Source organism: Pangasianodon hypophthalmus, chromosome 13, assembly GCF_027358585.1.
Source record: "Pangasianodon hypophthalmus isolate fPanHyp1 chromosome 13, fPanHyp1.pri, whole genome shotgun sequence".
In the NCBI taxonomy this organism is placed as follows: Eukaryota; Metazoa; Chordata; class Actinopteri; order Siluriformes; family Pangasiidae; genus Pangasianodon; species Pangasianodon hypophthalmus.
In genome coordinates, this window is record NC_069722.1 from 15,538,352 (window position 1) to 15,681,527 (window position 143,176).

The 143,176-nt window shown below is 38.3% G+C and overlaps 7 protein-coding genes across 16 annotated transcripts in view; 4 read left to right on the forward strand and 3 right to left on the reverse strand.

The window, feature by feature from the left end:
• Positions 1-732: 732 nt before the first annotated feature.
• LOC113528085 (sterile alpha motif domain-containing protein 9-like) lies at positions 733-11,389 on the forward strand. The gene is made up of 5 exons (XM_026916402.3): positions 733-1,088; positions 2,549-2,949; positions 4,485-4,550; positions 5,784-5,834; positions 5,923-11,389. Exons 4-5 carry the CDS (start codon positions 5,831-5,833, stop codon positions 10,548-10,550), a joined length of 4,632 nt encoding a protein of 1,543 aa, XP_026772203.3. The 5' UTR covers positions 733-1,088; positions 2,549-2,949; positions 4,485-4,550; positions 5,784-5,830; the 3' UTR covers positions 10,551-11,389.
• A 2,508-nt stretch (positions 11,390-13,897) lies between these two features.
• mafga (v-maf avian musculoaponeurotic fibrosarcoma oncogene homolog Ga) lies at positions 13,898-30,966 on the forward strand. 3 transcript variants are annotated; one of them, XM_053239428.1, is made up of 4 exons: positions 13,898-14,667; positions 18,153-18,203; positions 24,258-24,330; positions 24,454-30,966. In XM_053239428.1, the coding sequence occupies exons 2-4, from the start codon at positions 18,163-18,165 to the stop codon at positions 24,895-24,897; spliced, it is 558 nt and encodes a 185-aa protein (XP_053095403.1). In that variant the 5' UTR covers positions 13,898-14,667; positions 18,153-18,162; the 3' UTR covers positions 24,898-30,966. The 3 variants fall into 3 exon arrangements, with proteins under 3 accessions (XP_053095403.1, XP_026773105.1, XP_026773106.1); XM_026917304.3 differs by lacking the exon at positions 18,153-18,203; XM_026917305.3 differs by lacking the exon at positions 18,153-18,203 and having other exon boundaries at positions 13,898-14,200.
• An 8,340-nt stretch (positions 30,967-39,306) lies between these two features.
• LOC113527870 (ethanolamine-phosphate cytidylyltransferase) lies at positions 39,307-57,568 on the forward strand. Its single transcript, XM_053239416.1, has 13 exons — positions 39,307-39,627; positions 45,460-45,548; positions 46,040-46,201; positions 48,468-48,538; positions 48,858-48,938; positions 49,030-49,071; positions 51,176-51,314; positions 51,419-51,501; positions 52,279-52,356; positions 52,440-52,505; positions 52,623-52,688; positions 53,195-53,283; positions 55,877-57,568. Exons 1-13 carry the CDS (start codon positions 39,500-39,502, stop codon positions 55,989-55,991), a joined length of 1,209 nt encoding a protein of 402 aa, XP_053095391.1. The 5' UTR covers positions 39,307-39,499; the 3' UTR covers positions 55,992-57,568.
• An 11,814-nt stretch (positions 57,569-69,382) lies between these two features.
• On the reverse strand, positions 69,383-71,998 carry LOC113528505 (neuropeptide B). The gene is made up of 2 exons (XM_026917092.3): positions 71,515-71,998; positions 69,383-69,751 (listed from the first exon to the last, which is right to left on the reverse strand). Exons 1-2 carry the CDS (start codon positions 71,767-71,769, stop codon positions 69,629-69,631), a joined length of 378 nt encoding a protein of 125 aa, XP_026772893.1. The 5' UTR covers positions 71,770-71,998; the 3' UTR covers positions 69,383-69,628.
• Positions 71,999-72,653: 655 nt separating this feature from the next.
• On the reverse strand, positions 72,654-89,423 carry stk31 (serine/threonine kinase 31). Of its 3 annotated transcripts, none has more exons than XM_034309802.2 (25): positions 89,255-89,422; positions 88,960-89,063; positions 88,817-88,869; positions 88,500-88,598; positions 87,058-87,129; positions 86,748-86,906; positions 85,917-86,227; positions 85,026-85,209; positions 84,659-84,784; positions 84,327-84,442; positions 83,566-83,722; positions 82,066-82,191; positions 81,594-81,773; positions 81,286-81,402; positions 80,976-81,095; positions 80,721-80,852; positions 80,422-80,523; positions 80,224-80,304; positions 79,812-79,937; positions 78,353-78,472; positions 77,858-77,944; positions 76,898-77,047; positions 74,227-74,352; positions 74,022-74,090; positions 72,654-73,942 (listed from the first exon to the last, which is right to left on the reverse strand). In XM_034309802.2, the coding sequence occupies exons 2-25, from the start codon at positions 88,991-88,993 to the stop codon at positions 73,838-73,840; spliced, it is 2,952 nt and encodes a 983-aa protein (XP_034165693.2). In that variant the 5' UTR covers positions 88,994-89,063; positions 89,255-89,422; the 3' UTR covers positions 72,654-73,837. The 3 variants fall into 3 exon arrangements, with proteins under 3 accessions (XP_034165693.2, XP_053095031.1, XP_034165694.2); XM_053239056.1 differs by having other exon boundaries at positions 88,960-89,005; positions 89,100-89,422; XM_034309803.2 differs by lacking the exon at positions 77,858-77,944 and having other exon boundaries at positions 88,960-89,005; positions 89,100-89,423.
• An 8,909-nt stretch (positions 89,424-98,332) lies between these two features.
• On the reverse strand, positions 98,333-107,419 carry LOC113528053 (E3 ubiquitin/ISG15 ligase TRIM25). 2 transcript variants are annotated; one of them, XM_026916317.3, is made up of 7 exons: positions 107,176-107,419; positions 103,808-104,400; positions 102,849-102,944; positions 100,925-101,158; positions 100,656-100,815; positions 99,868-99,933; positions 98,338-99,749 (listed from the first exon to the last, which is right to left on the reverse strand). In XM_026916317.3, exons 1-7 carry the CDS (start codon positions 107,417-107,419, stop codon positions 98,878-98,880), a joined length of 2,265 nt encoding a protein of 754 aa, XP_026772118.3. In that variant the 3' UTR covers positions 98,338-98,877. The 2 variants fall into 2 exon arrangements, with proteins under 2 accessions (XP_053095107.1, XP_026772118.3); XM_053239132.1 differs by lacking the exon at positions 102,849-102,944 and having other exon boundaries at positions 98,333-99,749.
• Positions 107,328-143,176, forward strand: part of rnf213a (ring finger protein 213a) — a 48,595-nt gene continuing 12,746 nt past the window's right edge. Inside the window, exons 1-47 of one of the 5 annotated variants that reach the window (XM_053239128.1) lie at positions 107,328-107,465; positions 110,814-110,916; positions 111,074-111,246; positions 111,399-112,445; positions 112,554-112,720; positions 112,831-113,001; positions 113,091-113,293; positions 113,748-114,043; positions 114,142-114,404; positions 115,116-115,331; positions 116,774-116,972; positions 117,185-117,240; positions 117,452-117,647; positions 118,326-118,490; positions 118,597-118,695; positions 118,775-118,897; positions 119,718-119,901; positions 119,992-120,165; positions 120,469-120,621; positions 120,716-121,329; positions 121,452-121,611; positions 123,631-123,848; positions 123,967-124,104; positions 124,869-125,033; positions 125,644-126,916; positions 127,023-127,201; positions 127,278-127,433; positions 127,528-131,136; positions 137,280-137,404; positions 137,495-137,590; positions 137,677-137,798; positions 138,560-138,682; positions 138,781-138,845; positions 138,964-139,117; positions 139,206-139,341; positions 139,631-139,822; positions 139,954-140,084; positions 140,578-140,735; positions 140,835-141,044; positions 141,184-141,371; positions 141,475-141,595; positions 141,692-141,792; positions 141,902-142,084; positions 142,223-142,389; positions 142,510-142,615; positions 142,719-142,833; positions 142,951-143,158. In XM_053239128.1, the coding sequence (XP_053095103.1) occupies positions 110,814-110,916; positions 111,074-111,246; positions 111,399-112,445; positions 112,554-112,720; positions 112,831-113,001; positions 113,091-113,293; positions 113,748-114,043; positions 114,142-114,404; positions 115,116-115,331; positions 116,774-116,972; positions 117,185-117,240; positions 117,452-117,647; positions 118,326-118,490; positions 118,597-118,695; positions 118,775-118,897; positions 119,718-119,901; positions 119,992-120,165; positions 120,469-120,621; positions 120,716-121,329; positions 121,452-121,611; positions 123,631-123,848; positions 123,967-124,104; positions 124,869-125,033; positions 125,644-126,916; positions 127,023-127,201; positions 127,278-127,433; positions 127,528-131,136; positions 137,280-137,404; positions 137,495-137,590; positions 137,677-137,798; positions 138,560-138,682; positions 138,781-138,845; positions 138,964-139,117; positions 139,206-139,341; positions 139,631-139,822; positions 139,954-140,084; positions 140,578-140,735; positions 140,835-141,044; positions 141,184-141,371; positions 141,475-141,595; positions 141,692-141,792; positions 141,902-142,084; positions 142,223-142,389; positions 142,510-142,615; positions 142,719-142,833; positions 142,951-143,158 (13,201 nt within the window). In that variant the 5' untranslated portion in view covers positions 107,328-107,465. Of the gene's footprint in view, positions 107,466-110,795; positions 110,917-111,073; positions 111,247-111,398; positions 112,446-112,553; positions 112,721-112,830; positions 113,002-113,090; positions 113,294-113,747; positions 114,044-114,141; positions 114,405-115,115; positions 115,332-116,773; positions 116,973-117,184; positions 117,241-117,451; positions 117,648-118,325; positions 118,491-118,596; positions 118,696-118,774; positions 118,898-119,717; positions 119,902-119,991; positions 120,166-120,468; positions 120,622-120,715; positions 121,330-121,451; positions 121,612-123,630; positions 123,849-123,966; positions 124,105-124,868; positions 125,034-125,643; positions 126,917-127,022; positions 127,202-127,277; positions 127,434-127,527; positions 131,137-137,279; positions 137,405-137,494; positions 137,591-137,676; positions 137,799-138,559; positions 138,683-138,780; positions 138,846-138,963; positions 139,118-139,205; positions 139,342-139,630; positions 139,823-139,953; positions 140,085-140,577; positions 140,736-140,834; positions 141,045-141,183; positions 141,372-141,474; positions 141,596-141,691; positions 141,793-141,901; positions 142,085-142,222; positions 142,390-142,509; positions 142,616-142,718; positions 142,834-142,950; positions 143,159-143,176 lie in introns of all 5 variants that reach the window. The other 4 variants (XM_053239131.1, XM_053239130.1, XM_034310047.2 and 1 more) reach the window with 4 other exon arrangements.

The window sequence follows — 143,176 nt, forward strand, 5'->3', positions numbered from 1 at the left end:
GAAAACTTGAGAATGAAAACTTTGCAAGAAAAATTTGTGTCTGCAAGAAAACTTCAGGTTGTGTGACAAAAATGACATACACACACGATAAAATAAGTCTACACAAGATCAAATAAAGATAAAATAAAAACAAAAATACAAACTACTGTCCAAACAAGAGGAACTAGGCGTTTATGCCTGCATATAAGGACAGCTCTGAATCTGGTATCTTTTAAATCTGAATTAAAAACTAATCTTTTCACCAAGGCTTTTGATTAACCATGTTTGTTTTCATTGTTGTAGTTTATTTGGTTTGGTCTGTTTTGTTCTTTTTTTTTTTTTTTTTGTGTGTGTACAGCACACTGGTTGACAGTTTACTGTTTTTAATTGTGCTTTATAAATAAACTGTGATTATCATTAATAGTTCTAAGTGGGAAATATTATTAAATTAAATATTGATGAATTAAAGTTGACGTGTTAATTCTAGCTGTTACACAGAGACTGAAAACAGGGCGAAAGCTGGAGTTTGCAAGTATCTGACTAACAACTGAGCAATAAAACCTGACAGCATTAAATTCTATACTTTAAAGTATTTATTTAACTGTAAACTATCTAACAAGCAACGTGAAATTTGCTTTATGCTGCTGAAAAGACAATAAACTCTATAAACGAATCACACATGCGATGGGAAAGCATGCACTAGCCGCTCACCGCAGCAACAGGAGAGAGCGTCATGATTTCGCACATGCGCACTGAAGGGGAAACAGGGGAACTGAATTCTGTGGGATGTGGAAAATGATTTCGATGGCGTCTTTTATGATTGACGTTTTTTTCTTTAGGGATTAAAGTTATAAACAGGACATATACCTTGATCTGCACGGAGGGATTGTGTTCTTGAATATGAGCGAACATGTTGGATGTGTTTTCTCCTCTGCATCCAGATTTTTTGCACACTCGACATCCATCCTCGAGGATAACCCCATTTTGTTTTTGGGATATCCTGAGTAATCCCACACTGCTTATTTTCATTTCTCTTTCGGAGAAATGGAGATGGGTGAGATTGGTGATTGCTTCTGCAGTCGAGGAGTGAAGGAGATGCGCATGCGCAGGTGAGATTCTCCGTCTGGTTTGCATTTTTTTTTTCAACACCATAGATAAGCAAATGTACATAGTATTGTTCAATTTTTATATCACGGTATACCGTGAAACCGGTATATCGCAGCAACCCTATGTGTGCAAAGTGCTTTGTGACAATGTCCACTGTCAAAAGCGCTATACAAATAAAATTGAATTGTGCTCAGACATGTCCACTGCATCACACCACTGGGAGGGACGGTGTTCATTTATTCATCTTCAGTAACTGCATCCTCTTGGTCAAGAACATGCAAAAGTCCACACAGCTGGTAACCCAAACTCAGGATTGAACCTGGGAACCTACAGCAATAAGACTTCCTGCTAACCACCTTTCTGCCCAGGGCTGGTATTAGCCTTGAGAAGGTGCATGGTGATGCCCATTAGCAGCAGCACACACTTACTGTAGTGGTACACTTCTAAATAACACCCATGAGGTGCTCTTTTTAGAGTGGCTTGTCACATTAGGTGTGAGATCCAGCCGTAGTCTATAGACATCCAACACCCAGTGGGCTTAGACAAGCACCCTGTGTCTTACCCCATAGGAAATAAACAGCTTATCCCAGCATCAAATGCCTGCCATCCGCTCCAAATAAAATAGGACAAGACACGCACCAGGGCCAGCAAGCAATGTTTTGCAGGCTCACTGTCACTGAAGGCTACAAGGTCGACAGACTAATTCAAAAATTTCTGTGGTATAATCTGGATGGAAATCCTGGATTCTACATCAAACTCCAGAGATACTAGGCTACCAATTCATATAAAGCAAGCTTATTGCCAGTGCATGTATGCCCAAACTTCCTTATCTAATGTGACTGCTAGCAGGAAGGCAGTTTCCAAAGACAATACAAGGGAGGTGTTCATTGCAGGGCACCTGGGGCCCAGTGGCAGAAGGTGGTGCCTCGCACCCTGTCGAATACGTCTATGGGACCCCAGAGAGAAGACATCTGTGCTGCTGTGGTGTGTTGTCATATCTTCCACATGCATCTTCCACATGTCATATCTTCCTCAGGGTGTGTCCTGAGTGGAGAGTGTGTATATAATGTAATATACTTACTGTAACGGGTGCATTGGGGAGGGGAAGTGGTAGCTCAGTGGCTAAGCCGTTGGCCTCATATGTCGAAGGTCCCAAGTTCAAACCTCAGTGCTACTACTGAGCAAGGCCCTTAACTCTCAGCTATACAAGTGCTATCATTTTAAGTCTCTCTGGTTAAGGGCTTTTCCCAAATGCCATAAATATAAGTGTATTAACAGTAAAAGTATAATATATAAAAGTCTACATCCCCCTGTTGTTTCCTGAATACCTGAAGCCCCAGACCCTATTCAAGTGGCCACAGCAACTAATCAGCTAATAAATAAGCAAGATACAGTATTTCCTACTTAAACAATGTTTCCCAGTTAAAATAATCAGCTTTTGCTTGTGTATTTCCACCTGTAGCTGTAGGATTGGACTGCACTGCTGGTAGCAGGTGAGCTCACGGCTTGTTGGACCTCACCAGGAACTTTCACTTTCACATAAACGAAAGTTTGCTTCTTGAGCAGCGAGTGCGCTGTGTGCCGCGGGCGGGACTGGAAACTCGATGCCGCGTCCTCCCTTCAGCTTCGCCATTACTAGATTACATCCGTTAATCAAGCTGCAGAAAACGCAGAAAGCTGTTTATGAAGAGGGGATTATCTATTGACATGTAGTTCCTAACGTCCCAGATGTGACACAGAGTTACACCCAGTGTTCTCCTGTCGGACAGGACCGGAGGAAGTAAGCAAGCCGGAGTCTGTGAAAAAACAAAAACAACATAGTCTGCGCCGCCATTAAACAACTGCTGAAGCTTATAACATGCAGTAAGTCTGTGGTTTTTTTTGTCCTTCTGTTGTCTGTAAAACAACTGCAAAGCTATTGGGGAGAAGGTTAACTTAGCAGAACTTAGCCAAGTTAGCCTTTTATCTTAAAAAAAAAAAAAAAAAAGCTACTTCCGTACGGAAAAACAATTCTTCACACATGTTTATGTAATTTCGTGAAAATATGCAGAAAAAGGCTTTGAAAAACAACATTAGAAATATATGTAAAATAATTTGACATGCTAGGCTATGGGCTAAAATTAATTGAAAAAATCCAGTGCAGGGAAGCAGAGTGATTAGCCTGTAGGATGGAATGTGCACTGTAGCCCATGCTTTTGTAGAGACTTAGCGATGTTTGTTGTCTAGTTTCTAACCGCTAATGAATAGAAAAGACCCTTTCAGGATTTGTGTTGTTTTTCAATAGGCTACAGTTAATGCTGTATTATCAGATAAGTGTCCATTTTCTACTTTATTGACTCATTGTCTACTGGTCTAAGTATAAAATACTAAATAAGATATAAAATACTAAATAATATTTAGAGACACTAAAGGGGAAAGAGTCCTATTTGCAAGCTATTTAAATTATTAGTTATACAAGTATTACTGTGCTTTTTTGGGGGGGTGTTTCTTTGTCTATAGAGGTCGCTGTTGCTAATGATCGACGATTCTACACACGCACACACACACACACACACACACACACACACACACACACGCACACACACACAACAAAACAAAAATGTTTTCCACGTAGTTTTATGTGTGGTTTAGGCTTATAGCTGAACATTTTCTTAATTTATTTTTTCTTTCATTATCACCTTTTGACAAACATTTCTTCACTAATGCACCTATGTTCCCTACCCTGCGTAAAAACCTGAATGTGAAGGTCTAGCAATCAAACTGTGAAAATGATTATTTTCCTCCAATACTGATTTATGATCAAGTGGAACTCCATGTCCTATCAACTCATCCTGTTACTCTGTGGAAAAGTTTGTTGTTTTTTTTTGTTGTTGTTTCACACCGTTATCTATGTTTCAAACTGTGATGAATTTACTGGTTGCACATTTGCACTATTTGTCCATATAGTACACAATAATAGAAGGGATATTTATAATTGCACTATCCGTTGCACCCAGATGAGGATGGGTTCCCTTTTGAGCCTGGTTCCTCTCAAGGTTTCTTCCTCATATTGTCTCAGGGAGTTTTTCCTTGCCACCGTCACCTCTGGCTTGCTCATTAGGGATAAATTCACATATTTACAATATATTTTTTGAATCCATTTATTTCTATAAAGCTGCTTTGTGACAATGTCCACTGTTAAAAGCGCTATACAAATAAAATTGAATTGAATTATCTATTCTATGAACTGGAAAGCTAGAAAATTGCATTAATGAATCTGATAGTGTGGAAGGCAGTGATGACAAATATAACATGCCCAGTGATGCAAGACTGATGTTTTATGAAGTTATGCAAAATTTGGTTTATTTAGTGCTGCATTATTGTGAGCTGAAACACCCTACCATCCATTTTCTTTTTAGGTCCTAGTGTGTCATGTTTGCAGATGAGTCAACATGAGTGAACTGGGGGTATTTTGTTCTACTTAAGTAAGTAATTCATTCGTACAAAGGTTTATCTTTGTTTTCTGTTTATTTTCTCTGTATCTGAGAGCATCTATTAGGTTAAATGTGAATATAATTGTTTTTATATTTCTACACTTCTGCACTTGTGTTCAGATATATACAACATAAACATACATACCGAGATAAACATAAACTGAGATATGTCTGGCAAACAATGGGCCTCATTTATCAATCCTTTAGTAAAGTGGTGTTTAAATGTTTTGTAAGTGAAACCGAGCTAAAATTTTCCAACACATTTACAAATGTTTCGGTAACACTGATTTTCTTCATACTCATGTGTGGCGATGAGTGCCAATTGTCTCTAAAATACAAATCATATTCCTGACTCAGCTTATTTGCATTGAGTGATGGCCACAAAACTCTCAGAGGAAGAAATGGAAGTTACTTTGATTCACGTCTTTGACAATAAAAATTTTTTTTAGCTGTGTGACAGCACCTGAAAAGGCAAATTACAGAAAAGGTGAATTAGATGTGAATTAGAGGTGAAAGGAAAATGGAGGGTAAAAAAGATATCTACACTGTACCCAGGTGATCATGGGCACGAAGCACCTCACACAGGGAAACTGCTATTTTAAAATTGTCATAAGCACGGCATGCTCTAAAACTTCCATCAGCCAAGCTATTTACAATAAACAAATATACTGTATATAAAAATCCATATATAAACATGCAATAATCTGTGCAAATTATTTGATTTGAAGAAGATCAGTTGTGGCTTACATTAGTTACACACCTAGGAGCACAAGTAGGATACAAAAGTTTTCCTGAAATTACAAGATTTTCATGAATTTCTTTGTAATTTTCTTGTGTAAATGCTCCTATGAATGATTTATATCCAGCTTGATAAACGAGGCTCATTGTTCTACAAGTAAGAGCAACAAGAAAAAATTATAAAAAAGTATAAATGAAAGAATCAATCAATAACAACTATCATTTCACTCACCTATTTGCTGAAATGTCCATAAATAACAACCCAATAACAACCCAGAACTCAGAAAGTTCATTCACACTACTGAACAATAGGACAAAGTGTATGAATTGTGGACTGATCATTAATCAGGTATGATTAAACATGGATATAATTCACTATGTGCCACCTCAAAGTTGTAAAAGATACATATTTTATATAACCAATTTGATATTTTATGTATATTACATTGTATGTAATGGTATATTATCTGTATATTATATTTTTAGGTGCTTTGAGGTGAATCCTGGAGCATAGTGACTGTGCAGAAGACATAATGGGCAAGTATTAAGATAAGAGAATAAGCATTTCTTGCCAAGATTTTTTTGTTCAGACATTGTTGTGATTTGATTTATTATTTCCCTACAGAAGACCTTTATAGCACTCCAGTTGAAAAATGGACAGAGTCCATGGTAAGCAACTGGTTAACCTCGATAGGAGTGAAAGAAACTTACATTAAAAAACTTAATGAAGAGGAAGTAGATGGCAGAATACTCCTTGAACTCACAGAGGAATTTCTGAAAAAAGAGACTGGAATGAAATCTGGCCCAGCACTTTTGATAATTAAGAAAAGAAATGAGTTAGTTAATATTTTACAAAAGGCTCAGAAGCAGAAGGATAATGCACCTGAAAGGACTGCTGAAAGTGATGATCAAGGAGCAACTTCCATCAAGACCACGATCTACAAGGAACAACATCCATCAAGACCCAGGTCAATAACCAGCAGTCCACAGAAAGGAGAGGAGAAAGAGGATTCTTTGATTGTTCCAACAATAAAAAGAGATTCCAAGCCACGACCTTTTGGTAAAACGGGCATTGACTATACATATGTGAAGCACAATGTTCTTCATCCTGAAACAGGTGTCATTGATCTTATAACACCATGTCATGAGTACAAGGCATTTACTACTGCTGCTACTTTAGACCGCCAAAGACTTCAAGCAAAGCTGGCAAGGGAAGTTTTAAAATTTGCCATGGGATGCATAAACATTAGATCAAATGGCACAATACACCTCGGCATAATGGACAGCCGGGAAAATTCTGGCTATGTGCATGGTGAAATCATTGGCATTCCCATTAAGGAAAAGGACATGTACGTTGATGCGCTGGATCACATTGAAAGGAGTTTCTCCACCTCTGACAGTGAGCTTGTAAGGCAGTGTATTCGACCACCTGAGTTCATTCTAGTAGTTGACCCAAATAGCAAAGATGAATGCTATGTAGTTGAATTTGACATTGTACCTTCCTTAAGCATTGTGAAGAATAGGGTTTTTTCTGTCCGCTTGCCCAACTTCAAAGAGAAGTCCAATAAAGTTGAATATGAAAAAGGAACAATTTATCGCAGGGTTGGCTCCAAAACAGAACCAGTTGTTGAAACAAATGAATTTTACCAAGTAGTCCATATCAGAGATGCTCAAAGAGAAGAGGCTGAGCAAGCACATTGTTTCACAATCCCAGAACTTTGTCAAGATCTTGGAAGAAAACTCATCATGCTTGTAACAAGTGGGAAGAAACTAATGGAAAAGGAGAAATGGTACATACTTGTCACAAACAAGTTTCCAAAGGAAGATCTAAATCACATTAGTTTCTTACTTAACATGAAGATATTCTGTGTGTTCGACTTTGACCCAGATTCCATGGTGTCTGGGTTATGTCATGAATTTGATAAGCACCATGCTGTGAACCTTCATTTCATGCATAACTATAAAATTCCAAGTGGCATGAGCATCAGAGAATTTGAGAGCCACCTCCATTTGTTTGAACAAATAAGCTGGATATTTTGTAATGGACGAAGTGATTTCAAAGGTAATGAGATGCCTTGTGATGAAAATACTTGGTCTAAAACAAGGAGAACATTCCTCAAGGAATGCGTTTCATTGATCTGCAAGGATATCCTGCCCAAAGGAACCTTTCTTGTGATCTTCCTTCTTACCTCTCCTGTTGAGACACCTCTTCTGAACACATTCTATGAGTTTTTCACTGACATGGAAGGTCATGAAGACATCATATGCATCTCAGAATCAGTGGAGAACTTTCAAAAATGGCAAGCATTTGCACTTGGATCCTGTGACAATGAAACTGTGAACCATTCAAGTGTCGTAGGGATGAAAATGAGCCACATCAATGCAACTCTCCAAAGAGTCCAGACCAACACCACTCGTACAACCAAGAACTTAGCTGTTTATGCCAAAGGGGAATGCTGTCTTGAGACATGTGAGGAGGAAAGGATGTGTTCCTTGGAGATTTTAGGTGTCAACCAATGTGATGACACCAGCCCCGAGTTCATTGAATCAGAGAAAGAAGAAATAGAGAGACAGTTTTACCTTGGAGGAAAAGTGACATGGATGAACTTTTGGCTGGCAGAGAAAAAGTTTGTTGGGGAGATGATTCAAAGAGATGCGTACCATGAAGTGACCAGACTTCTGGGGGACATTCTTAAATGGAGTTTAGATCAGATGCCCATTGATAACATCAACATATTCCATCATCCGGGCAGTGGTGGAAGTACAGTAGCAAGGCAGGTTCTTTGGAACCAAAGAAAGGTGCTAAGGTGTGCAGTGGTGAAACCATCTTACTCTGCTGGCATAGTTGCAGAACATGCTGTTAAACTTCGAGAGTATGATGAAAAGGATCCACAAAAATGCCTACCTGTACTCTTACTTATTGAGGATTGTGACAAAGAGTATTTGGAAGACTTGAAGAATGAATTAGAAGTAGCTGTCTACACCAAAAAAATTGCACAGGGAATACCATGCTTCATTCTCCTCAGCTGTAGACGATCCTACACTCCAGAGAAACTGTGTAAGGGGTCACCCTTACTGAATGTCTCTGTGACTCACAAACTTTCAGTAGAAGAAAAAAGAAAGTTTGCATGTAAACGGCAAAAACTTGAGCAACAGTTCCAGCCAGAGTTCATCCTGACATTCATCTTGATGAGCGAGGAATTTGAACATGAAATCATTGCCGAATATGTAAAGCAGTTTGTAAGGCATTTACTACAAGACATTGATCATGCATCTGTAGTTACCCAACTCACACACTATGTAGCTCTGCTCAACACCTATGTTCAGAACTCTTTCATTTCTCAGTCACATTGTGAAGCCCTTCTTGCTTTATCTATCCGCATGGACAGATTTCGACAACATGCATTTGAGGGTTCTCTGAGCGAGCAGGCTAAACTGGTCTTTATACATTTGAGAGATGAAAGGACCCACATTAAATCTGTCAGAATCATTCATCCTCTGGTTGCAAAGGAAATTCTCCATCAGCTTTTGGGTGACAGACAACAAAGTGATCTTGCACTTGATCTTCTCAAAAATGATGTACTCTTTGAACACAGATTTGGGAGAGAAGATTACATGAAGTTCCTTCGTGCATTGTTCATGAGACGCTACAGGATTAGCAAAGGTGATGAATCGGACAGCTTTTTCTCTCCCCTCATTGAACATGTAAGAGACAATGAAAAGCCAGAAAAAGCAATTGAGCTTCTCAATGAAGCATACAAAAGATTCAACAAAGATGCATTATTTGCTCAGCAACTAGCTCGTCTTACCTACAGACATGAAAGATTTGAAGAGGCAGAACGTTGGGCAGATATTGCAGCAAATAAAATGCCTAACAACTCCTACATTCTTGACACCAAAGGCCAGGTGTACAGAAGATGGTTCACAACGAAATGCAAAGCCATGGAAAAGACTCGCAAAACAGCAGAGAACACAGCAGATGCCATTGAAACAGCACTTAAAGCCATTGAATGCTTCCAAGAATGTGAGAAGGCAGCAGTTGCAGACACTGAATCAATGAACAATTCAGGATTCTTTGCAGTTGTAGAGGTGGGATGCAGCTTGTTAAAGCTAATTTCTTCACTTCATGTGTTTTCAAACAAGAATGATGGTTGTTCTGAATGCCTGAAATACCTTCTCACAGACTACATTCCCAAAGAGGTTGAAAAACCATGGGAAAACTTGCACTGCAAACTCAAAAAACTTCAGACTACAATGCGGGAAGCATTGGAGTGGATATCAGAAGACTTGAGTTATTTCCAGACAGATCTAAATACAGATGAGGAAGAAACCTCTATAAGTTGTGAGATGACAGTAACTCACCCGAAGCATTGGTTGGTAACCAGGTCTTCTGTTTATGGCAAGTTTTTCAGTGAGGCTTCACTCAGCACAGTGCCTAGTTGGCAATCTAATCCAGCTAATATGACTCCCTTCATTAAACGTATGATTATTTACCAACTTGGTGGGGGAAACCTCACAACAATCTTTTCCATCCTCGACCAGAAAGACAAGGACAAGGTCAAAATTTTGGAGGACATAATTTCACTGTATCCAAAGAATCCAATGCGTGCCAAATTGCATCAAGTAGATCTTGTTAACTACATAGCATCACATTTTGCTTTAAGTGCAGTCTCAGCCAGGTCACCTAGACTGGCTGCCCTAAGTGATCTGCAAAAACTCAGCAACCTTTTCCCTCATGACAAGTCAAGATGCCTGTCAAGTGCTCTGTTTTTATGCATTTTGTTGTTTTGGCCAGAGGAGCATGACACTGATCGTGACAAGGAAGACAAATACGAAATCGTTTTGTCTGCTCTCAAATTCCTCCAGCAAACATACTGGAGCAAAATGAAGGATATCCCTCATAGAAGGAGGAGGATTTACACCCACTACTTCCTGGGAAATGGAGTTGGATATGATAAATTTGTCCACAAGAGTAAGATTGAAAGTATCACAAAACTTCCCACAATTTCAGAAAAGCGTATGAAATGGTTCAGAGGGGAATTGTGGAAAACGCCAGAAATTGCTGCAGTGCTCAAACGTGTGACTGGCTGGACCGAAGACGGAACTGTGTACCTTGAGGGCCCTAAGATGAAAAAGTTTCCAGTTCATGCTCTTTATGTACACTCAGTACCCTATGGCAATGAGAATGTCACCTTCTATCTAGGCTTCACGTTCAGAGGTCCTGTAGCATACAATGTCACAGTAAGAAAGTAGAGAAATTCTAACCCAACAGGAGGCCACAGTTAGCCGAAAAACAAGGATATGAACAAACCCATTAGAATTCACTGAATATAAGGATATTTCCATAACGTTTTAGCAAAATAATGACATCCAAGCAAACTGAACTCTTAATAATGGCCATGGAATTTTGGTAATATTTTATTGTCAGTATCAAGTCAAGAATGTTTTACTTCAATTCCATGATGCATGGAACACAAGGAACCAAATGAGATGCGGAAATGAGTCTTAAGCGTTTAGGAAGATTCTGCATTCTAAGCACTGTGAGAGAGCCGTGATTGGGCCCTTGAACAAAGCACTTAACCATCAACTGTTCAGAAACAGATTTGAAAAGGTCGCTTGGGATTAAAGGGTCTGTCAGATGAAGCAATGTACATGTATCATAATGTGTGCTTATTCTGTTGATACAGTGGTGGTGTTATGTTTACTTGTAGTCATGCTGATATTGTTGATGTCATTAATGTTACAACTATATTAAGATATATGCTTATTGCGAATGCAAAACTTTTACTTTTTAAAAAGTTTACTTTTTATGAGCCTTTTGTAGAATGGATCTTTTGCTGATGGTGACCATATCTATCAATAATGTTCAGCACATATTTTTTGAGGACTTTTCTTGGATTTGTGTCTAGAAACATGATAGCTAAATCTCAAAAAACATAGAGTTATCTTATGTATAGCCTAATTAAAATATAGATTTTTTTATTACTCATTGGAATTGCTATTGTGATGTACTAAGGAGCAAATAATATGTAGTTTTATTGCAGATTAGTTATGTATTTGTTGCATTGTAATAAAGTACCATTTATCCTTTGTTTGCATTGTTTTAGTTTGTATTTAGTGTTGCATGTCCTTTCCAAACAGGGTGTAGTCACTCAAACATTAAGTTTAAGCAAAAGATTATAAAGGAAATTGGACTCTTGTTATCTTTGATTAATAGTCTAATGATTAATAGTCATTGTTATATTAATCCTTGCAAGCACACAAGATATCCAAAACTAAATTTATGTAAGTATGTGAAAACTCAACCCCACTAAACAGACTTTTGTGTGAATGTAGACTTTTCACAAGTGAATGTAGTCAAACTTTTGTTCAAAGAGGACCATATCAGACTTACACAGTGAATAGGACAATTCAAGCTTGCAGTTCAAGCTTGCAAGCTTGCAATGTAAAAGGAAAAAGTTCATCTTCTGAAGGAGTATGACTTACACTTTTGTCAAGAGTAACTGAAAAACATTTTAATAACATGTTTGGTAATTTGGGATGCATGTTTTCTTTGGTTTAGGCCTGTATTTTCAAAATTCAATAACAGGACTTGAAAAAACCTTATCCAAACTCATCAACATATTCTAATATTGCATTAACACAGCAGACTAAGAAAATTTACTAGATATTAATATGTTGGCCTAAGTAACATCGGCAATAACAATAACAGGGTTTAGAAAATCTTTAATATATGTACACCGATCAGCCATAACATTAAAACTACCTGCCTAATATTATGTAAGTTTCCCTTGTGCCACCAAATCAGCTCTGACCCATCGAGGCACGGACTCCACAAGAGCTCTGAAGGTGTGCTGTGTGGTAACTGGCACCAAGACGTTAGCAGCAGATCCTTTAAGTACTGTAAGTTGCGAGGTGCGGCTTCTATGGGTCGGACTTGTTTGTCCAGCACATCCCACAGATGCTGGTCCAGTTCTGATGCTCATGTGTCCATTGTAGGTGCTTTCGGCTGTGGACAGGGGTCAGCATTGGCACTCTGACTTGTCTGCAGCTATGCAGCCCCATACACAGTAAGAAAAGATGCACTGTGTTTTCTGATACCTTTCTATCATAGCCAGCATTAACTTTTCAGCAATTTGTGCTACAGTAGCTCTTCTGTGGGATCAGACCAGACAGGTATATATATATATATATATATATATATATATATATATATATATATATATATATATATATATATATATATATACACACACACACCCTGTGTGTGCGGATTTTGCATGTTCTCCCCGTGCCTCGGGGGTTTCCTCCCCCAGTCCAAAGACATGTGTTGTAGGCTGATTGGCATTTCCAAATTGTCTGTAGTGCATGAATGTGTGTGCGATTGTGCCCTGCAATGGGTTGGCACCCCGTCTAGGGTGTCCCCTGCCTTGGGGGACATATATATATATATATATATATATATATATATATATATATATATATATATATATATATATATCTATCCATCCATCTATTTTCCATACCGCTTATAACTACAGGGTTGTGGGGGAGCCTTGAGCCTATGCCAGGGGCACAAGGCAGGGGTCACCCTAGACGGGGTGCCAACCCATTGCAGGGCACAATCGCACACACATTCATGCACTACAGACAATTTGGAAATGCCAATCAGCCTACAACACATGTGTTCGGACTGGGGGAGGAAACCCCCGAAGCACGGGGAGAACATGCAAAATCCGCGCACACAGGGTGTGTATATATATATATGTATGTGCATTATAAATATGTGAAATATATTAGTCATGACAATTTTATAACATTATGAAAAAACTGAAAAAACTAGCCAGTGCACATCATTTTTCCTAACCCAGGTTTCTTAGGTCAACTTCCTGTTTAATGATGACCACACCCCCTTATATATGAATTAATTCATATTATTTCTATCAAGCAATTCATCTGCAAGGGCATAGTAACACAAGTTTTAACTTTCACTTACCAGGCCAGAAAACAAATGCTGTTAATTTAAACTGTCTCAATTTAGGCTACTTGATGTCCCAGTATACCCCTGAATTCACCCTATTAATGTAGATTAATTCAAGACAAATAAATACAGCTGTGTGGGAGTGTTATACACTCAGCAGGAACACCTGTACCTATCACGTGGCAGCAGCGCGTGAACTTCAGGATTTTATGCGCTGAGCTGCTGCCACCTGATTGGCTGATTGGACAATTGGATGAATAAACAGGTGTTACAGGTGTACGGGTGTTCCCGTTGAGTGTGTAACACTCCCATACATCTGTATTTATTTGTTTTGAATTAATCTACATGAATAGGGTGACAACTGGATGAATAAACAGGTGTACAGGTGTACAGGTGTTCCTATTAAAGTGGCCGGTGAGTGTATTTCGATGCTGTGAATACCACGATTTTTCACATTCAAGTCACAAGTCTGAAAGCAACACCAAAGCAGCTATGGCTTCCCATCTACAATCCTTTCCATTCACTTAAGACAAATTCGCTTCGCCTAACAGAAATTCGTCTCTCAGGAATGAACACAACTCTGTACGGCTTCCGTATTTGCTGACAGAATGAACTTAGCGATGTGAACGCTCTGTCTCCGTTAGCTGTGCGAGTCACTCCTTTAAATTAGCCGGGTGCGTATAGTCTTTCATGAATGAACCCACGTGACCAAACATATGACGTCTGGCGTCGGAACAAGAGAAAGGGAAATCAGCAAAGAGGGACAACAACCGCGCTCCCGCAGGAAAATAAATAAATAAATAAATAAAATAAAGACAACAAGACATCATATGCACGCGCTTGGCATCCCGAGCGGACCCGGTGTCTCTCTTTTCTCCCTACAGCCGAGAGTCGGAATACTGGAGCATCTTTTCTGACGCGGGTGAGTCAAATCAAGCCGCACACTGAAGAAGAAGAAGAAGAAGAAGAAGAAGACGCGCATTGTTAAATGCTGAGTGTGCACGCGCGCTGGCGTCTGTTCCCAGCTGCCGCGCGCGCTTTCCACCTGCTTCGCTAAATGTAGCTGATTCATCCCGAAACGAAGCGCTTCCGTTTAACGGAGCGACGGGATTTACGGAGCGGCTAGCAGTTGCGGGAGGTTGTGGGGGATTCCCTTTATCCATTCGTTCAGCACGAGCGAGCGAGCGAGCGGGCGGGAGGCGGCGAAGTGCATCTGGTCTGGAAGTGAAATCACGAGCGTGTGTAGTGACAGCTAGGGGGCTCGTGGTCGAGAAAAATGTGTAACCGGATCGGCGCGTTAGTTTGCTAGCTCATGCACACGCGCAGCACACGAGCGCTGCTGTTTCATCAAATCCAATCGACGCTCCTGTTTTGAAAGAGCGCCATCAGGTAGGCTGCCTCTCGCTTTATTCGGGCTAAAATACAGCAACCTGACATTGACCGCTAGCTTTAATCAGGTGTTTGTCACATTATGCAGGGGATAAAAAGGGACGCGGGTAGTTGTAGCACATATTGCCATGGCGTTTTCCCTTCTTCTCGTTGTGATCAGCTGAAGGTTAATCAGCGATTTACACTCCGATCGGATTCCATTGTTTGAGAGACTGCGAGCTTTTTTTTTTGTTCCGTCTGCTGATTCATCATAACGATCAGGAATTAACGAGAGGGATCGATGTCTATCAGCTGTCTCCAAGCCTAACATTCGACCATTATCCCTCAGCTTAGCCTGTATGCTGAATATCTGCTGCGACCTGGTGCTTTATTTTGCCTCGATCTTACAAACTGATGGTGTGTTGTCATGCGCTACTGGCATCATTTTCTAAACAAATGGAGAAGACCTGTTAGAATGCATTTCGATTTCTAGTTACTATGCGTCCTTCCTTTTCCTAAATTATTGCGTTCATGCCACATTCACATGCTTCCTGTTGTACATCCAAAGTGACAGGCTTCTGCTTACTATAATGAGGTGCATCAGTTCCCTTTTTGTCCCCTGTGTCTGTGTTTACTCTTAAGCATATGATAATCATAAAACATTCAAGAGCAACAGCCTCTCTCTCTCTTTCTCTCTCTCTCTCTCTCTCTCTCTCTCTGGTGACCACAGACTCTCAGTAGCTGCATTAACTCCCATCACTTTGCATCCCTCTCAATTAAGATGAATATAATCTATTTTGAGCTTGTGGTCACACTTAAAAGCTCAGGACCGGACGCATTAAGCTTTACTCTGCACATTTTGACCCTGACAGGAATAAGGGAATTGTAACCCATGCTTCTGTCTTAGCATTGTGATCTATATAATGGTGCCTTTCACAGCCCAGTGATGAATAACAAGATCGTTCAAACTGAGCGTCAAAATCAAGATGCACAGAAGTCATAAAATGGCCCTTTCATCTCAGATCAGCTGCATACTTGTATTACGCTTGAATTCCTAAGGACACCCTTTTGTGTCAGGAGGCCTGGGCCACGTTCCGTAATTTCTCTTTCTCCTGCCACAGAAGGTAACAAGAACAGATGAGGGCCTTCTACGTGCAGCAGGGGGTGGTGTGGCTAGAAAATGAAGTGTGTGTGTGTGTGTGTGTGTGTGTGGGTGGGTGTGGGTGGGTGTGTGTGTGTGTGGACTTGGATTTGAGGGAGATGGGGGGTAGGGGAGTTGAATAGATGTTAGGCATTGGCTGGGAGATTCATGGTCCATCAGATCCAAGTGGCTACCATTTGACCAATCCCAGTGCATCATGTGTGTATAGGCCTATATGTTGTTCCTGCTTCCTGATGCTCATTGGATAAGGTGTGTTCAGGCAGATAGATAGAAGGGGGGTGGGTGCGGGGGGAGTTGATGAAACCAGGAGAAAGAGTTGAGCGTACAGAGAAAACGTCTTGGACGGCTGTTGCCGCATGTTTATAAGTTACTAGACCACGGAGAGTCCTTGAGAAATTGTGTTTGTTTAGAGGGGGCGGGGCATGTCCTCAAAAGCAATCTGCATAGAGAATTGGGAGAGCCTAGAGCTAAAGCCATGAAGAGGGAAAAAAAAGTGAACGAAAAAGAATTTTAAGGGGGTGTTGGGAGGGAGATGCTGATGATGAAACTCGCTGCAAGTGTGGACTTTCAGTGCTTCGCCCTGTGGAGTCGTATGTGCTTTAGCTGCAGATGCTGGATTTGCAAGGATGCTTCATTTACCTTCTGTTTTCTTTAACAATTTTGCAGCATTTTTGGAGTGATTTGCTTACAGTTTATATAATTATAATGTTATAGGTTCAGTTAAAAAACATAAAACAATTTCATAACATTTTGAAACCCTGCAAATCCCTAGTTGTTAGCATCATTAATTATTAATAAATGACTTACTAGTGAAGGAAGTGCGTAATGGCTTTTAGAACAATTTTAAGAAACATTTTCTTACCACACATGTACGAGATTAATAGATTAGTCCTGTGTTTTGTCGTTATTTGCCTAAGACTATTTATAATTAGGCTATAGTTATTAGTGGCATATTATGCTTATATTATTTTCCCATTTTCCCATTCTTCATAAGTAAGTAACTTATACACTGATAAGCCAACATTCATCCTAAATCTAGCTGTTTGCAAAACAGTTTTTCTAAGCTGTCATACTCTTAAACAGATGAAATGCTATTAAATTGTAGCTTAAAGACATAAAGAGACAGTTTGTGATTGTAAAAAACAGCTATGCCTGTGACTGTTGTTATACTAATGGCAGAAGGTTTGGTATTTTCTGCCCATAAAATATAGTGCTGCAGCCGATCATGAATAAAATACTGGAGTAGCTGAGCTTCCCAAAGTAATATGTGATCGCAGTTTATTGTGGCTAACCAAATGTACTTTTCTTCTCAAAGTAGAGCTGTGGTACATGTAGACCATTTTGCCAGCGTGTGGGTTGAAAGCATAGATTTCTTTGCCAGGTCTGTTTGCTCTCGATCCGGTGCTTGAGGCAGAATATTAAAAAAAAATGTTGTGAAAGCCTCATATCTCAGTGCACTTGAAAATCTGGAGGTTATCACAATGCACTGGGTTACATTGGCTAGTTCAGCGTTTTATTACCAACAAACCTCTTGCACCTTTACTATAAAACAGCAGCTAGATTATAAAGGAGCTATTCCCACTAATTTCAGGCATATATGCAGAAGGTTCAAGTCTTCATTTGCTCTCCAAAAGGAAAGGGTCTCTTTCTCATGTGGAGGGCAGCAGCTACTACGAAATAAAAAAAAATCTGATCTTTTATAACTATATCAAATGTTTCATGTAAGACTCAAAGATCATTATTGAATATAGCATGTGTGCCAATTTTCACAGGAAGAGCAAATGTCTTCTCAAACAAAGGTCTTCCTTGCAAGTCCGTGCCTCAAACAACTGATCCCTTTCACCCACACAGCTCACGTGTGAGTACCTGTGGAATCTGCAATGCCTAAAAACTCTCATTTGCAAAAAAAAACCAATAGTGATGGTACCCTGACATCTACACCGTCAGCTCCACCTGTAATGAATGAGGGAGATACAATTTTTGTTTTATTCCCTGATAACGGCCCATCATTGCTCCCTTTTTCTGCCATGCGAAACGATTGTATAATTTCCTCCCTCTCTTTCGATCACTCTTATTTCACGCTCCGAATACCTGCTACTTGATGGCTTCCCTGCATTTCTAGCACTTAGTGTTTACTTCGATACATAAATTGATGCCAGCCTCCCTCCCTTACCCCGGCAGGCATCAGCGGAGCCTGATTTTTAATTCGCAGTTAAATGGCGCTCGACACACGCAGCTTGTTTGATAATTGACTTCAGTCTACTGAAGGGAGGGATGATTAGATTCGAATGTCATTGCTGGTGTGTGTATGTGAGTTTTGTTTCTTTTTTTTTTGTTCCTTCAGCATCTGATGGATGTACGGAAAGGGGAGCGCTGGGCTGCACATTAATATCAGGTGCGGATCATGCATGAAATTAAATACAGAAAGTTGCCTAAGCGCTTGCTGATGGTCTGTCTTAATTAGCAAGCTGAGTTTTCTTGGAGTTCTGAAATTATTCGTGTAGAACTAGTTTCTGAAGCTTAGCAGCTGACAAGGTTGCAACAGAGGGAAAAAAAAGTTAGGCTGTGTTGATTTCAGGATGATTGCTGCTGATTGGTCTTATATTTTTACTGCCTCTAAATGTGGCTCTCTCATCATCTCACATCTCACATCATTTTACTTGTTTTAGCACCAAAAGATCAGCATGATAATTTAGCATGGCCTTTATTGCTACTTAGAAAGCTTTATTAAACCACTATTAAAAATGTTTCTGAAGGAAAACACTGGGGTTATACATGCAAGAGTCCCCCAAAGTTCATTCAAGGTGTACGTAGCAATATTTTCTGATATCAATATTTATTTAGTTTACATATTTGGACATAAGGACAACAAGAGAATATGAGGATTTTCATAGAGGTGTCTATGAAGATTTTCAGTCATCCAGGTGATTTTGAAATGTCAGGTAGTATCTCTAATTTGATCTATAAGATAGTACAGGTCCAGGGACAGTCTCAGTTTGCCATTTGGTTTCTTGGTGTTTAGTAACTGATGCGTAGTGATGCTGTGTTTGGGATCCTACATGCTGATGGACAGCTTTTGTTTGCCATTATGGCTTGGACAGTCTTCTTGCTGCTTTGTTTGGCATACACCTGATGGAACGTCCCCATCCTGAAACATGAATGTTCACTATATTTGACATTTGAACCCCATATTTGTGTAGTACTCTTTTTTTCTTGTCAAAGTAGAAGATTACGGAATATGTATTAGGTGGGTGAAATTTGTCAAATAGTCTTGTATTTACCATTTGCCATGATACTACTTTAGTTGCCTTAAAGCATAAGGACCCCCTCACCCCAATCTTGAACATTTTATTTTTTTCTCTGCGTTAACAAACCCGCTTCATCTCAGGAAGAGATGTTAAATAGCTGATTAGTTCAGCTGTGTTGGGAGCAAGCAGAGAAAACCTTTAATTGTGCTTTAACGGACCCTTGGACGCACAATCATTAACTCCTGAAAGAAGGTCCATGGCTATATACGAACTAGTATTGATGATCTACATTTACAGTTTCGTGATCATCTTTCGTGATGTATCTTTAGACCTCAACAGTCCTAAACAGTCACCGAGATTTACAAGACAGTGAAGGAGCCTGAAAGTAGGAAATGATGGCTCTGGTCATGTTAGTTGAACTTCACAGCTCTTTAATTGGTTGTGGTCCTTGCTGAGATCAGGGTTTTTCCTTCCCCTCCTCTTTCTGAGCACCTCCGAATGTGTCGAGGGTGCATTTTTCACAAGGCTGCCTCTCTCCCTCTCTCTCTCTCTCTCTCTCTCTCTCTCACTCTACTCAACAACCTCACTCAGCGCTTTGTATTTTCCTGTGGGTGTGATGTCTCTCCTGTGCAAGTAATCAGCCCTGATTTGTCAGCGTTCTTCCTGGTGATTCATAAAAATTCAGCTTGCGCCTGCAAAAGACAGTGGCTTCACCTCTGCAAACCCCTCAGCACTGGTCCCCTGAGCCCCTGCACCCTTAACTGAGCAGCCATAAATGAGAGAAAAACATTTAGGAGAGGCATTAGTTCTTCTCTGGGGTAGCAGAAAGCAGTTCACCCCATCAGCTTCGACTGGATGGTTAAAAGCTCTTTTCTTGGGCTTTGCATTGAAATAAAAGACCATTTAAGGGTCTGATTTTAGGGATGTACCAGTCCATCGCTGAGTATGGGTATTGGATTTGACAAACTTTGATGTTGACCATCTCGGCACTGATCCTGCATTGAGCGCAGGGCAGAAATTCTGATACCACTGTGCTTTGCATAACATGATTACAGAAACTTTTAGGAAATATTTCAGTACCTGAACAAGATCAGGTATCTTCAGATAGTCAAATCTTTAATTTTGATATTGAAAACAGAAAAAAAAAATAGAATTGGTCCATTTGTAGTTGTCTTTATTTGTACTAAAACTTGACCAAAATACACTCACCAGCCAGTACAGGAAAACCTGTACAACAGCTCATTCATGCAATTATCAAATCAGCCAATCATGTGGCAGCAGCACAATCTTTAAAATTATACAGATGCAGGTCAAGAGCTTCATGTTCACATCAAACATGAGAAACATGGGAAAAATGTGACAGTAGTGTAACCTGACCACATCAGAATCTGGAATTTGAGGCTACAGTGGATACAGGTTCACCAAAACGTAACAGGCGAAAATTGAAAAAAAAAACCCAAAAAACAAACAAAAAACATTGCCTGGTCTTTTTCCAATCTTTTTTGACTGTCCAGTTTCAGTGAGCAGGTGCACGAATGATCGGGTGTACCTATATACCTAAGTGGCCAGCAAGTGTAAGTGGTTACACACTCAATGACTCTCATGATGTAGGCCAATTCAAAAAAAGGAATTTTCAAATAAAATGAGAGTAACAATGCTAATAATGTTTGTTGTCTGTTGGTTAAAAACTGCAGCAATAAATTCGCTTTCAGAGTAAGAATCTGTCCAGAAAAAAAAACCCTGCCCTTTTTTGCATCGAATGAATCAATTTACTATTGGAGACCTCGTATCAAGGTCGGTATTTGGCAGGTCTAATAGCAGAGGAGCAAGCTAAACACAGAACACTTTGAACTGTAAATATGAAGATTAATTTCTCACAGTTATTTCAAATGAGGAGAAATTACCTGCTGGAATTGAGATAGACGTGACGCTGCAACGTTGTCTTACTAACCAGACTCTCTGCCAGGTCTTGTTGCCAAATTCTGCAAAACATCAGAAGTGTGATGGTGGCACACTTTAACATGAGCGGTGTCCAGTGTTCAGTGCAAGATCTGTGCTGAGTCAGGCAAATATGGGCCCTGAAACAGATACTCAATATTTGATCAGTACATCCCTTAAAAAGAACCTTAAAGTGGTGTATATCCTCACTTCAATCCTGATTTACTTCCTAATTTTTCTGGAATACTACAGTGTGATGATATGTTGTCCAGTGGAGGCATAATGTAGATGGGGAAAATAAGAAGGAATTAGCTGTTTGCAGCAGGCCGCGTGGTTAGGTGTGTATCATTCCATGCATTGGATTTGTACCTGAATGCACCACAATTTCTACAATCCAGTCTAAAGATACATGAACTGTATGAGCTGTTCCTTTGAATAATAAGTGGTAATGTACAGGTAATATAGAGGTAATAGCAATGGGCAATAAAATGCATTTTATTCCAGGCTAGGTTAAGTACATCAGATTTAGATGTGTCCCATCTTACTGTTGTTGCAAATGACTCAGACATCTGTGCCTCCTTATTGTTTATGTAACTGACTGTGTCCACTCTCACTTACTCACTCACTCACTCACTTTTAATAACCGCTTTATTCTGGTCAGGATCTTGGTGGGTCCAGAGTCTATACCAGGAACATTGGCCATGAGGCAGGAATACACCTTGGATGGAATGCCAGTCCATTGCAGGGCACCATTCGCACACACCCACATTCCCACACGCATTTATTCGCACATTCATTCACACCTAAGGGTAATTGGGAGGAAACCAGAGGAAACCCACTCTGACATGGGCAGAACATGCGAAACTCTGCACAGACAGTAACCAGAGCTCAGTATCGACCCCGGTAGTGGGCAGTGAGGCAGTACTTGTCCCACTGTGCCGCCCTGACTGCGTCCAGTTTTGTTTAATCCTAGACTGTAAGACAAATGTTTTTATGTCCTACTGGCTTAGTAGTCTACAGACGAGTTAAGGCTGCTTTACATTGTATGATTTTCCTAATGATAATGCTGTCGCAGACAAAAATCAGCATTAGTGGCTAAATGTAACTTTCTCACCACAGGCTGATTTAGCACCCAAAGTTCTGGCAGTGTTAAATATTTGGACCGAAATGTTGGAATGTGATCACTGCTACATCAGTAGTAAAATGTCATCACTTTAACGCACCATAGGACTGTCATAAGAAAATCTTAAATTATAATTAATTATAATCTGACTTGCGGCACCCATGAACATGACTGATTTTGCATAGTCTACCACAGAAACCGACCAAGATTTTATGGCATCATCATGTAAATGTGGCACACAAGAACTTTTCCTCATCCTGAGGGTACCACTATGCTTCTTTCTCTATATACAGTATCTCTATATTCTTTCTCTGTGCTATATTTAGGTTAACTAGTTGCTGTATCCTCCTGTTTGGCTGTGGTGAATGCCACACCTATGCTTCTTTGCTGACAGCAACAGGGTCCAGGTCATCTCTGGGGCAGCCTTTTATTGGATTACACTGGGGAATTACTGTGTAGCGTGACCTAGACTCCTCTCCTCTTTTTTGTACTTCTAGTACTAAAAGGAAGATCAGCTTGCTTAGCCAGTTTTACAACTGTCCTCTCTATGTATTGTATGTCCACAGTTGCACATGCAGGGTGTGTGAAAAAGGCACAGTCAGATACACACAGGTGCAGTGGGATGGACGGAGTCCAGCAGTGAACTGCTGGTGACCGTGCGGTTGGCAGCTAGTGCAGTGGCATGAGTATGCTGAGCCAGCATGCCCGTGTTTTGTGTGTGTGTGTGTGTGCGTGTGTTTATATCTTGGTGGGGACCAAATGTCCTCATAATGTCCCCACAAGGATAGGAATATCTGAATATAGTTTCGACCTTGTAGGGCTATTTAGCTGGTCTCCTTGAGGAAAACTGCTTTTTTATTAATAAAAAAAATGCAGCTTTTTAAAAAAATTTTATTTATTTATTTTTTTAAATAAAGATCCAAAGGGTTCATTTTGGATCCTGAGGTTAAAGTTAGGGTTAAGTTCAGGTGTAGCATAGCAATAATTAGCTGCATTAATAATCATGTCAATGGGAGGTCCTCACAAGGGTAAAAAGACAAACGTGTGTGTGTGTGTGTGCGCACAAAACCATGGTGCCACAACTGCCGGTTTGGCCTGTGTGGCCACTCCTGCTGTGACCCAGCTGTATCAGCTCTATCCAATACAGTTTGCGCGTATACACACACACACACGCACACACACACACGCACAGCTCACCACAGCCCATTAGGTAAGCTTTCTCAAACACACATACACACAAAATACTCAGCTAGCACTAATACCAGGTTAAGATAAACACACACAGAGTGCTCAGACAGTTGTGAGACCATCACAATGATGCATTACCATAATATTGTAATATCAATGATTAATAAATGCCCTCTCTGTTTCGGATGATCACAAATAAAATGGTTTTTCTTAATGCCTGAAGCTGTCTCACGCTGGCCTCACTAGCCCCAGTGAAAGACATCCTCTATTTTCAGCTTTATTTTGATGCCGATGCCACATTGAATTTGACTGCACCAGACTTCAGAAGCATCACTGATTCCGCTGTGTGTGGCTCTGTGTGTGTGTGTGTGTGTGTGTGTGGCACCACATTTTAAAGAGCCTCTGGTGCAGCGAGATTCTGTGTAACATGGCTTTGCACTTATCTACCAGAGATGCTTTGCCAAATGTCAGTGAGTTTACTTTGGAAAAATTGTGGGTTTTTTTTTAACATGGCTCTTTCAATGCAGCACTGTTCCCAGAGTCGATGGAAAGCTGAATTTGCTATTTATTACATCTGTTTGTCAGGAGCAAACACACCATCAGAGGTCCTGCATGCTTGGTGTTTTGCTTTTTTTCAAATATCAGCATAATTTGTGTAATTAAATCACTGTAAAAGTCATGTCTACAGCAACCGATGTGTGACGGAATTGAGGCATCCCAAATGGCCTGACACTTCATGCATTAATATTTGTTTAAAAATCGTACCCTGCTACTAGTATGCATGTTATTCTGCATGCATATTTGGTGGAATGAGAATGGCAACCAGGATTTTACAACACTGCTGAGTGATATTCTAGTGTCTTTCATTACATTTGAATAAATCTGGATGTGCAAAGACCATAAATAAATCACATTTCATTTAATGTTTGCGTTCTCCTCTTTGTCCCAGCAGACAGTCTTCCAGGATAGTCAAGCGTGGCTCTCGTGGCATGACTACTACAAGTAAGGGAAACAAAGCCCTGAAGGCAAGTGTCAATAGCTTATTTATGTTTTATGGTTTTCTGTTATATTCGATTTGTCAGCTTTTTGGTTTTCCATCTCTCCTACCTTATTTATTTGGACTTCTCTTTCTCCTCACCTTCGTTAAGGTGAAGCGGGAGCCAGGTGAGAATGGCACGAGCCTTACGGACGATGAGCTAGTGTCGATGTCAGTGCGAGAGCTGAACCAACACCTGCGCGGCCTATCCAAGGAGGAGATTGCACAACTAAAGCAGCGGCGGCGCACGCTAAAGAACCGTGGCTATGCCGCCAGCTGTCGCGTCAAGCGCGTCACGCAGAAGGAAGAACTGGAGAAGCAGAAAGCTGAGCTGCAGCAAGAGGTGGAGAAACTCGCTTCCGAGAACGCCAGCATGAAGGTAGAGCTAGACGTGCTGCGTTCCAAGTATGAGGCGCTGCAAAGCTTCGCCAGGACTGTGGCACGCAGCCCTGTACCAGCTGCCAGGGGCGCAATCACGCCAATCATCGTACCAGGCAAGGTGGCCGCCACGAGTGTCATCACCATCGTCAAGTCCAAAACGGAGGCACGCTCGTAATGCACAATGCCTTTGGTCAGTGAATCATTATCAAGCACAGATCTGCAACATCTGCTTTAAACAATACAGCAGTTAAATATGCTCTGCCTAGCAGTGTGCTTATTAAGATGGCATGTATGGTGAGTTTTGGTTGTTAACCTCCATTAAGGCCTTTCTGGTTTTGCATAACTGTGTTTTTTTTTTTTTTTTTTTTTTTTTTTTTACATTAACCTCAAGTGTTATACATTCCCAGATTTAGCACAACCTTCTATGCACCATAGTAGGGATTATTAGCCCATAATATAAAAATAACACAAAAGGCAGAGCTAACATTTCTACATATTTCATTAAAACTATGTACACTGTCATTGCTTTCACAACTTAAAAGCAAGACATGTCTTACTAGATGCAGATTTTTATATTTTAGTGAAGATTTTTTTCACTGAATATCCCAGTATATTACCCCTGACAAACCTGATTCTGTCCTAGCAACTTCTCAGTTAGCTTGGCACAGGTTAAACACATGTGCAGGAGAACAATGCAGTCCAACACAGTTACTACTGAATTTGGTTTGCACCATATTTGCAACATTGCACTGAGAGTTTTGTTTACTGATATTTAGCAACCTGGTATTTCCTTGGTATAACAGGGAAAATATTAGATTAACATTGCTTTCATATTTCAGATTCCTGTGCTTGATATTATCCACTGACCAACTCTCAGAAAGGCCATCATGGTCTTGCAAGTGATGATGAAATCTATTAATGACAGAAAGTGTCAGCATTAAAAAAAAAAACAACAACTTATGCTTACCTTAAAAATGAGCCAACTGTGGGGGTTAATATTTTTCAGATATTGCAGTTGCTGAGTCAAACCTTGATTTGATTGTGGGTGAAATTCGAGTACTAAACTGAAATTAGAAATGACTTTTTTTTTGGTGCCAAAATATTTTCAATTCGATCATAATACAAATTGAATTTCTGTTTACATTAAACAGCTCTGCTAAAATTGATGTCATTTTGAAAACCAAATAATGGAATTCTATATTAAATCTGGAAATGTACTATTCCAATTATAGGATGGCTGGGAAATTGGGAAGAAAAGGGTAGGTTAATTTGCATATATTCTCTGTAATGATGTTACACTCAGTCAGTGCAATAGGATGAAAACCATGAACTCTCATTTTTGGCTTTAAAACAGTGTTGGGGGAAATATCCAATTTATACAAATTTTCCACCTATTTTAAACATAGCTGATCAGCTAAGGCATGTTTGGTATCCAAATTTTGCTTCTTTATTTTTGTTCTGGTGCTACATTGCTAACACAATAATAACTAATGGTAGTCTATGACCACCCATTTGCATCATGCAAACTCCATGCTGGAATTATTACACCCTTGTCTGAAACAGTCAGATAAAATAATACCATCTGTAACTATATAAATGGTTAAAGAATGGATACAGTATGTATGAGTCACTTCAAGATTTTATAGATATAAATAAAATCAATGGGTTTAAAATGGCTGCTAGTACAGTGTTCAACTACACAATGTATGTTCCTTTTGAGAGAATTTCTATATTTTATAAAAACACTGTTAGACAAAAGTAATCTCAAAAAGCCTTAAACTACAGATTGACATGGTTTAAGGCCAGATTTTGCTGTGCAGTTTGTATGATGCCTAGATTACAAATCAGATTAGAGATCAGAAGCTTCTATTACTTGAGATGGCCTCATGTTGGCCTCATGTTGGCTCTAGTGCAAAACCAGAAAAGTAAAAAAAAAAAAAAAATGTGGACAACAGGCATGTTCTGGCTGATAAGCAATGTTTTACAGGGAGAGCATTTGTGTCAATTTGAATTTCTCCCCAAAACTATTCCTTTATAGACGAAAGTTTGGTGTTCCATGCCATGCCAACACGTCAAAAAAAAAAAAAAAAAAAAAAAAAAATACAACTGTTAGTTTTTTGTGCCCTGTTTTGTTTAATTCCATTTGTGGAATGATGTTTACAAGTTATATTCTGATGAATATGACAAGGAGAGGCAATAAACTACCGTATTTATGCATGGAAAAGGAGAAATCCGGTAACTGTCTCCAAGGGTGATGTTCACCTTTCATAGACACAAGTTATATCACGTTTGTTATGAGGGAGCCTGTCCATAGAACATAGCAAACTCCTTCCTTGTTTGATTGAATTATGTTTTATGTGTTTTTAAAAATCGTTTGATGTAGAAGTTCATTGGCCAACGTGAAGTATCGAGTGGTTTAGTTTTGTTCGACATTCTAGAGCTTAATGCTGTGGATGGACTGGTCATAGTTGCCTAAACACAAATCCACACAAGCTTTATCGTTTACTTATTATTAGCAAGTGTTCTTTGATGTCTTTGTCCAGCTAAAGGTTTAGCTATATCTTTGTTATTTTCTGGTAAGAAAATGTTTTGTTATTTATAACAGAGGTGTCCAACTGTCCTGGAAGGCTAAAGTTCAGCACAGTTTGGTCATTTTCCTGCACTAACACACCTATTAGTCATGGTAAAAGGTGTCTTTGAGCAGGTATATAACAACTAAACTGTATGCTGGCCTTTTGACCAGTTGAGTTGGGCACCCCTAATTTATAGGGAAAAAATGTCTGGGAAAAATACAAACCTTGAACTTGTTTGATATTGACTTTGCAATTGTACCAAAAGTGGCTTATTATTGAAGTCTGATAGCTTTTCTAGTGACTAGGCGCGTGGCGTGCTGTGAAAGTGATCAGGTGGCAGTGTCGTCCACTCTATTGGTGTCATTCTGTACTATTTACATGAATATATTTAGAAGAATTTGTAGAAGAAAGGCAATGTATAGAAGACAGTTAACCATTCATTTCGGTCCCTTCCATATAACTGATGCAGGTTTTTTTTTTTTTTAACACCATCTCAAGCAGTGAAAAACCGAATTCTTCCGCCTCTGTGGTCTCTCCCAAATAACGGACTTCCATAACGCAAGATGTTGCTGAAGGTGCTATCCAGGACAAATGTTAAGCAAGATATTTTATAACTTTGGCAAGGCATTTTTCCAAAAACATATTTGGATTTATTTAAGGAGAACTTCTTTATAATCTTTGGATTCTGCTTTGTTTTGCTTAGTAGGTGTCCATCATAAACTATAGCCTGGTTATGTTAAAGTATTCGGCAGCAAAGTTCAATTAAATCTATTGTGCCATCCTTTTGCCTGATTGGCTACTGACTGTGGTGCCCACATCCACCTTTTTCATACAGTGACATACTGTATGATGATCTTTGGTTGAAACAAATAAATCTGTGTGTCATATTGTATTTGCACTGTCCACTAACTGCATATTGCAAATATTAACAAATTCATTAATGAATATTGCAAAGACAGTGTAACTCCAAAACTGAAGTTGAACCATAGCTACTACAAAAGTATGGTTGTGTTTCGCGATATAATATAAATCTCAACCAAGCATTTACTTTGCGTACTTCCATTATATTGCACATGAGCTATGTCAGATTGAACATGGCAGTAGATGACGTGTTACACTACGGATGCAGCACAGTACTTTCATAAGCATCTAGAATGATCATGTTAGATTAAATTGAATCTTTTCATCATTGAGTTAAATGAAATGCACTGTTGAGACAGGTATATTTGCTCAGGAGAAAAAAAATTCATCTTCCAACGTGGGGTGAAAGGGCAGCAAGGTGGTGAGGAGGGTAGCGCTGCTGATTCACAGCTCTAGGGTCCTTGGTTCAGTCCTGAGATTGGGTTACTGTGTAGAGGTTCTGTCCGTGCCCACACATGTTTCCTCCAGGTTCTCCCAGGGGTGGAGAAATCATAAACTCAAATCATAAAGCTAGCCCACCAGGCAAGTGAACACTCCAATGTGCAACCAAGTCAGCAAGTTGTTGGCCAACATTTCAACTAGAAGATCTGGGGTTCTGTCCTTGCTTTGCATGGAATGTCTATTTTCTCTCGATATGTTTCCCTGCAAGGTGACTCTTACTTATAGACTAAGTACGCCTTATATAACAGCTTTGCGCTGGAGTTTTTTTGGCTCAGTTTTGGTAGTGGTTCCACATATCTGCGTGTTCCTGATTCTGATATTTCACCTGTGCGTGCTAATTAATCCACCTAGCAAAAATTGTTCCACCATCAACCACATTCTGCCTTGGCTGAGCATCAAGGTGTGTTGGACCACAATGAAGAGCATTAGGTGTAAACAGACACATCAAACAACAACTTTTGTTTTGCAAGTCAATAAGGAGTAGGTTTTTTCCCTCCATTTTTTGTGGTTGTTGATCCAACTTGTCCACTGGGCAACTATGAATAAAAACAAAAAGCGTCGACACGAAATCTGCTTGTCTGGGCTGCCCGGGCTATTGATTTCTCCACCCCGTTTCCAGTTTCCTGTGACCTCCCAAAAACATTCTGCTAGGTGGATTGTCCACACAAAATTGCCCGTAGGTGTGAATGAGTCTGTGACCGTGTGTGGGAATCCATGGTGTATTCCCGCCTCATGCCCATTGTTCCCAGGATAGGCTCTGGATCCACTGTGACCCTGACCGGGAAAAAGTTGAAGCTGAATGAACTGGCGCTAAAGGATAATGTATCTGTCTAAGGTACGGTTTAGTGGGCAAGATCATTGTTTAGGTGCTGGTGCAAAGTCTGAGAGTCCTAACTCCTGTTTTTTTTTCTTTTAATGGTCTATTATAGAATGCAGTAGTTGGCCGAGAAGTTAAAATGTCTTGCACTGTATGGTTCCTGGTAGGTAGGCTTTAAGGCTAACTTGTGGAACTGAGAACACCCTTGTAATATCACAGTTATTGCATTAAATAGTAGGGGTGTGATCAGTACCGTGGTTTAAAATGAAGAAATTAAATAGATGGCAGATATAAAACAGCCTACTTTTTAAACAACAAACATGCCAGTGGAAAATCTAAGAAAAACACATTTCTTCTTTCTTTTCATTAACCTGCAAAGGCAAAAGCATAGTAAGTACTCTTAACAAGATAAAAAAAAAAATTGTAGCAATTATGCAAACAAAATACTGTGGATATATGGTACTGTCTATGTCGTCTTTGAAAATACCATTTTACACCAAAACACTTGGCTGCCGGGTTATCATACAGTGAATTTCTCATACCATCCCAATCTAAGCCTATAGTAGTCTGAATTTTCCATTTAGATTCCTGTTTTTGAAAAAAACATTTCAGGCTCTCAGGGGTTTCTTGTGTATTTACTGCGCATAGGCCCCCTCTGTGGTGTTAAATGGAGTTCTTGGACAAATGCCCCACTTTATCCTTTTGTGAACATAAATTATTGATTGGCGCTATTTCACATAGTCCGATGTCTGTGATAGTTATCATAATAGAGCAATTGGAAGATTGACAGGAGGAGGGAGCGATATCACACTGAGCTGAGTATTGAATGATAAAGAACTGTCAATTTTTGTGCTTTGAGTAACAGCATCAGTTAATATAGTTTTTGTCACCAAGTCAGTCCAGAAATTGGCATGTCTAACAGCGCTGCGGGAGGCCTTGTCATTTTATACATAGATCACACTATGCATCCAGGAGAGCCTTTAATCCCTGCCATTGTCTTACCAGAGATTCAGAGGTCCACTCACTTTATCAGCACTTATGTGACAAAATCTATTAGCTTTAGGCTAACTGGGCTTTGTTTATCATGTTCTTTGTTTGTTGAGCAGGTTCAAACACCAGGTTCATATATGGCTCTGAATAGTTTGTTGTCTCAAAATTGTTAAATCAGAAAAAAAAAGCTATGAAATGTGAGGTGGTAATCGGTGAATAGAATGTGCTGTTTTGGATATATATGAGTACTTTGTACGAAATACAGTAACAAAATGGGTGAACTGTAACTTTATTAATTAAATTATTGTACTTTTTTGCAATCTGTACATACAAAAGTGACGATGTATTAATATATATTCATATATAAGAACTGTGGATTTTAACCATGCAGATAGTCTTTCTTGGGTTTGACTAAGTTATTGATGTACTGTTGTATATATTGTATGTTTGGTGATATACAGCTTCCTTTATTTTATATATGATCAATAAAAAGGTTTTGAGAGATGTCCATAATGTCTTGACTTTGGTGAGCATGACTTTTTTGTATTTGGCTATATTCCGTGGCATAGTCATTGACCCAGTTTGATGGGAGTAAAAATAAAACTGGTGAAGGCTTTTTGCCATCGGAGTAGGTTTTAGGAGAGTGTGATCATTTAGCTGGCACGCTTTTCTCCCTCTGTGATCCAAAAAAAGGCACCCATCGACCTAGTTCGAGCAACCTCCGTGCATGCGTTTTTTGGCCTGACGTGAGTGGGGGACGTTGTGGTGTGCCTGCCCTAAATTTGGCCAGACAAGGCACCCATACATATACCTTTCAGATTCATTCTCTCTTGGCTATACATCCTCATTCTATTGTAGACAACACCATAGTGTGGTGTTGATAGGGTACATGCAGGTGTTTACAAAGCACAGAATGCATGCGTAAAATAAGCCTCTTCCCTGTATAAGCCATTATTAGTGATAAATGTGTCCAAAACTTAAATGAGCCTTGATTATCCACTTATTCTGATTATCCCATGTTCTGATTTTTTTTTATAAAGCTATAAGCTACACCTCTCTGGACACTGCATCAGGGATGTATTGTGTACATAACGCTCACTCCTTTAGAGAGACACATGACGCACACTGGCTGCTGTACCTGACCTGTCTGCACAACATGAAGAGAGAGCCCATGGCCTCCAGGTTTGATTAATTTGCTACGCAGAGGCGAGAGGTGAGCTGATGGCCAATATAGGACGGCATTTGTCATTCGTACCCACTTCTGCAGCAGGTGCCTGGCCCAATTCTCTCAGCCTGGCAGAATTAATGTGGCCTTTTCTGCCATTAACCAGGCTTTCACTCTGCCCCCAAATGTGCTGCCTGTGGCTCTAAGCTAATATCAAATTAGCGTGCCCTCAAAGGGGATGGTTCTTTGAGACTGGAGAATTAAATGACTGCTGCCAATTTTCTCAGCACTGTTCACTTGTTGCTAACATTTGTGCTAAAATAAAATGGCTTCTTGTAAAGAATCCAACCATTCTAAAAAAAATATTGTTCATTGAAAATTATTATTTTAATCTATTCAGTGTGTACTGCGGATTAAAAATATATAAACAATGCTCAGAGTGACCAGTTTTCTAAATTAATTCCTCTTAGAAACCCAAACCACCTTGACTTCCTTTGTTCTTGCATTTTACATTTAAAGGTGCATGAGGTAAGATTAGTCATTTTTTTTTTCAAGAGTAGGTCTCTAAAGGCAAAGTAGGAGGGTTCGACATTTGAATTTTTTTTTTAAACTCCTTGAACCCACCTATTCCCACCCATGTTCACAAAACTCCGCCCCCAGGAACTACAGTGGCCTGTAGAGAAGATCATTAGAGAAGATGAACATTATCATCAGTAAGTAATGAGTAAGAAATGAGGTAGGCTGTTTATTCCTTAAGGGCATTGCCTTACTTCATTATTTAGATATAGGTGATAAAAGTACCTAACTACAGAATAATGATGATAGAATAACAGAATAGTGGGGAAATGTATATTAATGAACAGTAGCATAGTAAGAATAATAATACACAGCAAAATTGTAAGGCACTGCAGAATTATAAAGAACTGATATAATGAGCTCTCTATACAACACGCAAATTGATTAATTATGCTTTACATTTTTCCCAGCACACAGTTCTAGAGAAGTAGTTGATAAAGTCAAACACATCCTCCATCTAACAAGCTCCTTTTGGATTTAGCTGTCTATTCCACTCTCTATTGCTGGACAACGGCGGAGCACACCTATGGTCCTCTTTCATAGATAAAACTACAATTTCAATAGCTGTTGATTTATTGGTGTTGATTTATTGCACATGGTGATGAATAACCATTACATTTTATTTATCCTGCTTGACTTATTGCTTAATCATGATAAACAAGTACTCTTGCCTGCTGAGTGGAGCAAAGGGGTGTTGGGAAGTGTCTACAAAATGATTGACAGGAGGCCCATCCAAACACTTCCAGTCCAGAAGGCAGTTTTCCCAACAGGTTTTCTCAGCCACATAATAGACATGTGCTGAAGCCATGGCTTAACCCTTTTTTAATTATCATTTTCTGCATATTTTCCATGTGCATGCTCTGTCGCTGGGCTACTCGGGTGTTCCTCCCTTTCTGTCTATGTTTATATAAATTCACTGCCGATAAACTGCTGGTAAGGTTACATGACAGTATTACATATTTACTAATGTTAACTAGCTAGCCTATTAGTCAGCCAATTCATTTGTAACTAGCATTATCTAGCTAGCTAGTAGGTACAGTCCCCTCCAAAAGTATTGGTATAGTATGGCAAAGGCCAATTCCTTTGTTTTTGCTATATACTGTAGACATTTGGGTCTAAAATCAAAAGATGAATATAAGAATGTAGATCAGAATTTCAGCTTTCATTTCCTGATATTTACATCTAGATGTGTTAAACAACTTACAACATGGTACCTTTTGTTTGAACCCACCCATTTTTCAAGCGATCAAAAATATTGGAACATATGATTGACAGGTGTTTCTTGTTGCCCAGGTGTGCCCTGTTAGATTGATTGTTTAAACAATTAATAGCTCTGAATGTCTACTCTTGATTTTAGCAGGTCGGCCAAGGAAAACAACAGCAGTTGATGTCAGAAATATTGTGAGAGCTGTGAAGAAAAATGCAAAAACAACAGTCAGTGACATCACCAACAAACTCCACAGGGCAGGGGTGAAGGTACCACAATCCACCGTTTGACGAAGACTTTGAGAGCGGAAATATAGAGGCCATACCACAAGATGCAAACCACTCATCAGTAGTAAGAATCAGAAGGCCAGATTGGAATTTGCAAAGAAATGCAGAGATGAGACACAAAAGTTCTGGAACCAAGATTAACCTCTACCAGCATGATGGAAAGGACAAAGTGTGGAGAAAGAAAGGATCTGCTCACGAACCAAAACATAAAAGCTCATTGGTCAAGCCCGGTGGAGGTAGTGTCATGGCTTGGGCTTGCATGGCTGCTTCTGGAAAAGGCTCACTAATCTTTACTGATGATGTAACTCATGATGCTAGCAGCAGAATGAATTCAGAAGTCCACAGAAACATTCTGTCTGCTAATTTACAGAGAAATGCATTCAATCTAACTGGGAGGAACTTCATCATGCAGCAAGACAATGACCCAAAACACACTGCCAACACAACAAAGGACTTCATCAAGGCAAAAAAGTTGGTAGTGAGCACTCTAGCTTCAGTTACAGTTGTAACTGGCACAGAGTTTATAGGTCTACAACCATTTAGAAATTTGTGGGTAGGAAGAATATTTGAAAATCTCATTGGATTCACAAACTGTATGATCTATAGTTCAGATTGGTAATGCATATTCAATTATAAAATTATAATAATTTTAAGGTCCATACAGGTATTTCCATTTTATATTCAGTAAACCAGTGAATGAAATGAATGCTCCAACTGACAAAATGCATCACAGAGCAAGACATGCCGCATGTGCAGTATCATTTCTGACATAAATCCAGCTTGGCCTGACCAGTTACCAGCTGCCAAAACACAGGCCAAGCTGATCAAGCTGCTAGACCATCTTTACCAGCTGGTAAGTTATTCTCCAGCTTCCTTATTACTTGACTAAATCAATCGATAAATGTTTCCCATTTTCCATTTATTTTCTTAAAAAAGACTTGCCTACAATTTAGCATCAGTGGTGATATTTTGAAAACTACCTGCACTGATATGCTGGCAAAGAGGACCTAGCAGGGTTAAAAAGGGCTTAATCTGCAAACCACAGGTACCTGGTTTGTGTTGATTGACATTTTAAGACTTTTAATGTAGCTGTACTCGACATTATTGGAAATTTACTCTTTTGTCCAGCAAGGTCCATATCTGACTGCCTGCTTCTGCCCAGATAAGAGTGAAAACCTCCTGCTTCACAAGGAAGTCCTTGTGAGTTTTTGAGTCCTGATGTACACCATGACAGTACTGCCCTCTGCATTAAAATAGTGTCTGAGATGGCTCTTTTTTCAGATTTTTTCACTGACCTCATGTGGCCATAGGACATAAAAAATACCAGAATAGCCAAATACCAGAATTTCAGTATTCAAAGACCTGTGCCTCAAACAGTTAACCAAGTATTAGATTACTTGGGCACATCCCTAGTCTATAGACCCCTTTGGTGTTTGTAAACAAAAAGAAATGAGCATGCAACCTGGGTGTAAAATGACCCGAGCAGCCTAGTAACCTGATGCTACTTATAATCTGACAGAAGAATCTATCAAGAATTTTATTTATTAATTGCATTGACATAATATAAAATGTTATCCACTTATTGTTATGGTTTCGCACTAAATGACAAGGAGTGCTTCTTGGCTAAATCACCTCGTTCAAATGGTGTAACTCTAGAAGATCCTTATAGCTTGGCATCCTGTCAGTGGCTAAATGATCCTAAGCATTGGCCTAGCCTGCAATAGCCAGAGATACACTATATGGCCAAAGGTATGTGGACACCTGAACTTTGGGAGGAACTGGAATGCTGACTGCAACCCAGGCCTTCTCATCTATCATCAGTGCCTGACCTCACTAAGGTGCTTGTGGCTCAAAGGCCAAATCCCCACAGCCACGCTCCAAAAATCTAATGGAAAGCTTTTCCACAAGAATGGGGGTTACTATAACAGCAAAGAGGATCTAAATCTGGGATGTTTAGTAAGCACATCTAAACATATATGTAGTGTACATGTATATCTCATAGAAATTCTGAGCATTTATACTATAAAGAAATTAAAGGCATACTTTGAAAGTCTTGAAGTCTCTTGATGCCTACTTTGTTATTTGTGGGCATGTTCAAGATGCAATGTTTTCCAATTACAACTTCGAGGACGTCGTGGCGCTGAAAGTTGAGGTGCTGCCCAGCCAGATGCCATAAACAAAGTTAGCTAGATAAATGTGTCCATCATAGACAACTCTTCAGTAACAACGTGACCTATGTATCTAGCATTAGCTAGTTACTTGATGTAGATTTTATGCAAGATACGTAGGTTTGTTAAAGAAGTATAAATTAGACGTTAGCTAGCTAGCAAGCTAAGCTGTTAAAACCAGCTTCACTGAAATGATAGTTAGCTACTTAGATGAAAAGACATGGGCACTGCAAAGACAGACCAATTGTTCCTCCTAATTGCCTGTAACCATAACCGTTTTCTGCTGGCTTAGAAAGCTGCCGGTTCCAATAGTATGCAGTGAAAACGAATTACATTTCTATAGACTCCCACTTAAAAATTCTATAGACTCCCACTTAAAAATTTCTATAGACTCCCACTTAAAAATTTCTATAGACTCCCACTTAAACATTCTGTGGACTCCCACTATGTTTTTGCAAATTTCGGTTTGCTCTTAAAAATTTCTGTAGACTCCCACTATGTTTTTGCAACCAGCTGGGATTTATACTAATACTCTTTCACTGGAAAACATAGCTAACCAAATGCTTAGTTACAAAATGCTTAGGTCTATTTATTCAAAAAAGGCCCTAAGCATGCTGCTGTAAAAGTTGAAATCATTTCGGTAATGAAGATACTTAGCTTAGCCCTATCTCACTGTCTAATAGCTCCATATGCAATTTAGCTAACTGCCCATGTCTGCTAATGTTTAGCAAAAAAATATAAAATTTTTCATAGTGTGCTCTTATGACCATTTCACCATAGAAACTATGACACTTAGCTTGGCTTTATGTGTGATATTTTCAGTGATACTCATCTGATTTGGCAGCGAGATCACCTTGCGTTATCCAGCCTGTTTTCTCATCTTTCCTGATATGTCTTTTTAGTGAGTGGAGATTCTTTTAATTTCCTCTTCCAAAAGAGTTTGAGATTGTGCAGCTGTTTGCAATGATAGTTTATCACATAAAATATTTTTAGGCATGATTCAGTACTCCTTTGAGAAAAATAGGAACATATCTACTCACCTGATCACACAAAAATTGGTTAAAAGACAGTTTTTTTTTAGTTTTTAAATAATCTGCTTATTGTACAAAAAAAGAGAACAGAAAAAAGCACAGGTGCACCTATAAATTCAGATTATATTAATATACAAATTAGAAAACACTTAACTCTACACATCCTTAACACTTTCTCCTGGTAAACTGGATTTGCAGGGCCAGTATCTGAATATTGGAGTGATGTCAGGGTATTAGCCTATGTTGTGATGCTGATATGATGCTGGGTCCTCTGAGAAATATTTTAAAATATCAAGGGCCTTGTATTTTTAGGTAAGGGTTCAATAAAATTAAATATTACATATCATGTGTTTGTTGGCGCTAGATACTACTACTACTACTACTACTACTAATAATAATAGTATAGTCACATTAATTGGTTTGATGCAACTCTGTCTTGAAAAAAATGACCTGTGGCATATTTTGTGAATATTATATTAATATTCTGAGATTCTGAGATCAGGAATATTAATTCCTGAGATTTATGAGAATGAATATCATCGCTGTGTTAGGAAATTGTGCCGTTTGGGTAGCTTCATCATCTGCACATGACACACTCTTACAACACTCTTCCCTAAGGGTTCCCAGTAGAACCTTTTTAGAGAGGTTAGAATTTGTCTCCTGAACCCTTAAAGAACCCTCACAGAACCTTGTTTTTTTTTTTTACTATTTATATGGGAGTGTATGCCTATAAAACCACTATGATTTTCATACTATGAGTTGGACTCCATCTGCTGGTGCACTGGAAGAAGGAGCACCAGTCTATGGAAAGCAGCTCTGTTCAATTCAACATTATTAAGTTCCTATTATATTCAATATGGATTTAAATATTCTGTTTCGTTCGATGCATATTTTGAATGTCTTGCAGGCATAGCACACCATTTGACAACCAAATTTTGCAGATCAAAATGTTAAGTATTATTACAAGTTTATAAGTACAAGTATAATAGTAGGTATTACAGCATAGAGAGACCTTAGACAGTATATTAAAACTGTTGAACTCCTAATAACCGAGACTGGCTAGAACAGCAAAACCTCATTACACACTACCAGTATCCTTTAATTTTATGCCATATTATCATGTGTGTTATTCGGGCGAAGCTTATAATACTATACAGAGCTCTTTAAACTTATATTATGTAAAATAATTTCTGAACCATTAATTAACATATTACCTGTTATCTGATATTCTTAGACTATAAAGTGACCAGATATCAAAATGGATTTTAGACAATAATATACACTGAAAATGTATTATCATAAGTAGGTCTAAGAAAGGATATTACTATAGCACGTTCAAGTTCAAGTTCAAGTTCAAGTTCAAGTGGAGTTTATTGTCATTTCAGCCATATACAAGCACATAGTGAAACGAAACAACTTTTCTCCAGGACCAAGGTGCTACATAAGATGACACAGAACAACACAGAACTACAAGCAACTACATAAATTATACAGTAAAGTGCACAAGTGCAAACATGTGCAGACAGCACAAGACAGTACAATGACTACAGCGCCGACCAGTACACAGTTCTGTTTAAAAGTGAACCTAGTGACAAATAGTGCAAAGAGTACAAGAGTACAATATAAGTAGTTGAAATAGTGTAAACATAAGTGTAGACATAAGAGTAGCAGCCTATGAACAGTATAATATAATGAGTATTTATAGCAGCATAAACATGTGCAAAAAAAGTCCATCCATCCTCTGTACTGCTTATCCTACACAGGGTCAAGGGGAGCCTGGAGCCTGTCCCTGGGGGACACCCTGGACAGGGTGCCAGTCCATCGAAGGGCACAATCGCACACACACTCCGGACAATCTGAAAATGTAGTTTGGACTGGGGGCCTCAGGGGACCATGCAGGCACCAGGCGGGATTCGAACCCTGAACCTTAACGATACGAGGCAAAGGCACTATCCACTATACTACCGTCCCGCCGCCCCATTTCCCCGTTTATGTTAACTAAATTGCTTTACAAATTCAATACGTAGAAAACTGTTATTGCTTTCTAATTACCTTTTTTTTTCTTATTTTCTTTCTTTTTTTTTGGGAAACACGGTGCTTGAATAGACTACTCTAAGCATTTCTCTTTCGAAATATATTTCGAAAAGTGAGCAAGACAAGATCAGGTGCTCATTAACAATTATTATTATTTTAATCCTGAACAATTCACTTACACGGTTCTAGACCTGCGCATTAAACGGTGACTGTAGTCACGTGACGCTGGAGCCATCAATAAAGAAGTGGCCTCGTCTACAGCCGCGTACTATCTAGTGTAAACACTAGCCAATAGCGGCGGATTATTTAGGCATACTACGTAGTACGGTAGTATGTATGCGTAGCTATTGGCTCTGTGTTGACTGGAGGCGCTCATCGTACGACTCCGTGTCCTCGTGACGTCATTTCCCCGGCAAGAAGAGGAGGCGTTGCCCCTGTAAATGCCGAAAACCCGGCTATCCTGCCAAGAGGACGTACGAGCTGTTCACCTTGACACGGTAAATACTTGAATTTCGTCGTCAGTACCAGTAGGTTCGGAATAGAGCGCAGAGAAATTTCTAGACGGTGATGATGATGATGAAGAACGGCCAGCATCAGGCGGGCAGAGCGGGCGAGGAGGCGGAGGGGAAGCCGGTGGCGCTCGCCTGCAGTCCTGAGAAGAGGAGACGGATCGTGCGAGTGTGGTGTGACGGATGGTGAGTTCATCTGCACGGATCATTTCTCTACACTTCCTCAGCACGTGTCTCGCATTTCCCTACAGCACCGGGTTGCAGTGAGCGGCTGGTTAAAGCTTTGCCTAGGATGCGTTCGTGTAGAGGTCAAATGCGATAGTTCAGTGCGCCTCGTGATGCGCCTGACTGCGGAATTTCCTTCAGGAGCTCACGCGCCGTCTGCATGAGCTCTCTGAACACCTTGCAGACGTAAAACTGTCCACACGTCCTCCTAGCACACATCATCAGATGCACCTAGTTCATGATATGGCAGGGAAGATACACACCACTGCTGCATTCATTGCCATTACTCATCATTCCTTTTTCTCTGCACAAATTCCAGGTTATCAAAGCAATAACTGCATTAGTCCACCATAAGCCTTCACTTTTCCATGTCGATGGGGTGGAACTCTGAAAAGTACATCTTTTGTTCCTTTAGTATGCATCTTTTACATGATAATGCATTACATGGTAATGTAGTGTAAGGTTAAAATAATAAAAAAAAAACATAACTGCACCTTAAGGACCACTGTTGTACCTTCATTAGCTTGTAGAGTAATACTGTAAAGGTACACACCTTTCACACACCTTCCCAGGGAAAAGATACACACCAAACTTACCAAAGATGTACCCTTGAGGTTACCACTCCAGTAGCAAGTCAATGTCCAGTTTATTACCTTTTTATCTGATGGTATAGGCTACTACACTGCATAGACTAACACTGACCCAATGTGGAACAAATCTTATAAAAATTTAAACAAACACGATCAATTTAGCTGGATTTCATCCAAATGAAGTCATCAGGGAACTGATGAGACAACCAGCTTTGCCTTTCCCCCCTTTCCCCCCCTTTCTTTGAGTCAACTCTTGAATTTTTTTACGAATTTACAATCTGTAGATGTATAATATATATGTACGATATTATATATAGAGAGTAACAGCATTATAGTCCAGTAATAAAGGTTAAGGTTATAAAGTTTAGGGAATATTACCTAAAGAAATAGTGAAACATTTTACCTGCACAGATGAGGAAACACCCTGCTCCTCAAGAAATGTTGTAAACTATTCTATAATTGTCCAACCCACTATATACCCTGATTGATTTTATATACTGTGTGTATAGATATGTAACTGTATATCTGTATACTGTGTTGAATGAGAGTGCAATCACACCACAAATTGCCTACAGTCTTTTAGTGTTTTTTCATGCCACAGAGAAGAATTGTGTCGTATTTGCATGTGCATTGCATTGTCATATGCTTATAGAATTAAATGTACATTCTAATATTAGAAATCAGTCTATAAACACAAGTTTTCATGAATGCACAACTGCATGGCAGACAAAATACTGTCAAAGTGCTTATTATCAAATTATTACATAACCTGATGTACACAATAGTAAATAAAATGTTGGAATGCTTATTAAACAGTCATCCAGACATATGCATATAAGCTCCATTATTGTTATTCATTTTACTCTTGTAATGGACTCTCACACACAACTATGTCCACACAGCAGAAATATCACGTTGGGTGTTCATTCAACACCAGGGTATTTGCTGTGTTTGTGAATCTGCGAAGGGAGAGATTTCCAGGAGAGTTACTAGAATTTCAGGCAAGTCACACTGTCTCAAGTCACTAGATCAAGTCCAGTTCACCACAGAGCAAGTGCAAGTCATCACACAGGCCCTCGTGTGTAACGTATACTACAGCACATAGAAAACACATAGGAAATGTGTCATGGGTGCGAGTTGCTACATATTTTACAGGGTGGGACTAGGTTGAAACTTCCTTTTTGAATGTTTGATATTAATCATCATTTTAAAAGTGTGGCTTTTTGCCGTCTTGGCCCACCGTGAAAACACAAACACGTGAGCCATTGTTTGCAGAATGTGTTTGTGTTAGAATGGCCCGCGTGGAAATGAATGTCACAGTGTTCGGAGGGCAGGCTGCTTCACCCTCACCTGGACCTGGTGCATCTGGCTCCTATATGAAAACCAAAAAAGTCGGGGAAATGCTTTGAATTCATGGACATGCACACCAGGATTATGGTGGCTTTCTCTTGGAGAATTCCAGCCATTTCTCTCCGGCTCCCTATTGTACTTCAGTGGAATGTTGTGGAATTTTTCACATGCCGAAATATTAATCTGTGGAATCAGCAGAGTAAACACGGTGCATCAGTATAACTTCAAGGCCTGTTGATCACATTTGGCTCTCGTCCTCTTCGTTTTTTTTTTTTGTTTGTTTTTTTCCACGTTCAAGGTTTGCAATTAAAAAAAAAAAAAATGCCGCTCTTCCTGTGTGCCATGCCAAATGCAGACGTAGAGTTCATCTCAGTTTATGATTTTGTAGGGCAAAAGTTATTATAGGCAGGTTTCTGGACTTAAGCTGAGATTTGATCTCATTGACTATTTGTTGACAGAGTCCACAACACAGTTAGTCAGACTGACCTGAAATTTAACAGCTTCCTAAAAGTTTAGGCTTAATTTCAATAAACCCATTAATGGTATAATATATTTTCTACAGACTTTTTCTACTGTGCTGCTACTTGTAATCTGTATTATTCAGTTCAAATGTATTATACAACATAGCCTCTATAACTGGACACTATTAGCCATTAACAACAACAACAACAACGACAGCAGCAGCAACAGCAACAACAAGAAGTATTGTTATAATAATAATTTAGATTCCTTTCTCACAGTCATGGTCATTTTAAAATGTATAGTAAAGAAAACCAAAAAGAAGAGGATGACAGGCTAAGAGGAAAAGTGATAGTGACTGGGAACAAATTTAATTTTTTTTAGCTGAAATTTGAAAAAGGGTTAAAGGGATAGTTATGGAAATACAGTGTGGTGAAATTTCCAGATCAGGGGAAATTCATATTATCTATAGCTTATCAAGATGTTATACAAAACTATAGAAGGAAATCACTGAATTCTCTTGGATTATCAGCCAACCTTGGGGTAAATACCTTAAATTTTTCAAATAAACTGTTCCTTTTATGGCAGCAATTAAAAAAAATTGAACACAATTCTTTTAGGGAGAAACTTTTTAACACAGTTGTCTTTACACAGCCTGAACAGTACAAGATGTTGTGATACACAGAGCTTTCAGCACCTGATTACCTAAAATCCAGGGCACAGGTCATCCACACACTGCATGAAAACCAGACTACAGAGCTCTATCAAAATATTTATTATTTTAGACTTGCATAGTGAAAAAAGTGCAAAGATCAGTGAAAAAACAGACCAGTGAGCTGACGTATCAGCCCATAGCTTTCTTCAGTGCACCTGATTACTTCACATAGCGTGTGTATTACATATTCATTTGGGTATTCTACGCAATCAGGGACAAAGTCTCATCTCATCGCCACAGAAACATCCAGAAGACCAAAGTCTGCTCATCCTAAGAATGCCTTTTCCCTTGTTGACATAATCAGGTCTGGGCAAAGTGCAGGATCAGCTGACATTGACAAGTTAGTAAGTAAGTTAGTAAGTAAGTAAGTAAGTAAGATTATCTCTCCTTGCTCAGTTCTGGCTCAACACCAACTGCATGAATGGAAATTTTGAACTGGACTGTTATGAGTCCCGTTGACCCTTGACCAGAAAAATTGCCATGAATCAATTCTATCATATATGGCACATGTAAAAGTGCCTGAGGCCCCTGGGTCAAGTATTAAAATTTTAACAGCTGATTTTCACCTGCTTTTTCTGTCCTTATTTCAAAACCTTTGAAGCCATAAGCTAATTCAGTATCAGTTACCTGATTATTGTGCAAAGCTCTAATTGGTCTTTCTGGAGGTGATCTTTTCCCTGATTAGTGGAGCAAGGAGCTCAGGTGCTGTTTGGGTGTCTGTTAACCAGTTCCATTACTTAATATTTCATGGTCCTTTGATGATGCTGTTGTTGTGATCATGAGCCTTCTTAAAGAAACAGTGGAGCCTGACTGGCAAGGTCTTACTCTCCATGATACACACACACACACACACACACACACACACACAAATACCAACCGTAACCAAGCACCGGTTACATCCACCCCTCCCATTCAGTTCCCAGCCTCTAAACAACTCTTCATATAGGGCTGGATGTGCAGCTTCCTTCAGCTTCATTTGCAGCTTAATCTTGGTTCCCAACTCAGTTTTTTTTAAATGTTGATTCACTATCACATGAGCAGAATGACTCCTGCACTGCAGATGGCCTGATTTGTCTTCCTGATTCAATGCGTTGTAAGTTTAAAGGGATGCTTAACCAGAAAATGCTAATGTTGTTGCAAAGTGATGAAACCATATGGGAAACAACATCATATGCTATTGTGCGAAGTGACTTGTAGTGGTTGTGGTAGTGTAGTGGATTTGTCTTGATTTATCTTGATAACATAAAACATAAAAAACCCTGGTTGGTCAGGTGTTGTTTCTTGTGTTTATAAGACTAAACCTTGCTTCAAAAGCACTTCATACATGTAAAGTGATATTAGGACTCACAGTTGTTGCTTTATTTTAATGCCATGTGATTGATGTTTTGACACAATTGCATAATTTTATTGTAATAGCAAAACAGGCCAAGACCATTTGCACAGTGATTCTACTTCACCTCCCCTAACCTCCAAGTGCAGTATAAATACCACTGTCATACAACCGTATTACCGCAAGTAGACCATAAGGAGCTATACACTCAGCAGTTTGCTACTTATCTCTACAAATTTGCTCTGTGTTGTTGCCCAGTACACTCATCTCTCATTTTCCCTACACTGGAATTCAACGACAGACACCAGCTACGCCTACGTGCTCACTACCTCTGCACTGATCGGCTTTTGTGGAGAGCAAGTGGGATGCTTTACTGAAAATAAATAATGATATTAATGTTGCAGGAATGCAAACTCCAGTTTCACCACTGACCCCCAATATTCTCAGGGCTTAGGACTTTATCATCAGGTCTTTCTGACCCGAGAAGTTTGTTCTTTCTTGGACAAAGGCATGATCATAAAGGTAGACCCTAGAGCTCAGAAGAAGAGCAGTGGTTTTCATCCAGTATTGTATTTAAGGTGCCTGAACTAGTTCCCAAAGACTTCTTTTCCATATGCTAAGGACATTTTCTCTGTTGTTCGCTTCATGAGTTTGTCTGGGTTTTTTCCGGGTTGTCCGCTTTTCTCCCAACTCCCAAAACCATGCCAGTAGGTGGACTGGCTACTCTAAATTGCCTCTAGTTGTGGACAAGTGTGTGTGTGTGTGCACATGGTGCTCTTTGATGGACTGGTGTCCCATTGAGGATCTATTCCAGCCTCCCACCTAGTGTTCTTGGGAAAGACTCCGGATACACAGCAGCCCTGACCAGAATAAAATGAATGAACAGACTCCATTACTAGCTGTTGCTCTGTATGACAGTTTGTAGATGACATTTGCCATAATATCTAGAATCCAGTCTAGCTAATCTGATTAGGCCATCTGGCTAATCTGGATGGAAGGAATCCATAGTCTACTTCAGTAACTATTTGTATTTAGATTTCACAGAATGCCCCATCTTCCATATGTGGTTTGTTACAAAACAACTGCATATTGCTATCAGACATTAACATTTTTACTTTAGGATCAATCATGCTAAGTAACAAAATATAACTAATAACATTTAGGCTTTGAAGGATTTTAATTTGTACAGACCGTATATATATATATTGTACAGACCATATATTTTAATTTATACAGACCATATATAGTAAAAATGTTTATAGAAGAGCTTTGTGTTGGATGGTTTTTGGACCACCTGTCATGTGTGTGTGTTAAGATTTAGTAACTGTCCTTGTTTGACTTCCTCTTAGCTACGACATGGTCCATTATGGACACTCAAACCAGCTACGACAAGCCAAGGCTATGGGGGATTATCTCATTGTGGGAGTGCATACTGATGGTAAGAGTTGTCAGTCACACCACACATACATTATGGAACCTTCACCTAGCTGAAGATGAGAATAAACAAACAAGCACAAGCAAAGGCTAAGGCTTTAGGCAATTAGAGTAGGCGTGCATGTAGACATTGCCCAGGTATGACAAATATGACTTCTAGAACAGGTTTTGGCCTGCATTATGTTTGGTTTTCAGGAGAGACCATTAATTATAATTAGTATTTTAATAACATTGTTTATCCATCCATAAATATCCATAAATACCTTACTAAAATTCAGTAAAAGTGTCAGAAGGTTGTCTTACCATCTTTACCATCTTTGTAGCTAGCAGTAGCCTATTGGCCTTTAAAGCTAAGACTTAAAACTCCTTCTCATCAAGCAAAAATTGTTAAACATGAATTAGATCTTTTTGTCGCAGATTATTTTTCCTTTAATGGCATTATGTCACATGTCTGTGCCACAATGATTTTTTTATTCTGTCCTCCCTTATCTACAGAAGAGATCTCAAAGCACAAGGGCCCACCCGTCTTTACACAAGCCGAGAGGTACAAGATGGTGCGTGCCATCAAATGGGTGGATGACATAGTGGAGGGTGCCCCCTATGTTACCACTCTGGAGACTCTGGACAAGTACAACTGTGACTTCTGTGTACATGGAGGTACAGATTATCTATATTCATGTTTGCAGCAGGCATTATAACCTGCAATGATTAACAACTGCACTGATGAATAAGTTTGTGCTTTCAAGTTGTGGACCAATATTTTTTCACAAGTTTAAAACACATCACTGACAGCAAGCATATTTGGCCAAATGACTATGGGATTCATGAAATTGTTCAAAATGAAAATGAAAGTTCAGGCCAAGCTGCTGTTAATAGCACTGAAATCTCTCTCTGTCAGCACTGGCTCAGAATGCCTACATCTCTAAAACAACACACCAAATTGCATTATACATTCAGGTCTGGAAGTATTTGGACAATGACAGAGTTTTTGTGATTTTGCCTTTATACACCACCACAATGGATTTGAAATAAAACAATCAAGATGTGATTAGACTTTCAGCTTTATTTTAAGAGGTTCCACAAAAATATGGCATTTACCATTTAGGAATTACAGCCATTTTAAGCAAAGTACCTCCATTTTCAGAGGTATTTGGACAATTGACTGACAAGAAGTTAATTGACCAGGTGTGATCCATTCCCTCATTACTTCAAGACAAATGAAGCAGATAAAAGTTCTGGAGTTGATATCAGGCATTGAGTTGGCATTTGGCAGCTGTTCGACTGGAGCTACCAATATGAAGTCCAAGGAGATCTCAGTGCAAGTGAAGGAGGCCATCATTAGGCTGAAAAAACAACGGAAGTCTATAAGAGAGATAGCAAAAACCTTAGGTGTGGCCAAATCAACAGTTGGGTACATTCTTAAAAAGAAAGAAACACTGGTGAGCTCAACAACATCGAAAGACCTGGAAGACCATGGAAGACAACTAAAGTGGTGGATCGCAGAATCCTTTCTTTGGTGAAGAAAAACCCCTTCACAACATCAACAGAAGTCAAGAATACTCTGGAGAAGGTAGGCATATCATTGTCAAAATCTACAATCAAGAGACGCCTTCATGAATGTAAATACAGAGGGTTTACAACAAGGTGCAAACCACTGGTAACATTCAAGAACAGGAAAGCCAGATTAGACTTTGCCAGAAAACATCTAAAAAAGCCTCCCATGTTCTGGAATAAGATTCTTTGGACTAATCAAACCAAGATTAACTTGTACCAGAATGATGGGAAGAGAAAAGTATGGCGAAAGAAAGGAACAGCTCATGATCCAAAGTATACCACATCAAGTGTCAAACATGGTGGAGGCAGTGTTATGGCATGGGCATGTATGGCTGCCAATGGAACGGGCTCACTGGTGTTTATTGATGATGTGACTGCTGACAGAGGTGGCAAGAATTCTGAGGTGTATAGGGCTATACTCTCTGCTCACATTCTGCCAAATGCTACAAAACTGATAGGACGCCACTTCACAGTGCAGGTGGATAATGACCCTAAACATACTGCGAAAGCAACTCAAGACTTTTTGAAGGCAAAGAAATGGAATATTCTTCAATGGCCAAGTCAGTTGCCTGATCTCAACCCAATAGAGCATGCTTTTCACTTACTGAAGACAAGACTGAAGGCAGAAAGACCCACAAACAAGCAGCAACTGAATATGGCTGCAGTGAAGGCCTGGCAAAGCATCTCTACGGAGGAAACTCAGAATTTGAGTTTTGAGAACATGGGCTCCAGACTACAGACAGTCATTGACTGCAAAGGATTTTCATCCAAGTATTAAAATTATGGTTATATTTACAATTATGTCACTTTGTCCAAATACCTTTGAGCCCCTGAAAATGGAGGTACTTTGCTGAAAATGGCTGTAATTCCTAAATGGTAAATGCCATAGTTTTGTGGAACCTCTTAAAACAAAGCTGAAAGTCTACACTTCAATCACATCTTGATTGTTTTATTTCAAATCCATTGTGGTGGTGTATAAAGGCAAAAATTAGGTATAATTTTGTTCTGCTATAGACCTGTAAAACAGATCCTTTCCAGTACTGAGACATGGTGCAATACGGTTTCATAGTGGATGCAGTGCTATGTTTGGCTCTAATTTACTGTAGTGTATATTTGTCATCTAGAATGCCAGACTATGAAGGTGATTGATATTGAAAATATCAATCATCTTCATACTCTGGCATTCCAGATGACAAATGTACCCTACATTAAATTTGAGCCAAACATAGGCTCTGTTTCTCAGGATTTTGTTGGCTATGGAATATTTCATTTTGTGGGCTATGTTTAGGTTTATAATTTGTTTTGGGAGAAATCTCTTCCAGATATTTGCTCTTGCTGTTAAAATGTTAACATTTCTCCGTCCTTTCAGATGACATCACTCTGACAGTGGACGGAAAGGACACATATGAAGAGGTGAAAAAGTCGGGCAGATACAGGCAAGTGTCAAACTGGTCAATGGTATAAAATATTCATGCTGTGATAACCATGCAATCCAATATCACGATAGTTATTCAGGATGCATGATCCATAGTCATTCATTCAGTCATTCATCTTCAGTAACTGCTTTATCCTGGCCGTGGTTGCGGTGGATCCAGAGCCTGTCCTGGGAACACTGGGAATGAGGCGGGAATACACCTTCGAATTCACTTTCGTACACCCATTCACTCCTAAGCATCTCACAGTAGGAATTCTGACCTTATTATCTCATTTAATCGTGAACCATCTTCCAAGTGCTGAATTAAATGTCTTTTGCAGAGAGTGCAATAGGACTCAGGGTGTGTCCACTACAGACCTGGTTGGCCGCATGCTCCTGATGACTAAAGCTCACCACAGCAACATGGTGAGTCTCCTTTTCTTCTTCTTTATACCACTCCAGCCTGCTTTCTCTAAAGAAATGATTGATCTGTTCCTGTTTTTTGCCATCCTTTCAGGGAAGTTCAGATTATCAGCAACACACGGACAACTTTGGAAGGGTGAGTGTATGGCAGGATTAGAAGGATGGGGACTCATTCATGGATTTTGCCATTTAATTCTGCCTAATTCTATGTGTCCACCTTTAATTCTGCCTAATTCTATGTGTCCACCTTAAAACTGTAGTATGTACGTTTTTATGTAAAAAAAGAAATAAGTATCACCTGTGAGACAGTGGGGAAGAAAATACTCTATGACTGGTCTTACATGGTTTTGCACTGGGTGTTTCGCTGTTAGGTGGATTGGCTACCCTAAATTGCATCTAGGTATGAATAAAGGTGTGAATGTGTATGCATGGTGTCCTGCAGTGGACTGTCCTATCCATAGTGTATCCAAGGTGGAGGTAGGGGTTGGTGGGGTTTGACTAAATCTGGAATAGAATGTTCAAAAAGCACATATGGGTGTGATGGTCAGGTGTCCACAAACCTTTGGCCATATAGTGTATTTCTATAAGTGAGACCTTTAAATCCCCCAAATTTGCATGCTCTCACCCTGATATTATCAGTTTTAGTTTTTGTAGAAGCTTATATTTGTATATTTGCATATGACTGGGCCATAACCATTATACATATGGGTTTAGCAAATATTTCACATCCCATTTGTGTTACTTTGTGTTGTAAATATGCTTAATCAACAAAGGCCTTCTTTTCCTCTGTTGTACATTTTGTTTTTCTACCCACGTATTCTCTCCTACCCCCCTTATCCATCCATCTTTGCATTGTGCTTTCACACAAGAGTGCCAACTTGGCGTAAACACTGGACTTTATTGTGGCATGGGTCGCAGCTAGAAAGACGCGAAGCCACAGCTGTGAATCAGATCGAACAATGTTCCCAAACAGGACACTACTGAATTGCTTTAGTTGCATAAAACTGGCAATTCATTAATAACTCTGTAAAGGGAGAGAACAAAGTGACAGCAGTGCTGGGATATTTTCCTAGAGGATTTAGTCTTTATTAAAACTATCCTCTACTGATGAGCTTCAGAGTCTTTGACAGCATTTTTTCAGTTCTTGGAAATTCTAGAGAATTAGCCTTCCAACAAGGGAGCAAGTGATAAAAACATGGAGTAATCCTTGGTTGCATTCACATTAGCAGTTAAAAGTGACACAAATCTGATTTTCTGGCTTAATGTGACTCGACTTCACGACTGTGTGGACACAAAAATCCCTTCTTTTCAAATCAGGCCTGAGCCACTTTTGTATGTGTTTCTAAATTGCATACATATTCAATAAGTGTCCATGCAACATGAATGAGAACAGTCAGATCGGAATTTTTGTCAGTTTTTCCCAGTACACTTAAATGTGTGTGTGAATATCACTGTCGTTATCATCATGCAGTGTCGTCAGCACAGCAAAACAGCAGTGGAGAACAGCAACAGCAGTCACCATATTCAGTGGCAGGATGGAGAAATTAATTTACATGATTTGGGGAATTGAGCAAACCAAGCAAACCAGCAAAGGAACCTAGAGAAAGTGAGGAGTGGTTTATCAATGTGTGCATTTGGGTCATAGTAGGAGTCAGGTGCATTCACATTAAAGACAGATATAGGCAGCCATTTGTGATCATTTATCCAGGTCCCACTGTGATAGACTTAATCTCCTTTACAAGAGGGCCTCAATGAAGCCAACAATGCATAGTTTAAAAATAAAAAGTAAAATGAAAAACGCAAAGGCTCTACAGATTTTCTTCTTCTTTTGGCTGCTCTTGTGAGGGGTCGCCACAGCAGATCCTTGGGGCACGTATTTGATTTGGCGCAGTTTTTATGCCAGATGCAACCCTCCCCAGTTTTATCCAGGCTTGGGACTGGCACCGGGAGTGTCTTGTGCAAACCCAGTGGCTGGGGTCGGTTCCCTGGCCAGGAATCGAACCCAGGCTGTGGCGGTGAGAGCGCCAAGGCCAAACCACTAGTCCTCCAGGGACCCGAAGACTCTACAGTTTGCAATCAACTTTAATCAACATTAAGCTTCCATGCTATGCAGTACATAGCATATGAAGACAGTAAACTGAGTCAAAATAAGATCCTGAGTCAGTGTAAAAAAAAAACATCCAATCTCTACAAAAAATATTAAAGTTCTTTACTGTGTTTGCTACATTTTGATCCCGCAGGGTCCAAAGGGTCACAGCCCCTGGACAGGGGTGTCTCAGTTTCTGCAGACGTCCCAAAAAATCATCCAGTTTGCCTCAGGGAAGGAGCCGCAGCTGGGGGACACCATTATATATGTGGCTGGAGCCTTTGACCTTTTCCGTATCCTCACAGACTCGCAACAGATCCATGCACAGTTGAGATGATATTACTTTTATTATCTTTTCATTTTAAAATGTGATTTAATTTGACTTGACTTTCTTCAGATATTGGCCATGTGGATTTTTTGGAGGCAGTGTACAAGCTTTCAGACAAGCCATATGTTATTGTGGGGTTACATTTTGATCAGGTAAGAGAGATTTCATAGCATTTTAATGCTTTCTTGGAGTAAAGTATTATTAAATATTATACCACAGCGCTGTAGAATTCTCAAATCTGGTTAGTCAGTAGGTTTTTGATTAATTTTCTATATTTTATATTTCTGTCTATTGCTTTGGCAGTAGTGGCTATAATTCATAAATAAAATAACATGTTTATTTTAATGTGCTTGATCTAATACGTTATCATTTCTATAGGAGCAGATAATTCACAGAATGACAGGCACTGCACATTATCTAAGACTAATAAACAGATTAAAAAAATGTCTTGTTTCAAAGAAAAATGTCTTACTGATGATATGATTACGCTTTCTATAAGTTTATTTAACATTTATGGAAGGCATCTTTTCCAACATGGGAGAGTCTTTAGGACAGAGGACTTTTTGCAGTAACATGACAAGCAGAGAAAAAAGAGAGACTAGTTCATAGCTGCTATAATATAATAAAAGGAACTATTATATTGTGGAAGTTTCCAGCATTAAATATAACTATAAATGGTTAAAAATTATGATGTCATTCATTAATAAATTATAAATTGTAGGAAATCAGCATCACTGATTATTTTCCTATAACATTATACTCTCACATGTTTTTATTCCTTAGTTCTAAGATAATGTATATATAATACAGTCTAGTATATAGACATTATTGATTAGTTGTAATATTGTTTTTCATGCAGTAACATTCCCTTTTACAAAACACTGAATATGTATATAAGGAATGGTATACACTATTTTTTTCTTTTTTAGGAGGTGAACCGCTACAAAGGAAAGAATTATCCCATCATGAACATCCATGAGAGAACTCTGAGCGTTCTGGCCTGTCGGGTGAGTCGGCTCTCTTCTCACATTTCACACTAGTTTTGTCGAAAAACCACATTTTTAATTTGTGATTGTTTGCCTTTTTGAAGTACGTCTCAGAGGTGGTAATTGGAGCTCCATACACAGTTTCAAAGGATTTGCTGGACCATTTTAAGGTATGAGTCAACTATTTTTTGGGGAAAAAAAGAAAAAAGATATATGCTTTGCAGTCATTGTGTGCAGAGTTATATCAGTTTGGGTTTGAGGACATGCCTAATCCTTCCATTGTGCAGGTGGATCTGGTTTGTCATGGAAAGACTGTAGTGTTTCCAGACAGAGATGGCTCAGACCCCTATGCTGTGAGTACTCAATGTCTGACCAACAGTTTCTTTTACATTTTTCACCACATTTAATCACTGCCAGTTCCCAGCCCATTATATCTCCTCAGAAGGACGAGGTATGTGAAGCCAGCTACCAGGTGCTTCCGTTTTACCAACTGCTCATGCAGTCAATGAACACGCTTGAACGAAGAACTGTTTAGGGAAGGTGCTATATGCAGTAAAGAAAACTGATTATTACATTTTTACTACAAGTTTTCTGACATCTCATTCAAAATACATACCAACACTTACTGAAATCTTAATAAACCCAGTGTAATGCAGTAAGCTGATTATAAATACATTTACTGTACCGTTTATGCATTTCTAGCATGAGGTCTAACTAATATTTTCATTAGAGCAGAGAGTTACAGTATAATAATGAATTTTAATGTTCAGTGTGTAACTTTAACTCTGTAACTTTTTAACTATGTAACTTTAACTGTGTAACTCTTGGATGTGGATGTGTGCACTGGCTTGTTGCACAGGTACCTAGGAGAAAAGGTATACTACGGATTGTGGATAGTGGAAACACCCTCACTACTGATGACATTGTTCAGAGGATAATAAAAAACAGGTGAGTTTTTCTTTCTTTCTATTTTTTTTTTGTTTACTGACATGCTGTATGCTGATGTGAACAAGGCTGTGTGCCAAAACTAGCAGTGTGCACTGATTAGTCCCAGCACACACTCATCGGAGAAACACTGTGATGGAGAAATATTGTGATGAAGTATTTCTCCATAATAAGAAAACGAACATGCTTTATGTGAATGTGAGTGCATGGTGCTCCCGTCACATCCAGTGTTCCCGATATGGGCTCCAGATCCAACACAACTCTGCCCAGGATAAAATGATTACTGAAGATGAATGAATCAATACTTAATACTGTTACTAGAATTGCCAAAGGTGTTTAACAGGGACTAGTTCTCTAACAATATGTCAGTAATGATGCGTGTCCTCAAATGCGTTGATGTCATAAGATTTCCCATCGGTATGAGTTTTGCAGAGTGAGGCAGTAAACGTGCACTATTACTGCCATATGCATCCCATCCAATGTGTATTCCTTCCTCACTCTGGGAGACCCTTTTTATAAATGGCAAAAATTGTACACTCTTAAACTTCACATTTACTGGTGATCCTACTTATATACATATATATATATATATATATATATATATATATATATATATATATATATATATATATATATATATGTGTGTGTGTGTGTGTGTGTGTGTGTATATATATATATATATATATATATATATATATATATATATATACATATATATATATATACACACACACATACTCACCATCCACTTTAATAGGAACACCTGTACCCCTGCACACCTGCACAGCATTATGTGGCAGTAGCCTTATGCATAAAATCATAACAGGTTAAAAGCTTCAGTTAATGTTCACATCAAACATCAGAATGAAGAAAAAGTATGATCACTGTGACTTTGATCATGGCATGCATGTTGGTACCAGAAGGGCTGGTTTGAGTATTTCAAAAACTGCTGACCTCCTGGGATTTTCACACACAACCTTCTCTAGAGTTTACACTGAATGGTGCAAAAAACTAAAACCATTGAGTTAGTGACAGTTCTGTGGGTGGAAATGCCTTGTTGATAAGAGAGGTCAGAGCTCTTTACAACTATGGTGAGCAGAAAAGCACCTCAGCATGCACAAAACATCGAACCATGAAATGGATGGGCTACAACAGCAGAAGACCGCATTGGGTTTCACTCCTGTCAGCCAAGAAAAGAAATCTGAGGCTGTCATGGGCACAAATTCACCCAAACTGCACAGTTGAAGATTAGAAAAAAAATCATCTGCTCTTTTTCCAGTCTTCAACTGTCCAGCTTCCATGAGTCTGGTTTTTGTTTGACGTGTCTTTTGCAGTCGAGGTTTGATGTGTCTTTTGTGATGAGAGGATTTCCTTCTCACCATGGTTGTAAAGAGTGCTTAGTAAACAATTCTTTAATGGTTGTATTCAGGTCTAGATATCTCACTGTCACTACCTTCTTCAGTGAAATTGAGCTAGGTAGCTAGCAGCTTAGCCGGCAGACACTAATAATTTTTTACACTACAGGAAAGACTGAGAATTAAACAGACCAACAGGCCAGAGCAAAAGATGAAACAAATAAAGCAGAACATGTACACAGATATATACACTATGTGGCCAAAAGTTTGTGGACACCTGCCCATCAAACCCATATGTGGGCCTTCCTGAAACACAGTTGTTTAGGATTTATTTGTATGCTGTACAGTTTCCCGTCAGTAGAACTAAGGGGTACAAACTTGTTCCAGCATGACAATGCCCCTGTGCACAAAGCAAAGTCCATGAAGACATGATTTGCCAAGGTTGGAGTGAAGAACTCGAATGGCCTGCACAGAACCCTGACCTCAACCCCACTGAACACCTTTGGGATGAACCGGAATGCCGGCTGTGCCCCAAACCTCCTCACCCAACATCAGTGGCTAAATGGGCAAATCCCCACAGCCATGCTCCAAACTCAAGAGGAAAGCACTCCCAGAAGAGTGGAGGTTATTATAACACAAAGGGGGGTGTTCAGAAAGCACATATAGGTGTGATGGTCAGGTGTCCACAAACCTTTGGCCATATATTGTACTTTAATAATAGACACATGTGCGTCCTCTATTTTACAAACCACTAGCTGACCCTATTTATAGTTTAATTCAAATGTCCAAGTTTTGCCCTATCTTGTACATGTGTATACTTCCTCTTCACTGGATTAGCATTTTAGACCCCTTTTTTTTAAAGAGCATTACATAAGAAATAATTATCTTTTAATGTGTTATGTATTTTGTGTGCATTCTTTTGTCTTATTTGTTGACTTTTTTTTAAAAGTCATTTTTAGGATTTAGCATTTTTTTAAAATTTGATTTTCAAAAGTTGTAATTTTGTTCCTTTTTTCCATTTCATATGAAACAAAAAATGACACTGTTCATTACAAAGTTTATCTTTAAATATCCAGTAATTCTTCAATATTTAATATTAATATCAAACCATGCCTAATAGACATCAGTTCACAGTGTACCATGAAGTGGACAAGGCTTTGATAGTCTCCACTTGTTTTGGAAAGTCATTTTATAAAGGCTTCTTTAAAAACATTGACAAAACAGAATTTTTCGTCTGCCAGGCTGCTGTTTGAGGCCAGGAACCAGAAGAAGGAGGCGAAGGAGATGGCAGTGATCCAGGCCATGAAGCAGCGGGAGGAGGACAAGGCTAAAGAGAGATCTCAGGCTGTGCTGTAGAAAAGCTCAGTTTCAAGTGAAAACACTGACTCAAACCCCCCCCCCCCCAGCCCTCTTCGCAGTTCCACCTCCGACGTGTCCTTATCCACTCTCCATTACACTGGAGTAGTTCCTCTACTGTGTGTGTGTGTGTGTGTGTGTGTGCGAACCACCAGCAGCTGTGACAAAACTAAGTGTTAGCAAAACCTTTGTAAACTGCTTGTTTTGTTAGGAGTGTGTCAGGAAATGTGTGTGGCTGAAAACCCTCCTCCGTAACAAGTGTGTGTAAAGAGAATACTTACATGCCGCTCTTAGCGCCACTCATAACCCCCTGCTAGTTAACAGGACAGATCAACACACTCAGCTATGCCACAGTGACACACAACTAAACAAATATGATTTTTATATAAATGTCACAGAAAATCCGTCTAACTTCCCTGACTTTAATTTACGAGTATTTCGATAACATTTAGCCAGACACTCATATTCAGAGAAACTGAAAGAGGACTGCTTTGTAGTCCTGAAAACATCTTCACACTAGTACAGATGCCATTAAGATAAAACCCTGTGAGAGAGGAGTTTGTACAGGTATAAAAACAGAGTACAAGATGAACTTATTGTATTTTTTATTTTTTTTCATTACACAATCATCTGAATGTTCCCATTGTAAATCTCCTTGCTGCTTGTAGCCATTCGTTAGTGTTAAAACTGTACAGATGATCTGAAAATACATTGTATGAACACTATATGAAGCCCTGTTAGAAGGGATTCTTACTGTTTTAAGGGTTTTTTTTAAAATGATGGCAGTCCTGCGTGAACAATACATGAGTTCTAGCATTTGGGACAATATGGGTCAAGCTTGATTCATGGTAATGAGACCATCTCTTTAATTGTATGTATATCTGTTCAGGTCTAGGAGAGAGAAGGTGTGAGTGTGTGTGTGTGTGTGTGTGTGTGTGTGTGTGTGTGTGTGGGAAGACATCAGGACTTTTGTGACCCTCACCGGCACTCCGGATTTAGTGTTACCTCTTACGAGCTGGATCTGTTGTCACACCACTTGCAGCATATCTGTCATCATATTGTAAATATGTATTTTATATAACATGTACCTAATATAATAGAGCTCTTTATTTGTCTCAGATTTAAATAAGCTAAGCTGGCAGAAGTTTTTTTTTTTCTGCATGAATCACTGTAACAAATTTAAGATTATTCGAATACAGAATTAATGATTGTTTAATTCTGTCTCTTTTAATGGCACTGACATAAACCAGAAGATAGAAGATCATGTCTCAGGATGGCTTTGTTGTCCATTTTTACCCTGTTATTCTTATTTAAATACTTTAATTTTTCTTTCCCACACATTGCCTATATAGATCTAATCTAAGACACAAGAATGCATAAAGAAAAAGTGTCTCAGGGTCTTCTTTTTGAAGACATTTATAATTAATAAATTATATAGAAGTGTGTCCCTGCTGTGGATGATGTAGCCTATAATATTCTGCTAACTTGGGGCATTTCCGAAACTAATTTCAGGTGTATTTATGGATTTTTTTCCCAAATAAATGATTAATGTATGTGTTTCTGTTTCTCGATCCTAAAACATGAGCTAGTCATTATGTAGTGCACCCTTTTTTGTGTAGCTATGACTGAAAGTATAATGCACAGTGCAGTTTGAAGACTACATGTCTTATAAGGAATAGGGCGTAGTCCATGAATTGTCTAGTACTCTTTTAAATATGCAACTTATTGCAGCTTTTCAGACTATTTAAAATAACAGTAGTTGGTATAACACTAAATGACACATTCACATTTATTTTTGCCCCTCTTAAAGATTTGGGAACTGAATTTAGTCCACATGTTGATACTAGGCTGGGTAAAGGCTGCTGTGTTCAGTCACTAGAGGCCGCTGTGCATCTTAAAATCAATTACAAAGCTGCAAAAAATGATTTTTAGAAGAAAATCTTGTAACTGCTAGAAATTATTTCACTGTACTAATCTGGCAGTTTCAGTACAATCATTTGCCTTTGTACTGAATATAAGTCCTATTGTCATGTGTACATTATTAGGTCAAATAAATATCATATTACGTAAATATCAAAATTATAATTAGACTAATTATCATTAGTCTAGTTCCATGTATGTTGTCAGGAATATCAAGTATGTCCTCTATATATGCTACCTCTGGGTACAGTTATTTAAAAACTGTAAGATGACACAGCTACAGTGGGGTCCAAAAGTCTAAGACCACACTGAAATTTAATATTTAATATTCAAGATTCTGCACTATTTCTAGGTCCCTATTTACATGTAATCACATTTGTGATACTGACCATGTTAATTGCTTTGTATAAAAAGTCAGATTTTCCTCTTTATTGAAGCAGATTAATCAGATTAATCTCTTCTATTCAAGCAAGTGTTCACACGACACTCTGATGGATTTGATCTAAAATGGATCATAAGGTTTTTCACAAACTCGTGGAGTCCGTGCCAGCTCGAGTACACACTGTCATTAAAGCAAAAAAGGGGAGTAAATATTAAGAAACTCTGAAATTCATGTAAATATTTCAAAGATTCTACGCTTCACTCAGGTTGTTGTCAAAAAATATAATTTGTATTTGAAAATATGAAAATTGTTGTATTAAATTAGAAAAGAATGCAAAATAGAAGCATTTTCACTAGTGGAAGTTTGACTTTTGGACCCCACTGCACATGTTTCAGCAAAAGCAGACGGCAGACACCAGCTTAATAAAGTTGAAGAATGTGTAAAGAAAATTAGACCCTGGATTTTGAGTAACTTTCTCCTACTTAATTCTGACAAGACAAAAGTACTTCTACTAGGATCACAGACAGCTCAAAGTAATCAGGTCATAATGTCATAACTCTGGATGGCTTTTCACATATCATGTGCAGCAGTAAAAGACCTTGGTGTGAATATTCACTCCAGTCTCTCATTTGAGGATAATAGCAATAATACTAGGATAGCATTTTGTTTAAAAATAATACTAGGATAGCATTTAAGGAAATGTCAGTACATGAGGCAGGTAAACAAGTTCATGATTTTATTACTTCTAGGTTGGACTGTTGTAACCTCTTGCTGTCTGGATGTACCAGTAGGCACATAAACAAGCTCCAGTTAGACCAGAATGTATCTTATCCACACTGCATTGACTCCCAGTAAAGTTGTAAGTTACAGCAATAAGATACACATAAGGAATATAGTTATCAGTATATTTCCTCTGAAGGAGATTGTAGCTAGGGCTGAGATTAATTAACTGTATACCATGATATGAAACTCTGAAATCATTATATCATTAATGTTATGCCAGTACAGAAAACCTCACAGAAATATTTAAAGTCTTGATCTTTCCTTGCTACAAGGCTTTTAAAACAAGGTAACATACCTTATAAATATGGAAGTAAAAATCACAGAAACTGTATTTTCTGCATTATTTTGATCCTGAAATCTAAGGGTGGTTTTTAAAAACTTTTAATGATTATAATATTTATAATAATTGAATACTTACACATCCACTACAGTGTTATGCTTTTTTAATTTAATCGTCTAAGCGTGAAGCTGTAAACAGACCCTCTGACTGGATTCACACCACTCTACCCTGAGTTGTAGCAGTACGTCTACAGAACATCTTTGGACATCGTTGCACTTCTGTTCCATAACAATTCATTTAGTTTAGCTGAAGAGAACTGAACAGAAATGGAAAAGACTAAAGCCCTAGGTACTATGCATTACGTTCAATGTTATATCCTGTGTGTGTAGGAGTAGAGGAGTGTAAAAGGTCTTTTAATGAGCTGTGGGCATTTCAGCAATGGTTGGTCTGATCATCGGGTCGAGCTGCTGCGTAGGCTACGATGAGCACTCTTGAAACTGCTGACATTATGCAGAGGCCCCTCATGTCAAACCACACAGGGTTTGTTACCCATTGTGATCTTCTGATGCTAATGTTGTCCCTTTCATGCCTGTTTTCAGGGTTATGCTTTTAGTACTGAACTTCCCACCATGCAGTGGCTCACTGTTTATTGTGCGGCAAATGAAGATCTCTTTGAATGTTGGTCAAGAGACATCATCTAGGTCACAAATGAGCAGCACTCAATTAAGGTTCTAGCATTGATTAATTGTTTGTCCTTTCCCCTTTTTGCGTTTCTGTCTTTTGAAATTACATCTGATGTGCTCCAACTTAATACAGCCTCAAAAGCTGTTCTGATCCAAGGAGTCACGGTAATCAAACTGGCATTCAGAAATGCCTAGTGCTGTCTCACTAAGATAAAGTGATTACATAGCAAAGCTGTTTGATGGACAGATGGATAATCCATGCACTAAGACCTGTGGCCTTGTCAGATTATCAGAACTCGATAAATGTCATTGCTTAGGATTAACATTTTATCACAGCCTTGAATGCCCACAAACTCCACATCACTTAATCCATACTTATATGGGAAGTTGAATCATTGTGAGCACTGATTTAAAATGATTAAAAATCTCTCCGTTCTCTTCTTCCTATCTTCTTATCTTAACTTGACTGCAAAGCAAATTGCAGCTGTATATTAATGTGCTTAAATTTAAGATGCTATCATTTCTACAGTAATAACTAATTCACAAGGACTTGTATACATACACAAACAGATCTAAAAATTGTATATAATCAGTGATATGGTGATGTTTCCTATGAGGAGACATTTATATTGCATTTTATTTTTGAAGGAGTCTCCAGTGCCAGCACTTTTTAACAGCTAAATGTAAAGCTGTTCTTTTGCCTTCTCATTACGGGGGAGTTGTTAACTAGTTTCACAGAGGTAACCAATAAGCTATAAACAGATGAAATGCATGTGTTGTGCTTTTATAAAAAAGATTTCTGTGGTATAAGAGAAAGAGAAACAATCAAGTCAAGTGAGTTTTTATTGTGATTCCTCTAGATAGCTTGTATACATTGGAATGAAATGTCGTTTCTTCAGGACCATAGAACAGTACAGAACACAGAACAGTACGCAAGACTACATAAAGTGCAAATACACAGCAGTGTCAGACGAGTGCAAGTCAATAAATACACAGAACATGGGCTGTAAACTGTAAGCTATTGTGAGATGTAGCACAAGTGTAGCAGTAATATTAAAAGTGTCTGACGCAGCTTTGTAAAGTGCGGTGTGCAGTGGTACTGAGTCATACTGGGTTAGGTGTTAGCCCAGGTGAGCGCTGGGAGGCAGCAGGGTGTTGAGTAATCCGACTGCCTCAGGGAAGAAACTGCTGCGGACTCTGCAGGTGGTGGGAGGCATGCTCCTGTACCTTCTGCCAGATGGCTGGTGGGTGAAGAGTCCATGAGAGGGGTGAGAGGGGCCCTCTGCAATACTGGTGGCTTTGCGGATGCAGCAGTTGTTGAATGAAGTGTCGATGGTGTGTAGAGAGACTCCGATGATCTTTGCAGCTGTCCTCACAATACGCTGAAGGATCTTACAGTCAGAGACTGCGCAGTTCCCGTACCACACTGTGAGACAGCTGGTCAGGACACTCTCTACCGTCCCTCTGTAGAAACGTGCCATTATTGAAAAATAATCAACTTTGGGCTTATTGTCAGGGCATCACAGCACCACACTGCTGATTATTTTCCTATAACAGGATGTTCTGTTGTGTGTTAATTACATAAGCTACTCTTTCCCACTTCACTCTTTACCTTTTATTGACATACATGGGAATGAGTAGTGGTGGTTGTTAATGTTTCAACTGTTGCCTTTTAGTTTCTCATATCTTCTAAAAAGTATTTATATTTTATTAACAGTCTTAATACTAATTCTGTAAAAAAAAACACAACTTTTGTGAATTTGTACTAATCAGTGTAAACCTACTATGCTAGGTCTAAATAGTCTGTGATCTCCTGTGATCTTTGGCTTATAAACACAGATAGAAAGTAGTGCAGTGAGGACTGAGGTTTTGAAAATGGAAAGTGTGTGAGATTGTTAAAATGGCAAGAATCATGCAATTTGTTGCCACTCAGGCAAAGTGTTTCAAGCTTTTTTTTTCTCACTCTCTAATGTGCTAATTGTCTTCAGCTGCATGCAGTTAGCATTAAAATGATGCAGCACTTTCACGGTGGTTAAAATATTATACCTTGTAGTTACATTTAAAGTCTCTAAACTGATTAATTTTGTGATGAGACAAAAAGGGATAATGTGACTATAATTCTACAGTTATACGTATGTCACATAGGGGTTCAACGATTCAGCAATCGGGATCAATGTATTACTTTAAAAGGCAATGATTAAAATGAACAGAGACAATAATCATAAACTGATTATTGTCCATTATAATTGTTTATAAATAATTTATTATTAATTATAATTGATTATTAATCAGTATGAAAAAATGACAGACAGCTGGTGTGTAAAAAATAATTTGTATGTTTAAACTGATGTATAAATAGGTTAACAAGGCGATTTTCTGTAACTCTGATACTTTTAAAATTAGTCATTGTTGAATTAACAGTAGTCTTACACCAGATTCTGAAGTTCAAAGGTCACATGTTAATTGAAGGCTACTAAATCAAATATTGAATCATTGCCTTAAAAATAAAAATCATATTGTATAGTGTAGACTGAGGCACATGAGGTTTATATCCCTAGTGTTACATATTGTAAGGCATGGTGAAATTTTATTAATTGATGCCTACATTTTATTAAATCATTTACTGTAGCAGTAAAGAAGAAATCATACAGGCTTATCTTAGCTACTCAGTCTCACGCCTCTCTTTTCTTTTCTCTTCATTAGCTTCTACAGTGGATGATGCATTTTGGCATTTGGAGTCAATTACACCATGTAACAATTTTTTTTTCCATTCTTGGGTAGTAAGTGTTATTTCCTAATTGCTTATCCTGCAAAAGTATAGAAAATGACTATTACTCCCCTCAAACGTTGCTTTTGTGACCAGGAAAATTTCAATTCATTTCAATTCAATTTTATTTGTATAGTGCTTTTAACAATCGACATTGTCACAAAGCAGCTTTACAGAAATATATAAATTCCAGATATAAATTTTCCATTTATAAATTTATCCTTTATAAGCAAACCAGAGGCGATGATAGCAAGGAAGAACTCCCTGAAACAGCATGAGGAAGAAACCTTGAGAGGAATCATACTGACACTGCATAGTGAGAATATAAATCATTGCTGTGTTGGAAAGATCTTCAGTCTTATTGTTGATTTCAGTAGAGTTTTAGCTTTAAGTCTATAATATCCAGGTGAAGTTATCCACTGTGTAATGAATGAGACTTGAGCATAGTGTCATGCCATATATGCTCCAGTATGTGTTGAATGGCTGTTTAATTAACTGAATGCCATAATTTTATATTGGAGTGGTTTGTATATATGAAAGGTTGGAGTCATGGCTTTGCTGATGATCCTTCTGGGGTCATAGCTGGTCAAATTGTGATGGCTAAACACAGCTGGGGGAGGCCTCATGCTGTGCTGTGATTCAGACCCATGAAATATTGATTGGTTTACTTTCTTTGATCCTCCACACACTCAAACTTTCTCGCTTTATGCGTGGCACTTAAAAACTAGAAGTGTACACTACCAAATCTGTCTTAGTCAGAAAACTCATTCATTCATTCATCTTCAATAACTGCTTTATTGTGGTCAGGGTCTGGGCTTATCAGGAAATATACAGCAAAAAGTACATGCAGGGATGTCATTCCGGTGTTCAGAATGTGAAAGCGAGGATAACATTCGTCACTACACTTACAAAAGTGGCAAGGTTATCTGGAAATTACTGCGAAATCTCTTTTGAGTGCCTGGTTTCATTTGCTTTCTGATGGGACCTTCACTTCTGTTTACTGGGTTGAGTTGCCAGGTAGCCTTTTTCCTGCAATTATGGACATGTCACAAAGTCCTAGGCCAGAAGCGTTGCCAAATCTGTTTGAAGATGGCACTGCATGCTGTGAGTGAATTGATGTGTTTGTACTCTCTGATTCAGAATTATTGTCACACTTGGTAAAGATAAAAAATGTCACACTTGGTAAAGATTAAAAATGTTTTTGTAGTTAATTAGCTTAATTTCACACTGGAACTATGAGAGAGATATAACATTTAATAGAAGTAAATTTATTCAAAGAAATAATAATAATAAAAACACTCCTGAAATATATATCATTCACAACAATCCTGAGACGGTATCCCTTTTTAATGAGCCTCTAGTCATCTCCTACAGACAGGACAAAAATATTAAAGACCTGCTTGTCAGGAGTGTATTTAATAGATCTGTGTAATAGAATCTGTGACACTCATTGTAACTGTTCTGACCTGCTCTGAGTTCTTCACTCTTATCTGCAAAACACTGGTGTGGCTCCAGGCTTTCATTCCAGCCAAAAAGAAGTCACACTTAATAGTTAATTGGAGGCAAAGATGTGTTGATTAAACAAGCTGAATCAGGTGTGGCTCCTGCTTGGCTGGAACGAAAACCTGCAGCCATACCAGCCCTTTGTAGAAAAGATTGAAGAAGGATCAGTCTTTATCAATTATCACTCTCCATGCACCACCACAGGAGTTTACTGTCTCTCTTGCAGGATGCAGGAGATGCAATCAGTTGTACATTGGAGAACCCAATGAAGAGAGACAGGCTGATCATTTTTCAAGCAGCTTCATACCATGAGAATGAAGGATTTCTCTTTCTAGTGTAAAGATACTTCAGTAGTGATGGACACAACATAAATGACATCTCTGTTTGCTTCAATAGTTGTTGTTATGGAAGCAATGAAGTAAGGAAAGAACTCATCTAGACTGAAGGAGAAAGAACTCATCTAGACTCTTTGCACTTTGGAACCCCTTGGAATGAATGATATGTTTTGACAACATCTTATCAACCATTTCAATTGGTTTCACCTCCTGAAGAAGGACTTTTGTATATTCTATATACACTCACTGACCATTATAGGAATAAAACAAAACAAAACAAAAGTGGAACCTGATATGGTTTTCTGCTGAATATTTTCACATCAAAAGCTCTGTATCTGCATGATTTTATACATTGTGCTCCTGGCACATGATTGTCTGATTGGATAATTGCATAAATGAGCAGGTGTACAGGTGTTCCTAATAATGTAAGTGAGATTAAACTAATCATACCCTTTTTATCTTTATAAAGGGTGCCAATAATTCAGCATCTCACACATATACACATATGTTTCTGGCTGCAGATTTATGAACGTGTTGCAGTAAACTGGTACACACCAGGACATGAGGAATAGGATGTGTATTTTTAGAAAGTACTTATCTGTGTCATTGGTAACTTGTACTATTATTTCATTTGGATTATGTAAAGGGCCATATTGGCGTATTTGCTAGCCTGTATGCTAATTACTTATAGATTAATGAAGCTATATCAGATAAACTAGCCGGTAACACAGAACCCCGTATTTTATTTCTGCAGTGTATTGCCGCAGGGCACTGACCACTATGAAATGAATAAAACATAAGGGCAAAATAACTTAAATTAGTTCTTATACTTTGTGCAGTTTTTTTAAAAATGATTAATGGTGACAAACTTTGAGGACTGAAGCACTAATGAGCTGATGTTATTTTAAGTCATGACTCGTGATGTAGGAGAAGGGTGGACATTTCCACAGTGAATTGTTGGCTTGATGTTGATCATGATCTTCCATTTCCTTTTTCTTTAACACCTTTGTGTGTATTGTTGAACAAATCTACAAGCATGGTCAGAACCATTGGAAGCACCTTGAAATTGGACACTGCTCTCTTGTGCATGCGACTGACAGAGCATTACTCCGTTCATGTGCTGGGAAACGCAGACTAGCGTAACAATACCTGTAAGTTAGGACAAAAGTGGAAAGGGAAAATACAATTGGCTTTACAATGGATATAGGAAACTCAAGTAGTCTGACAAAAAGACTCTTTATATGAAAGGTAGTCAGTCTGTCATAGCAAAATAAGTGAGCATACTATTACACTTATGATTAATGTTTTCATTGACTGTACCGTGATTTATTTTACACTAAATTTACTCTTGTCCAATTCCTCCATAGCCATAACATATACAAATACAACTAACGTTATATTTGTGCCATTATAGAAGACAATAAAACACGTATATTTATATACATATACTGTATGTATATGTTAAATAAAGCACATTACTTATTACTAGATAAATGTGTTACTGCTAGTAGTTCTTCTATGATTTGATGTGTATTGCTGCTCACAGAATGTACAACATGAGCAAGAGGTGATTCAACTCTTTCAGATGTCCGGCTGTGCTATTTGTAGTGGCTCTCAGTGGGTATGATTTCACAGTTCCTGAACACCTTTATGTGTTGAGTAACATACTTGATGAAGCATGAAAGCATAATCAACAATACAGTACTAATTCATTCTATTACTGGCAATAAAATTCAGCTGAAGTTTATTAGAATTTGTTTCTCTTTACGGCACTTAAGGTTTGTCTGTTTGTTTCTCTGAGGCAACCCTTGAAAGTTCTGTCTAAAACACTACAACAGAAATTTTCTCCATCAGAAAGCTAGGAAACTGTAATTATCAAAACAACCCTTAAGGAGCACATACAGAACTTTTTTCTTCTTAGTGCATTAAGGATTCAGTAGCATTCCCAGTTCATATACTGAATATAGCCATTTCTTTAAACAGAATTCATATACACTATATTCACACAGCTGGACACACACATTTGTCTAGGATGTCTTTGTATGCTGTAGCATTATAATTTCCCTTCACTGGAACTAAAGGGGCCAAACCTGTTCCAGCATGACAATGCCCCTGTGCACAAAGTGAAATCCATGAAGATATGGGGGGATAAATTCACATATTTACAATATATTTTTTGTGAATCCATTTATTTCTGTAAAGCTGCTTTGTGACAATGTCCACTGTTAAAAGCACTATACAAATAAAATAGAATAGAATTGAATTGAATATGGTTTGCCAATGTTAGAGACCTCAACTCCACTGATCACCTTCTGGATGAACTGGAACGCCGACTGCACCCCAGGTCATCTCACTCTACGTCAGTGACTGACCTCACTAATACTCTTAGGATTTTGTGGTGTGGTATTTTTCCTTTCCTCCCTTAAGAACGAAGCTTCACAAATGAACCAATATTTTGAGTAAACAAAAACACTTTCCATGAAGTGGCACCTAGGTCACTATAAATCATTGGCCTTACAAGATAATGAGCTGTTTTATTTTTACTGTGCTGAGATATTAAAGGTACTTAATACATGATTATACACTGTGAACTCTAACATTAGGTGTCATTAAAGACATCAAAGACTTTAGACGCCGTTCAGCCAACCAAGCTTTAATTGCTACTGAAGTCTATAAAAAAACATGAACAACCACGGGGCGTCGTTTCAGGAGTGTTCAAAGGCATCCGTCACCATTATACAGTACCACAGTTAAACATCTGATTGAACTGATCCGGTAATTAGTATGAAAGTGCTATGTGAGGAAAATGTAAAAAACAGGGGAATTACAGAATTACAGTTGTGAGTTTTTCTCACATGGCGTTTTATTTTTATATAAAGACAGCTGACAGATTAAAGAAAAAACCATACAGTGTGTTAGTAATGTGCTGGGACATGCAGATCCACAGAAACAGCACTTTTCTACAATATATCTCCTCTGCTGGTGTTTTGATGATGGAGGCAGAGAGCTCTGTTTGACGTTAATCCAAAATAGGTGAATAGCATTCAATTGCATTTCAATCTGGTGACTATGAAGGCCATAACATATGATTTATATCATTTTCATACTCATCAGATCGTTCAGTGAGCCTTCATGTCATTTTCATTGGGGCTGTGGGGTCATCCTGGAAGAGATCAATCCATTCAGGATAGAAATGTTTCATCATAGGATAAAGGTGATCAATCAGAAGAGGTTTGTATAGATTTGCAGTAAATACAGTACTGTGCAAAAGTCTTAGGCACCCTATTTTTTTTTTTTAATACAAACTTAGTTATAGATTTTTATTTTATGACTTCTACATTATTGATTCAGTACAAAAACATTTTAGAATTCCAAACATTAGTTTTCCAGCACAAAATTAAATGTTACAGAAAAATGTTTGTATGTCAGTAAAGAAAGCAGCATATTACATAAGATACACTTTTCAGACAAAAAACTTAATGAAGGCTGCTGGGTTTTGATGATGAAATAAGAAATAAGAAGCAAGTGTGACAGTCAAAGTCTCCAGAAGAACTGTGGCTGCTTCTGCAAGATGCTCAGTAACACTTACAGCTCATTTCACATTGTACCTGAGACTACTAATTTTTTTTAAAGCGAAGGATCGTCACATCAAATATCGACTTTGTTTCATTTATTACTGTTTACTGCTCTTTATAGTATTTTTTAAATGTAGAAACATTTAATTTCATTATTTTTGAAGGCATCTTTGCTCTACAGCTTTTCTTTTCATGTGCATAAGACTTTTGCACAGTTCCGTACTTTGTTTTAAAATATGATTTTAGGAGATGATGGTTCTAGTCATACACTGAATACAATCTCTTCATATTTTTTTGTACTTAACTCATATTAATGAACAAATCTGCTATGGTTTGCCAAAAGATAATGCAATTAGAAAGACATCTAAAGCTCTACCAGTCTGACTTTAGAGATAAAGCCTGCATGTATTGGTCTGGAAACAGTGGAGCTTAGGATTTGGGTCTATACCTCATAGTACTGGAGGTGTGTCATTTCATATCAAAGTAGGTGGTGATACACATGATGATGATGTATGGTGATATTGAAGTACTATATATTATGCTCTGGTATACAGGTTAATAACATCACAAAAACAACATGTACCTAGAACATGTCATAGAAACAACACATAGAAAGAACAAACCTGCCAGGTGAATTTGGAGAAAACAGTATTTCTTACATTTTGTTTGATAAATTAATGAAGGGTATGAGCAATCCTCTTAGCAAGACTTTTAATAATAATTTGCACCGTCTCAAAGAGGCAGTGTGTGTAATCTTGTTCTCTTACAGTAAACACATACCTGCTAGTTCAAGGACGTGTGAAAGGTTTGAAGTTTTGAGGAGTTTGTGCATTACTTTCCTTTTTGTGGCACATTGCACCAGGATGGACAGACTGGTGTACTTTCACCACACTTATTCACTGTGTACAACAGTTTTTGTGCTGCCATGCACACAGTAACAAAACAGAACCATTAAGCTAAGAGAATCTTAGTAAAAACTATGCTATACTGTGAGAATCTTAGTAAAACCAAACATTAAGTTATGTTTGAGGTGTGCTGTCTACTTCTGTGTCAACCATGAATACAATAAATGTCAGCAAAACTCAGTATGTTTGCAATGTGCTTTTTATTTCATACATAATTGACATAGTCCTGAATTAATAGCTGTACACACACACACACACACACACACACACACACACAATAAATGACTGCCACAATGGGGGAAAGTGCTGTTCTTAGATATGCTCTATAGGCTTCATATTGTTTCATATGGTTTTCCTGTTTTCCTGTGTGATCTCCCAGACTAATACAGTAAGGCACCCGGTCTCATACTGCACTCACAAACTGTATAGCCTACTGACTGGACACACACTTAAAGTATTTTGTTTGTGCTTATATTTTGTTCAGTCCGGAAACAGAGGTGATCCTCATGCGTTCACGCAGTTACTGGAGTCCAGGGTGATAATGACTGCCGCCTCGCACCGGAACATGGAGTCCTGCATCAGCTCACAACTTTGCAGCTCCGGCAAAACGTCCTTCACACAAATAGGCTGCATGGAAATTAAAAAACATCACTGCAACATGGCATTACGTTTGCACGTAAATAAACAAGCCAGTTCTACAGTTCATAGACACTGTTCTCTGTGTATGTGCATGTGGTTTCCAGTGTGGTGCTGAAAGAAGAGCTCTGAACTTTGTAAAGAGACGCACAGAGACAATGCTTTATTTTTTGCTTTTCCAGGGATTGCTGGTAATGGGGAGATAAGACAATAAAAATGAGATGAACTGGTTCAGGATATTTGCACCTTTTAAGCATAAACTTGCAAAACAATGAGAAGTGGCACTTTTTCAGCATCGTGCTGTTTACATTTTGTGATGACGTGTTTCTCATTTATATGATACATGCAATAAATAGTTTATTGACTTCTGGTTATGTTTTGTATGAAACTTATTCCTGATACAAACCACATCCTTCACAAAGAGTATTTTGGGCAGAAAGTACAGGTTACCAAACTGTAAGCTGAATAGGTACACATTTTCCTTATTTCCATTAAATTACTGAAAGAGATGAAGAGTGTGTGTGTGTGTGTGTGTGTGTGTGTAGTTATTGTATGGTGTGTATGGATATTGTATGGCGTGTATGTCTGGTTATTGTATGCCGTGTATGTCTGGTTATTGTATGGCGTGTATATTTGGTTATTGTATGTCTGGTTATTGTATGGTGCGTATGTCTGGTTATTGTATGGCGTGTATATTTGGTTATTGTATGCTGTGTATATTTGGTTATTGTATGTGTGGTTATTGTATGGTGTGTATGTCTGGTTGTTGTATGGTGTGTATGGATATTGTATGCCGTGTATGTCTGGTTATTGTATGGCGTGTATGTTTGTTTATTGTTTTGTTCGTATGTCTGGTTATTGTATGGCGTGTATGTCTGGTTATTGTATGGCGTGTATGTTTGTTTATTGTTTTGTTCGTATGTCTGGTTATTGTATGGCGTGTCTGTCTGGTTATTGTATGGCGTGTATGTCTGGTTATTGTATGGTGAGTATGTCTGGTTATTGTATGGTTATTGTATGGTTATTTTATGGTACGTATGTTTGGTTATTGTATGCCGTGTATGTTTGGTTATTGTATTCTGTGTCTGTCTGGTTATTGTATGGTGTGTATGTCTGGTTATTGTATGGTGTGTATGTCTGGTTATTGTATGGTTATTTTATGGTTATTTTATGGTACGTATGTTTGGTTATTGTATGCCGTGTATGTTTGGTTATTGTATTCTGTGTCTGTCTGGTTATTGTATGGTGTGTATGTCTGGTTATTGTATGGTGTGTATGTCTGGTTATTGTATGGTTATTTTATGGTTATTTTATGGTACGTATGTTTGGTTATTGTATGGTGTGTATGTTTGGTTATTGTATTCTGTGTCTGTCTGGTTATTGTATGGTTATTTTATGGTACTTATGGCATGTATGTTTGGTTATTGTATGGTGCGTATGTCTGGTTATTGTATGGTTATTGTATGCCGTGCATGTTTGGTTATTGTTTGGTTATTGTATGGTGTGTATGTTTTGCTGTTTATACAGATCTGGGTGCAATTGCATGTCAGTATAGTTTGATTGTAGTAAATGGGTATATATGTGTATTGTGACGTCAGCTGTGTTCTCTCAATTGCCCAAGACAAATTTCTCCTAAGGGAGACAATAAAGTATAATCTAATCTAATCTCATTTACTTGTGTCTGTTTCTGCTCTTTCTACAGCTGTAGTGGAATGAATGAATATAAGTGTGTAGCAGGATCACACAGGGCTTACCATGTTCTTCAGAGCGAAGTTGCGGGAGTTGGTGTGTAAGACTGCGTGATTTCCGGTGGCTTCTCCGCTGTCCCGTGTGTCTGCTTCGTCTCTCCTGATGGCTGATCTCCGGATTCCTGCCAGCAGCCCCGAGGCTCTACCGACGGAGTAGTAAGTGGGTCCGGCTGCTTGTTTGTACCAGGCTTCTGCTGGAGTGTGAACAGCGAGCACGCAAACGGCAAGCAGGAGCAAAGCACGCTCATCAAACTTCCCCATGTCTACAGAGGAGCAACGACTCCTAACCACGTTTCAGTAAGCTCTAAAGTGCTCCTGTGCGCCGTCATTCAGCCTTTATATAGACCAGCAGCCCCCGTGCTCGTGTTCACATGGCACTTCATTTCTGTGATGATTCATTTCCGTGCAGATCAACAGAGCCAAGTCCTGTGCCTCCTCAACACTCTCACTAATAAACAGGGCTGGACTGTCAGCATCCCTGCAGCTGGCCCACATGTTTACCAGACATCTGGAAAATTACTGTCAAAAAAGCAAAAAAAAAAAAAAAAAAAAAATGCTTTGAACACTAAATACTTTTCCACAAAGTTGAGAAAACAAAAAATGTTACAGGTAGTGCCCCTATGTCCTCTGCCTTTAAACAATCAAACAAACAAACAAACAAATAATTAATTATTATTAAATGAGTTCTAGTATAGTCTTATCTTATTTATCCTTTACCTAAGTTTACCTAGTTTACTTGTAAAGCCTTAATTATCTTTGAACACGAGGTACTTTTCCGCAAAGTTGAGAAAACAAAATGTGTTAAAGGTTGTGCCCCTGTCCTCTGCCTTTAAATAAATAAATAATAAAAAAATTATTATTATTATTATTAAATGAGTTCTAGTATAGTCATATCATGCTTATACCTTACCTATGTGCATAAAGTTTAACTGTAAAGCTTTACTCTAAAACGCAATTACAGTCCAATCATATTTAAATCATTTAATAATAATAATACTAATTATCTATCTATCTATCTATCTATCTATTGATAGAAGAGAGGGGGGCACAACCTATAACACTTTTTGTTTTCTCAACTTTGTGGAAAGATACTTAGTGCTCAAAGCATTTTTTTTTCACATTAATTTTACAAATGTCTGGTACAAATTTGTGGTCTTTGTTTTATGAATAAAACATATACTTTTTTCAGTATTTAACCAGAAAAAAGAGAAGTGAAATGTTAGAAGTTAATATGCCCCATAGTCATTCATTCACCCTCGAATCAAGCTTGTGTAATCAAGTGTCCTTTTATTCAAGAGCATCCATGTATACGTTATATTATAGTATAACAAATGGTAATGTCAACCATGCTTTATGCACATAAGCCAGTAGGACTGAAAAATGTTTTAAAAGGCTCTTGCTCTTGCTGAAGGCATCTTTGAGACATTACTTCTTTACCTCTGGATAATGAAACGACGTCCAGTAACTGCATTTTAATAAAGCGGTTATTGTTTATGTACTCAGTCATGCGTCTGAAATACGAGACACCGTCAACGATTTGGGGAGACCCACAAAAATAAATAAATTTACTACTCATTTACTCATCTTACTGCTGATGAGTGGTTTGCATCTTGTGGTATGGTTTCTATATTTCTGCTCTTGAGGTCTCCTTCAAACGGTGGATTGTGATACCTTCACCCCTGCCCTGTGGAGGTTGTTGGTGATGTCACTGACTGCTGTTTTTGGGTTTTTCTTCACAGCTCTTACAGTCTGTCATCAAACTGCTGTTGTTTTCCTTGGCTGACCTGTTCAGTGTCTGATTGTTAGCACACCAGTGGTTTCTTTCTTATTCAGTACATTCCAAATTGTTGTATTGGCTATGCCCAGTTCTTATGCAATGGCTCTGATTTTCCCTCTTTTCTCAGCTTCAGAATGGCTTGCTTTTCTCCCATAGACAGCTCTCTGGTCTTCATGTTGGTTTATCTTTTTTAACAAATTGAGTCTTCACAGGTGAAACCCAGAGCTCAAACCAAGAGTAGACATTCAGAGCTATTAATTGTTTAAACAATCAGTGTAACAGGGCACACCTGGGTGGCAACAAGAAACACATGTCAGTTACATATTTCTGATCACTTGAAAAAAAGGGTGGGTTCAAACAAAAGGTGCCATGTTGTAAGTTGTTCAGCACATCATCAACATTATTAGGTATATTTTATTTGTTTAAACAAAACTTCAAAAGTATCCTTCTTGATTATTTCTCTTTTTTAACAAAAAACAAATAATTAAAACTATAACAATCAGTGCAACAAAAATGAACACAATTTTATATTCTTCTTCTTCTTCTTTTTTTTCAGTTTTCAAGTGAGAGGAAGTAATCATCACACAGTGCTTCAGCAGCTGACAGTCTTCCAGAACAGACCAGCAGCTTTGAGAGGAGAGTTTGGACTTTGACACCCTGTCAGGGGCACAATTAAGAATTATATAAGCAGATAAAAGCTCACTATGAAAGTACTTTCCAGGAAATATTCACCTACCAGCTGTAATCCAGACAACCCTGGGCCATGCTCATTGTCCACATCTCCAGTGCAGTCAGGAGCATGAAGCTGAAAACAGAAAACATGTTTGTTTAACCTCGGAAAACCTTTTTTTTATTTTTATTTATTTTTTTAAATTAAAACCAAGTATTTCCCTATGAAAAACGAGAATTATTATATGCAGTTTATCACTCAAGCATCCTACCCAGAGCATGAGGCCTCCGAAAGCGTACATGTCCGTGGCTGGAGAGGGTGGCTCACTCTGTCTTAGCTCTGGAGCCACCAGACTGATAGAGCCAGCCACCATGCCACAGTCCACAGCCCTCTGCTCCTGAAAATCACAAAACAAATATACATATAGGATTCCACATTTCTTCAAAAAGACAAGTACCGAACAAGAGTCTGATTTCTCTTCACAGGTTACAAACTCATACTGATATACAGGGAAAAAATGATACTGCAGTTGAATTATGATCAGCATTAGTTTTGATGAAAAATTATATATGGTGCATTTGGTAATTTCCCCTCCAAACATTTAATCATACTTCTTTATGAAGATCCTACAAGTTAGCTCCATTTTTCACTTTATCACTGTCAAAAATACATTTACATATGTTAAAGAATCTGTCTGAAATTTTTACCTTAATGTGTGATTTTAATAAAAAATCAAGTAAAATTTACCAATAGGGTATAACAAATTAGAACCTCAGTTCATTATTCGAATTACACCAGAGTTTATAGGAGGAAGCAAGGTAAGTGTGGAGTTTTGCAAGGTCACACTGGTTTATGAGAACGTATAACCATGTAAGATATGTGTCTGTGACTTCTGAAATGCACTGTGAGGGGAAAAAACATTAGGCTTGGGGCACAACACACTGCAGCTTTCTGCCATACTGCTGGATTATGGACAGCTACGAGGCATTAAATTAAGATAACTTGCCAACCTTAGCTAGTGAGTTATTTGCTACCAACAATCTAGCTTCAACTTGCTTTTAAGTGTCTTGCCATCTTAGTAAACAGAGTCTAAATAGTGCAATAGTGAAATATCATTTCACTATTACAGTATAGTTTTCCTGGATGGGGGAAAAAGAGGGGAGCAAAAAACAGAAACATTCTTTCTGCACATACTGAAAAGCACCCAGAAACTTTGTGACCTCTTTTCTGTGGGTTTTATCAAGGGTTTCAGAACCAATATAATTCTTAATTCTAAATATAATGAGCACGGAGCATCCCATAAGCACTAATGTGCAGCGAGATAAGGGAATGAGAGAAGTGTCAAGCTGCAGTGCTCTGGTAAGTTGTAAGTGTCATATAGCTAGCAAGTCCTTTATCACAACTGATTCTTTTGCTGTTCAGTAGCCATAATTATCCAGCAAGCATAGCTAACCAACCGCTTACAGTAACATGGCAATGGAACTATTGATAAGTAGCTTCAAGATGTTTACATCAAGATGTCCAGCATGATCACATTTTAACTGCAACTGGTTACAGTAGAGTTATATAGCAGCTAGTTATACTGAGACCATTGCATGGCAGAAGTTACTGGCAAACAGCAATGGAAGTACCTATGAGACAAATACAAAAAAAGAAAAAACAAAAAAGGAGAAGGGAAAGAAAGCTGAAGCAGACATGAAAATACAGTTAAGATATACAGCAATCCTTGCAACCCAAGACAGAACTACAGTACCCAGGTTTATCAATCAAAGCTGGTCAGAAACTGTGCTGCTGCTTCCGGGCTCAGTGACGTAACTGACAGAGAATAAGGTAATGATATGATAAAAATTATAATTATGTAAAACATATCAGAAATACTGTCATCCAATGTATAGATTTATAGCAGAGGTTCAAAGTTTAACAACTAATTAATTCGCATTTAAGTCACGAATTTTGAAACAGACTTCTAATATTATTATTAGATTTTTTTTATTATTATTTAACTATTATTATTATTTTTTTTAACCTCTGAAGAGGATTAGTTAGTACTCTATGAGCCTTTTCTTGCACAACATGGAAAACAAGCTTTGTTTCAAGCAAAGTTTGGTAATCGTGGTAGTAAGTTAAGGAGGACAGACTTGTGTTAGTATCTGAAACACACACTCTCCCAGCTACTGTATACAGTACTGTGCTAAAGTCAGAGACCACTCTTGTTTTCAATCAAATGGCCATTCTTATTGTTAATTAAAGTGGTGGCAAATTAAGTGGGAACATGCAGAGTACATTAAATCTATTTTCAGTCAAACAGCCATGCAGTACTTGTTTACACAGATCTATTAAAGTTCAATATATCAAATAAAATAATATTTAATAGAGGAAATATTTAAATATTTTATACTGTTTTTACTGTTGAAAAGAGTACTTTACACAATGTAGGTCACTTTACTAAAATTGTTCATATTTGTGCTTACCTGTTTTGAAATCTAGCTCAAAGCATTAAAAGTGCTTGTTTTGGACAATTTTCTAATATTAGTTAATAATTCTTGTGAATAATGCTAATAAACCATTAAACCACAATGGGCTATAAACAGCAGTTACTGCAATTATATTGTAAAAGCAGTTTGACCATTCATGCCCACTGGCTTTATGGGATGAACACCTATAGCTGGCTAAACAGGCTGCTTAGTTTCAGAAGTCTGGTATTTAGAACCAACACTCACTCAAAATATGGTCAGTCAAAATATAAGCTTGTAAAAATGTCATTGTCCTGTGTACAAAAGACCTCAGGATAGTTTCCAAATGCTGATAATATATTGATCAGTGATAATACTGATTACTGACCCAATGCTAGTCAGCGTGACAGTTCACCACATAGTTGTTAAACCCATTCAAATACTTACTCTGCATGTTTATAGTTAATTTTGAATGATAGAGATACTCACTGGTGTCTTTGTGAAATCAAAATCCCCTACGATGCCTTGCTCTCGGTTGAGAACAAACACGTTGCTGGCATTCAGAGAGGCATGTGTAATGCAGGATTCATGCAGACTCCGTAGCCCAAGAAGTACTCCTCTCATCCCCCTCCTAATCTCCTACAAGCCAAATCAGAGTGAACCACACTGCAATGAGCAAACAGTATATTACGATAGAGTATATCACTATAGAGTACATCATATAGTGCATAGTGCTACAAGTTACAATTTAGCCATAATCCAAGCACTTTGCAATCTTTCTTCTGAAAGAAAAATCATTTTCATTCACATCCATATTACTATTGTGGCTTTACATTTTTGAACTTCATGAGCTTTAAGTTGATTGAAAAAAGGCTTCCAAACCACAGTTATCTTTCATTATTTGCTGCTGTGAGAATAGACACAACATGGCCAAAAGTTCGTGTACACCAGATCATCACACCCATATGTGAGCCTTCCTCAAACTGCTGTCACAGAGTTGGAAGCATACAATTGTCTAGGATGTGTTTGTAATCTGTAGCTTTAAGATTTTCCTTCACTGAAACTAAAAGGCCCAAACCTGTTTCAACATGACAATGCCCCTGTGCACAAAGCGAGATCCATGAAGACAGGGTTTGCCAAAGTTGGAGCCCCGAGCCCCGAGCCCCGAATTCAACCCCACTGAACACCTTTGGGATGAACTGGAACCCTGAGTACGTGCCAGGCCTCCTAGTCCAACATCACCGCCTGACCTCACTAATGCTCTTGTGGCTGAATGGGCAAATCCCCACAGCTTCAAAATCTAGTGGAAAGCTTTCCACAGGAGTAGAGGTTATTATAACAGCAAAGTGGGAACTAAATCTGGAATGGGATGTTCAACAAACACTCTAGGTGTGTTTTGTCAGGTGTCCACATACTTTTTGCCATATAGTGGATAAACAGAGCACTCACAGAAGGTGTCAGTGGGCTGAGTTTCTGCAAAGCTTTCAGACTCCCATTCGAGTAGTAAGGCACCATGATGTAGGCCAGAGGATCCGACTGAAACACACATTCTACACAATTAGATTTTAAAAAAAATCTACCTAAAAACATTATGGTTTCTTCCTTTATCTGTGGATATACACAGTCTTCTAGGCAGTACAATTAAATTTACTCATTTCCCAGTGACTTTTAATTCAAGGTTAAGGGACCTTGATTAACAACAGCAGCTTGACAGAGGCAGTACCAACCTTCTGATCATTAGTCCAGAGCCTTAACTGCAGAGTCACTACCACAGACTGACACTTTACATTTGCTACCACAGGCTGTCTGTCACAAAGCCTGCATCATGTTCAGATCTGACAGTAAAACCTCTGGTTCTTAAGATGCCTATTTTTCACCTGGCAAAAGCAGGGAGTTAAAGCAAGGAACACAAACAAAAACAACTGAGCTGTATTAAGAGAGCACCTTGCCGAAGAACAGGCCCAGCAGAGGCATGGCAGTGGAGGGATGCTGATTCTGAGCTTTGTGATATTGCGCGGCCTGCTTAATCATCCTCACTTCTGACTCTTCATCCACAGAGTAGCCCTGGCACCAAAAAAGAGAAAATACTCAGCTGAGATTCTCAACTCCGATCCTTAATAGCCACTGCCCTGCACAGTCTTATGTTTTTATGCTCCCACCATAACAAATATAACTACTGAAAGGTTTGGTAATTAAGCCACTGATAAGCCATGGATCTGGTGAGAGACTAAGAGTTGAGAACCTATATATATTTCAACCAAGTTATGTTCAAAATTGGGCTAGCAACAGCCAATAAGAAGGCGTGAAAATATTACCAGAAGTGCAAAACACAACAGAAATGCAAAAATATCGGCTCCTCTGTAATTAGTGACACCTCCCCTGGACAGAAGAACAGCACAGAGCTTCATACTGTAAAGTCTAACTAAAACATTGATCCATCCTACATGGAGAGCATTTAAAGACTTTTTTTGGTTTGTTTCTTCTTCTTCTTCTTCTTCTTCTTTTTCTTATCATCATCATCAGGTTTGCGCAGGTAGACTGGCCTCTTCAATTCAGACCACAAATTTCCAATAGAGTTCCAATAGAGTTCACTCTGGAGAGTGAGCAAGCCATTACAAACTAACAGTTTAGTGCTCTGTTATGTGTTGATTTATATTTGTATTTAGAGTCATTAATTTTTTGAAGGAGCTGTCTACAACCAAGTCTTAAGCCCCTGGCAGGTTTTGAGCTAAAATATCCCAGTACTTAGCAGAATTCATGATGCCATCAATCTCCAGCCTTAAAGCAGTAATGATCCATCACCATATATTACAGTGAAGTAAAACCTGAAAGATTTTCATAATCAGTTTACACTGACTAAGTTTTAATATTTTTATACTGATATTAGCATTATTTTGATCAATGTAGTATGTTTATATATACTTTACTGTATTTTAGACTGGGATAGAGTGTTCTGTATTTTGGTATGGGTGCTGTTTTTCCTCACTCCCTCAGAACAGATGTCTGACTGGAAGGCTTAGGTGCTTATCACATTGAGCTTACCCAACAATCCACTGTGGAAGGAAGAAAGAGGGAGCATTGTGTTATTTTGAAAAAACAGCTATAATGGGATGATATAAAATGCAGAAATAAATCACCGGAGTAAACGATGTTTACTCAGAGCCATCCAATGAAAACAGCTGTATGCAAATATGTAAATAATATATGCTTTGTATTTTCCTGTTGTAAGTTTGCCGTGCTCTTAGGTAAGCGAGGTGTAGGTATGTTGTAAGAGTGGCTTCCAGGGCTTGTGATTAATTAAGCTTAATAAAAGCAAACCGATTTTCTGAAGAGGGTCCCCAGTTTTCTTCAGCTTCTAGTGACTAAGAAGGCTGTCCCAAAACAGCATCCATGACTCAGTTACCTTGAGCACCACCTTCTGGCACTGGAACTCGGTACACACTAGTGGTCTGCGCCCACTCAGCTCTCTCATTGGCTCAGCATCAAATATGTCTCGATCCAAACTCTTCATTAACAGCCCCTCAGAGAGCTGGCAATATGCACACACAGATCTTAATTAACCAGCAATCAAAAACTTCAAAAACAAACACAAATAAAAGTGTCAAAAATAATAATAAGTAAATAAAATGGTTTCAGTGATCACAGCAAAATTGTTTCAAGCTGCAAATTTGGAACCTGAAGTGTGAAGGCAAAGTTAAAATACTCACATTCAGTGTAGGTCTTTAAACAAGGAACACACAGTGCTCTATTGTCTAATTTTAGTTGAACTGATCAGTAAGATTTTGCTATAATTCAGTTATGTTTTGATGACTCACCAGGTAACTGCTGATGTCTGCCTCAGGATACAGCAGCAGAAGCTCAGGAAAGTTTCCTTTAACCAGCTCACAGAGTTTTACCTACATAATGATAGAGAAAATTCCTGTATCATTATCCAGTTATCCAGTAAGCAGATTATCCAGTTATGTAATTAATAAATAAATAAATAAATAAATAAAATTCAAGCTGAAGCTTACATATTGCTCTTTCTCTTGCCTAATTTGCTGAAAGAGAGCATTCCTTGTTTCAGCAATCTCTTCCTTTTTCCTAAGAATCTCAGGCAGATCCAGGTCATCAGCCTGTCAAATACAAAGTCCAATTAATATTATTGATATATTCCTATTTTTCACTTGAGTCAATACTGCTGCAATAAAGTGCCACACTTTCTGTACTGTCAAATGAGCTAAACTGAAAAACATTTACGCGACAACAAAAAAAAAATATATTTAAGAAACACTGACGGAATGCAATATCGAATATATGTGGATATCGTTACCTCTTCCAGGCAGCCCACCTCTACCAGTTTCCAACGCAACTGTGAACGCAGGCTCTTGATGCGTTTCTTTATGTGTAAGAGCTCATCTGCTTTAGGTGAGCTGTTCTGCCATTGCACCATGTCCTCCTTAAACTGGCACACACGTTGAAAAAAGTGTAAGCTACACAGCTTCTCATAACTATTAACAGGAAGCTGCTCTTTAAGTAACAATAAATTAACAGCCATCCAGTATTACAATTTGGGTTCTCTTCTTACCTTTTTGTTATCTTCATACATCTCTCTGAGGCCACGAAGTAGATGCTCCTCTTTTTGGATACGCTGCATCACTATACGGCATGCAGTAGACATTATTTTCATGTCCTCGGGATTTTGATCCTAAGAAACACAATGAACAATTCATGTCCAGCAGACTCAAGGAAGATTACTAAAAGCTTAAAGAATAAACACTGATAGCAGCACTGAACATCCAAATGCTTACATACAATCAGACAGAATTTCTGGTTTATCATTCAACAAAATAAAAATTTCTGAGTATGTGAGGAAATTAAGAGCCTTTCACGCTCACAAAGAATTTACTGTTCAGCTCCTCACACACATCAGACTCCGCCTGCTTCAGAAGCTCATCCACTCCTGCACCAACAGCTTCCAGGGTCACAGCAGTCTTCTCTGTCAAGCAGAAAAACTAAAGACAAATTATTAGAGTGATCTCTTGCAAGATACAGATAAGAAAAACAATGCCTTTATACTGTGTTATTTTTTTTTTATCCATTTTCACTATCAGGTACACACTTAATTATTAAATTTCTTAATATTACTTAATAACTAACACATTAGTTCAGCGTAACAGAGTTTTAATTCGGTTTTGCGCTGTACCTTGCTGGTGTTGGCTGCCCAGTCACTGAGAGCACAGAGGGCCTTATCTGTCGCCTGACGCACATTTCTGAAGTTATGATGCTTTTGAGTTCTCCACTCACAGAATTGTTCTAAAAACTGATCCTGAACATCATCTGTTGAGACTGAACCAAACACAGCCATCAGTGATGAGCTGACATCCTGGTAAACAGTTGGGAGACAAGAGACACACACATTATTACACTGTTGACTGAAGATATCTACTGAACCACAGTCATTTAAATTAGATAAAAAAAAAAGATTTGGCCTACTTATTAACTAGAGCTATATCAACCTATTTCCACACACACACACACACACACACACACACATTATTACACTGTTGACTGAAGACATCTATTTAAACGCAGTCATTTAAATTAGATTTAAAAAAAGGTTTGGCCTACTTATTAACTAGAACTATATCAACCTATTTCCACACACACACACACACCTTTAGGGTGTTCAAGCGATCAGTAATTGGCAGATTGCCCACCACCAGAAGGAAGTCATCTATGGCAGTTAGGAGAACACTGCGAGCCCGATTCCTGCTGTTCACCAGGTCCTCCAACTCCCCCTTCTGACAGAACATGCAACATACATGTTGTACAAAAATGTACAGTGTCCTTCAAAATTATTAGCACACTTCATGAAAATGAAGTTTGCCCCCCAAACACTGATTTTTTTCTTCAGGTCTTCTACAAAAACCCATTAGATTATTGGCTCTTAAAATATCAGCCCTCAATTAATATTTTGTGCCACCTGCCATGGAGAGAATAACAGAAGTGAGACTTTATGTAATAAGGTCCACATCTCCATGCAGAACACTTTGTGCTCTTTTATATTATTAGGTTTGTACATGTGGACTTCCCTCTTTAATTCCATGCACAGGTTTTCAGTAGGATTCAAATCCTGAGACTGAGATGGTCATTGCAAAACAGGGATTTTGTGTCTTGAACCTTTTCATTGTTGAGCATGTTTGGCTCATCATCGTGTTGTAAGCATGATCTATGGCCCAGTCTGGTCCTATAAGTAAGTAAGTAAGTAAGTAAGTAAGTAAGTAAACTCTCCAGCCATGAAACAGCCCAAAAGCATCAATGATCCACCATGGTTTACAGGTATCAAGTGCTTTTCCTTGTATGTAGTCCCCTTTTGTTGCCAAATCCTGACAGTCTGTCTCAGCTGACCACAACACATGACAACAGTACTCATAATGATGCTTGGTGTAGTTGAGATGTAATGAACTTCTTTTCTGAAACACTTCCAAACAGCTTGCTGTTATGAAAGTGGTGTTTAACAGCTGATTTTGAATCAATTAAAATATGTAATTATAAAACTGTCATCTTTGGGCTCATTTTTCCATCATTTACATTAATATTAATATTTCAAAATGTTTTTACAGTAGCTAGTAAGAATTTTTGTTAGAACAAAGATAAACAGTTCCTACTGTTTGAGAGGAATTTTGAATTATCCTGTGCAATGTTTATTTTCTAGAATCATTTGTATGATAGTATACAATATACCAACCATAACACTGTTCCTGTTTTTCAGTAAAGAACATAAAAGACCAGAAAAAACATACAAAATTAAAGGTCGTTATACAAAAATATTACATAATCTCTGCAACAAAAGCCTACTGACCCTTTTCACAGTGTTTGCAAGCGTTGGTTCATTTATTGGTTGGTTCATTAATTCAAAGAGAACTGAAGTATCTTTTACAGTGAGCTCAGTTGGATGAGTGTTGGTATTTGTATAAAATCCAATCCAGGCTGATTTCTTATGTGACACAATTTAAATCATTAAATAAATATTTTTTAGATGAAAATGAGATGTGATCACAGTCCCTGTAAATTCCGGCCAGTGTACATTCAGGAAGTGCAAATAAAGAATAAATGAAATAAAGAGCGCCAGTATGCAATCTAATTGGAATATATGAAATGATGAAAATACTCACACTTTGACACTCTTTAAGCTGCTTTAAGGCCTGTCTGTAGTCGTCCCATGCCATCTCGAGTGTTTCTGATGTAAGAGGCATGACAATTCTGTTGTTGACCACCACTGGTATGGATTCAGACAGACATTCCTCTGCAGTAGTGCACTTATTACTTTCCCTGAAAGCGACAAAGGGGGTTTGAACACATAACTGAAGGCAACTAGTAAGGGTTGATGTATACTTCAGTGAGCGTGTATCTGCGAGCATGTCAGGGCAACACGGTGATGGTGATGTGTTCATACACTTAAGGTGAGTGAGTCCACTAGGGGGCAGTCTCACTTGAACCACACAAATGTACAGCAAGAGACAAAGTCTCAGAAGCCACCTCATTTTTAAATTCTGTATTGTTTACACTTGAGTTCTATTAACAATATTCCTCTGAAACCCTTGATAAAACCCTCCTCGCTAACCAATCAGTATTCACCTGAATGAATATCATAGATCCACACGACACACAGTCAGCTCATGGAGAACCACGCGTAAGAGCATAAAAAGCATCTGTGTGCAACTCTTACCCATAAACCCCCTCCCTGTATAGCATTGCAAACACGTGTTAATGCAGAAGTATAAACCAGGCCTAAAGAGCTCCAACTTTAGTGCCTTGAAAGTGAACCAGGTATGTTAAAGCAAACGCTCAATTATGCACTTTAAAAGTCACATTTTTAGATAAATGTTCTTCCAAAATTGTGCTAACAAACTGCAGTAAACATGGAAACGTTTACCTGTTTCTTCTCACCGCTTCCACTTTCTCAGCCAGTTGAGAGAACCTCTCACATACTCTTGATTCCATGTTGACTTCCACGCACTCGTCTTTTCCTGGACACACCTCACTCGCTTTCTGTCAAACAAACAAAAAAGTTAGTAAGAAAAGAAAACATAAGTCAAAGCATTTTATAAACAATATAAGTGCAAATTCAAGTACTTGGTAAAGAAGTCCTTTATCATATTGTATGCATGCAGGTTGACGTCTTGAGAACATTTCAAGTCATCAAAGGCCTGAGGTTTAAAAAATATATTTATATAGCCCTGACTTCTCAAATGTGCTCGCTCTAACCTGCAGCTCCAATCTGGCTTCCTTCAGCTGCTGCTGTAGATGATCTGCATGATTCTGGAGGTCACTCTTCTCCTTCTCAAGTTTGTTTAACTCCTTCATTTTCTCTTCCACCTCTTCTCTTGCCCTCTACAAAAACAAAAATAGCACAGCAGAAATATTTAACCCAGCCATAGTGCATAATGTCAATCAAAAACACGAGTGGTAATGGTAAGAATGCTGATAGAAGCATTATGTAACAAATATGTGCATGAACTGTGAAGGATCCAGGACGTGCGTGCAACATATAGATTTTAGAGTAGTGAGTGGCGATAAATGATGAGATGAGGGGAAACACTTTAGAAAAAGTAGAATGAGAGTGAATGAGCACCTGCAGCTCTGATTTGGCTTCACTCGGCATTTGCTCAGTGACCTGACTACACAGCTGTTGGATGACCATCTCTGCATTAGGCTGCTGGCTCTCGTTTATCAGCTCCCTCTCTGCTTCTGGCACATTGGCAGCCATTACTTCTGGCACAGTGGCAGCTGTTACAGTTTTGTTGGTGCTTTGCTCTCTGAAGCAATACAGAAAAATGCATGAAACTGTTTGTCTTTACTCTTGCACTATGACCTGAATCCTAACAAGTGTTTCTGGATCAACAGTATAAAATCAGATGACTAGGGCTGCACACTTATTCACATTTAATCACAATCACTTTAGCTACAGTGAGCTTATTAGCTAATTAATAATTATTAACACTGGTACATTAAATCACGAGCGCCTATTCATATGTTTTGAAAATCTGGTTGCACACATGGTGGTTCATTCATTTACCATTTAAAAGAGCCACTCACTTAATGTGATCTGACAAAGAGCAGTCCTATTCTGATTCTTATTCTAATATACAAAATGTACGCTCATAATAATATACACCCTACATGGATTTTCGGTTTGCCCCTTGCAGAACCCTTAAAGGTCCTACAGAGAACCCTACAGCAGAGGATGCAAGTAGAACTCCTTTCCGAAAGATACAATTGTTAATCATACAAATAACCCTTGAATCTTTTTTCATAAAGCTGTACACAAATATGAATGAAAAGACTGCTTTCTGTTGATTTAAAATGAATAAAGTAATAGAGTAAAAGTGCCTTCTTCCTAAATTTCTACATTGAGCAATACTGTAACTGTATATTCAAGAATATCATTTTAGCCATTCTAGTGCAGCCCTACAGATTGCCATCAAGAATGTCTTATTATGTGTGATCATGCGAAATATCTTACTTTAAGACTTGAGGCTTTTTGAAAACGGGGCGTAACTTGGGCATATATCCTGAAGAGCCTGTGCTATCACAGTCTCCCTGAAGTCTCCTGGAAGACCACAGTCCGGTCTGCTTCTGGAGAGCTTTAGCGGGAGACTGACTCTCTCTGTTGCCTGGAAGAGTCACTGTTGCGAATTTAAACTTTAACACTTCTTCACCAATGTCCAGATTGCCCTGAAATGCCTTAACCAGGATCGTTCCATCAAAGCACTCGGACTTCATGTTAATGCGCAACTTCTTTCCATATATCAGATTCTGAAGAAAGGACTTCCCCTGGTATATAAAATTAGAAAACATAACACTGATGTATATACACATTCACCTTCAGTGACACGATTTGTTATTTTGGCTCTTTAATTCAACATGCTGTATTCATTATGAAACAATGCCTGAGAGTATCAAAGAAGTGCCAGTGCAATGACGTCAGGCAAATGTAAGAGTGAAAATAATCTAAATAACTCATAATTTATAATAATTAAGCATAAGCATAAAACAACTTACTGTAAAAGTACAAATGTATGCAATTACAAAACTAACTTTGTATGTTATTTTGTCTGTTTACTTTTGGTCTCCTGAAATGGTCATGATTATGAACAACTTTATGTTCATATTATAAAAATCATATCATTAAAGCTGATCTAACCTGAACCAAAATAATCTGCATAAGTGTCCATATTCATTCAGACTCCAAAACAAAAACATGACCCTTGATTCTAACAAAATGATGTTCACATATTGCAGCTCATCAGTCATTTCAATTTTTCCATGGTTGTCTTCATGACTATAGAGTTACCTGGGAGTAATGTGGTGAATCCTGTTCACTTGCCAAGTGAAAGCCCCAGAACTTGTATCTTTTGGCAAGTGCGGCTGACTGCAAGTCCTCTGGCAGTTCAACTAGATCTGACCTCCCTACCACCTCCTCATTCCCATAATCAATATAAGCAACGTGAAACTAAACATAACAAAAGTTATTTAGACAAGCGTGACCCCAAAATTATGTTAAATGGGACAGACATGCAATCATTTAAGCAATCAATGTGAACAGACAAAAAAGGATTCTCCGACTGAATTTTATTTATATCATAATTTGTGATTACGCTTACTGTGTCATCTATCTGCTTCTGCACTTTGCACCTGTACCAGCATCTGTCTCCTGAGTAGCAGGCACCATAAACCTGCAACAGAGAAGGAAAGGGAGAAAAGACGTGAAGGGTTCTGTGGATGCTTCGCTCTTATTAAACCACTTACCTCTCATTTAACTCAGGGGTTCTATCTTTTTGCAGCCAAAATAAGAGTATAGGCTTATAGACTGTGTGATAGGATTGTGCAATACTGATTTTTCCCTGCTAATTTTCCACTGTAAAATAAATGATATTTATAACTTAGAACTAACAGCCTAAAAATAGACAGAAAAAAGCATTTCCACCATTTCCTGTTTATTGATAGTTATTACACCTCCCGTACTATCCGTTGTGCAGTCATGCACAGTAAACAAAACAAACAAAAAACAACAACAACAACAAAAACACAACAGTACATTTTCTGTATATTCCTTTTACAAATCAGTTGTCGAATATCCACATGGCTCACATTTCTTCCTGTTCTCCTGCTCTTCAATGTATTTTTGACCGACAACTCATACTACCGTACTCTGACATTAAATTGTTGAGCTCCTCTGCAAAATACATAAATATTTGCAGGTCTGGTAATAACATATAATTGGAGTAAACGTCACTGGATATCGTGGAAGCATAATATCATTCAGGGACATTAATATCATTATTTTGCACAAGCCTACTGTGTGATAACGTGTTCTCATATCAGATTATACAATAAAGATGCTCTAACGATAGACCTGTGATTAAAAGAAAAGAAAATTCTGCATGTCAAAGTGAGCTTGAGGTAACAATGATATTTTCCTTTTCATTAGACTGTTCTGTTAATGTTTAATTCAATTCAATTCAATTTCATCTGTATAGCGCTTTTAACAGTGGACATTGTCACAAACAGCTTTATAGAAATAAATAGATTCAAATTAAATTAAACCAAAATAAATTGTAAATATGTGAATTTATCCCTGTTTATGTTTAGCCATTCTCATGGCCGTATTTATAGCTGTGCTGTGAGTTTTGCATCACCTGCGCTGTCGTGTCCATTATATAGCAGGAAATCCCACTCTGAGGATTTTAACATAAAAATTCTGACACACCCAGAACTGGCTGTCTTTGGTTGCAATGGTACTTTTTAAGACCATCAGTTGTAACTATTGACCAAAGAATTGTTTTATGAGGTGCAATTTTTGTCCATGACACCAAAAAAAATCAGGCATAACAGAGTTTTCAGCTTGCTAGTATCTGGTAGTAGACCCTGAACTTTTTGAGACTATAAAGCAGGTTTGTAAGTCGTTCTGGATAAGAATCTATGCCAGTTGTTGTAAACGTAACGTAAAATGAAAGGAACTATACGTACTCTGATCATGATGGATTTCCATCACTGTAAACACACAAGCCCAGACCCCATTTTGTCACGCCGTGCTTGATCTCACCTTGTGGGGACTTGGCTTCCCTTTCACTCTCTGTGCATTAGGGCACTGTTCTGCGAGGACTGTATCCATCTTCTCACAGGCCTTGTCCTCAGTCACATTCTTAATAACAGTATCAGATGGGGATTGTAAAATGTATAAGATGTACTGTATATTATACTCCAGCAATACAAAAACCCAGGTGTATCCAGACATTATACACAAGACATAACACACAATATAGAAGAACTTACTAATGTAGCTAGATATCTATTTATTTATTTATCTGATTTCAATACTAACAGGTCTAACTAGCCAACCAGGAGGACTGATTTAATTACCTGAGCCCAGAATGTGATGGCATCGACGACATGAGTGACAAGAACCAGCTCCACTAAATCATTACAGCAAGACAAGAGTTGTGCTGTGGATCAGATCATTTATAAACACTGGCTAAACTCGGACCTGTTATTAAGCCACTTACTTGTTTCAGAGTTAGCTTCTCTGGATTGTTCCATAAAGTCTCGCGCCTAAAACCAACATGGCGACCAGATACAGCTAACTCTCAGTTTTAGGTTACTACATATCCTACAAAACATGAACAGAAACTCTATCACATCTTACCTCCCCGGCCCAAGTTAACATGCAGTGCAGTAAAGTGCTAGTAAACATGAGTGATGTCTCCTGTGTGGTAATGGTTTAACCCAGAGAACTGCTCTAACCGACGGGATGCTACTTCCAGAAGTTTCTTACTAAGTGAAATACAGAGAGGTACCAACTTGCTGAATATGTTTCATCTGGTCAGGTTTTGAATATGTGTGTTTAATGCTGATATCCTCTGTATTTAGGCAATGTGAGCTTCTCTGAATTCAGAAACCCACAGCGCTTCCAAACCAGTGAAGTGCGCCCTACGAAGGGCACTTCGAGAAGAGCACCCTCACAGTGACTACATGGAGTGCACTAAAGGCTGTAACTGATGCTGTGGAAGAAAATACTGCTTTGTTGATATATATATATATATATATATATATATATATATATATATATATATATATATATATATATATATATATGTATGATGCGTTAAGGCTAATAAAAAGTGCACTAATGGGGTTACTACTGAAGGGAACAACTGAAAATTGGGATTTGGACAGTTTGCATAACTCTGCATTATGGAAAAGATTTTTTATTTTTATTTTATTTTTTTTAAATCAAACACTGGGTTGAGGGTTCATTTCCATCCCTGTTTTGACATTACACAGCATCTGGGTGGATTATTATTATTATTATTATTATTATAATTATTATTATTGCTGACTCAGCACTTCCTTTACTGCTTTAAATTGCTAGAAATGGAGTACAGAAATTGTGTAAAAGGACAAAGGGGCGAGTTGGAAGTGTTTTCATTTGTTTTAAATGACCATAAGCTTGAAAAATAAACAGTCAGTGATAGTCAGTGAGAGTCATCCTAATGAGCTTAATTAACACCCGGAAGTGATCCTTAATGGCGACTTGACCTTTGGGGTCACAGCTGAGAGGATAATTCTGACTGCAGTGAGACACACAGGAGACACACAGGAGATAACACTTTATAAACAGAGCACTTCACATGCTATGTATTCCTCTAAACTGCCTATGTAAATATATATATAAAAAAATAAATCAAACCTTGATAGCAAAGGAATGTCGATTCAATGCTGATTAATGATTTTTGGTTCATGACAGAAAATGACTGGAAATCATTGCTGAATCATGGTTGAATTATTAACTTTGAATATATCACACTGAATCAACATGGTGGACAGATTCACTGCCCTGACTGATATATATAGATAGATAGATAGATAGAGACAACTTTATTGTCATTGCATAGTACAGGTACTGTGGAGGAATTACCTGTTATCTATATCAATATCATTTGTTAATCTATATTATATCAATCAGTATCTATGCAACAGTATTGAAATGTATTATGTATTAACTTTTAGAGCTTCATTTATATACTACACTGAACCATTTCTAGTACATTTGGAAGGGTGACTCTAGGCCTGTGGTCCTGCAGGGATGCTTCTGTGAGAGCGGACTGGTGTGACCTTGAAGATGGAGTTTTTTTAAGGTGAAGGCTAGTGTTGTTTTTGAAACATAAACTGACTGAACTCTCGCCGCGGTTAAAACTAAGATAAGGGGACAGTGAAATAATTGTGACGAGAGGCAGATGGGTGATTAAAAGAAAAATGAGATTATTGTTTTAGAATTGTATAAAAGCATGGGCCATGATTATGTAAATCAGATGCTCTGCAGACCATCTCAGCTTTGTTGTTTGATTCAATAAAGTCTATAGATTTTTGGCATCCAGAACCCCTTGACTTTGTAACTTATATTTCTTATTCTGATTTGCAGAAGTATTTGCCACAACAGTACTCGGCAACGAAATGCAGTTTAGCAATAAATAAACCAGAAGTGCAAATAATAGCATTGTGCAAATGATCAAAGTGCAGGTTGAATATGTAATATATATATATATATATATATATTCAGTAAATAAATAAATAAATAACAAGGCTATGGGCAGTGAATATGTGCAGTAGCTTTTGAGTAGATAAATAGTTGATAAATTTAAATAGTTGATCAAATTGAGAAGATAAATAGTTATATGCTTAAGGAATGTGTTAATATATCTGAAAGATATTAATACATAATATATCCAGATGGTCATTAACGAGGCTGAAGTTGGCTTCTTACCCAGATTTCAGTGCCACCTTAATAGATGGCTCTAAAATCACTCAGACAATTTAGGTTATGCATAAAAGAAAGAAGAATCTGCTTATTTCGCATGTCATTTCAAAAACATGACAATTGCGTATGCAAATAGATGTGATGTAATAATTTAATAATCGCCCTGTGAAGTTGGCATTTGAGACTATAGGATGCAGCCACTTTCTGCTTAATTCCTATATCATTATCTTGGCTGACAGGAGTGGAACCTGATGTAGTTTTCTGCTGTTGTAGTTCATCCACCTCAAGGTTTGATGTGTTGTGCGTTATGAAATGCTTTTCTGCTCACCACGGTTGTAAAGAGTGCTTATTTGAGTTACTATAGACTCTCTGTCAAGTCAAACGAGTCTGTTCATTCTCCTCTGATCTCTCTCATCAACAAGATGTTTCAGCCTGCGCATCCTCCGCACACAGGATGTTTTTTGTTTTTTGCACTATTCTGTGTGAACTCTAGAGACTGTTGTGGTGTGAAAATCCCAGGAGATCAGCAGTTACTGAAATACTCAAACCAGCCCATCTGGTACGATCAACCATGCCATGGTTAAAGTCACTGAGATCACAGGTCAAGACTGAAGGTCTTGACCTGTATTTGCATGATTTCATGCATTGTGCTGCTGCCTCATGATTGGCTGATTGGACAACTGCATAAATGAGCAAGTGTACAGGTGTTCCTAATAAAGTGATACCTAGCTAATGCAAAAAAAACATTGTGGTGGTGGTATGACACTTGTTTTTTTTTGTTTTTCGCTCTATAGTTCTCTCCAAAATGAGGAGGAAAAGTGATATATCGTACTTCTTCCAAAAAAAAAAAAAAAAGAAAGACAATCATTCAAAAAGTCAGATAGCGCCAGATCATTCCGATGTGGACATTGGACAAAGCCAAGGTGACCGGACAAAACAAGCAGGAAAAGCAGGAAGAATGGTCAGTTGGAGAGCCTGGTTCAGACTGTGAGGACACAGTAGAACAGGTAGAGACAGATGGAGATCCTGAGAGGAAACTACAGAATGGTGTGCCAAGACCCTCTATGATGTCGTAGAGCTGACACCATTCATTCAGCCTTATAAAGACATTTTTTTAGCTCTTCAGACTGTGCAAAGTAGCTGTTTCAATCCCAGTTAGTACTGCTTCTTGTGAACAGAGTTTTTCTGCACTAAACCTGGTATAAATCTCAGGTCCACTATGGCAGATGAAAGATTGAGCAATTTGGGTGTACTAAGTATTGAGTCAAGAAGGGCAAAGTTGTTGAACCTTAATGAATTTGTTGATCTGCTTGCAAGAAAGCATAAAAAACGTAGAATACAGTTTTAAAAGAAATTCAATATAAAACCGAAAAAGACTGAATAAGTAACAAGAGCAAAGGCCTTGAATGGTGATCATTTGTCGATCAGATTGTATAACAATCCGATTGTGAGGAAATGTAGAATACGGAATGTAGTGAAAATGTCACTGAAAAACAAAACTACATAAATAAAATGTTGAATGATATAGAACATTGGCTTTTGCCTCTTGATGCCTGCAATGCACTGAATAAGACAGCTTAATGTTTTGAGAAAAGTAAGGTAGAAAGTAACTGGCTCCTCTAGTGGAGAAACTGGCCCCAGCCTGGCCCCCCAGTTCAAATGGTCATAGCTGTAGCACAGAGTGTTAGTGGCATCTATGACTTCTGGATGGTCAGGGCTGGGTAGCTCTTCAAGACCATGCTACAATAAAGCCTAAGGGAAGGAGAGACCTCAGCTGATCCAGGAGGAGTTGTGAGCAGGGGAGGAACTTTGCACCAAACGACAGACTGTAAGATCTCGTGGACAGAGCTCTGGAAGGCTGAGCCATTCTTTGGAAGGCTGAGCCAAATTTCTGATCCAGGCGGTTTATGATGTTCTCTCCAGCCCATCCAACCTCGTAAGCTGTGGTATGGTGGAAACCCCAACAAAATGCATGTTGATTAGTAGAATTTAGAAGGAAATGTAAAAATTCAGCATTCAGAGCATGTGCTTGCAAGGAAGCAACATATTTCCATACAGTTGGGTGAATTCAGATATATTGGGACAGTTTTTGAATTTCCACATTGTTTCTGCTTTCTTGTCATTAATAAAACAAAATACACCAACACGTTTCTGAAATCGTCAAGGTGTTGGTTATCTCCCTGTAAAGGAAAAAATGTAAGGCAAGACCACGGCTTCCTCTTTTTTATGTTTGAGGATTTGGACAGCACGTTTGGGAATTTGGACAGCATTTTAGGGATTTTGGGAAAATTTGTTTGGGTTAGGTCTCTACTTTCTTGGTTAATGGCATGTTTCAAAAACATTTAGTTCCAGCATGCTGATTCATGGCATCAATAAATCACATTTCAGTAAGAAGATCTGAGAAAAAAATCTCCATATTCATCATCACCGTATTGTGTTATTGTATGAACACAGATTTCACTATCAAGAAGCTGAACGACATGCTGTTCAATGACAGCAAAGTGTAAGTCACGTGGAAATCATTACACTTTGCCGAACTGACTAGATTTTGATTTCGGTTTAACTAAGTAAGCTTCTAATCAGCCCATACATCACACATCTTAAAACAAGAATATTTAAATGTGTTCAAGATACACTTAAAGCCATCAATTTGATTTTAATTGTCCCATTAAAAATACTATTATTAATAATAATAACAGTGTTGTTTTACCATGATACAGTGTTCATGTAGTGAGATTCCGCATTGTGGTAGAATCGACAGGCTCAATGGCCACTAAATTAGGCATAAAGACTCTAACAGCAGTGTTCGGATATAACAGCAGTGTCTTGGATGTGTTATAGGTCTATTACACACTTCAGGTCCCGCCAGGAGCACAAGGCTGTAGATGAGATGAATGGGAAGCATCTCGACAGCAAACAGGTGCATGTGAGCCAAGATCAGAAGAAAGAAGAGAGACATCCCAAACTCAGGCACAAGTTCAAGCAGGTACAGAAACTCACACATGCAAACAAACGTGCACATATGCCGGTTAATATACAGTAGGCTCCCTAGGTAGGCAGAATGTTTGGGCAGAGATGAAGTATGTCTCATTCAGAAGACAAGACAAGACAAGACAAGACAAGCTCTCTTCTAAGCGTTCTTACTCAAAGGGAGCACTTGTTAGGGCAATATGGACAGCAAAACTCCTTGTTGTTATTTAAATGGAAACAAAGACAACAAATTTGCCAGCTGTTGTGTTTTTGCAGGGGTTAAGTTAGGATTTAGGAATTTAGGAGTGGGAGCTCCAATTCTTTCATAATTACAACAAAATAGGAGCTTTACTCTTCGATTTACGAATTATTAAACAGAGTTGTCATGACTGATATCATGGAAGTGGGATCTAAACAACTTTTTAATACATCCGATTCTGTCCTAATTAACAGTTTACTTTAAACCTCGAGTGAGTCCTCACTTCCTCAGCTACATGCTAGGGGTGTAACACTATCTGTATTTGTATAGTGCTCCACATATCTGTATATGTATACCTAAACCATAAATATGAGCCCTCCCACTATACACTCAAATACCAGAAAACACAGGGAAAAAAAGGTAGAAGTGCACTGTCAGCATAGTGTGTGAATTCAGGCTCTGAGGTTCTTCAACCTCAGCTACCTCACTCATAATTGGTCTCAAACATCTCAAATAGAGATGTGCTTTTTAAAAATCCCACTCACACAGTTATTATTTTTGTTTGTACCTGCTTGCTATATTTTCTAACACATTTAGTTGTTTCTAAATATATATATATATAAAAAAACAATAGAAAATGTAAAAAAAAAATCATTTATTGAAGTAAATGATTACATATTTATTGGTACATGTCTTGTAGAGCTGTTCAGAGGGGTTTTTAATCTACTACATTCGAGAAGTGTTTATTATCAGCAGCATAAATATTTACAGATGATTGATTAACCCTTAAATCCTACATATTCAGAATCTTTAGTGACCTGGAATGTATATCTAACATGGATGGATCTCCAAACTACCCCAATAGTAGAAAACTGTCCTAATATTTTGTTAACAATTACAAAAGAATAAAATAAAGCATATTTCATTATATTTTGACATTTTATTTGTCATGATGCAACAAAATATACAATGTTAAAATTACGCACTAATAATTCAGACACTAAAATCGTCGAAGTACTGCAACTTTCCATCAACTCATTTCAGTCACCATAACAAAATAAAATCATTACAATATTTAATATTTTCATAATTAAAGTCATGTTATCATGGATAATTTTCATGGCTAAAAACAATATCATCATTTATGTAACAAATACAATTTTCAGAAGTTGAGCAAGGAACAAAACTAATTGTGCATGGAATAAAACTATTAAACATCCATCAAAGCACTTTAAAATTTCTGTCTACTCACTTCAGTAATATCAACAAAACAAATCTCTTTAATTTTTCTCCGAGCTCATTAGTGTAAACCATTTTATCATGCATCAAAACTATTTCACCATAAGACATGTGGGTGTATCATATGCAACTTTTATTCCATACGCATAGCCTGTTTGGTTATAGATAAGAATTATAAAACTGCTGCAAAAGCACTATAAATTAGTTAAATAACTTCAACAACAATAAGAAAATGAAAACACATTGAAATATACAACATTTTCATTTACGCAATGAAAGAAATAAATAAAAACTATTGCACATCAAGATTTTTTTCGGATACTGTCTGTAAATTGACTACTAATTTGTTGAATTTTATTAGTTTCAATGAATTTTATTGAAATTTAATTTCAAAAAATTGTATTTTTTCAATGAGAACAATAGTCGCAAATGACAGTGACTCTCTTGTGGTCAATGCAACATGGCTGGCCACACTCACAGCAGCGGTCCACTGTTTTGTGATCAAGTGATCATAGGCAAATGTACTTTCTGGCACCTGTTTGTTCTTCTTCTTCGTGGGGGCTCTGTTTCACAAAACCACAGAGTTTCAGTGCACTCTGGGATGCTCTTGGAAGTCTTGGTACCTGTGTTCTTTCTTGCAACTATGGTCTCAGCAGCTGAAGGCCAAGGTTCTTGAGGAAAATTCAACGTCTCTTAGGACTTGCAGCTTCCTAACCTGGAAATATTGTGACGAAAACAACTTGTGCAATTGTAGAAATATGCCAAGGGCCAATGTTTTGACCTCCTCTGTACACTGTAGTTGTGGCACGGTTGGTCCACATGGTCCGCAGCACCCTTTGTCTTGTTGTAGTCTAGAATCATCAGACGCCTCATTGATCTCTTTTTGCCATGCATGCTGTATAAAAGGTCATCAAATCTCATGAATGATACAATCTGTTCAAACCAATTGATACTTTTGCTTTGAATATTGGCCTCCCACTGTGACCGCTGGACCAGAGAGATCTCAGAGACTCGTGCTGAGAGTGATAGACACCAAGCAGATAGAGGACTCGTTTCCATGCGCTTGGATCTTTGCCTGTAGACACCATATACGTTTTTGCACACTGGTTAGTATTTTCTACCACTTTGTGCAAGATTTCATGATCAATGAAACATGAGAATGCATCACTTTCAGTCAGCACCAGTTACGACCTCCTACAAGGCCCTTCTTTGCTGTGACAAATATTTACAAGCTCTTATCCTGCTTCTGATGACCAAACAAGTCCATTTTTGCTTGTGTAGGACTTTGTCTGATCTGTTTGAACTTGGAAGGGCTCGTTTTGAGCAGCTGCTTCCCCACCATCATCTCTGTCATCGTCAGAGCTCGTTTCCCCAGTGTCTGGCTCATATTCGGGATCCGAATCGTTCGATACATTACTCTCGAAACTATCGGTTTCATCCTGTCAAAATCAATATTTTGTTCGCTGACGGCTTCGTCATCAGGTCCACTGTCAGTTTGCATACTTGTTCTGCAGTAAATTGCTGAGCCATGTTATGATTTGCAACCTTTGTTTTATGTCTGAATTAATTATGATTGGCACATCACATCGTCAGTGTTTATCAAACATTGCCACCTTGAGGAATAAAGATGAATTGCACTTATTGAGCTGTGAGATATTCAATATTATTGTGCAGAAAAATATCTATTACATACCTTGGGTCACTAGCGACCCTATAAACTTTTTACAATAAATTAATTAGAAAACAGATATTATTTTACAATTCTGTATTTTTTTCTTGTTATAATAAATGACTAAATGATAATAAATAGATTGAGGAATACTAAGAATTTGGACGGTCACATATATGTTTAAAGGTTAAGGCAGCACAATGTGGTCTCTCCTTGGGCTTGGGATACTGTCTCTGCAGAGCTTCATATGTGGGTCCTTCCCGTGTGTGTGTGTCTATACACATGTACGCATGTGAGAAGGCCCCTGCTCTCAATTTTCCACAATGGTGTCTAAGACGCCATGAGGCTTGCTCCCATACAATAATTCAAATGGGGAGAACCCCATGGAGGCTTGTGGGACCACTCATACTGCAAATAACAGGGGTTCGAGCCACTTATCCCAATTCTGAGCATCATCGTGAACATACTTATGAATCATATTTTTAACGGTTTGATTAAGCCCATCTGTTTGCGGATGGTAAACACTGGTATGAATAATTCGTATAGTTCGCTAAGGATGCGTAATGTAGCTTGTCTCTATCTGCATCACAAAATTGATCAACTTTATCTCAATCTATTGTGTGAAAGTCAAACAACAGGAGAGTGACGCACATGGCTTTCATTTCATAGCACTTAGTTTTAGCACCACCTTATGGTAACTAGGGGTGTAGTATCGATCAAATAACCAACGATCTGATGTATCGATGCAGTGCATAAACATCGATGCATGTAGAATTTTTAAGATGGACCTTTATTTAGGACATTCTAATTACAGACACGTCGATGTATTGATGTATCGAAAGTTGATCACAGGTCCTTATTTGCACTGAAATATGTAGAATTTCCTAGTGAATAAAGCCCAATCAATTTTTCAAAATATATCTTGGTTGCATCTGTGAATTAATAGAGATGTTACTGATTGTGTGAAACAGACACATCGTTTAATATCGATCGCAGGCTCCTGAATCGATCGAATCGAAACTGCATCTTGGCAGGCATTGAGGTATTGGCAAACACCAAATCGCTGGCTAAAAGAATCAGTATTAGATCGTATCTTCATGAAACGTGTGATTTAGACCCCTAATAGTAACATGAAAGAAATACATATGCAGGATAGTTTATTAGATTAAAAGATTGTAAATGTTTGGCTGATGAGTACAGAGTAGAGTCAAAATCAAGGGCAAAATTTATTAATCACAATAATGATCCATTGCAGAATGATAGTATTATTTTACTTTCCATGATTCTCTCTCTCTCTCTCTCTCTCTCTCTCTCTCTCTTGCAGTTAAGAAAAAACATGCAGTTTGTCATCAATCTCAAGGCCCTCTGTCTGTCTTTTCTGTGTCGGCAAACTTAAAGGTACAACTTCACCGTTGACTAACAATGACATTGCGCTAAATAAACATCTCAGAAAACTTCACTGTATCAAAAATAACATAAGTTTTTTTTTTCTTTCTGTTGATGTGGAGTATCCACCATACAAGTAAACGTGTAAATTGTTACTATAGAAACAATAACGTATTAGAAGTATATGTTCCTTGCAGCTGGCACTACTGCAGTGTTGTTTCAAGTCCTTTGCTAATGGTCATTGTGCTCTCTGGATCTCTTAGCCATATGGCAGGGCAGAGAGGAGCAGAAAACAGGGCCTGAAACCTGTAGCAGAGCCTGACCTTCGAGTCAGACACCAAGAAAAATGACAGCCACCCTCGATCACAGTCCAACAACACACCAATCTTCCCAGGCGGCTTCTGGGAGATCAGGTTCATCTCCTGGTTATGGGAGGCAAAGAATCCAGTGCTGGATTGTTTTGGGATATTTTTGTCCTCCTGTGTAGCTGTTTTGTTCTCCTCTGTTAACTCTGACACTTTTTCCTCTCCTTCTGCTACATCTTCCACCAGAGCTTGATTTCTTTCTCTTTTGTTCTCATCTTGTGGAAGACCTTCCTGGCTTTTATCTTTTTTAAGGAATTCTTCTAATTTGCTTTTCTTTGATTCCCGATTGGGCACCTTGGGTTTTACAGCATCTTCCTTGACCAGTGACTTTGGTAATATTACTTCCCCATCTTTTGCTCCTTCCATATTGTTAGCCATCTTGTCATTATCCTTGTCTTCTCCTTTGTTCTGCCACCTGACACACCAGGAGCTGCTGTCTTGGCCCAAGCTCTGGTAATGGTCGTGACTGTTTTTGTACGTCACACCCACGGCCCAGTTGCTGTCCTCATCCTCCGGTGGCTGAAGCTCCCAGTAGTGCTGCCCACTGCTGAACTCTTTTGAACACAGCACCCTGAAGCCTATCTCTTTGTTGACTTGGTAGTCTTTCCAGGTAAGGAGCTCACTGTGCTCCACTGTGACAGTCAGGCCATCCTCAGAGAGAAGCACCAAGGCACTAGCAGTGACTGGGTCAAAGGTCACTCTGCTGGAATCTATATGCCAGAAAAGAGGGAATGACATTTAATGATCATTTAAATAATATGAAAACTTGAAATGTATTACCCACTGAAAGGGGCAGCATTTATTTAGAAATATTTGATTGTATTTTACATTTCAAAAGGTTGCCGCGTCGTTTGCTGTGGCCGCTGACAACTCTGAAGTAGTCTGATGTCAAATCTGTAATTGTAAAAAAAAAAAAGCACACAATCTGTGATCCCACTCAGTAACGTAAATGGTACAGCATTATCTAAACCGCGGGTATCAAAGTCATTTTAGAAAAGGGGCTTATATACAGTATGTATATATACACTCACCGTCCACTTTAATAGGAACACCTGTACACCTGCTCACTTATGCAGTTATCCAATCAGCCAATCATGTGGCAGCAGCACAATGTATAAATCATGTATCATGGAGATACAGGTAAAGAGCTTCAGGTAATGTTCACATCAAACATTAGAATGGGGAAAAATCTCTGATTTGGCTGATTAGATGCAGTTTAGGTGAGTGTGTGTGTATGTATGTATGAATGTATGTATATATATATACATACATACATAGTGTTACAATCTGGAGCTGAAATGGACTCTGAGGCAGCAACCCACATCAGTAACAAATCAGTTGTTTTGGTAACATTTTTATAACAAATTTTTAAAAAACATTATTATTTTTTTATTTTATTTATTTATTTATTGCTAATAAAGTATTATATATCCTTATTATATATCCTGTATATTTTGTCAGTAGCAGAGTTTATGGCCCATAGGTTATTGGCCTATTTTGCCCCCTAGTGGAATAACAGAGACAAGCTTTTTTCCAAATCTTTCAATTGTAAATTCTGGTCCAGCTAGCTGCATCCTTGAACTAGATTATAATTGTTCAGGACCCAGTTGCCTTGCCTTTTTCTCGTATTTCCTCTCTTCTCTGCAGCATGGTGCTGAGCTGAGATTCCAGACTACTGTTAAGTTGTTGAAGATCCAATATCATCCTCTCCACAGCTTGGCCATCCAGCTGAACATCCTGCAGCTGACCAACCTCTGGAGGCAGTTGTGGTAGAGGCTATAAGCAGGGCACAGCAAAGTTCATTTGGAACAGATTCGTTTTTCTTTTTGAGGGCTTTTGCTTATTTGGAGCTTATATTCAACAAAAACTATAGTCAGGTACTAACCAGAAGAAAGTTGAAGTACGAGTCATTGTTTAAGCACTCATCAATCTTATCCTTGATCAGTGATATGGAAACCATATGATCATCCAATCGTTCCTTCTGCTTTTCTATTTTTTGGAGAGCTCCCAACTTCTCTGCTTCTATAAAAGATATGGCTCTTTTCTGGGCATGGTTAATAGTGTTCAACAGTGCTTCAAAGCAGAGCTGCACATCTTCAGTCATCTTTTCTGCAGCATCCTGAGGATAACAAAGATGTATATATATATATATATATATATATATATATATATATATATATATATATATATATATATATATACACACACACACATACATACATACATACATATATGTATGTATAATGTTGAAGAGATATATATATATGTATCAATAAAATAAAAGCTACTAAGGTGAGTGAAAGCTGTACATATAGAAGGACAGATTAGGACCACACCTACACTAAAGCATACATGTCACTGAGATGTTCAAGGCCTCTTTCAAAACAGTAGCAGTGCCTTACATAAGTATCCCCCTTTACCTTTTCCACATTTTCTAGTGTTATAACCTGGAATTAAAATTGTACATTTGATTTACACAATATGTCCAACATTTGAAGGTGCAACATACTTTATTTATTGTAATACAAATGTATTTACAAAATGTTGAAAAGGTTCAAGGGGGTGAACACTGTAAATAAAATAATCAGTTTCTTCATGCTGTTAATCTCAAACAGACATGCGTTTCTGGTTTCTGACATTGTATCTTTCAGAATAGTGTGGTCATTCCCAGGTGGAATCTAAACGTCACTTAAATAGAGCCTTTCCAGCAATGCCATGAAGCTAAAAGGTCTTAACAAGTAGCAAGCTATGCTGCGATCAAAAGTAAGTCTGGATGAGATGAGAAAGAAATTTATTGAAATATATTAGTCTGGAAAGGGTGAACAACAGTGCCATTATCTCCAAATGTAGGAAAACTGGAAACAGTGGGAAATCTTTCCAGAAGTGGCCAGCCTATCAAAATTCCTCCAAGAGAGCATCAACTACTCATCCAGGAAGTCACAAGAACCCCGACTTGAAACCCATTGAGATGCTGTGGCAGGACCTTGAATGAGCAGTTAATGCTCAAAAGCCCTCCACTGTGGCTAAATTAAGCAAAGAAGAATGGACCAAAATTCCTTCACTGAAATGTGAAATAAGATGGATTGCAGCTGTTGCTGCTAAAGGTGGCACAACAAGTTAAGCTTAGAGGTAATTACTTTCACATAGGCGATGTAGGTTTTGCATAACCTTTTTCCTTTATTAAATGAAATGATCATTTAAAATGCATACTTTGTGTTTTCTGATGTTTTCCTTGTCTTATAATTACAATTTATATGAGGATCTGAAACCACTTAGTGTGACAAATATGCAAAAGTACAGGAAATCAAGAGGGGACAAATACTTTTTCATGGCACTGTATGTAGGCCAAACTAATTCATGGTTTCAAAGCAGTTCTATCCTTTATATCCTTGCACCTCTAGCATGTTAATTTAAGATATCAGATATTTAATATATCTGATTACACTAAATAGAGAAATGAGAACAATACAATCAGTCACCGTGTTAAACTGAATTATTTTTTTCCACATTGGACTTTTAGAGTCCCTATGAAATTTTGCCAATGTTTTTGTTTCTATCACCTTTTGATTATTTTTAAAGTGTGTCAGCCCTGGAAGGCCATAATACATACCTTTTTTTTTTTTTTCCTACCAGACAGTAAATTATTAAGGCCTTCATGGGCTGAATTTTAGTGTATTAGAAGAGAAAAAAACAGAAATCTCTGTAGGGTTGTGGTTCTGAGTTTAATACTCCTCATTTAGTGACTCTGCTTAGTGGCTTGAATGTTGTAACTCTATGAAAATGTGTCTACATAACCAGTATGATCTTACCGTTATACCCTCTGACATAGTATTCAATGTTTCCAAGAGTTCACCAGTGGCAGCCTGTCTGTCCTGAGCTTCTGTTGCCACTGGCTCGATTGAGGCCTGAATGAATGAGTTATAATAGCAAGTATGTTATAATGAACAAATAAAGCATAGACCTGAACGGAGTTGATTTGGTGCCAAAAGAATTAAACAAAATGGCAAATGCTGCATGTAAAACACAAGAATTAAAAGGTACACATTGCAAGTGCAAGTAAACAGAATTCAATCAATCTTTAGTTAAAAAAAAAAAAAAAATATATATATATATATATATATATATATATATATATATATATATATACACTGTATATTATATATATTATTGCATATATATATATATATATATATATATATAAAATTTGTTAATTAAATTAATTAATTTATTAACTATTTTTAATTAATTAATTAGATTAATTAACTTATTAATTAATTTAATTTTAATTAATTAATTATTTTTATATGTTTTTTTTAATATGTGAATTCCCTGTCATTTTACTGTACAAATGCCAGCATTGTTAGCATGGTTTGCAAATACTGACTTAGCTTTGAGTTTCTCACGCAGTTATTATTTTTGTTTGTACCTGTCTGTGATATCTTGTAAAAAATTTAGTTAGCTTTAAAATATACACACAAAAAAGTAGTAAATTAGCCCAAAGTATAAACAAAGTAGTAGCCTAATTTAAACCACTGAGATCCTGACCAGGCAGTTACTAAGGATTCTGTAAATGCATTGCACAGCACTGCATGTTCATGTTGAATGTTTGTCTTGCAGGCGTCATATCACTTGGGCAACTTATTTTTTCGTCCCAATGCCTACCTCTCAACTGATGCTCTGTGAAACTTTTCTAGTACCTAGTAATTAAGCCAAATTCTAAGCAGTTTGGTTTATCAACACCACTTATGTTCCTAATTTGCCAGCTCACCTTCCAGTCTGTCCTCATTTCTTCCACTGAGCGTGTGTTGCACTTGCGGTGCTTTGCTGTACACTGCCAACAGATGGCAGTCCCATGGTTCATGCAGAACACCTCAAGCACTTTGCTGTGCTTCTTACACAGCAGATCCTTGATGTCTGTAACCGGTGTGCACAGGCAGTGTTTGGCTAGTGCTTGGCTATTCATATGGGGTGTTGCGTGCACACTGCAAAAGCTAGCCAGGCATGTCACACAGGTCTTGACTGCTGACAGCTCCCTTCCCTCCTCACAGATGTCACAGTTGATCTGTTTTTCATCTGGAATCGAGACATCCTCAGACACTGGCCACACCTTCTCAACATGCTCCTTGATAGCACAGAGAATGGTGTTGGTCTTTAGGTCCGGCTTCGAGGGGAACTTACTGCGGCAGTGGGGGCAGCAAATGGATGAAAAGGCTAATTTCCAGTGTGTGCTGATGCAGGTCTTACAAAAGTTGTGCCCACATGGTATAGTCACAGGATCATTGAGGAGAGTCTGGCAGATGGAGCACAGAAGCTCATCCACTGGGAGAAGGAGTGGGATAATGGACGGCTTGGTGGCCATCTCTGTTTGAGATAAAAAAAAAAAGAATGAAGCTTGTATGCATCCAGGTCAATTCAAATAGAAAGTCATGGTGGCTGTGGTATAATTGTGAAATTATAAACCCATGTTGGTTTATGGAAGCTATATACAGGTATACAGCATTTACAGCTATATTGCAGGGTCATAAAATGATGCATATGCATGTTAACTCTATGGGGTCTTTCTGTAAATATTTTCAGAAACAACATGTAGGGCATTTTCATAAAATTAGCAGGATAAGGAAAAATTAGTAGGACTGACTATGCTAAATTGCCTAACTCTGAATGAGTGTGTGAATGTGTGTGCATGGTGAGATGGACTAGCATCCCATTCAGGGTGTATCCCTGTCTCATATTCCCGGGATAGGCTACTAATCCACAGCGAGGGGTTACTTTATCCTGATGAATAAAATTAGTAGGCCTCTTAGTGTCTCTTCTTATTGTATATTGTATTGTAATTTGTAATTTAAGTAGCCAAATTACAACACTGGTGTATATGATAAAAGGATTGAAGTAGAAATCTAGTTTAATCCAAAATGGAATTGCACAGACTGAAGAATTTTTTCATTACAATGAATATGGCAAATAATACTCTGGTTAGTCTTTGCCACATTTTGCTTTTTCTTCCAGTTCCTAACACGCCTAAACGCAGCAAGATATTTCTTTAGAAAAAATGAATTCTTCTAATGAATTCTTTGGTTTGTCCCTATGAGGGAACCTGTAAGGTTCTAAGCAAACCGTCTTTAGAAAACTCATCCAAAGAACCTTCGTGGCACTGTTAAAAAGAATGCTGTTGGAGAGGACAGAACAAAGTGCATCGGTTTGGTAATGTGGGATTATTTCTATTTTTTCATGATTATTTGTTAATGTATACACGACTTATTCATTACAAGATAAATTCAATTTAATGTGATTTCTGTAACTGTCTTTGTTCCCTCATGATTTCCATGTGATGTTCTGACTTGCTCATGAAATGAAGCAATCGATGTGAGTGAAGTGTAAACTTTCAGCTTTAATTCAAGTGGTTTAACAAAAATATTGCAATAACCATCTAGGAATTACAGCCATTTTTTTTTACACAGTCCCTCCATTTTCACAGGCTCAAAAGTAATTGGACAAACTAATAATCATAAATATTAGGATTATTTTTAATACTTGGATGCAAATCCTTTGCAGTCAATGACTGCCTGTCGTCTGGAACCCATGGACATCACCAGATGAGATGCTTTGCCAGGCCTTTACAGCAGCCGCCTTCATTTCCTGTTTGTCTGTGGGACTTTTTGCATTTAGTTTTGCCTACAGAAAGTGAAAAGCAGCTCAACTGGGTTGAGGTCAGGTGACTGACTCAGCCATTTAAGAAGACTCCATGTCTTTGCCTTAAGAAGCTCTTGGGCTGCTTTTGTGGTACGTTTTGGGTCATGATCCATCTGTACTGTGGAGCGCTTAAACTATAGCCCTATACACTTCAGAATTCATCCTGCTACTTCTATCAGCAGTCACATCAGCAATAAACACCAGTGACCCAGTTCCATTGGCAGCCATACATGTCCATGCTATAACACTGCCTCCACATGTTTGACAGATGATGCGGTGTGCATTAGAACATGAGACCTTCCTTTCCATCTCCATACTCTTTTCTTCCCATCATTGTGGTACAAATTCATCTTTTTTTTTTTAAGCAAAGTCTAATCTGGCCTATCTGTTCTTGAGTGTTACCAGTGGTTTGCATCTTGAGTTAAACCGTCTGTATTTACATTAATGAAGGCGTCTCTTGACTGTGACAAAGATATATCTCCTCCAGAGTGTTCTTGACTTGGCTAGATGTTGTGAAGGGGTTTTTCCTTCTAAAAGGAAATAATTCTGCGATCATCCACTTTAGTTGTCTTCCATGGTCTTCCAGGCCTTTTGGGGTTGCTGAGCTCGCCAGTGCATTCCTTCTTTTTAAGAATGTACCAAATTGTAGATCTGGCCACTCCTAAAGTTTCTGCTATCTCTCTGATAGGCCTGTTTTTTTTTTTAGCCTAATGATGGCCTCCTCCACTTGCAGTGACATGTCTTTGGAATGCATATTGAGAGTTCCCATGAACAGCTACCAAATGTAAATTCAATGCTTGGAATCAACTCCAGACCTTTTATCTCTTTAATTTGTCATGAAATAAGGAGGAAACAGGCCACACCTGGCCACGAAACTGCTTATCAGTCAAGTGTCCAATTACTTTTGAGCATGTGAAAATGGAGGGACTATGTAATAAATGGCTGCAATTCCTAAACAGTTAATGCAATATTTTTGTTAAACCCCTTGAATTAAAGCTGAAAGTCTACATTTAAAATTTTGCTTCATTTCAAATCCACTGTCATGGTGTACAGAGGCAAAATTATGAAAATTGTGTCACTGTCCAAATACTTATGGACCGGACTGTATATGGTCCTCTTGCATGCACACATCAGTATAAAAACCTGCTGTGTCCAATTTTTGTTTAGACTATAGAATGCCCAGGTTGTCTCTGTGCACACAATAAACCATCTCTTTTATTATACCCTGGCTCTTGGTCACCTGATTGTCCAGTCATCTTACTTCTGATGAAACTGCTGTATTTGATGGTCATCCAGAAAGCTTTAGAACAGTAACATAGTATTGATCACCAACAACAGTGAAAGATAAGACCATAAAAACAAATTTCACAGCAGGTTCCAAGCACTGCACACACAAAACAACATCCTGTGAGCTGATTTGATTGATCATTGTGACAGAAGTCCTACCTTGTTTTCTTATGGAGAGGTCCACAGTGCTGTGTAAACTGCAGGCTGCTCGGTCCTCGTCAGTGAGCAGTGCTTCTCGGTAGGTCCTCAGCAGACCACGCCCATTTCTAACGAAACGAAAGTTCAGCCGTCCTGAAAATTCATTTACACTGAAACGAAAGCTCTTTTTCTTTGCAGGGTGAATCAGCAGATCATAGCGCAGGTGCTTGTACTGAACTGAGTCAGTGTGATGCTCCGTGTTCATTCTTTAACCCGACTGCAACATTAAACACAGCGATACACCTGTAGAGGTAAGGACCTGGTCGCAGGAACATCTTGCTGCGTGCTTGTGTTTTTCTTTTTTACCGGAAGTACAGAATGACAGCTAGCACCAAACAGGGACGTCGGATAGCCGCTACTTGCTGTAGCTACGGGACTTTTTTGTATTTTAACCTGCACACCAGTGAAGTAATGTTAGCTAGCAAGCAAGCTATACGTACTTCCTAGCTAGTTAGCTAGCTAATAAGAGAAGAGAAGAGAAAAGTGCTAATTAGCATGCTGGCTGTCATGGCATTTTGTTTTTTTCCGGGTGCGCGCGCCCTGAACTGAGCCCATGTTGCACATGACTAGGTTGCTCTAAGTTGTTAACTAGCTATTTCGCTAGCTAGCTAACTAAATTTGTATACTGGCAACTGAACAGTTGGTTAATTTGCTTTAAACATGCTTAGTATTCATTTATATTGTAACAGGTAAACCTACCTAATTTGTTGCTCTGCACAATGTGTGTGAGGTAAACAAACTGTAATTTGTATGTTACATGTATAATGGCCAGTGAATGAAGGAGAAGGTGTACCTAAAACTAAAATGGCCACTGAGTATTTGCTTATCAGCACCATTTGTTAGTTTAAGACTCTTTGAAGACCTACAAGTATAACAAAGGCCTCATAAACAATAAAAAAAAATACAGCAAACTTGATTAAAAAGGGTTATAGTGTTGAGTAAAGAAGGTGAAAGAAGAACAAGTTTTAGAGTGAGAAAAATGTGCATACAAGGACAGTTGTGTTGTAAATGAAACTCAGGAAGGTTATTAATCCACAGCTCAGGCTGAAATTAGTTCAGGTTGAATCTGAGGCACGGGTCACTGTTTGGCATGTACAGTGCACTCCAGAATTACTGGCAAGCTTCAAGAAAATGAGCAAAAAATGTTTATTTAAGTGATATTTTGAGCTTAGGTACATAGAGACCGTCATTCATTCACTCATTCATTTCCTGTAAGAGCTTTAGCCAGGCTATGTTTTTTTTTTTTTTTAAATTTAGAACCTTTTTTTAATAGTGTTTTTTTTGTTGTATTGTAACGCCTGGCCTGGAGAGAATAACAGCACTGAGTGTCTTCGTGTAATGTCTAACAATTTTGCAGATACTTGTAGAGAGATCTTGGTCCACTCCATATTGAACATTAGAAGCTTTTCTGTATTCACAGGCTTGTGAATGTGGATGCACTCTTCAAGTTAGACTACAGGGTTCGAATCCGGAGACTGAGTCAGTCATTGTAAAACAACGAATTTGTGTTTCTTTAACAATTTCTGTGTTGTTTTGGAAGTATATGTGGCTCATCATCATCTTGAAAGCTCTTGAACCTCCTGGCAGAGGCAACCAGGTTTTGTGCTGAAATATCCTGGTACTTAGTAGAATTCATGGTACCATTAATCTTCATAAGAGCCCCTGAACTACCAGTCACGAGCCAGACCTAAAGTCGCAATGATCCTCCACCATATTTTATTTATTTATTTATTTATATTTTTTACAGTTGCTAAAAAGTGCTTTATTTGCAGTCTCTTTTTGTCACCAAACATGCTGATGGTGTGAATAACCAAAATGTTTGATATTGGTCACATCTGACTGCAGCAGACAATGCCACTTGTAGTTCTTATAATGCTTGGTGTGATGCTTTTCATTCAGGTGCTGTATTTTGTGAGGTACTCTCAGGAAGGCCTTCTATCTTAGCTGAAACTTTCTTCTAAGTAGACAGACGCACATAAGGAAAGAAGGGAGGGTGAAATAAACAGGGAAGAAGGCCTATGGCAGGCTAAGCCAGGGATTGTTATCATCTCTGACCTCATTTTGACTCAAGGAATAAGAAATATAACACATTCAAAAGTTCTGAATCAACCTATACCATCAGTGAGTTACAGACGGTATCACAAGTCACACTTAACACAAAACTTTAGCAAATGGCCACAGAGTCAGAGGCAGATAAATAAGGCAGTTATCTCTTCATATCACTTCTAAACAGATTGTTATTCTGAAAGTAGCATTGAACAGTTAATTTTGAAATGTGTAGAATTGTGTAATTCTAATTACACAACCTTTGGCCTTTTTTTCCTTCCTTCAATATCTTCCTTATTGTGTGGGGGACAGCTTGCTCATGGTTCAGTGCTTAATGGTATTTTAATGGCTTATGTATTTTTATATCTTTCAGCAGATTTGTGCAGGTCAGCAAACATCTGTTACTTTTGGGTTGAAATGTCTTTGGTTTTTTCCCTATGGTAAAGGATGACAAACTGAAGCAAACTCATATTTATACATATACATTAAACCAAAAGCAAATAAAATAATATAAGTTTTTCAAAACTTAAAATATTCCTTGGCATGTAAATAATTTTGGCACTAAGAGAAAATGTTATTATTTAAAAAGTAGTTCTAGTGAGAATGATTTTTTTGGTCATTTTAATGATAAGTGCCAATAATTCTGGAGGGCACTGTTAATGTCTTTATACTTTTACCTCCGTGACCTTTGATGCAATGTGCAGAGATGTGATGGCCAGAAAATGCTGTTCTTTTTTATAATCGAGTTACTTTAATTTACAATGGGCCCATGTGATTAATTTTACAATCTGTGGAATTATTTTTTAAAGCAGTTTGAAACATTTGTAGTCCTTCGATCAAAGACCTATTCTGTGATTAACAGTATTGTGCAATATGCTGCAACTTTAATCGGTGGGAAACTACAGATGGCTGACGCATTAGAGAAAAAAACAGTACCTCTTTTATGCTATAGGAGGCGTTTTACTGGCATGTTTTTAGATCCTCTTGTATGCTTAGAGGGAAGATGAATCTATGATGAAACATTTGTATTCTGATGGGACTGGCGTCTTCCAGAATCACAATGTCCCCATCCAGCATGAGGCATGAGGGCTCACTGAATGGTTTTGAGTATGAAAATTTTGCAAATTATGTGCTGTAGCCTTCACAGTCAGCAGATCTCAACCCAACGCCTAGGGGAGATTCTGGAGACGTGTAGAATTGATGCCAATGTGCATTAAAGTTGTTCTGGTGTCTTGTGGTGGGCCAACACCTTACTAAACCACTTGTTGTTTTTAACTACAATTTGCAGCTTGTCTGTATGTGGGATTTTAACAAAATGTATCAAGAGACACTAAATGTTATATACTAGTAAGATGTTACATAGGTAATAGCATCAGTTATAAGAAAGGGTCACCCCAGCAATGAATTCCTGTGTATTTTTTATAAGTTAAGCTCAGTGGAGAGTAAAAGGTCACTCACAAAGTACAGCAAAATAGAACTATTATATGTACACTTCTCAATAGAAAGTGAAAAATAACCCTGATTTTACATTTTAGATCTTTTTGTTTTTCAAGATGAAGTGCCCAAAGTGTAATCATGTTGCTTTGGAGGAGACAGCAAAGTTCTGCAGTCAGTGTGGGACTGCCCTGACAGCACAACTCTCAGAGAAAACCCAAAGTAGGTTATACACATACATATATTTCTCTTTAACAAATAGTTCCTATGAAATAATGCATTCCTTCCAATGGAATTAGCAAAAAACATGATTGAAGTGCTGTAGATAAATCTGGTCTATCACTTGATCTTTATCAGCCATTCTTTATCACTTTGTCAGGCATGTTATCTAAACAAACACCAGATGGTTCTACACAGTCTGCAGTCATTCCACATGCAACTGATGTAGACATGAAGACAGAAACGAACCCAGACTCCTCAGTCTTGGACAATCGTCAAACAGCCGGGTCTCCTAAAAGGCCCAATGACAACAGCCCGAATGTCAAAAAAAAGGTATCTTCCACATGAGGTGGCCTTGCATTCTTTTTTCAATCTCATGGTCTTATGTATTTGGTATTAGAATGGATATATTCAGAGCAATCAGCTGTCTTTATCAAAATGTTCCCATTAAATTCAATCTTATCATATTTTATTTACTCCCTCAGAAAAAAAAGAAGAAGAAGAAAAGGAGAGCGTCAGGGAAAGACGGGGGTCCTGTGTCTTTGACCTCTGATCTCTCGGACATCTCCCTGACTGATAAAGACATAGGGAGGACACAGGAGGAAGCTGTGTCCTCTGACAGTGAGGACTCAGTGTGTCCTATGGATGAGACTCCTGACTTGAACCTAGACACATCCGCTCAGGCTGAAGGTCAGACCAGTGTGTCTCCTGAATCATCTCTCGTCAACCCATCAGAAGAAAAAACTGGTGATCCCATGACACTCGAGGAACCTGCTTTACCTGAGGCAGATGCAAACAAGAACCTGGCTTCAGGAGAACCAGGAGAATTACAAGACCAAAAATCACAGGGTGATGAAGAGCCCGCTCATCTGGACAGTGATAGCTCACTTCCATCATCTTCAGAAACAGAGAAACAAGAACAGTTGATTGACCGAAAGAAACCCAAGCATGAGGTTCAGAAAGACGCATTTAAGACACAAAATCAGAAAGGTGAACCTAACAGCATGCAAAGCCAGCAGGATGAATCTAAGAAATCACAAAGTAAGAAAGATGAATCAAAGAAATCACAAAGCCAGAAAGATGACTCAAAGAAATCACAAAGCCAGAAAGATGACTCAAAGAAATCACAAAGCGAGAAGGATGAATCAAAGAAATCACAAAGCCAGAAGGATGACTCAAAGAAATCACAAAGCCAGAAGGATGAATCAAAGAAATCACAAAGCCAGAAAGATGAATCAAAGAAATCACAAAGCCAGAAAGATGAATCTAAGAACTCAGAAAGCCAGAAGGATGCATCTAACAAGACACAAAACCAGAAAGATGCTTCTAACAAGTTGCAAAGCCAGAAAGATGCATCTAACAAAACACAAAGCCAGAATGATTCATCTAGCAAAACACAACCCATTCTGGATCAGAATGCCAATGTTGATCAGTCTGCAAATGCTAAGGCTGAGCCATGCACACAGAAAACAAAGAGCCTAAACCAGGAGGGAAAGAAATCTGGAATGGTGTTTGGACCACAGAGCGAAGAGGTAAAGCTCTGTCATTCCTTAAAATATGCTAATACATTTAATGTAATGTATGGTTTAAAATGCACGAAGTGATCAATCAAATGAAAGCTGTTTTTTTTTCATGCTCAGGTACAGAGTCTAGGCTCTAGTGTTGATCCACAGTTGAATGAAAATAATCAGCCTCTGCAGTCTGCTCAGGGGAAAGGAGATCATTTGAGTGGCCAAAGAAGTCCAGTGTCTAAGAGGGAAAACAAAAGTGAAGAGACAGTTACAAGGAAAGATGGTCCTCCAGAGAGGTATTTAGAATCTGGCTTATGGAAAGCTTATCATTTTTGTCTAGGTATAGTAGATTGTCAGCTGTATTCTTTTTGCTACTTTACTAATTCTTTCTTCTGATAAATTGCAGAATTCCCACTTCAACTCAGCAGCTTTCCTCAAGTGAGAGACTTACCATTTACTTTCATGCTGTATTGTCAAAGGATTTTAAGTTTGACCAAAATGAAGACCGCATATTTATAAAGGCTGGCCCTCCGATTAGTGACTGGGAAAAAAACCTGGTGGAGCTGTCTGTGACACGGTAAGACTGAGCTCTTTCCTAATGTCCAGGTTCTATGTTCATAACTTCCGTTCTGAAGTACTATGGAAATAACTAATTTATGGTTTCAGGGATCTCGATGAACATGGATTTCTTGTAGAAGGGAGTCTGCTGTCTACAAAGTTCAAAGCAGAAGCTGTGTCAATACCCTACAAATATGTGGTATATAAGGAAAAAAAGCAGAAATATGAGTTCGAGTATATCTACAAAATGGATTCGAATGAACCCACAAACAGATGTCTTTTTGTTAAACGACATCTACTAAACGCAGAGGGTGAGCAGAATCTTTCATAAGCCAGCAATTCCCCAAAGACAGTTGAAACTATGCTACATTACCTGTTCTGACTAGTCTACATTTTACTAATATAACAGTGTATATCCTGACTTGTTATAAGAAATTTTAAAGATGAGTAGTTTATATAAACTAAATAAAATATGGGCAAGCATTACTCTAATGCATTGTGCAAATGAAATTCTTCATCAGATGATAATCATTATTCTTCTCCGGCATTGATTCTTTGGCACTGATATCAGTTGTATTTAGGTACTTTATATTTAAACATTTACATTGTGTGATTTTAATTGTTTTTTATGGGTTCAGCTGAGACGAAATGTTCTTTTACAGTCAATTTCATCATCTTTAATTACATATATTCAGTGTATTCAAAAGGTGCACATCAAAATCTGGTCAGTTTGTGGACAAGGTCTGATCTGTTTATGTATTGCAGGAGAATGGCATCAGTATGATGACATAATCTGTGCAGAACCATCTAAGAGCGTGTTTAAAAGAATAAAGAACACCTTACAATTTTGGACTGAACAGAGGAAAAATGTGATTGAAGGAAGAGAGATTGCAGGGAGAGTTATGCTTGAGACAATCTTTGATTTTCTCAGAAGCTGGACTGACATCAATCTCAGAAATTTTATCACACAGCTCAAGCAGTTCCATCAGATCTACGGAAACCCCTTTGTGTATGAAGAGAAGGAGAAAAAGTGGTCATCCTTGAATTACACTGAAAAAGATGTGAGTATTACTGATGTAATTTGGACACCACATCTACTAGACTATTTCCTTGCTTGAATAAGAAGAATGCATACTAATGTTCTGCTTTTTTATATTAGGTAAGTAACCTCATAAAGAACTTTATGGTTGAACACGTCACTCCAGAACTGCAGAAAGATGGCTCATCAAAAAAAAGTGAATACATTAAGGATCCTCTGAAGGCTGCTATCATTATGCTGTACTTGTGGAAGCAGTATGACCTTAAGCTGGAACGGAGGGAACTTAATTGTCTTTGCTCTGCCCTCTGCCTGCCAAATCTGCCTAAAGATGAGTTTCTCCCCTTCTGGACGAACATCCAAGAGTCATTTTCATGCTTGAAAAAGTGGGTGCACTTTCATTTTTGAAATACAATATCTCCCAGATTACCAAATACAGTACAATATAAAGTTGTGTGAAACCTTATTGGCTGTACTTATGCATATGTTCGAAATTTTTAATATTTTAAATGAATTCCTATAAATATACATTAATCATATAGTTTGTTATATAAATTGCTTATTTTTAAATAATTGTTTGTATGTAACTAATTATTAATTATCTCACATTTTTATTAAGAGATTTTAGTCCAAATTTAGTCCATAAAGTACTTTAGGTATAGAAACAACCAATTCAAGTTCATTACCCCAGAACGTCTTACAAGGCCAGGGTTGTCAGCTGGTGGATTGTGGTCTGGATTCGGACCCAGGAGAGTATTTCAGTGGTATGAACTGAGTGCTTGGGGGGAAAAAATACTGTAGCAAAATGAAAAATGTACAGAAAAAGAAACACTGGCCATAAATCTGTGACAAAAACCAGCATGAAACAACTATGAAATAACCATTTTAATTGTCTTATTTGTAGCCATAAACTAATCATTAATTAAGCAATAAAAGGTAACTGTTGTCACTGTTCAGAATTTTATGTAACTGAATCTTTACAAATTTAGAAATTCTGGATCAGAATAAATATTTAAAAATAATTTTGTAAATAAATTTATAAATGAATAATCCTGTACTAGACCATTAACATTTAACCTGTCCTTTTAACTCTCTAGTTTGCCTGACACATTGGTGGATCTGATTAACACAGTGAAGGGGGAAGGGATGACCCGATGGATTGTTGCGATTCCACTTCTGCATCTTCTCAAGGGAACTTCAAAACCATTCGAACCTGTTTCGCTCACTGTGAACCCAAAAAACGAACAGGCATGGGCTGGACTACAAGGACTGAAATTGGCTAATACAAAGTCATTTACTTCACAAGATAGAAGGTACTTTTTCTATGACTCATTTCATAATACTATTTAGTCACCACTGATTCACAGACATTGCTTTATATACTATACCCTGGCTGCCTTTTGATATGTGATCAGGTGAACTAAACTGATTCCATTATATTTAAATGTATATATATTTTGGCTATCAATGAGCAGCTCACTACACTCACTATATATACACACACTGAGCACTTTATTAGGAACACCTGTACACCCACTCATTCATGCGATTATTATTATTAATCAGCTAGTCATGTGGCAGCACAAAATCATGCAGATACAGGCCAGCAGCTTCGGGTATTGTTCACAACATCCATCAGAATGGGGGAAAAATGTAATGTAATGTAATCAAGCTGATTTGAGAATTTCTATAACTGCTGATCTCCTGGGATTTTCACACACAACAGTCTCTAGAGTTTACTCAGAATGGTGCAATAAAGAAAAAAAACATCCAGTGAGTAGCAATTCTGCAGGAAACACCTTGTTAGTGAGAGAGGTCAATGGAGAATGATCAGACTGGTTTGAGCTGACAGAAAGGCTACAGTAACTCAGATAACCACTCTGTACATTTGTGATGAGCAGAAAAGTATCTCAGAATGCACAACATTTTGAAACTTGAGGCAGATGGGCTACAACAGACCACGTGGGGTTCCACTTCTGTCAGCTTAGAACAGAAAGCTGAGGCTGCAGTGGGCACAGGCTCACCAAACCTGGACATTTGAAGACTGGAAAAATGTAGACTGGTTTGATAAATCTCTCTTTCTGCTGAGGCACACAGATGGTAGGGTCAGAATTTGGCACCTGCAGCATAAATCCATGACCCAGCCTGTCTTGTGTCAACAGTCTAGGCTGGTGGAGGTGGTGTAATGGTGTGGGGAATGTTTTCTTGGCACACGTTGGGCCCGTTAATACCGATCATCGCTTGAATACCACAGCCTATTTAAGTATTGTTACTGACTATGTGCATCTCCTCATGGTCACAATTTACCCATCTTCTAATGGCTACTTCTACCACGATAATAAACCATGTCACAAAGCAAAAGTTGTCTCAAACTGGTTTCATGAACATTAGTTCAACGTTCTTCAGTGGCCTTCCCAGTCACTGGGTCTGAATCCAGTAGAACACCTTTGGAATGTGGTAGAACAGGAGAATTGCAGCATGAAAGTGCACCTGAAAAATCTGCAGGAATTGCGTGATGTGATCATGCCAACATCGACCAGAATCTCAAAGGAATGTTTCCCACATCTTGTGCAATCCATGCCACAAAGAATTGAGGCTGTTTTGAGAGCAAAGAGAGGCCCTACCCAGTATTACTATAGTGTTCCTAATAAAGTGTTCAGTGAGTGTACATGCAAATTAATGCATGCAGGTTTTTAAGAAACTGAGGACTAGTTGGTTAGTATTAACATATTATGCATACGGTATATCTTTTCAGATCAATGCTGAATCTCATGAAAGCAAATCGTCATCTCGTGGAAGTGGACACACTGCTGGCTCGATCATGGATGTTCCTGATATCTGTTGATGAGTTGGTGGAATGCAGCACTAATATCCATGTCGAGCTTTCTGACATGTTACAACTGTTCATTCTCAAAGCTCCAGCTGATATTTTCTACAGCAATTCCTCAGTTAGTGTAAATATCTAACTCTTTAAGTAAATTGATGTAATGATTGAAGGATTATTATGTAAGGAATAAAACATGATGAGGCATGCTGTCACTGGCCAAATTTTTCTCTATTGACTATACACAAGTGTTCATATTGGTGTAGTTCTTGCTGACAAGATTAATTATATTTATTTTGTCTGATTATTTTTTTGATAATAGATTTGTATGTTCCTCCACAGAATGTGTCAGACACGCTGACATTCATTCAAAGCCAGCTTCTTGAACAAAAATACAGGTAAGACAATCTCAGGTGATTAACTAATGAACAGAGTAATATTAGCTAATACATAGCTTTAGTGAGACCCATTGGAATGAGTATTGGTACTGGTAAGATCTCATATTGAAATATTGGATACTCTAGATACTGCCATATAAAAACTGTGTCATTACTGATAGCAGACATTGTATGATATCAACTTGGAGTTTGTTGGTTCATTTTTTTATAGCTGCTTCTCTGATGACTATGGAAGGAACTGCTTATCCGCAGCCGTGAAGCTTCTGGAGAAGATATGCAAAGGAGTGAAGTCTTCCTACAAGTGTACAGACATTCCAGTTGCTTGCTTGAACCTTGTGGTTTCAGTTTCAGAATTTGCCCAGTCTCTCCCTGAGCAAGTATGTCAAAGTGAATCTACTGCCAACATAGTAAGCAAAATTACATATGGAATTGGTTAAAAATGTCATGTTGCTGTTTCTGCATAGAGGTACAATCATGTGCTGCTTGTCTTTGGTGTCCAGAATTTTTGCTTCTGCTTAGTCACTAAGTTAAATAGCCCGTTTCTTAGTGATGAAGTTAATTCTGCGTAACTGATATGTTTATTTTTCTGTTTTGATTAATGTATTGGATACAATAAGCTGATAAAGTCATTCTCTCTTTACAGTCATTGTAGATTAAAATTATACAAAGCCTAGTCTCTCTTGTGGTCTAGCTCTTTTAGAAAGTGCAAAAATCACCTGCGTTTGCTTTGGTAATATTAGATCATCAATGAACAAAAACAAACAAAAAAAAAAGATTCCCAAACTGAGTTTCAGTCTTGGTAAATCTTTTTTTTTTTGTTTTTTGTTCATTTGTTTATCTGTTTGCATAAATATTTCCCTGTATTTTGCCCTTTTATGTGGAGATTCCCTGAAATGTAAATGAGACAAACACTCAAAATGGAAAAAAGTGTTGTTTTGCTCATATGAAAGATACAATAATTTCTAGACTCTGTTAGTGAGTAAACTTGTAAGGTTTTTGTGGGTATTTTTTCCACATGCAAACTGTTAGTAAATCAGGGCTTGAATCTTTCATTATTTTTAATGGTTATGTTTTTTTTTTTCTAGGAGATTCAAGAGAAAGACTGTCTAAAAGCCATAGAGAAGAGGTCAAAGATCCTGGAGCTTTTGTCAGTGGCACTGAAAACTGTCAGAACTTGGATAGGACAGACCTTTAAGGACAACCTGTTGCAGCACTACACTTTGAGTGCCAACCTCACATCAGAGATTGAGGTGAGAAAATAATTAATTGTACAGTTTTTAGCATTGCTTTTCATTTTAAATTGTGAATAACACACATAACTATATTACTATTACTTTATTTTCTACTTCATCATAGATGTGGAACAACATTATCTCCATAAGCTTTGAAAGTGAGGAATTTACCAAGGAGTGGAGGGACACATTTACTAGAGATTTTGAAGGAAAATTTCAACAGGTTTGGAATGTTTATGTTTGTGCATATTGAATTAATTCTGTAAAATAAAGTATTGATTACACAGTGCATTGCATTTCAGGAATCTTCAATAGACCAAATTGAAGTGTACTGCAGTAGAATTGAAGAACTTAATGATACCCATCCTCATGTGGCAAGAAGTGTTGAGAAGTGTGCCCTACAAGCTGTCACCTCAATGTGCCAGGTATTGTAGATTTCTCTTGTAAGGTTAAGGTTTGATTAATTCACCGATAATCCAGCATCAAGATGGCTTTTTTTACTTCCATCCTTCTTTTTTTATATGATGTCACACTGTATAACTGCTGCCATGGTGGGGACTAAATGGGGACTGACTGCATTAATGCAGTATTAGGGAACCGTACAGGATCACAGTCTATTTTATCAGTGTAGAACCCTGGTGTGTGAGGTCGTGGAGGAATATTTGAGAGGCAGGCGGAATTTTAGCCAAGCTCCGGGCTCGCGTTTATTCAGGCTGTGCTTTTCAGGTGTGTGTGTGTGTGCGTGTGTCTTGCGAGCTCTGCCAGCTATATCACGCTTTCTCTTTCTCGCCGGTTAAGCTGCATTCTCTTCTAATGTAAAGTGAGTAATTTTAGCCATCTGTCATTTCTAGGTACATTAGCGTTGGCTAGCAAAGCTGGAAATTCAGTCCCAAAAAACAGAAAAATCATGTGACTGAAATGCTAGGATAAAATGAGAGAGAAAGTGTGAATAAATGATCTTTCATATTTGGACTGAGTATTAGCTCATTATTTCATGGAATTTTTATTAACCAATACACTTTAGCATAGTTATTTGTAATTATTTTCCAAAATTTTCACTGTAATGATGCGCGTTAGAACACACACTAAAAATCAATACATTTCTATTGTCAAGTCAGGGTCTATGCATATGCCCTGTGTCTCCGCAGCCATTTCTCAGGCCCAGCTGCTGTAATTTAGCTACCTAAACAATGTAACTTGTTTTTGACAAATGTTTTTATCTGGGTGATTTTTTTTCCCTCTTAGGCGAAGACTGAAGCAAGACTATTTGAGAGATGCAAAATAAACTGGAAGTTTGGAAAGCTTATCTCTGCAATTATTCAGAAGTCTTGGCCGAAAACTGAGAGCGGGTCATACCATGAGAGGGAAGAGGTGGTTCTCCAGCACCTTCTTAACTGGACAGCAGCCAAGAATATTTTCCAACTTCATGGTAGCTAATTTTTATTTTTTTCAGCAGGGACATGAATTGTTCTGTAAGTTCTCTTGATATTCTTTTACACTATTTTAACTCTCACTTTAGGTGCTGATGAAAAACTGATTGATCAGCTCTCTGAAGAGGCTAAAGAAAGACTTGCCATGGCAACGTCATTATTTACAAATATTTCAGATCAGCTCATCAGAGGAAGCATCAGGATTAAAGTTCTCAATCACATCTTGGCGAAGAAGAATACTTTCACTGAGTTGGTAAAAATAGGTAATTGCACAGATCAGCTGTCTTGATCTCAGTACTGATATGAACACCTATGACAGTAGTGTTAATACATTACTGGGACCGCTCATTAAACTTGAGTTTGATCTTTACCTGCACACTCTGCTCTGCATTTTTCTGTTGAATTATGCAAAGACTATACTAAGCTGTTACTTGCATCTTTATTCACATTATTTAATTTTCTACATCACTGTAGTTGCAGTCAAAATGCACATTACTCCTCATTTTTATTCAGAAATAATATCAGACCTGTTCATGACTTGTTTGATTTACTTTTTCCCCTCACAGATTGTCTCTGTGAAAATGAGAAATGCAAAGATGCCAGTGCCATGAGGAGGCTCCTTCAGTTGAGACAGGATGAGGTGAAAGCCATATATCATGACAGTGAGCTTGTTAAAGGGCTCATTGCAATGTGCCGGAATATTCAGGAGCACGTAACAGGTATATAAGATGTGCTCGTAGGTTTGGTTGAGTTGTGTAGATTATTTGTTTATGGGATTGCTACATATCTACTATATATTTTCTCTCATTTCAGTTGATTTGGGGGATCTAGAAGCAAAACACCAGATTAACATTGATGAGATGGAACTGAATAAGTTCATGGAGGTTCATCCATTTGACCAGATTGCATCCCCAATGGCTGGCGTTGTCACATACTTTGACCTTCATGGCAATATCCGGAACATGGCTGAGATTCTACACTCATTTAAAGAGAGCTATATTTTTAAGATATGCTGGGAAAGTCAAGCTGAAGAATTTGCTAGAAGGGCTCATGGTGAATATGAGTCAGATGATGAGGACGACTTGTGGGCTACAACGGATTTGATTTATGAAGACATATTTCAACCATGCTACAGTAAATACCGGGAGATATATGAGAGCTTAAAAGATGGCAGCATGACCTTTGAAGAAGTTGATGTGTTATTTAAAGCCTACATAGGAAAATATGTAGAACTAGCACAAGATGCTACAATTATGTCCAAACTGGATCCTGCAGATGACAAGAGGTGGATTCAGAGGAGGATTCAACAGATTGAACAGTATCACGAACTTCACTTGGCAGTGGAGTCAGCTCACGTAGTCATGATGGTGAAGGAGGCACTTGGCCTTCAAGGAGACTTCCAGGTCTTGGAGAAGCTGCTTACAGTTGTAAGTCAGGAAATTTCAGTAATATATACCACAGTGTAGGTTAACTTGCTTGTCCTTGTAGTACAATGTTGGTTGGCGATTAAAACTTTACTTACTTTTGGTTTGGATTTTCCTTAACCCAGACGCACTTGGACTTTAAGACGGAGCCTCTTGATAGCATTGACAATGAGCTAATGCAGGCCAAAACTGTACTTGTGGACATCACAGAGCCTCGTAGGCTCTGTCTCCAGGAGCTGGGCCTAAGGAGGAACTTTGTTATGTGGGTCAAAGAAGCTCTTGAAGGTAAATAGTTAACAATACATATGGAAAAGAAAACTGAGTTACCTGTCAGTTACCATATGTATCATATTTTTACATTATTGCTGTCTTTTAATAATACTTTTTCCATAGAGCTATCAAAATTAACATGCTCAATTAATTTGACATATTAGCATTAACAAGAATTTGTTAACATGTTAACAATTAAGTTGAAAGCCTTAAAGGTACATTAGTCAAGATTAGTTAAGATTGCAGCTCTAAAAGTTAAGTAGGTGAAGTACAACAATACTGGAATGTTTTTTTTGACTCCTTGCCACTCCTATGCATTTGCTTGAGAGAGAGAGAGAGAGAGAGAGAGAGAGGACAGATTATTAGGTATGCTGTTATTATACGTTGAGCATAATTTGTGATCAGAGTGCAAGCAGAGACTCTGGGAGGTCTAACTATGAGGGAAAAATTAGAGAGAAGCGAGAGTGCTCATGTGAGAGAGTTTAACTTTTTTTTTTTTACGTTTTTTTACTTGGGGCAACAACATCAAAATATCCCAGTGTAGAACAATTCTATTTAACATAATGCCCAACTAAACAAATACATTTTGAACCTAGACTTAAAGTCCTAAACACTAAGAGGAATGCTGTTCTATATCTGGGAGGCTTTGCAGGAAAATGCTCTGCTTCCTGCTGTAATCCTTATTATTCACTAGGTACTAACAAAGAACCTGCACCTTTTGAACAAAGCAGGTATTGTGTGCACATTTTGCAGGCATGCTTTGGATCCACTTGTACCCTTAGACAGAAGGGTCACTTTCAATACAAGGATATTCTGACTGATCACCTTTATTATTATCTTCCAAAATGCCAATGTATCAATCCACAGGACATGAGGGTGCACTGAATGGTTTAATGTAGGGGTGGGCAATCTGGCAAAAATATAATCAAGATTTTTTTTAGGCTGGAACACAATCCAAAATTTTGTCATAATTTTTTTCATGTTGGTTTTTATTTTGCAAGTTACTGAATAGAACAACCAAACTAATTTCCCTGTTGATGAAAATATAACTGTATAAGGAAATGAAACTTAAAAAAAGAAAAAGAATAACAGAGACCATTTAGGCCAAAGTAGCTTTTCAGACAAATTTTATTAAAGTGCACTTACCAACAAAATATAAAAAATTATTGCTAAAATGAAAAAAAAAAAGTACATCACCTCTGCTAATGTCTTCAGTATTAAGTGCAATAATGGAAAAGTGATTGAAAGTCGAATGAGTATTTAAATAGGTTTAAATACTGAATACATTAGCTAAGTTAGTTTTACATTTTTATTTAACATTTTTAAAATAGGATGTTCATGCACTTTAGCATTTATTGCACATATTGTGCAGAATGAATAAGGTTCAAGTCTGGAGACTGAGATGGCTGTTATGTGCATGGTGTTCCTGATCGTTAGTGTAAAACCCTCAAAGCATCAGTGATCCACTACCATATTTTACAATGTTTCAGGAGCTTTTTCTTATTTTTGCTAAACATGCAGATAATGTGCCTTACCAAAAATCAAATTACAATCCTTCCAAACAGCTTGTTGTTATGGATATGAATTTGAAAATTCACACCACAAGAATCAACTGTAATTTGCTTTTTGCCTTCAAGACTTATTAAACTTGTATTTCAAGTGCTTATGCATTTTTCATAAACTTTCTCTTGTGTTAAACTTTCTTTGGTTTTCACCATGGTGATTGATGACAACCGCAATTTACATGTGTGCAGCGTTAGATACCCTAAGGAAACCTGTGGAACTTTTCTGACTTTTTGTGATTAACAAATTGCTAAAAGAACAGCAAAGATTACAATGTCCAGATAGCACATGAGCTCAAAACATTTAATATGTTTAGAAATTTTGTAATATATCAAATGGGTGTTTGTGTCTGTAATTCTGTCCATGTTCTCTGCTTTTTTGGAAATCCTGGGGCAGTGATGAACTCACCAAAGTGGCACAAGCATTGTTTTTACCCTTTTTTTTAAAAAAAGACTTTTTTCTACCATACAGATATCAATGAGCTGAAAGTGTTTGTGGACCTGGCCTCTATCTCTGCGGGTGAAAATGATCTGGATGTAGACAGAGTGGCCTGTTTTCATGATGCTGTTCTTGGCTACTCTTCAATGTTGTATGAGCTAAAGTCAGATACTAGCTTCGTGGTCTTTAAGGAGGTACTGAAAAAGCTTTGGAAGGCACTTGATAATGATCCCAATCTTCCAAAGAAACTGGTAAGACTTGCTTGTAATTTGGATTCTTATCCTTCGTATGAGATAGATAGAATACATGGATTCTTATCCTTCATATGAGGTGGATAGATGCTTAATTTTACTGAATGTGTTCTTTCAGCGTGACACTGCACGACACCTTGAATGGTTGAAGACAGTTAAGGATAGCCATGGATCTGTAGAGCTGTCGTCTTTGTCATTGGCTTCAGCTATCAATACAAAAGGAATCTACATAATCAGTGCAGAGAACCAAAAGAAGGTTTGTTAAACACAAAAGAGTTTATTTCTACAAATAGTGTATTTACAATGCCACTAGAAAGTTTGTGAACCCTTTACAATTTTTTGTATTTCTGCCTAAATTTGACCTGAAATGTGATCAGATCTTCATATACGTTATTATTATATATCTTTGTCAGACAAAGTATGTGAACCTTTGCTTTCAATAAGTGGTGTGACCCCCTTGAGCAGCAATAACTTCAACCAAACAGTTCTGGTAACTTGTGGTCAATCCTGCACGAGATGGAGGAATTTTGGCCCATTCCTCCTTAGAAAATGCTCCAACTCAGTGATGTTGGTGGGCTTTCTTGCATTGAGGAATGGTACACTTCCAAAAACCTGTGTGGCAAAAACCAGAATTTGATAATGAAGACCCAACTTTATGTTCTTGAAACATGGGAGGGCCTGCTAAACTCACACCTGATTTCCATCCCCTTGAATGAAACATCTCACTTCAATTGCCCTGTTAAATCCTGTGCTCCTAGAGGTTTACATACTTTTTCTGACAAAGATATTTAATGTTGGATAATTTTGCTCACTAACAAAATGTAATAACTATAATGTTTTTGCATTATTTGTTTAATTGGGTTCTCTTTATCTAGTTTTAGTACTTAGATGAAGGTCTGATCACGTTTCAGTTCAAATTTATGCAAAAATAGAGAAAATTGTAAAGGGTTCACAAACTTTCTAGTGGCACTGTACAAGATCAGCAAATAGCATATTTCAAAATGCTTTACTTTTTTTAAGTTGAGTCTGGATAAAGTCTTGAAGTTACGGATTCCAGAGGAGCATGATGAGGGCCATGAGATGCGATGTTACTCCCTTGAAGACCTCAGGGACCTTCAGAATAAGCTGATGCTTATGTCTGGCAAAGGAGAGCAAGGCCAGAATGAAGTTGATCGATTTGCAGAGGTTGGTCCCAAATTTCACAAGAGAGCGACTAGTATTATATGGCCAAATGTTTGTGGACATCTGATCATCACAGCCATATATGGGTGTTCCCCAAACTGTTGCCACAAAGTTGGAAGCACACAGTTGTCTAGGATGTCTTTGAATTCTGTAACTTTACAATTTCCCTCCATTGGAACTAAGGTGCCCAAACCTGTTGCAGCATGACAGTGTCCCTGTGCACAATGCAAGATCCATGAAGACATGGTTTGCTAAGTTTAGTGTGGAAGAACCTGAGAGGCCTGCACAGAGCCTTGACCTCAACCCCACTGAACACCTTTGGGATGAACTGGAATGCCAACTATGCAATAGGTCTCACTAATGCTCTTGTGGCTGAATGGGCAAACCCCATAACCATGTTGCAAAATCTAGTGGAAAGAAGAAGAGCACTCCCAGAAGAGGAGGGGAGTGCTCAAAAGCACATATGGTCAGGTGTCCACAACTTTTGGCCATATAGTGTAGCTTGTAGTTCGTATTACCTATGCTTCATAAATAGCACACTGATTTCCAGATTTCATGGCACTATATTATAGGGGTATATAACAGTGTCTTTTTGTTTTGTTTTTTTTTACAGGTTTTTGCCAGTGTGCAGAGATTAGGTTCTGCATTTATTGACTTATTTGTAGCTGGAAATCCATTGTTCAGGCTTTGGGAGGCAATTATCCACTGTAATAGTGAAGAAGCATGCATTGTTATGGACTTCAACTTGTCAAGTGTTGTCAGTGTTGTCATGGTGAAGGGTGATGTGGCAGAGCAACTCCTAGAAGTCTGTAAGAAAATGGAGCGTTGCCTCAGTTTTTGGAAAGATTTCATCGACAAGCAAAGATCTCAGAATTACTACCTCAACTATTTTACAGCAGAGCAGATAGTCTATCTGTGCAGTCAATTGACTCAGAAAAACTTGGGAAATCTAGATAATGAAGCTCTCATGATGCTCTCTTTCATCAAACCGAATTGCACTACCTTCAACTTGAGGCAAAGCTGGCATGTTCTTCAGTATGAGATTCTTACAAAGCCTTCCGAGCAAAATGAAGACATTGATTTTCAAACCTTTGTTGATGTTCCAAATCAGATTGAATATGAGATGGATATTGAAGGTGTCTCTGCTTCTGATTTTGGACCAGAAAATGATACTAGAAGGTTTGACATAATTTGGAATATGTACATGAGAAACATGAAAAATTTTCTTCCCAACTCTCTTGATGTCAGAAGTCTAGGAAGACTTTTGGAAATTTTGTCTGATAGCCCCAGTGAAACTGAGGTGGATGCTGATGATGTTGATGAGAGTGATCTTGAAAAGCATAAGAAATATGTACAAAGAGAGCTACCTAGGGGACTGGTCACTGGAAAACCAAATCTCATTATCTGCCCTCTCACAGAGATTCAGACTTCTTGTATCTCCATTTACATGAGCAGTGAAGATGAGCCGCTGCCCACATATGATGAAGTGCTCCTCTGTGATTCTTCCACTTCGTATGAGCGAGTAGAGCTGTTCCTTAGGCGCTGTCTCACTGCTGGTTACAGGGGACAGAAGATATACACCATGCTATATGTAGATCAGCTAACCTATGAAGTGAGCTACAAAGTGGAACAATTTTTCCAACGTCACAAGGCTCAGAGCAGGAATGACTACAGGCTGGTATTAATCTGTAGTACTGATCGAGAGCATGCCTACCTTCCCTCAGTCTTCAGTCAGTTTCGGCTGCACATGGTACCCCAAGAACCCCTTAGCAGAATTCAGAAATACCTTGCTAAGCACTATACAGTTCCAAAGGACTATTCCAGTGCTGCTGCTGTTTTTAAAAACAAGTTTGTGGGAGTTGTATCATCAAGAAGAGCAGGTGTTGGTGGGTATAAAGTCACATTTGTTTAAAAAAAATACAGAAAAAACTCCAGTTTTATGGTTAAATGTAATGTGATGAATTATACCTTTTATAACTTTTGTGTTCCTAGGCAAATCACTTTATGTACATCGGTTGTATGAAAGATTGAAGCTGATTACCAAGAAACCCTCACAGCTTAAGTGTATCCGGTTGATAGAGCCAAGAGTGGATGAAAATGCTGTTCTTCAGTCAATGCTTAACAGCCCCAAGAGGGAGCTAACCATCTTTCATTTTGATGTTACTTCTTCGGTAATAGTTTTTAAAGTTATTTATTTAAAAAATAAATAAGTTTGATGTGTGGTGTTGACTATATGCTACATTATAGGTGCAAAAAGGCCTCCATGAATTTCTCTTTCGGCTGCTGGTCTTGGGTTACCTCTTGGATTCAGAAGGAAGAATGTGGAAATGCAGCAATAGGCACCTATACATCATTGAGCTCCTCCAGTCTAGTGCAAATGTGCCTAGAAACGGCCCAAGATCCGTAAGGCAGTACATATAAACTATTATTTTGCTGATCACAACACATTCCTACTGTCCCAGTAACAGCAATTATACTATTTTCCATTTTATGACAGGGTGTAAGTGTCCAGTCAGCCTTTCAGGATGTGTTTCCAATTGTCTACTGCCGAACTCCAAAAGAGGTTCTTGAGCTGGAAATGAGGATGTCAGAAGACCCATGCACAGCTGTGGGTGATGACCCCCTAATGGATGATAAAGAATTCAGAAGTGAGGCTTACCAGCGCCCATACCAGTATCTGAAACGATTCCACCTTGGACAGAACTTGGATGGATTTCTGTACAGAGGAATTGAAGGAACTCATGTGGAATGCCTACAGTTGCTATTTCTGTACTGTGGTGTCATGGACCCTTCCTGGGCCGAGTTGAGGAATTTTACATGGTTCCTGAACCTGCAGTTACGAGACTGTGAGACATCTGTATTCTGTGATGCATCCTTTACAGGAGACACTTTGCAGGGGTTTAAAAACTTTGTGGTTGATTTCATGATACTCATGGCTAAGGACTTTGCTACACCTTCTCTGAGCATCTCTGACCAGAGCCCAGGGAGGCAACAAATGGACATTTCAGGTGTTAGTGAAGAAGACCTTGCTCCATTCAGGATGAGAAAGAGATGGGAATCAGAGCCTCATCCTTACATTTTCTTCAATGATGACCATGTGTCCATGACATTCATTGGCTTTCATCTACAGCCGAATGATCAGAATTGGGTAGATGCCATTAATCCATCAACAAAGAGAGTGATCAAAAAGAACATCATGACACAGGGTCTATATGAGGGTCTCAGGCTCCAGAGGGTACCTTTTAATATTGACTTTGATAATCTCCCAAGAGGAGAGAAAATTGAGAGAATCTGCAATGTTCTGGGAATACAGTGGCCCCTTGACCCAGATGAAACTTATGAGCTGACGACTGACAACATACTGAAGATTCTGGCTATACACATGCGCTTCAGGTGTGGCATTCCAGTCATCATCATGGGTGAGACGGGGTGTGGGAAGACCAGGCTAATTAAATTCCTGTGTGAGCTACGGCGGAGTGGAGTTGCCACAGAGAATATGAAACTAGTCAAAGTCCATGGAGGAACAAGCTCAGATATGATTTATACCAAAGTTAGAGAAGCAGAGTCCATTGCATACAGCAATAAACAAGATTATGGTTTTGACTCTGTATTGTTCTTTGATGAGGCAAACACAACAGAGGCCATCAGCACCATTAAAGAAGTACTGTGTGATAAAACAGTAGAGGGTGAATCCATGATGCCAAACACTGGCTTGCAAATTATTGCTGCATGTAACCCATACAGGAAACACACAGATGTAATGATTAAGAGATTGGAGTCAGCTGGGTTGGGATACAGAGTGCGAGCTGAAGAAACAGATGAAAAGCTTGGGTCCATTCCCCTCCGTCAACTTGTATACAGGGTGCAAGCCTTGCCTCCTAGCATGATTCCATTAGTTTGGGACTTTGGACAACTTAATGACCATACAGAGAAAATGTACATTCAGCAAATAGTCCAAAGGTTGGTTGAAAACCACTCTTTCCCTGAGGAGTACATCAAGATCATCACAGATGTCTTATCAGCTTCACAAAAGTATATGAGGACAAGAAATGATGAATGTAGTTTTGTAAGTCTGAGGGATGTTGAACGTTGCATGCAAGTTTTTGCATGGTTCTACCAAAATAATGAAATGCTGCTGTCAGAACTTGCCAGGTATGAAAGTAATCAGAGAGCACAAAAAAATGAATACAGTCTAAGAGACATGGATGAAAGAGACCCTATCCTCTGGTCATTAGTGATGGCTATTGGTGTGTGTTACCATGCCTGCTTGGAGGACAAAGAGAAGTATAGGAACAAAATCTGTAAATACTTCCCAAGGACATACAGCCCAGTCAAGTTAATGCAAGAAATTTCTGTTATGCAAGATCTACTTCTTAGTGGAGTTCCACTAGGTGAAACTATTGCAAGAAATAATGCTTTAAAGGAAAATGTTTTCATGATGGTGATTTGCATTGAGCTGCGTATTCCTCTTTTCTTGGTTGGGAAGCCTGGAAGCTCCAAATCTCTGTCTAAAACCCTGGTTGCAGATGCTATGCAAGGTCAAGCAGCTCATTCTGACTTGTTCAGAAAACTAAAACAGATTCATCTGGTGTCATTTCAGTGCAGTCCTCATTCCACACCAGAAGGCATCATCAACACATTCAAGCAGTGTGCCCGTTTTCAGGAGGGCAAGAATCTAAATGAGTATATCTCAGTCGTGGTCCTGGATGAAATTGGTCTAGCTGAGGATTCTCCTAAAATGCCTCTGAAAACCCTCCATCCTCTTCTTGAGGAAGGATGCATAGATGATCAGCCCCTGCCTCACAAGAAGGTTGGGTTCATTGGTATATCTAATTGGGCTTTAGACCCAGCAAAGATGAACAGAGGAATATTTGTTTCTCGTGGTGATCCTGATGAGAAAGAGTTGATTGAGAGTGCCAAAGGCATTTGCTCTTCTGATGCAATGATCCTTGAGAAGGTTAGGGATTTCTTTCAGCCTTTTGCTCGTGCTTACCTCAAAATCTGCAAGAAAGAAGGGAAAGGGTTTTTTGGCCTGCGTGACTATTACAGCTTGATTAAGATGATGTTTGCTATTGCCAAAGCAACAGATCAAAAGCCAAGTGCAGATCAGATTGTGGTGGCTGTGTTGAGAAACTTTAGTGGTAAGGACACTGCGAATTCTGTTACTGTTTTCACTGACAGACTTGTTTCTAAACCTAACCTTGAAAGCATTGATACCATTGAGCTTGTGAGACAAAATATCACAGCAATTGCTCAAGATGAGGAGTGTCGCTACCTGCTCATTCTAACAAAAAATTATGCGGCTCTACAGATTCTTCAGCAAACATTCTTTTCTGAACAGTACCAACCTGAAATCATCTTTGGCTCAAGCTTCCCTAAAGACCAGCAGTACACCCAGATTTGCCGCAACATTAACCGTGTCAAGATTTGCATGGAGACGGGTCAAACCATTGTGCTTCTGAATTTGCAAAACCTGTATGAAAGCTTATATGATGCACTCAATCAATACTATGTTTGCCTTGGAGGTCAGAAGTATGTGGATTTGGGGCTTGGAACCCACCGTGTCAAGTGTAGAGTACACAAGGACTTCAGGCTCATAGTGATTGAAGAGAGGGAAGTTGTCTACAAACAATTTCCCATTCCTCTGATTAACAGGTTGGAGAAACACTACCTGGATATTAACACTGTGCTGAAGAATGAACAAAAGCAGCTTGTAAAAATACTTGAAAAATGGGTTGGCCATTTCATTACATCTAACAGTCAGCATTCACCAGCTCCCCAGGCAGCACAATACTGCCCAGCTGATGTTTTCATTGGATATCACTCTGATACCTGTGCCTCAGTCATTTTGCAAGTTATAGAGAGACAGAAAGGAGAGATGGAACTCCCTGACCCTCAGCGGCAGCTGTTGGATGAGGCCAAACTAATCCTACTGAACTGTGCTACACCAGATGCAGTGGTTCGCCTAGATAGTTCAGCCCTTTCCAGAGTGGAAAGTGAACACCTAGCAAGGGTGTACTTTGAAGACCAGAAGCACAGCTGTATGGCTGACTTTGTCCTCTCTCACATCCAACAGGAAGAGTGGAACCATGCCTCTTTCACTGAGGTAAACCTATGATTTGTTTCAATAATCAGTTAATTAAAATATATATTTGCAGTATTTCTGTGTATGAATGCATCATGATTTCCTCTAGAAAGATTCTGCAGTAATTCATGAAATGTAATAATCAGAGTTTTACACAGTTTTATACCTATTTTTTTTCTATTCGCTTTTTTAATATATATTATTTTTTTAAATTTCTGATTAAAAAAAAACTCATAGGCTACACAAATTCTTTTTGTGAAGTAAAATGTGTATATTTGTATTATAAGTAATTAAACATTAGGTGCTGAAATGGAATTAAATACTAATTAGCCTTTTAACCTGCCACAGACAGAACATTAGCAGTAAAACTACGCTGTGTAAATACTCCATACTAAGATGGTGGAAAATGGAGCCGAATGTGTGCAATAAATGTATTTCTATGTCATTACATAATTACCTTTGTAATGTTAAAAAGTTATTCCCATTAAAATATACTCCTACACCTAAAGGCATTACATTTTGCAACACGTCAGACTAAGCTGGATAGTGTTTAAAACTGAAGCACCTCGACTTTTCAGTACTAATTATTTCCCACATATATATTTGCTCCTCACTGGATTTCTGACAATTTGACCTGACTGCTCATTATTTTCAGTCTAATAGCAAATGATAATATTGATTTTGGTTGTTTGTTTAAAGGTGGTTCCACATGTTACTGAGTTATAGGGTGTACCTATTTTTTTCCCACCTGGTTTCTGAATGTTGGTTTACTTTATGGTAAAAATGACTACATTAAAAATCTGTTGGTTTTTTTGTGTATAGAAGTAGGTGAGGACCACACAATTGTTATTTAGGCCCTGATAAATAAAAACATAGAATTGAAGGAGGGTGTACTTACTTTTTCCCATGACTGTTTTTGTAGTTAAATGTTTCAGTAGGTCTTGATAGGAGGACAATATTCAATACCCCCCACCCCCCCTTTTTTTTTTTCAAATTCTTAGTAATTTTTGAATAACTGGAAAAAATGCATTGGAGGCTGGGTTGGGGCCAGAGAAAAGTTGCCACCTGATGAGCCCAGCGTGATGGTATCCTAAGATTACACAAGTTAATTCTGGCTTTCAGGAGTTCATGTGGTTTGTCCTTGGGCGGTCATATCTCTGAGAGTCATATTCTCTTTTCAGTTCCCCCCTTTGTCCTCTCCATCGTGGACTACCTACACAATGTTTTCTGCTATCAAGGCCTCCTTGACCTCAGGATCTTTTTTTTTGCAGTACACCTTCTAAGAGTTGTGCCTTGGCTAGCCCCATTTAACATTAAACATTTGCTGTTCTAGGGCTACTGTATCTACAGCAGAACTCCTTGGTTGCTAAGGTTAGGAGATTATTCATAGTCTTGTAGCATAGGAGAATGCCCGACACCCAGTTTATAGGCTGCATACATAAGGACAGGGATTCAGTGCAGTAACAAGCCTCTTGGTAGCCCTTGCTCTTTACATGCATAGAGCTGGCAGATCCAGTTAATTTTGCCAGGGAAGGCTAGCGAGCCCTTCTGGGACTTGGGTCTGTTTTCCAGGCTTGTACCACAGCTTCTTTCAGTGTGTGTTTTGGGGAGTTTCTCCCTTCAGTCTCCTCTTCAGGAGGTAAAATCGTACTCAATTGGGTTAAGGTCTAGTGATTGACTTGGCTAGTCTACAACCTTCCACTTCTTTTTGCCCTGATGAAGTCCTTTGTTGTGTTGGCAGTGTGTTTTGGGTCATTGTCTTGCTACATGATGAAGTTCCTCAAAAATTAGATTGGGTGCATTTCTCTGTATATTGGCAGACAGAATGTTTCTGTAGAGTTCTGAATTCATTCTGGTGCTACCACCATGAGTTGCATCATCAATAAAGATTAGTGAGCCTGTTCAAGAAGCAGCCATGCAATCCCAAGCCATGACACTATCTATGTTTGACTGATGATTTGTATTTTTTGGGTCATGAGCCAGTCCTTACTTTCTCCATACTGTGGCCTTACCATCACTTTGGTAGAGGTTCATCTTGGTTCCAGAACTTTTGTGGCTCATCTCTGTATTTCACTGTGAATTCCAATCTGTCCTTCTGATTCTTACTACTGATGAGTGGTTAGCATCTTGTGATATGGCCTCTATATTTCTGTTCTTAAGGTCTCCTTCAAACGGTGGATTGTAATACCTTCACCCCTGCCCTGTGGAGGTTGTTGGTGATATCACTGGCTGTTGTTTTTGGGTTTTTCTTCACAGCTCTCACAATGTTTCTGTCATCAACGGTTGTTGTTTTCCTTGGCCGACCTGTTTGATGTCTGGTTGTTAGTACTCCAGTGGTTCCCTTCCAAATTGCTGTATTGGCTATGCCCAATGCTTTTTCATTGGCTCTGATTGATTTACCCTCTCTTCTCAACTTCAGAATGGCTTGCTTTTCTCCCATAGACACAATACATTTTTATATTTCACTTCTGTAATTAATTCTGTAATTATTTTTTTAAATTTCTGATTAAAAAAAAAACTCATAGGCTACACAAATTCCTTTTGTGAAGTAAAATGTGTATATTTGTATTATAAGTAATTAAACATTAGGTGCTGAAATGGAATTAACTACTAATTAGCCTTTTAACCTGCCACAGACAGAACATTAGCAGTAAAACTACGCTGTGTAAATACTCCATACTAAGATGGTGGAAAATGGAGCCAAATGTGTGCAATAAATGTATTTCTATGTCATTACATAATTACCTTTGTAATGTTAAAAAGTTATTCCCATTAAAATATACTCCTACACCTAAAGGCATTACATTTTGCAACACGTCAGACTAAGCTGGATAGTGTTTAAAACTGAAGCACCTCGACTTTTCAGTACTAATTATTTCCCACATATATATTTGCTCCTCACTGGATTTCTGACATTTGACCTGACTACTCATTATTTTCAGTCTAATAGCAAATGATAATATTGATTTTGGTTGTTTGTTTAAAGGTGGTTCCACATGTTACTGAGTTATAGGGTGTACCTATTTTTTTCCCCACCTGGTTTCTGAATGTTGGTTTACTTTATGGTAAAAATGACTACATTAAAAATCTGTAGGTTTTTTTGTGTATAGAAGTAGGTGAGGACCACACAATTGTTATTTAGGCCCTGATAAATAAAAACATAGAATTGAAGGAGGGTGTACTTACTTTTTCCCATGACTGTTTTTGTAGTTAAATGTTTCAGTAGGTCTTGATAGGAGGACAATATTCAATACCCCCCCCCCCCCCCCTTTTTTTTTCTTTTCAAATTCTTAGTAATTTTTGAATAACTAGAAAAAATGCATTGAAGGCTGGGTTGGGGCCAGAGAAAAGTTGCCACCTGATGAGCACAGCGTGATGGTATCCTAAGATTACACAAGTTAATTCTGGCTTTCAGGAGTTCATGTGGTTTGTCCTTGGGCGGTCATATCTCTGAGAGTCATATTCTCTCTTCAGTTCCCCCCTTTGTCCTCTCCATCGTGGACTACCTACACAATGTTTTCTGCTATCAAGGCCTCCTTGACCTCAGTATCTTTTTTTTTGCAGTACACCTTCTAAGAGTTGTGCCTTGGCTAGCCCCATTTAACATTAAACATTTGCTGTTCTAGGGCTACTGTATCTACAGCAGAACTCCTTGGTTGCTAAGGTTAGGAGATTATTCATAGTCTTGTAGCATAGGAGAATGCCCGACACCCAGTTTATAGGCTGCATACATAAGGACAGGGATTCAGTGCAGTAACAAGCCTCTTGGTAGCCCTTGCTCTTTACATGCGTAGAGCTGGCAGATCCAGTTAATTTTGCCAGGGAAGGCTAGCGAGCCCTTCTGGGACTTGGGTCTGTTTTCCAGGCTTGTACCACAGCTTCTTTCAGTGTGTGTTTTGGGGAGTTTCTCCCTTCAGTCTCCTCTTCAGGAGGTAAAATCATACTCAATTGGGATAAGATCTAGTGATTGACTTGGCTAGTCTACAACCTTCCACTTCTTTTTGCCCTGATGAAGTCCTTTGTTGTGTTGGCAGTGTGTTTTGGGTCATTGTCTTGCTACATGATGAAGTTCCTCAAAAATTAGATTGGGTGCATTTCTCTGTATATTGGCAGACAGAATGTTTCTGTAGAGTTCTGAATTCATTCTGGTGCTACCATCATGAGTTACATCATCAATAAAGATTAGTGAGCCTGTTCAAGAAGCAGCCATGCAATCCCAAGCCATGACACTATCTATGTTTGACTGATGATTTGTATTTTTTGGGTCATGAGCCAGTCCTTACTTTCTCCATACTGTGGCCTTACCATCACTTTGGTAGAGGTTCATCTTGGTTCCAGAACTTTTGTGGCTCATCTCTGTATTTCACTGTGAATTCCAATCTGTCCTTCTGATTCTTACTACTGATGAGTGGTTAGCATCTTGTGATATGGCCTCTATATTTCTGTTCTTAAGGTCTCCTTCAAATGGTGGATTGTAATACCTTCACCCCTGCCCTGTGGAGGTTGTTGGTGATATCACTGGCTGTTGTTTTTGGGTTTTTCTTCACAGCTCTCACAATGTTTCTGTCATCAACAGTTGTTGTTTTCCTTGGCCGACCTGTTTGATGTCTGGTTGTTAGTACTCCAGTGGTTCCCTTCCAAATTGCTGTATTGGCTATGCCCAATGCTTTTTCATTGGCTCTGATTGATTTACCCTCTCTTCTCAACTTCAAAATGGCTTGCTTTTCTCCCATAGACACAATACATTTTTATATTTCACTTCTGTAATTCCATCCGTGTTCTCCGCATCACAGAAATGATAGGGTCCTAGTCAAATTCACAGGTTAGAGCCAGTGTGCTAAGGCTTGTGTTGCCAGGAGTCACTCAAATCACCTATGTTCATGAGTTTTCACTGCTTTCAGGGTTTCTAACCAGCTGCTCATATTGCCAGCCAAGGGAGTGGGTTTCTTTTGATCAGAGAATTGGGATCATTTGGTTTATCATGCATGCTTCAGCTTCTCATAGTTCTTGCTAAGATCAAAGATGAGCAAAGATGCAAGGGATCCACATTTGCTATACTAATGTGGCTAAATGCAGCTGTAATGCATCAGGGATGGTAGTGGAGTTGTTGCTTTCCAGACCCCCTAGTGCATCTAAAAAAAAAAAAAAAAAAAAAAAAAAAAAAGCCCATAATGGTCATTCTTCTGCTGTTGGAACCGCCTGGGTGGATGTTTGCTGTTTATAGATGCCAACTACCTTGGTTTCCCTTTCTCTCTTGGTTCCACACTCCTTTGTGTGTCTTTACTTGAGTCATCTGGAATGGCGGGGCTGTGGTGTAGCTGATGGGGCCTGGCAGCTCAGGTTAGAAATATAGAAGCTTACCAGCGATGCTGATCTCTCCTTTCTCTGTCAGCTGGTATCCAGCACCTCACAATTCAATTCAGCCTGTCAATATTCATTTTTAAGATTATTACATCTTAATCATCTTCGTTTGTAATCTTCATTAAATTATGATGTTATTTATAGTATAACCTGTGGCTACTTTTAAAGCATAAGATTATCATTTCATTCATCATGAAAAACACTATTTTGTGAAGGATTGTCATATTTCATTGTTTGAGGTTTTTTTATATTTACACAAAAAGTCCTTTTCATGTCTATTGAAATATACCAAATGGCAATGGCATTGGTTAATTTAAGTATTGGGTTTTAAATTAATTATATAAAAACAAGCAAAATGTGTGTCAAAGTGTGTGTGTCAGTGATTAATGTACTTCGGCAGTCAACAATTTTCAACAGGCACCAACTAGAGTCAAGCTTTTTTGTGACTGAACCTCAAATAGTGTTTTAGATTTGGGATTTTGCCTATGTGTAGGAAGGGGCTTAATAATTCTACGCAAAGAAGAGTTGAAAATGTAAAATTGAGCTTAATATCAATGAGGACACATTGCTGTAGGTAAATAAATATAAACAAAACTGGTATATTTAAAGTTTGCTTAAGAAAATGCCATATATGGAGTAAGTAATGATGCATCTGTCGGAGGCTAATTAATATTCAAATATTTCAAATACTGTTTTGACTCTTTTAAGTAATTGAAATTAATGAAATAATTTCATATAATAATAATAATAATAATAAATCTTGCCTTTTGTGGATAATACCTGATTGTTTTGAAATCCTGCAGGTGACTACCTTCTCCAGACTTCTAACAGCAGCAGACATCGAGCAGCTACAGGAAGTGGTTCCGAACATCGAGCTACTTTCATTGCAACAGTTTGACACGGAGCATTCTTTCCTAAAGAAAATCAGGTATGCATGAATAGTTGTGTATTACATCATTTAAAAATATGTAAATTTCAATACCAATTCAGTACCAATAATCCATTTCTGGCATCCCAGGAACTTTTTAGACAGTACCTCTGGGAACAAGATACTGATTATTCAGACTGATTTTGATGAAGCCTTACAAAGCTCCAACCTCATTGCATCAGCAAAGTAAGTCTTCCGTCTGGCCTTCTATCCATTTCACTTGCCGAAGTGGGACTTTACGAAATCAGTCATGACATTTAATCTTTTTTTAGGTACTCCTCTATTGGCGAAATCAACAAACTCAGGAAGGAGCAGGACAGTAAGGTGTTTGTCTACTTCATTACCAAACTACCAAGAGTGGAAGGTGGAACTTCTTATGTTGGATTTCATGGAGGTGAGAAAAAGGTTTTGAATATATGGCTAATTTTAAACTATATACGCTATAATTTTAAACTAGATACACTATATGGTCAAAAGTATGCGGACAGCTGACCATCTCATTCCTATGTGAGCCTTCCCCACACAATTGCCACAAAATTTGAAGCACACAATTGTCTAGAATGCCTGGTATGCTTTAACATTAATATTTTCCTGAACTCTAACTAATGGGCCTAGCCCAAACTTGTTCTAGCATGGCAGTGCCCCTGTGCACCAAGTGATGTCTATAAAGACATGGTTTGCCAAGAATGGTTTGGAAGAATTTGAGTGTTCTGCACAGAGTCCTGCCCTCAACCCAGCTTAACACCTTTGGGATGAATTTGAACACCAACTGCATGCAAGGCCTTCTTGTCCGAGATCAGTGCCCAATCTCACTAATTGCTCAATGGGTACTAATCCCCAAAACTGTGTTCCAAAATATTGAAAAGTGGAGGCTGTCATAGCAGCAAAAGGGGGACTAATTATTGGAATGGGTTGTTCAACAAACACATATGTGTGTGATGGGTCAGGTGTCCACATAATTTTGGCCATATAGTGTATATTGAAACTGATTGCTGACCAACTTTATATTTCCTTTTTAGCAATTTCATATTAATGCCCATGGTGTAAATGGAATATTCAAGAAGCACATAGGGGTGTGTGATGGTCAGGTGTTCATATAGTGTGTATGGGGCTTTGGGCAGATTTAAGAATTTTCTGATGTACTTATCTGTTAAGGTCCCTGGAAGTCAGTCCACATTGATGACCTTAGAAGATCAAAAGATATTATCTCTGATATTAAAGTCTTGCAGTCTCTTACCATCAGTCAGCTGTTTGAGGAAAAGGAAGAGCAGCCTGAGGGTAACCAAAATTTCACCTAAATGTACCCTTTTTGAATGCAGACAGACCTTCACCAGGTGTTTGTCTAATCTCACGAACTCTGTTTTTGTCTGTCACAGCTATGGAGACAGAGGACATGTATAGAGAAGAAGGAGCGCAAAAAATGGAGCAAGAGGATAATATAGTAAATTCTAACATCAGAAACAACATTGTGTTCATTTTTCTATCATTGTGTAGACATGTGGACTAATGTTGACTAAAAGAGTCAGTTTAACCATTTTTTTTCTTTGTGCTATCTGAAGAGCTGGGAGAATGTCCTAGATACCACAGCGCTGGTGCGTAGCTGTGTTCAAAGTGCAGTGGGCATGCTGAGAGACCAGGGGGATGCAGGTTGTCGCAGCACTAGAAGAGTGGAAATTCTGCTAACTCTCCTGTCTGATAGCGAGGAACTTCAAGGTGTGAATGTAATTTTTTTTTAAATATATTTGTGAATAATTTCTAACATTTAGTTAACCACTGAATGTTTTGCTTTTATAATCAACAGCTACATTTTTGAAAACCATAAAGCGCCGTCTTCATTCTGTGTTGATGAACCATGATGAACACACTCTCTCAGCAAAGAATTGGGTTTTCAAAGAAGCATCCAATATTGATTCTCTTCAAGAGGGTGGGACATTCAGGTAGGTTAACAAAAAATATATATATATATATATATATACTTAATTACAATTAAATGAAATATAATTTGTTAAAGGAAGATCTAGTCTTATTATGTTGGATCTGCCTTGGCAGCAGTTTATGGCCTTTTTTCAAGCCTTTTTTCTTCAGTTGTGACCAGTCACAGTCAGCTGACCATTAAATGAAATATTATTTCATTTAAACAGTACCAAGCAAATAAAATATTTCTTTCTCTTACTGTGTTAATATAATTTTAACAGGTGTTCATTTATACTGTTATTAAATTTTCAGAAATACCTTATGGAAGCGGGTTCAAGCTGCAGTTATTCCCTCCCTGGCACAGCTGGTCTCAGTTATTGACCGTGACCACAATCTCGACATCTTGCTAGACAGAAACTCAGGTGAATCTGTGAAAAAACTGTGGTTGGACATCTTTGGAAATGTCAAGTTATTAAATGTTCCATATACAAGAGTGGATTCCAAGTAAGTACCTCATATGTACATCACTGTATTGATTTGCCTCTGCAGAAAGATTTTATGAATATATTTTAAAATATAGATTTTATGAAAAAAGAGTTTTATGAATATATTTACACTGTCTGTGTCTTTCCCAGCTCAGTGACAAAGACAATTCTTGTCCAGAACTGTATTGTGGCTCATAGGAAGACAGGCTGCTTCATGCCATTCAGCTGGATAATCAGAGATCATTTAGAGGACCTCTGGGTACATGCTCTGCACAGAGAAGGTAACAGAAAACTTACACACACATATGTATGTGACAGTGCAAGGGCACATTTGCAGTATGGATATGCATACCACTGGTTTAGAGATTGAAGGAACATTTTAAGAACAAGCTCATGTTTTTCAGTTTACAAATGTATGGAATAAAATTATGACTGTGAAGGACTACTGTGAACAGTGAATCTTTCATTAGCTTCACTAGGTTTAACTATTTATTTGGAGTGTGTAGCTGCTTGATAGATTTTTGCTATTAGACTTAAATAGTTAATTCTTCTTCAGTCTATTGATTCATTATAGTGGTGTTATTTTTTTTATTTTTTTTTTCCAACAGTTCACTGTTCGCATATGATTTTTCTGGCAGAACACTGGCTGTTTTGCAATGTAAATTTAGTTCTAGATTAGCCACTGGTCCCAGACCCTGTCATTGCAAGTTGTTGGTATACAGTGGCTAAAGAAAGCAATTTTCATTGTAATTTTTTATCTTTTATTATTGAAAGGCCACACTCTGAAACAGTTTGAGGAGTTCTTTCGGAGGACTCCACTGGGCCGGTATATTGCAGAAGCTGAAGAAGAAATGCAGGTGGACTTTTTCCACAGATATCTTCAGGATTTCGTCTCTTTGACAACAAATGTAACTACAGAGGTTGAACAAAAGGTCAGCATCTAAAAACATGTTTTAACATATATATTTTATTCAATTTTTAAATTAATACCTCCTCAAAGAAATGTTTGTGTATGCGTATCTACTCCTCAGCTCCTAGCAGAAGCTCTGATATGCTGCGTTAATGAGTTGAGAAGCCGTCAGGAGGCAGAACAAAATGAAGTGACCTCTTTACCCTGGATCCATGCTGCCTACCATGAGTTTAAGAACCGCCTGCAAAACTTCTCCAGAATGATCACCATTGAGCCCCAGATTGCTCAGGTGCTCCTGGGCAATGCAGAGACCAGAGAGGGCATGGAAATGGTGAGCTGTAGTTGATTTGTAGGACTGTTTCTGTTTGATATTTTACACATGGACTACTTCCCATTAGTGGGTAAAAGGCTGTAAAGAATGAAAACATTTCACTCAGTATTTCACATTCTTCAATCTTTATCTTCTTCAGGTGCTAGATGTGTATGCTGCCATGGCCTGTGTTGAGTATCTGGAGCCCCAAGGCCTGGATGTTTTTACAGATTGTCTGGCTTGGCTGCGAAATGTGAAGAAGTTACAAGTCCCAGTTGAGTTGGTCTGCTCAGAGGAGAGCATCCGACACTATGGAGAAAGGAGCAAAACAATGACTGCACGTGTGCAGTAAGTAAATGTAATTTTTTGATTAATGTAAATGGATGCACTATAAATTAAAGTAGTTTAACACATGTAAACAATTCATTGCTCCCATGTGCTATTTGTTTAGACGTGGGTGGCGACGTATCCATGCCCTTTCCCTATTTGTTGAACACATACTCCTAGATATAGAGGATGTGGAGAAGAATCTCAAGCCATTGGTCCTTGAGCACACACGAAAGTTGGCTCAAGTAAGCGTTAACTTTTAAACCCTTGCCTACTAACTCTCTTTCTTCTGGTAGTAGTCTGGAGTTGATCTCTTTATCCCTTTTTGATATTCATTTAAGGTTTTGGACAATAACTCTGACCTCAAAATGAAACAGCCATTTGAAGCAGTTATTACCATACTCAAAACCTGCAAAGATGGAGCAAATGATCGGATTTTTAGGTACAAATATGCCTTAACTTGTTATTATAATATTTGAATGCTGGCAAAAATCAATGAATAAAATGAGGTATGACTGAGAAATCAAGTCAGTCTGTTGCTGTGAATCTAGGTTTGGTTTCCAGCCATGTCCAGTGTGTATGGGAGACCCTCATGATCCTCTGAGTCTTCCTTGTGATCATATCTACTGTCTGGCCTGCATCAAGCAGTGGCTGGTCCCAGGACAGATGTACTGTCCACTCTGCATGCATGTAGTAGATGATGACTTTGGCCTCAAGCCATCCGAGACCATTCGGTAAGCCGATCACCCTGAAATGAAATGTCCCATTTGTAGACCATTATGTATTTTTGTCTTGTCAGTTTTATAGAGGATATTTTTGAGCTCAAAATGTTACTAACTAGTTTAAGTTGATTGTATGTTTTTGACTTTTAGGAGCCTGATCAAAAAAAATGGCCAATTCAGAAAGCAGTGCAATGCCTTCTTCATTGACCTTGTCTCCACCATCTGCTTCAGAGACAACTCGCCACCCAATAAAGCCATCATCCTCCACCTACTGTCTTTCCTCATGGTGGAGGCAGGGTCTGTACCCATGATCCGAGGTGGGATTATGTGTATATCTTCGTAGGGTTAATATGGATTTTTGTTGTTGTTGTTGTTGTTGTTTAGTCCAGGTCAAGCAGCCCAAATATTTACTTGAATATAATTTTCCCATTTATAAGGCTGTGATCGACGATTTTTGACCAAGGCTCTGTCTCCTTTTGATGACTCTGTGGACAAAAACCCTGTAGTACGCTCTGTAGTGCTCAAACTGCTGCTCAAGTACAGGTGAGAGTGGGGTCATTAAGATGTTTTCGTTAAGCTGTTTTTGGATCATGAACGAATGCATTTCAGTTTTGTTTCTGGTTGCATTTTCTTTCGTACCCTTCAGCTTTGCTGATGTGAAAGACTACCTTCAGCAACATCTCACAGGAGTGGAGCAGAGTAACATCCTGGAGAAAGCTGATAAAACAGAGCTTTATTGTCTGTATATAAACTGCCTTGAGGTGGGCCTATTCTTTCTTTTTTTCTTCTTTACAGTTTTAGTGTCCACCTCTCTCAGATTGTCTAGTGTTCTAGATATGTAATTCTTATATTGTCAGTTGGTTACTTTATATCTGTAGGACTCTATGTTTGACCGGACCCAGTGGCATTCTGTGACTGAGCAGCAGGCCTGTCTACTGGAGGAGAAGAACTTTCTGATGGAATTCCTGCAAACTGGAGCTGTGGCTACTGAAACTGTGACCATAGAGCACCTACAGCAGGTGGCCAGAACTCGCCTGTGTCTAGATATGGCAGCAGACCTACTAGTCAACAGAAGCTCCACTGCAGGTAACCATTAGAAGCAAT

Bases quoted from the DNA above. Each gene is read 5' to 3' on its own strand.
- mafga (XM_053239428.1), top strand. From the start codon at position 18,163: ATGTACGGAAAGGGGAGCGCTGGGCTGCACATTAATATCAG. The intron at 18,204-24,257 runs GTGCGGATCATG...TTGTCCCAGCAG, and splicing joins GGGCTGCACATTAATATCAG to ACAGTCTTCCAGGATAGTCA. The intron at 24,331-24,453 runs GCAAGTGTCAAT...ACCTTCGTTAAG, and splicing joins AGGGAAACAAAGCCCTGAAG to GTGAAGCGGGAGCCAGGTGA.
- LOC113527870 (XM_053239416.1), top strand. From the start codon at position 39,500: ATGATGATGATGAAGAACGGCCAGCATCAGGCGGGCAGAGCGGGCGAG. The intron at 39,628-45,459 runs GTGAGTTCATCT...ACTTCCTCTTAG, and splicing joins CGAGTGTGGTGTGACGGATG to CTACGACATGGTCCATTATG. The intron at 52,357-52,439 runs GTGAGTCGGCTC...GCCTTTTTGAAG, and splicing joins TGAGCGTTCTGGCCTGTCGG to TACGTCTCAGAGGTGGTAAT.
- LOC113528505 (XM_026917092.3), bottom strand. From the start codon at position 71,769: ATGGGGAAGTTTGATGAGCGTGCTTTGCTCCTGCTTGCCGTTTGCGTG. The intron at 69,752-71,514 runs GTAAGCCCTGTG...ATTTCCATGCAG, and splicing joins ACTTCGCTCTGAAGAACATG to CCTATTTGTGTGAAGGACGT.
- stk31 (XM_053239056.1), bottom strand. From the start codon at position 89,147: ATGTTTACTAGCACTTTACTGCACTGCATGTTAACTTGGGCCGGGGAG. The intron at 82,192-83,565 runs GTGAGTATTTTC...ATGTTCTGTCAG, and splicing joins AGCTTAAAGAGTGTCAAAGT to AAGGGGGAGTTGGAGGACCT. The intron at 74,353-76,897 runs GTGAGTATCTCT...TGTGATTTTCAG, and splicing joins TTGATTTCACAAAGACACCA to GAGCAGAGGGCTGTGGACTG.
- LOC113528053 (XM_026916317.3), bottom strand. From the start codon at position 107,419: ATGAACACGGAGCATCACACTGACTCAGTTCAGTACAAGCACCTGCGC. The intron at 99,934-100,655 runs GCAAGGCAACTG...TTACAATTACAG, and splicing joins AGAGGAAATACGAGAAAAAG to ATTTGACATCAGACTACTTC. The intron at 99,750-99,867 runs GTAAAATACAAT...TCTGGCATATAG, and splicing joins ACGCGGCAACCTTTTGAAAT to ATTCCAGCAGAGTGACCTTT.